We start from the raw sequence: 142,297 nt of genomic DNA on the forward strand, positions 1-142,297 counted from the left end.
TTATCTAGGTACAAGGCAACCTGGGCTGCTGCCGACGGCTGGGGCCATGCTCATTCTTTAGCTGCCTTTTCCTCAGGTAAAGTAGATGGCTGTTGTAAGCACAAAGCCTTTGACTCCTAGGAAACTCCCAAACTGCCTCGGCAGTGACAGAGCTGCCCTTGGCAGACACCAGGGCCTGGAGAGCAGGCAGGAAGGTTCTGGTTCACCTTGGGCCTACCAGACTGAACCCTGTGCTGTGTCCCTCTGGCTGCAGGGTTTCCACTTCCTGATTCCCAACGGCACGCGGCTTCCTGGTAAGGTGGTGGAAGAGGTTTGAGCTGCCGAGCAAAATGATGGCTGTTTCTGAAACGGTTGAGACTCTCCAAGTGGAGAAAGAGTTTGAAATGATGAAGCTGGAAGATTCCCGCTGGGAGCAGGAACACTGCTTTCAAAGGCGTGACCCCGGACCAGAGGCTTCCTGCCAGAGCTTTCGGCATTTCTGCTATCAAGAGGCGTCGGGCCCCCGGGAGGCCCTGGTCCAGCTCCGGGAGCTCTGTCGGCAGTGGCTGAGGCCTGAGACGTGCAGCAAAGAGCAGATCCTGGAGCTGCTGGTCTTGGAGCAGTTCCTGGCCGTCCTGCCCCCGCAGATCCAGAGCTGCGTCAGGGAGCAGCATCCAGAGAGTGCAGAGGAGGCAGTGGCCCTGGTGGAGGATTTGCAGCAATACGGAAGGCGGGGACTACAGGTGAGCCACAGCAGTGCCACGCTTTCATCTCCTTAGTAGGGATTTATTATTTCATAGTGATTTGAAAGAGCTGTGGAGAGAAAGAGAGGGAAAGAGATGGGAATCTTCAATCCACTGCTTCACGTCCCAGATGGCCACAGTGGCTGGGTCTGGGCCATTCCACAGCCAGGAGCTTCTCTCAGATTCCCCACATGGATTCAGGGGCAGAAGCACTCGGGCCATCTTCTGCTTGTCCCAGGCCATTAGCAGGGAGCTGGATTGAAAGTGGAGCAGCTGAGATAGGAATTGGCACCTGTATAGGATGCCAGCATCAGACGGAAGAGGCTTTACCCACAATGTCCACTCTGCTGCTTTTCTTCCACGTTCACTCTGACTTTTCAGAGAATGCATACCAGCGGCTGCTCCAAGGATCGTCTCTGCCACTAATTAACGAGGATGAGTGCGGTTTGAACACCACTTTGATCAAGCAAGAATATTTACAGGGCTCTTAGGGAAAAAAAATATGGGTAAGTGGAATTAAAAGTTAAGTTTGGGTTGTGTGTTTGGGCAGAGATTAAGTTACTCCTCGAACACCCACATCCTTTATCGGAGTGCAAGGTTTGAGTCCTGGACAGTCCAGCTCCCTGCTAACATATACCCTGGGAGGCAAGATCATGTCCCGAGAACCTGCTAGCGCATGGGAGACATGGATTGATTTCTGGGCTCCTGGCTTGTGCCTTGCTCTGCCCTGGCTATCGTGAGTACTTGGTAAATGAAACAGTCAATGGAAGATCTGTTTATCTGAACCTTTCAAATAAAATTGAGAAATAAGATTTTTAAAATGGGGCCCAAATGCAGTGGCCTAGCAGCTAAGGTTCTCACCTAGAACGCGCCGGAATCCCGTATGGGCACTGGTTCTAGTCCCGGGAGTCCCGCTTCCCATCTATCTCTCTGCTTGTGGCCTGGGAAAGCAATCGAGGACAGTCCAAAGCCTAGGGATCCTGCACCCGTGTGGGAGACCCAAAAGCAGCTCTGGGCTCCTGGCTTCAGAACTGTGTGGCTCCAGCACTTGGGGAGTGAATCATCAGATAGAAGATCTTCCTCTCTCTGTTTCCTCTCTGAATGTCTGACTTTGCAATAAAAATAAATATTTTTAAAATATATTTTTAAAATGATTTCTAAGTGTTTATTTAGAAGGCAAAGACAGACAGAACTAGCATCTGCTAGTTCACTCTCCAGATGTCAGATCTGGGCCAAGCTAATGCCAGGGGCCAGGAAAGGTGTCCTGGTCTTCCGTAGCAGTGGCGAGTTCCCAAACATTTGGGTACTTTCACTGCCTGCTTAAAAGCGTTAGCACGAAGCTGGATGAGAAGCAAAGCAGCCGGGACTTGTGCCCATGCTTCTCGTAGGGTATGCAGGTGCCACAACCTGCAGCTCCACACCATGCACCACAACAAGGGCCAGCAGACGGATTTTTAAAAAATGATCATAAAAAGCATCTGCCCCCTCAAAGGGTTTTTAAGGTTGATTGATTGATTTGAAAAACAGAGGGAAAGAGGGAGAGACTTTTTATTGCTGGTTCACTCCCTGAATGGCCTCAGTAATGGAGGTTGATCCACACTAAAACCAGGAGCCTGGAATTCCAATGAGGTCTCCACGGTGGCCAGAGCCCAGGTTCGTGGACCACTGCTTTCCCATGTGCGTAACCAGGGCGGTCAGTCAGGAACAGCCAGGACTCAAACTCCAGTAACGTGTGTTGCTGTCACAGGCAGCCTTATAACCTGCTGCACTGCAGTGCTGATCCCAGCCCTCAAGCATATTTTACAGGGTCTGGCATTGTGGCATTGCCGATAAAGCCACTGCCTGCAAAGCTGGTGGCCCATGTGGGCACCGGTTTGAGTCCTGGCAGCTCTATTTCCTCTCTGGTTCTCTACTAATGACCTGGGGGAAGCAGCACAGGGAGACCCAGATGAAGATCCTACCCAGTCCTCGGCCTTTTCCTGACCAAGCCCTGGCCATTGCGGCCATCCAGGGAGTGAACCAATAGGTGGACAATCTCTGTCTCTCCCCGCCTTTAGAACTAATTTTTTCCTTTTTTCTTTTTTTAGAGCTCTTCCAGAGAAATGTTTAAAACTTTTATTTGGCAGGAAAACAAACTTCTAATTCCATTTTCTCTGAATTTCAAGTATTTGAGAAGCAAAGAGCTCCCATCTGTTGGTTCGCCCCTCCAGGGCCCACAGTGACCGGGGCTGGTCCACGGCCGAGGCTGGGAGCTGGACTGTCAGTCCAGGGCTCCCATGTTGGTGGCCTGGGTCCCAGCTCCTGGAGTCCTCAGCACCACCTTCCCAGGCCTGCACTAGCAGGGAGCTAGGGGCAGGAGCGGAGCAGGGTGTTGTACCCAGATTCCAATGTGGGATGGAGATGTCTTAACCAGTGTGCTATCCACTAGGCTACCCACCCCTCCTTCCATGGGCTTTCTCAAGTAGCTTCCTGGGAGAGTTCCCTTGTTGAAGAGCTGGCAGCCAGGGCTCCCCTGGCCATTGATATTACTGAGCCCATGTGTATTCTGCCCAGAAATTGGCATGGCAGACAGAGAGCCCCTGAGAGGACAGTATGACTGGGTTGCCATGGGCTGGGTTCTGGGCCTTGCCTCTGGCAAGCCCTCCTGCTGCTGTTGCCCCAGGGATTTGCACGCACCAAGCCTGGCTCTCCCCTTGGCATCCTTGAGTTATGAGAGTTCATCTGAGTTCCTGCACAGTGTTGAGTTTTGACTTGCAGCCCTTGGCCGCGGGCATCACATGCTGTCAGAGGTGGGAGCGTCGGGAACAGCAGTGAGTTCTCTAAATACCCACAGGCCCCGAGCGCGTGTTGCAGGCAGTTCCCAGCGGGAAGCACCCAGGCAGAGCCGCAGCCTCAGGAGCAGGTGCACCCCAGCTCCAAGGAACCCGGATTCTTCTGTGAGAGTGGTAAGCAGCAGCAGGGTAGGGAGGGCAGTCGAGGGTCCAGCTCTTTCTACGTGGAAGCCAGGTAGGGCACCAAAGTGAGACTTCAAGCAGGCACTTCCATCGGGAGGAAGGACAGAAGGACTTCAGGGGCATAGTTTGTCAAAAGGGATGCAGTAGCCTGTGTCAGGCTCCCCCCATCATGTATGACAAGTACTGATGCCAATTACGGGCAAGGGCAGCTTTAGGCCTGGTTGGGAGGCAGGCACAGATGGGGGGAGCTCAAAGGGTGCAGTGATCCTTAATACAGGCAGGTGTCACCAGACCCATTTTGGTGACTCCAAACTACGAAACAGTCCTGGCAAGTCAGTGCCTCGTGGGATGTGGAACCTGGAAGTGTATCTAGAACTTTCTTCCTGGTTTGTTTTGGTTCTCGCCAAAGTGGAGCCTCCAAGTTGGGGAGGCCTTATCGGTGGCTGAGCCCTCCCAGTGCACACTGACGGCTCCTTGCTCTTCCTGCAGCCAACAGGGACCCTTGGCCTCTGGGCCTTTTTGCAGAGAACAGCAGCAGCTTGCAGGTGAGCCGCATTCCTTAATGACTCTTCCTACTCCTCAGGCCAACTCCTAAACCTCTCAGAAGCTCAGAGGCACAGCACGGCATCCCATATGGGTGGCAGCTCTTGTCCCAAATGCTCCACTTCTCATCCCAGCTTCCTGTTTATGGCCTGGGAAAGCAGTGGAGGATGACCCACATCCTTGGTCCCTGCACCCCCATGGGAGACTCAGAAGAAACTCTTGGTTCCTGGCTTTAGCCCGACCTAGCCTCAGCTTTTGTGGCCATTTGGGGAATGACCCAGCAGATGGAAGATCTCTAAATCTCTCTCTCTCTCTCTCTCTCTCTGTAACTATGCCTTTCAAACAAACTCTTTACTTATAAAAATAAATCCTGTAGAGCTTGACCCAGGGACCTTCATTCATTTCAGGTTTCAACAACCTGAGGGAGGGACCCAATCTTACATCAGGGAGTGAGAGGTCGCTTGCAGATTGGTTGTGTCCCTGACCCCGGCATTGTCCTAGCATTCTGATCTGCTCGGGTGCCTTCAGGACAGCTACTCGCTTTGATCTCTCACTGAATTGTGCAGTGTGACTGTGATGTTGTGGAACAGGAAAGCTTCCGAGCCAGCAGCCCCACGTGTGGATGCCGGCTGTCCCTGTGCAGACCGTGTGATGCTGAGCCGCCACGGGAGGCTTGGCCCTGCGCCGGAGTCATCAGACAGGTTGGCGCTTTATTCTCCCTCACTTCATTTCCTCCTTCCATCCTTTCATGTTGCATTTTAGAGCCCCGAAGGAGATTGCCCTTTAGTGTCTGCTATTTTGTCATTTTGGAGAAGCATTTTGTTCCCAGGCATCCTGTTTTCAGTACAATGTCGCGTTCCTCCAAAGCTGGTGACCTTTGCTGATCTGGCCATGCGTGCCTCCTGGGAAGCACAGAAGCCACCGGAACCCGGACTGAAGAACCCCCGAGAAGTAACCTGGCAGAAGGGTGCAGACTCCGCGGCATCCCCAGGTAGGACAGTCGGACAGGGATTCCTCCTTGGGGAGACCCCCATTGGTGGACCTTTTGTGGGTTGAATTTTTCAAACCAATTCCTTCCTTCAGTCTTGTTTAAAAGAAGCTTAGAAATGCAGTACCACAGTCAGCACCAGTGGGGGTGAGTTTCTTGAGCCCAGAAAGCTCACGAGACTGACGGCACATCCCAGGGAGATATTCATGTCAGTGCGCCCTGAGGTGTCTGTCACCACACGTGCAAACCCGGAGAGGCCGCTTGAGGTTCAGCTCCGGATTCCCTGTTTTTCCCTCATGGTCTTTGATGATTTTCTCCATGCTGTCCCACAAATCTCCTTTGGCTTTTTTTTTTTTTCAAATTATTATCTCCTCCCCTGACAAATCATCTGGGGACAATATTGTGGTACAGTGGATCAAAGCTGTCAGCATCCCAATTTGGGGTGCTGGTTCAAGTCTTGCCTGCTCTGCTTCCAGTCCAGCTTCCTGCTAACGCAACAGGGAAGGCAGCAGAAGATGGTCCAGGTACTGCGGCCTCTGCCAGCCATGTAGGAGACCTGGACAGAGTTTCTGCTTTTGGCTTTCGCTGGCACTGCCCTGGCTGGCTGTTACCAGTCTTTTGTAGAGTGACCAGTGGGTGTCTGTCTCTTTATCACTCTGCCTTTCACAGAAATCAATACATCTTTAAAAGAATAAGATGATTGGGATCTAATTTACCAAACTGTGAGGTCTTCTGTTTTATCTCCTTGCAAACAGGTGTTCCACCTCCCAGACCCAGCAGGAGCTGTCCCATGGAGCAATACAGAGAGCCCCAGAACCCAGAGCCTCCACCCACCCCAGGGGTGCAGGGCGGAGGCAGCCCCAGCCAGGTGCCAGGCTTAAGGACAGCTGAGTCCTCAGGCAAGCACAGCCGCCCAGCCCTGGAGGGCAAGAAGGTGGCAAGGGTGCCCTGGTGCCATGAGGAAACCAAGGTCTTTCTGGGAGTTCTCAGTGAACCTGCAGTCCGGGAGCAGCTCCTCTTCTGCCACCGGAACCGCCAGCTGTACCAGATGGTGGCAAAGCGGCTGTGGGAGCACGGCTTCCCGCGGACCCCCCAGCAGTGTCGCTACCGCTTCAAAAACCTGCAGGGAACCTACCGCAAGGCCAGGAGCAGCCCCACGCCAGACTCCTGGGCCTTCTATGATGACATGGACGCCCTGATGAGTCCACAGGCAGCCACTCCCATCACAGAGGTGGCCGGGAGTCTGCCCAGCACAGTGCTTGAGGGGCCACAGGAGGCTGGTTGGAAACAGGAGACAGGGCCGGCCGAGATGGCGGCACAAGGTGGCCCAGAGACGCGAAGGCAGGGTCCAGCCCATATAGCAGCAGCTCCAGAGAAAGAGCGGTCAGGAGCCATGATGGAGGACTCTGAGGGGGAAGACCTAGGGGTTGAAGAAGTGCCTGGAAGCCCTGGTATTCCAGCCCCACTCTGCAGCCCCACGGGTAAGGCCTTGGTGAGCACAAGCTGGGAGGCGGGTCCTAGCTTTACTGTTGCTGAGTGGGTTTAGGGAGCAACTCAGCCTGGCCAGTGTTCTCCGGCCCCGCTCTGGTGGGTTGCTCTAGTTTGGGCAGTGCTGGGGAAGAGTTTTCACACAGGAGTGCTTTGCTCACCTGCGTAGGTGAGGACGAGGAAGACATATTCTGTAAGAATGTTGGTGTGTCTGAAAGTGCACACAAAATGTGGGACCAGGTCCCCTCCTGGGGAAACCGCACCAGATGGCATCTCCGGAGAGTGCTGGAGTGCTGTAATGGGGCGCCCCAGGTCATCACAAAGCCAGGGGCACTGCCCAGGCCTAACCTCTATACCTCTCCCCAGGTACAGTGGCCTGGGGGTATGAAGAAACTAAGACTTTCCTGGTGATTCTCAGCGAGCCCGCCATCCACGTACAGCTCCGCACCTGCCACCGGAACCGCCAGGCATATAAACTGGTGGCCGAGCGGCTGCGGGAGCATGGTTTCTCACGGACCCTGGAGCAGTGTCGCTACCGCTTCAAAAACCTCCAGACAGCCTACCGCAAGGCCAGCAGTAGCTGGGTCTTCTACAAAGAAATGGACACCCTCATGAGTCCCCAGACCCTTGCCAAAACCCTCAGCATCTACAGAGAGGCAAGAAGCCTGCAGTGCATCAAGGGGCACCCCAGCAGGAACCAGGATGTATCCCCAGGAGCCATGGCAGAGGAAGCAGTGGCAGGGAGACCCAGGTGTGCTGGGCCCCAGGCACTGCAGGAGAGCCCCACTGGTAAGCTCTTCTCCCCAGTCCACCTGCCCAGAGGGGGGATCCCCTAGGTGGGCATCAGGGACACGTGTGTCCACTCTGCATCTGGAATGGCCAAAAGGAGGCAGATGGCAACTGTTACAGGCCCCTTGTTGGTTTCCTGTCCTGAAATACTGCTTAGGGACAAGCATTTGGCCTCAGAGTTAGGACAATGATTAAGAACCCTGAATCTTAGGAGTGCTGTGTTCAAGACCCAGCTCCGGCTCCTGCCTCCAGCTTCCTCCAGTGCAGATCCTGGGAGGCAACCGTGATGGCTCAAGTGGTTGGGCTCCTGTCTGCCAGGAATGGTAGACCTGGTTGGGGTTTTCAGATCTCAGCCTCAGCCTGCTCCAGTTGGGGTCATGACAGAGTTTGGGGAGTAAACCAGTACCTGGAAGCTCTTTCTCTCCCAAATACATTTTTAAACATTCTGTTTGAAAAGATTTATTGAGGGCCTGGCATTTATTTTTATTGGAAAGGCAGATATTCAGAAAGAAGGATAGACAGAAAAAGATCTTCCATCTGCTGGTTTATTACCCAAATGGCTGCAATGGCTTGAGCTGAGCTTATCCGAGGCCAGGAGCCAGGAGCTTCTTTGCGGTCTCCCACGTGGGTGCAGGGTCCCAAGGCTTTGGGCCGTCCTCGACTGCTTTTCCAGGCCACAAGCAGGGAGCTGGATTGGAAGTGGAGCAGCTGGGGCTCAAGCCTGTGCTCACCTGGGATGCTGGATCATTTTTTAAAAATGCTGCTTGACATGCTGTGCTCCCCCATGGTGAGGGTGACTCAGAGAAGCCATGCTGAGAGCCTTGGGTGCTCTACGGTGGGGAGTCACTGTCTGTGGTGGCAGTGTGGTCAGAAGAAAGGGGGGACAGCAGGGAGCAGCTTCGCCACCTGACCTTTTGTCTGTCCAAAGTGCCACATGGGTACAAGCCTGGCCACTCTGCCTTCCAAAAACTTGCCTGCTCTGGGCAAGCCACCCGAGCTGCCATCTCCTAGGCTGCAGAACGGGTACTGTGCCACTCTGCCCATATGGGCCCTCAGGGAGCATGGCAGCCAGTGAGCCCAGCAGCCAGTTGTTCTCAGGGGTGCTGTGCTTCTTTGTTAACTCAAACAGTGATTGTGCTGTCCCTTACACCTCAAAAGGGGAAACGGGGAGACTTGGAGTCTTGGGCTTAGTTCGTTCTGGACTCTAAACCTTGGTGGGATGGGTTTCCTGCCCACTTCCCCGCCTTTTCCAGATGTGAGAACCAAAAGTGCACTCAAGTCCCCTCGTGCACCATCTTGCTTTTCCTTGAACAGGACTTGCAGCTCCCCAGGCCAACCGGGGTTCCAGGCTGGACAGCAGCGAGGGGCTTCAGAACAACCAACCCCAAAATGTCCAGGGGCCATTGAAAGCATCTTGTGCAGGTGAGAAACAAGGGGCGGGAGGAGGGAGGCTGTGGGCCCACCAAGGGGGAGGTGGGCAGGGCCAGGTCTTAGCGTGCAGAACTGGCACTAAGCGCTCCCATACTGAGGACTCCCGTTTGTTGGCCTGTGGGGCCTTGAAACCCTGGGGTTGCAGAGAGCAGGAGCACATGCCCCCAGGAAAGGCCCTTGCCCCAAGCAGTGCCCTTGGTTACTCTGGAAAAAGAGCGAGTTATGAGTACCTGTGATTTTCCTCTTCAGTTTCCATCCAGATGTTAGCTACAGCTGTCACTTCACCAGCTGCATAGACAAATGGGACTTAGAAAACCCCAGAGTGGAGCCACAGTCCTGACATGTTGTGGGGGGTGGCTTGGCCTGCCTGAGCTCCCCCCAACAATGAGGCTCAGTCACTTGGCTGGCATTTCCAGGGTGCAGTGCCTGCCCTTCCTCCCCCAGCCAGATCCCAGACCGCCTGGAGGAGCAGGATGGCAGCATTAAGCGGGAAGGAGGAGAGAGGCATAGGGCAGAGCTTGGCGAGGGTGGGCAGGGAGGCAGGGAGGCCTGGGCCTTGGGCCTTGGCCAATGACCTCATCCAGAGGCTGGGAAGTGAGTGGTGTCTCCATGTTGCACTTGTGTGTTCTGGTTAGTGGAAAGCTGTCTTTGCCCTTCCCCCTCAGCAGCTGAGCCTCCCAGCCAGGCCTCCTATCCTTGTCCTGAACTGAGAGCAGCTGCCTCTCCTTGCTTCCCTGCAGGTCTCCAAGCCGGAGCTGAGAGAGAGAATTCCTGGCAGGCCGCTTCCGGTGAAGGAGAGCACGTGGTGTCCCCAGAAAGCTCTAGAGCGGGTGTGTCCCAGCTGCTTCCTGGACAGAACAAGCATGGAAGTGGGCCTGGGGCCGGAGAGCCAGGGGACACGTCCCCACAAGAAGGACGGGACATACTGTCTGCCGCAGGACAAGACCTGGAGACATTCACTGATCCTCAGGGTGCTAGTGCGGGAGAGGCCTCTGGCGTGGCTTCTGCAAGCCGGGGAGACAGCGGCTGGGCTTGCGGCCGCACTGCTGGAGAAGGGAAGCCTCTCGCATATGACTGCAGCAGGCAGTGCGTGCCTCCGACCGCGTGGCCCGGTGGCCCTCGCAGAGCCCACGCTGGGGACAGGGGCCACGAAGAGCCCGGGCCTGAGGAAGGCTGCGGTGGCCAGGACAGCGAGGACTCCAGCCGTCCTGGGGGAGAGTGTGGAGAGAGCCTCCCCAGCAGGGGCTTGTGCACGCGCGCTCACCGGAAGCCCTACCAGTGCCGCATGTGCTGGAGCGGCTTGGGCAAGATCTGCGCTCCCCCCAGGTACCAGAGGGCCTGCCAGGGCAGGGGGCGCTCGGACCCCAGCTCAGGGGGGCAGCGCAGGAGAGGCCGCCACCAGAGCTGCCGACCCCGCCTGGGAGAGAAGTGCAGGGAGTGCGGCCAGCCGCTCAGCCGTGCCTCTGCCTCCCAGGAGTGACCAACCCACGCCAGAGCACCAGAGGGTGCCCCTAAAGGAACTTGTGCCCTCTCTTCTCGCACAGAGTGCCTTCTGGGCTTAGAAAGCCTGTGTTCCCTTGAGAGGAGAGCACCTTTCTGACTGCCAGGAGGGAGAGGAGGGAAGATGAAGGCTTTGGGCTCTGGGGACCCTGGCACATCCCTGCTGCAGCTACAGGAGAGGCCAGGACTTTGGGGTCATTCCCGTGTAAGGTGTCACCTTCGACCCATGGGGCTGCTGCCAAGTCTCGTGGCTCCCGCCTGAGCGTGATGTGAGCAAGGGTCCACAGGGTACCACCTCTCCTGTCTGCAGCAGGCAGGGCCCCTCACATCACCAGTCCAGCAGAAAGGAGGGTTCCTGCTTGAGGCATTAAGGTTCAGGAAATAAGACACATCACCTTCTCCAAATAGTTGTGTGTTCCATCTTGAGACGTGGCCCTACGACTTTCCAGAATCCCAGGCATTCTAAAGCCAAGAACAATCGACATGTGTCACAGTTGTTGTGATTAAGTTTACAAAATGTGACCTTATGAGGAGTTTATCCAAATATTTAGAAGTTGTCACTCTGTTGGATGTAGACTCTATATGTAGTTTCAGTTCAAGATATGCTGGGAGCTTTTCTTTTCTTTTTTTTTTTTTTTTTTTTTAAAGATTTATTTTATTTTTATTACAAAGTCAGATATACTGAGAGGAGGAGAGATAGAGAGGAAGTGGAGCTGCCGGGATTAGAACCAGCGGCCATATGGGATCAAGGCGAGGACCTTAGCCACTAGGCCACACTGCCGATCCCTGGGAGCTTTTCTTTAGAAACTGTCTTTAAACCACCTCAGAAAACCTCAACATCTCTGCGGTACTCCAAAAAGTTCATGGGAAGCTGGAATTAAAGTCAGAGTTTATTTTGGTACAAGACATGTCTTAAAATTCAGGTGGCTGTTTTCGTAATATCCATTTTGAGGCTGGACATTTGGCCTAGCAGTTAAAGCGTCATCAAGATGCCCCTCCAGGGAGCCAGTGCAATGGTCCAGTTGGCTAATCTACCTCCAAGTGCCGGGATCCCATATGGGCACTCTTCATGTGCCAGCTGCTCCACTTCCCATCCAGCTCCCTGCTTGTGGCCTGGGAAAGCCCTGGAGAGATCCAAAGCCTTGAGACCTTGCACCATGTGGGAGATCTAGAAGCTCCTGGCTCCTGACTTCAGATAGACTCAGCTCTGGCTATTATGGCCCCTTGGGGAGTGAACCAGCATATCAGATCTGTTTCTTCTTTCTGTAAAATCGACATTTACAACAAGAATAAATATTTTTAAAATAAAATAAAGAACAGGACACAGTGCGATAACCTAGTGGCTGAAGTCCTCCTCACCTTTCATGCACTGGGATCCCATATGGGCAATGGCTCATGTCCCAGCAGCCCCGTTTCCCATCCAGCTCCCTGCTTGTGGTCTGGGAAAGCAAGACAGCCCAAAGGCTGGAGACCCTGCAACCCACATGGGAGACCCAGAAGAGGCTCCTGACTCCTGGCTCAGCTCAGCTGTTGCGGCTACTTGGGGAGTGAGCCAGCAGACAGAAGACTTTTTCTCTGTCTCTCCTCTCTGTATATCTGACTTTCCAATAAACATTTTTTTTTTTATAAAGAACAACCTGATTTAAAAAAAAAAAATGCCCATCCAGGTTGTGCATCAGTGCCTGGGTTCAGGTCCTGGCTCTGCTTCCAATCCCAGCTTCCTGCCAATGTGCCTGGGAGAGCCTAGATTGAGCACCTGGCTTCTGACCTATCAGGCTGGGCCCTCTTGTTTTTAATTCTGAAGCTGCCCTTGTATGGAATTTTGTTGTTCTTTAGAAGTTTGAAAAAAGTTTACCTATGAACCTTCATCCCCATATCTTTCACGTTACACCTGCACAATGTTTCTTTCTAGAGTACTGGATAATTCATATTTCCTACTTGGTATGGAATTTCCAACCAAGAGAACTGTGTACTCTGTCCTCGTACAACTCTTCTCTCTGGATCTGGGGTGTTTCCCCTCCCCCTGGCCTGACTGCAGAGGTCTGAACAGGTTGTAGGCTGCCCGAGCCTCAGGCTATTGCCTGCTCAGCCAGGAGCTGGCTCCTGCTACCCCTGCTGCACAGACTGCCTTACACAGAGCCCCAGCTCGCCCGGGCTGAGGGCAGTGACAGATCCCGGAGAGGAGAAGCAGCTCAAATAGACCTTCCCTTCTCTGTAGGTGGATGTTCAGTGGACCCTGAAGCCCAGTCCCAGGGATAGCCAGCAACTCCACCGGAGACCCTGGGCCCCAGGCAGCAGCTTCTCCCAGATTCTGCCCTGGCTGCCTTCCAGGTAGCCCTCATTGGCTGCCCTCCTCTGACTTTTCCTGGGGATTTCAGCCTCTCTAGCCCAAAACAGACAGACTGAGTTACTTTATCAACATCTTCTAGCAGAGCAGCCTTTCACTTCATGACTCCATTGTCCTATTTTTATTTATTTTTATTTAAAATGCAGAGTTATGTAGAGAAGGAGAGACAAACAGGAAGATCTTCCACCCACTGGTTCACTCCCCAAGTAGCCGCAACAGCCAGAGCTAAGCCGATCTAAAGCCAGGAGCCAGGAAGTCCACCCTGGTCTCCCACATGGGTGGTAGGGGTCCAAGTATTTGACTCTCTGTCTGCTATGTTCCTGGGCGCATTAGAAAGAAGCTGAATGCACAGCAAATAGCCAGGTCTTTTTTTTTTCTTTAAGATTTATTTATTTTTATTGCAAAGTCAGATATACAGAGAGAAGGAGAGACAGAGAGGAAGATCTTCCATCCGATGATTCACTCCCCAGGTGGCCACAACTGCCAGAGCTACGCCGATCTGAAACCAGGAACCAGGAACTTCCTCCAGGTCTCCCACGTGGGTACAGGATCCCAAGGCTTTGGGCCGTCCTCTTCTGCTTTCCGAGGCCACAAGCAGGGAGGAGGATGGGAAGTGGAGCTGCTGGGATTAGAACCGGTGCCCGTTCTATAGGGTCCCAGTGCGTTCGAGGCGAGGACTTTAGCCACTAGGCCACTGCGCCAGGCCCAATAGCCAGGTCTTGACCTAGGCCTTCCAACATGGAATGTGTGGATCCCAGACATTAGCTTAATCCATTGCAACAAGGCCCGCAAATACCCAATCTCCAATATCATGCTCTTGATGTAATACCACCAACACAGAATGGTAAAGAAATCCACGGAATCTGTTCCCATGGAGGTGGGATGGGAGGGCAGTGATAAGAAGGCTCCCCAGGGCTGGCAATGTGGCATAGTGCGATAAGCCATTGACCGTAATGCCAGCATCATACATGGGTGCCACTTCAAGGCACAGCTACTCCACTTTTGACCCACCTCCCTCCTAATGCAGCTGGGAAAGCAGCGGAGAATGGCCCAAAGTCTTGGGACCCAGCACCTGCACAGGAGACCCTGAAGAAGCTCCTGGTTTGGATCAGCTCAGCTCCAGTTGTTACAGACCTCTGGGGAGTGAACTAGTGGATGGAAGATCTTTCTGTTTCTCCTCCTCTCAGTAAATCTGCTTTTCCAATACAAGTAAATCTTAAGAGTGATAAGACCCTAGTCTGCCGAGGCTTGGGTCCTCCTGGGAGGAAGAGGGCAATGCTTAGCCTAGCCCTCAGAGCTCCAGCTCACATTCCTGTCTCCCCTCAGAGTCCAGGGATTTGATATTCGGCCCCAGCTCCTGACGCCGGCGCCCTGTAAAAGACACACCACCAGGAGGCAGCAGATGACAGTTCAAGAGGTTGGCTTCCTTCCACTTACAGGGGAGTTTATGAATTCCCAGCTTCTGCCTCTGGATTGGCCCAGTCACTGTTTAAAAAAAAAAGTTTATTTGAAAGACAGAGCAGCCGAGAGATGCAAAATTCTCTTATTCACTAGTTCACTCCCAAATGTCCTCCACAGCCAGGACTGGGCCAGGCCAAAGCCAGGAGCCCGACTCCCATCTTCCACACGGGAGGCAGGGGCCCAAGTAACTGGGTCATGTGCTGCTGCTTTCCCAAGCACATTATCAGGGAGCTGGGATGCGAGCATAGGCAATCCCACAGGGGATGCGGGTGCCGCAGGCAGCAGCTCAACCAGCCTGGCACAGCGCAGCCCCTGGGCAGCTCCTGCTCGTGTTGACCTTGGGGGAGTGAAGCAGCAGCAGCTGGGAGCTTCTCCTTGCTTCCCCCAGCAGCACCCGCAGAGAGGTGCTGCACCATGCCATGGCCAGCCACTGAAGATGCCTCAGAAGGAAGTCGGACTTGCCAACAGCTCCATCTTTTTATTTTCACCTGAAAAGCAGACAGTGAGACACAGAGAAAGAGATCTTCCAACCGCTGGTTCATTTCCTCGAGTGTCCACACTGCCAGGGCTGGGCAAGGCTGCAGTCAGATGTCAGGAACTCCGTCTGGGTCTCCCACATGGGTAGTGGGGGAGAGCAGAGTGGATCCCTGCCTCCCAGACTGTGCACACTCAGCAGGTGCTCTCAGCCAGGATGCAGCTTCATAGGCTGGGCCACAAAACCCACCCAGCCCCTGACCTCCCTAGCCTGGGAATTGTGAGAACCGTGTCTGCCATGTTCGTTCCTCAGTCTGCAGTGGCAAGCTGTCACTCAAGGAGGTCTGGTTTTGACACATGCACTCCATTGTCGGACTACAGGTCCTGCCACTCTCCCCATGCTTGGAGCTATGAGTCCAGCGGTTTAGTTGGGGGGAGCCTCAGAGAAATCCCATCTGAGGTGATTCAGACCTCTCTTATGTGTGTGCCCACCTGTGCGGGGTTCAATTCATTCTGTCACCCACATCAGCCTATGTCCATAGTAGTAATTGCAATTACTAGGTCAGATCCATCTCCAACCTTGTATCTTACATAAACCAATGGGTGCTGTAGCCCAGCCCTGCCGTCCACAGTTGGCCCTCATGTACACCAGTGGGAGCTCCCAATAATCCCCACTGGGCCTCCAGCCCTGGTTTCTGTGCCTGCCAGCATGTGCAGTGGACTGGGTCCAGTCTGGCCCGCCTCCTATTCAGCTCTCAAACACAGCCTGCCCTGACTCTGGCTTACGCCTGCACCAATGGATAGTCAGCCCAGCCTAGCTCTCTCTCTAACCCAGTCACATTACAACAGGTGTTCTACCCCTGCCCACCCTAGTCTGCCCCCAGTCCCAGCTCTCATGCTCACCAGCAGTAGAAACCCCACAGCTCTCCTATGGAGCTCACACATCTCGCCCACAAACCAGGTCTCCTGTGTGCTGGTGAGTGCCGTGGCCCCGTCTGGCATGGCCCATGTCACCTTGGCACTTGCCAGCGAGTCCCATAGCGTGGCCCAGCCCGGTCTACCCCCAGTCCCTAATGTGAACTGCTGGTGCTGCAGCCTAACCCCGCCCATCCTGGTTCTCAGATCTTCCAGTGGGTGTTACGAACTGGTCCAGCCTGGCCTGCTCCCAGACCTGAGCCACATGGATGCTGGAGAGTACTGTACCTGGTCTGCTCTTTGCGTTGGTTCTTGCACTCACCTGCAGGGACTGTGCCCTGACACAGTAGTTCCCCAAGCTCCTCTATCAGGTCTCCTCCCAGTGGCAGATCTCACGCACACCAGTAGGTCCTTTTCCAGGCTGACTTAGTCCACCTCTGATCATGGTAGCCCAACTATTTCTGCCACTTAAAAAAAATTCTTTCCTTCTACTATTTATTTAGATTTTATTTGGAAGGCAGAGTTACATAGGTTCACTGCCCAAATGGCCCCAAAGGCCCAGGCTGAGCATAACCAAAGCCAGGAGCCAGAAGTCTCTTCCAGGTATCCCATACAGGTGCAGGTCCCAAGGACTTGAGCCATCTTGCACTGCCCTTCCAGTTCACAAGCAGGGAGCTGGATCAAAAGTGAACCAGTGCTTAAGTAGGATGACGGCACTACAGGCGGACACTTGGCATGCTACACCACTGTGCCATCCCTTCCTCTCTCAGCTATCCTTTCAGTCACAACTGTATCCTTATCTTTCAGAAGCCCTAACTACTGTCTGGTTCTGCCTGTGCATATTTTGATGATCTGAGGCCATAATTGTGGATTGAATTACGTTCCTTACCCCTAGAAAGGTGCTATGAGCACAGTGCTGCAGTGAAGTGTGTGGAAGGAGAACCTTTACAGACAGAATCACGGTGCACAGGAGATCAAGGTGGGCTCCGACACAGCAGGACTGAAGTCTGCTGAAGGGGGAGGCTGGGACACAGATACGCAGAGAGAAGACTCTGTGGACCGTGGACTCCAGCTGCCATGCACCACGGGCCACCAGAAGGCAGAAGGGGCAAAGGCGACACTTGCCTAGTGTCTGCTTGGCCCGACTTCTGCTTCAGGACTCGGCACTGACACGGCACACCTCTGCTCTGCCACACCTCCTGGAAAACTAACAGGCCCGTACATACACCTGGCACGCCTGCCACTGCTTAAAATAGTAATAATGGACTATGCCCAAACCCTTGGACTGCACGCACCTAGATGCTGTGATGCAGTGAATGAAGCCACAGCCTCAGACACCCACATCCTGTACTGGAGCCCTGGTTTCAGTCCCAGTTGCCCCACTTCTGCTCCAGCTCCAGTCCAGAGCACCTGGGAGGCAGCAGTAATGGCCCAAGGGCCTTCCTAACTTCTCCTGCCCTCACCCTGGCTGCTGTAGGAAGTTAGGAGTGAACCATAACATCTTTACCTCTTCTCCCTGTCAAATAAATACCTCCTTAAAGATCCAGCACCTTTAGAATAGTGTATGGGTTATCTCAATCAAAGTGTTTTTTTTTTTTTTAAGATTTATTTTTATTGAGCAGCAGATATACAGAGGACAGAGAGGAAGATCTTCCATCCGATGACTCACTCCCCAAGTGGCCACAACGGCCAGAGCTGCACTGGTCTGAAGCCAGGAGCCTCTTCTGGGTCTCCCACACAGATGCAGGATCCCACGGTTTTTGGCTGTCCTCAACTGTTTCCCAGTTCACAAGCAGGAGGCTGGATGGGAAGCAGGTCTGCCAGGATTAGAACCGGTGCCCATATGGGATCCTGGTGCGGTCAAGGCGAGGACTTCAGCCACTAGGCCACCATGCCAGGCCCATCAGTGGAGGTATTTTTAAACAAATGGAAGTGCAACTGATCTTAAAAAGCAAAATTGTTGAAAATCCTCCAATAAAAGCTACACTGGGAAATGTTAGGACTTTCCTGTTTGCTCTGGGACAGTGCAAACTGTCAGTGTCCCTGGGGACAGCTGGGGCAGTCCCCCACCAGGAGGCCTGCAGGGCGGTATGAGGCACCAACAGAGGAGCCCAGTGGTGCTGGGTGCCAAGGCCGTGTCCCCATGGTGGCCACTGTTATTTAAGAAGCACTTGCCCCCAGACTGTGGAATGTAGTGTCAACCCCACAGATTAAGGCAAGCATAAACCTAAAGCCATAAATGACTGCTTACTTCTCAGGCGGCAGAGGGCAGAGTCAGGACCCACACCTCACTGGTAGTTGGGGCAGGAGACAGCTGACCCGCCTCTGCATGGTCTCTGGGAAGCCCAAATCCATCCCGGACCTGGGTCTGTGAGGCAGGCATCTTGCTCATGGGGCCCAGTCATTGTTCACACTCATGATTTAGAACAGCCAAAGATGAGAAAACTCATTGTCACCCAACAGGACACACACGTCAATGGTGGCTCAGCTAAACACCAGGCCGCAGTGAGGTGGGCAGGAGCCAGGCCGCCCCAGGCCCCTTGGCCCATGGAGCTGCGGTTCACAGTGTCCACTTTGCCCTCTGGCTATTCAACAGGCAGCAGCCTCATCACCCATCTGCACCACCAGTCCCAGAGCTGCTTTGAGGGCTGACGCATCTTTCCCATTTTCGGCCCTTGTGTTGTCTTCTTCACATGACACAGGGACATTTGTGAGCTCCTCCCCTGCTCATGACACATGAGGGAGGCAAGGACAGAGGCTGACTTGATGCCTGGGGAGCTGGCCTCCCGCACCCCCGCCAGGTGCTAACTTCCTGCGCCACCTGTGCCATGAGTTCACAGTGGCCTGACATGTCGGGGCTCCCAGCTCTGGCTGACTTTCCCAAGGTCACGGGCTGGTCAAGGCTGCAGCAGAAGCCAGCAGAGAAGCTGCATCAGCAGGAGTGTTGTGAGCCAGGTAAAAATTACAAATTGACTTTTGTTTTCAGGGAAACAAAGAACTGAGTCTTTTGATTAACGGAAACAGGACGTGACCCTATAACTGATGTCCAGCTTCAAAGGTTGTAATCAAAAACTCCCAGAATGTTTTAGTTGCAGTAATCAGGCCTGATAGAAATTTGGCTATAACCTGTCTACTGTTGCTTCTCTAACTTTGCTTGCTTGCTTGCTTGTCTGTGTGAACATCACAGACATGCATAGGACTTTCCTGTTTGCTCTGGGCCCCCAGGAGTGTCCCTGGGGACAGCTGGGGGCAGTCCCATACCAGGAGGCCTGTAAGGCAGTATGAGGCACCAACAGAGGGGCCTCATATGGTTTTTGTCCTTAAAACCCCTTGCAGCGGGACTGTCTCCTACAGGCTGCTTCTGACAGGGGGCTGTCAATGGCCGGCTAATAAAGACTTCTCAAACTTTGGAGTCCACCCAATCCCACACGTGCAGAGAGGCGTCACTGGCTGCTGACAACAGGGTCCTCTGCCTGCAGGGGTGCCAGGTGTGGCTGGTGACCAGGGGCCTGGGGTCTACGTCATCTCCATCCGGGAAGAGGTGGCCTCTGTGAGTGAAGCGAGGTTTCACACGATGCCCTGAGGCAGCCCAGGAACTGACGTCATAGATCTGGACTGTTCCGTCGAAGCCTAAGAGCACAGGGGAGTAGGGGGGCAGTGAGTCCCTGACCCGCTCCTTCACCTAGTGCGGGCACCGTGGCAGGCCACGGGCCAAGGACGCCAATGGCGAGGCATGTGGAGACCAAGCCCATTGTGCTAGGCCTAAGGCCGTGTGAGGCTGGGGTGCTGACGGTCCCTGGAGAATCCCAAGATTAGGAGACTTCACAAACCTCTCCAATGTCCCACCCCTCCCAGCCCTGGCCACCTGGGGGTCCCTCTTAGCACCTCCTGGACAGAGGAAGTGGAAGCCCAAGTGGGGAACGCCCTTGTGGCCTCCAATGACTGGCTGTACCCCCAGTCCTAATGCCCAGCCTGCCGTCTTCCAGCTTCTAAGCTGGCTTCTTCTCTCCTGCTTTCCATACCCCAACTGCCACCCCCTCTTCCGCTTCTCCTAGCTGTTCCTTTGAGGCCCTCCTCCCCTCACCAGCTGAGTGCCACTGGCTGTATCCCAGACCTGTATCCATCCCCCATGCCACTGCCACCCTGCAACAAGGTTCCTGTCTGGCCAGACCTGGGCATCACCAATCCCGCTGACTATTCACAACTCAAGTTGTGAGTTTGTACTCAGCAGCTGAGGTACAACCCAGGGACCACTAGCTCTCTCCTGGGGCAGTGCCCTGGCTCCCCCAGCATAGTGCCAGCTGACTGAACTTAGACCGGGTTCTGAGGGTGGGGTGGGCCTGCCCCAGAGGACCCTGGCCAGCTGATGTGGAGCTTCTCTGTGCACAATGTACCTTGTAGAGATAGGCAGAGAGAAAGGGAGAGACAGGGAAAGAGGGAGAAAGGAGGAGAGAAACCCCCCATTGCTACACATACACAGCAACACACCAACATACCCAGAACCGGGCACAGTGGTACCTGAAATGGCTAAGCAATTGTCGAGACCTGGAGCCCAGGTCACACGCAGCAGCTCCGGGTTGGGGCTGGGTGTGGGCACTGCACATTGGACCAAGCTCACAGGCTGGCTGAGGGCCCGGGTGTCGAGAAGGCGGAGGTGCCCATTGGAGCCAAGGCTGGCGATGTGGGGTCCAGGGCCCAGGCCCCTGCCCCCAACTTCTGCACACCAACTCTTTCCACCAAGGTCAGGGCTGGGACAGGGCCCCTCCAATGGTGCCCACTTCTGGCGGGTGTCAACAAGCCCCAGGCGGCCTGAGCTACAGCAGAAAGCAAAGGTGTCTGCATCCAGGACCTGCAGGCTACTCAGCTCCTCACTGTCCCCGATGCCTGCAAAAAAGGTGCCTGTGTCAGCTGTGGCTGCAAGGGCGTCCACTCCCACCAGTGCCAGGCTGGCACAGGGTGGTCACTCCCACTAATGCCAGGCAGGACCAGCCCCATATCTCCCGCCCACTGCCTCTTGCCACCACTGCTGACTCAGCCTGGTGGGCCGGTCCCTTGGGGCAGCTTCTTCCCTCCCCACAAGGAGAGGCCTGAGGCTCAGGCACTGCGCCTAGCTCCCACGCTCAGGGCTGGACCAGGTCTCAAGCATGTCAGGTGGGTGTGGGCGGTGGAGTGGGCAGTACCTGAGGCGTACGTGGTCTTCTGCGACTCCAGGTCCACAACCTTCAGGCCACGGAGCTTCACCCCGTGGAGGACCCCGGGGGCTGCAGAGGCAAACACGGCCACCCGAGGCCAGAGGCTCCCCTCTGTCTCATGCCCGGGAATAGTGCTGACCGCTTCGATGACATCTGCAGTGGAGAGGGAAGAGGCTGAAACCCAAAACCTTCCTGCAGGTGTAACCCCTTGGGCTACATTTGCATTTCTCAAACTGCGGAAGCTCTTCAGCTGCTTTGAGCTTTTCTGGGACGGGTTCCCCAAATGGGAAGAATGAATCATCACAGCCACCTCAGACCCCAAAAGCAGGGCTGCCTTTGTGGTTCTCTAGAGAATGAGCAGAGGAAAAGGCCACGCCAGCGGAAAGAAGGGGGCACAAATCACGAACTCGCCGTGCTTCTCCAAAAACACCTTGTATGACCTCAAGCGTGTGCTCCAGGCAAGCGAGGCTGGTTTAGGCTGCAACTGCCATGCTCTCAATGGGAACAAGACGTGGCTGGTGCTGCAGGTGAGCCACCCCCGGGTCACCCACATCCCACATTGGAGCCAGGTTGCATCCTGGATGCTCCACTTCCAATTCAGCATTCTGCTAACTCAGCAGGTGGAAACGGAAGCACTTGGGCTTCTGCCACCTACACGCGAGACTTCCTGCCTCCTGTACACATCTGGAGGATGGGAGATATCCTTGTCTCTATATCTCTCTGATGCTTTGCTTTGGCCTTTCAAATAAGATCAAACAAACGAAGAAGTCAGGGGCAAAGGGGCAAGGATGGGGATGTTGTGGCACAGAGGATTAAGTGGCCAAATTTGCCTCCAGGAACACTGTCCCGTCCTTGTAAGGAAGGAGCTCTTCTGGGGAGCCGAGCTTTTCAGGGGTATGGCTGCCCCCAGGAGTGTGCCCTAAACCAGGTGTCACTTCTCAAACATCTGACCTCTCCTGGGAGGAAGGAGAGACTAGAAAACAAACACTCTCTGAGGAAATTCTACCAAGCCCACCAGCCCAGCCATCCGACAGACAGATAAGCACTTCGGGGACCCTGCAGACAAAGGGGCTGGTTTTCAGAGAGCACATTGGCTGGCTACAGTAGAACGAGCCAGGCTGCTCAGCAGGGGCTTCGGCCCAGCCGTGTCACACCAACAGCAACGGGAGGGCGGCCCCAGCAGACCAACAGTTCTGGTCCATCCGGAAGCAGCAAGCTATTCACTTGCACCCTTCAGCCTCTGTTGGTGGGCTCAGCTGCCCAGGGAAAGGCCACAGCCTAAGTCGGGGCTCCGGCCCTTCCCAGGCTGCACACGCCTGCCCGAGGCAGCTCACAGGAGTGCAATGAGGCAGCCCTGCTTCCCGCCACCCTGCAGACTCTGATGAGGCCCGATTATCTGGAGGCAAAGAAGCTTCCAGATGGGAGGTCCCTGGTCAGCCTATGTTTACAAGACAAGTTTGCTCTCTTGTAATGAATATAAAATCCATGCAGTGGTTCTGTGAATCTGCCGGCGGGTCCTGTCGCAGGTGTGCCGACAAACAGGTTTCCCAACACTGAGGCCGGAGCCACTCCCGGGATCCCAGGAGATGCACCACGATCCTCTCAGGCTTCCGGACTTCTAGGAAGTGGCTGGCAAGTTCTCCCTTGACTTGGAACAGCTGGCAATAAGCTAGAGGAAAATGGGTCCAAGTGATGTAGCTTTCTGTACCCGTGGAGTATCACGCCAAGCCCCTTGGGACCACAAGCTCCCCTCAGGCTTGTAGTCACAAGCGCCCCATAACGTCTGGTCCCCAGGCACCATCATGACAAAAGCAGCTCCCTAGTGGTTTTAAGAATCCTCTCTGGGGCTGGAGCAGCGGCAAAGCAGGCGAAGCTACAAACAGGTCAGGGTCAAGTGTATATCCACCTGTAACAAGGTGGACTCTGAAGCTTCCCTCCCGCAAGATCAACTCCAGGCACACTGGAGACCCAAAACAACACAACTTCTGAAAAAGCACGTGCCCAGGAAGTACTGAGCGCTCTCACTCGACCAGACAGACAGCACAAAGTGTGCAAAACACCTTCATGGGACTTTCACCAGGTACATGAGTGGCTAATAAGCACGTGAAAGGACATTTGCTACTATTAGTCATTAATGACACGCAAATAAAAACCTAGGGCCACGCAACTTCACACCCTTTAGAACGCCTTCATAAAACAGACAAAGGGCCCAGCACGGTAACCTAGAGGCTTAAGTGCTCGCCTTGCATGCGCTGGGATCCTATATAGGGGCACTGGTTCGTGTCATGGCTGCTCCACTTCTCATCCAGCTCCTTGCTTGTGGGCTGGGAAAGCAGTGGAGGACGGCCCAAAGCCTTGGGACCCTACACCCATGTGAGAGACCTGGAAGAGGCTCCTGACTCCTGGCTTTGGGCTGGGAAAGCAGTGGAGGACGGCCCAAAGCCTTGGGACCCTACACCCATGTGAGAGACCTGGAAGAGGCTCCTGACTCCTGGCTTTGGATCAGCTCAGTTCTGGCTATTGCAGTAACTTGGGGAGTGAACCAGCAGATATAAGATTTTTCTCTCGGGCCCAGCGGCGTGGCCTAGCAGCTAAAGTCCTCACCTTGAACGCGCCAGGATCCCATATGGGCACCGGTTCTAATCCCGGCAGCTCCACTTCCCATCCACTCCCTGCTTGTGGCCTGGGAAAGCAGTCGAGGATGGCCCAAAGCTTTGGGATCCTGCACCCGCGTGGGAGACCTGGAGAAAGTTCCTGGTTCCTGGTTTCGGATCAGCACAGCACCGGCCGTTGTGGCTCACTTGGAGAGTGAATCATTGGACGGATGGAAGATCTTCCTCTCTGTCTCTCCTCCTCTCTGTATATCTGACTTTGTAATAAAAATAAACAAATCTTAAAAAAAAAAAAGATTTTTCTCTCTGTCACTCCTTTCTGTAGATCTGCTCTTCCAATAAAAACAAATCTACAAAAAAAAAAAAAAAAAAAAGGAAGAAGAAAGAAATGCTGGGGAAGAAAGAAACATGAATCCTGGGACTGGTGCTGTGGCACTGTGAGTTACGTCACTGCTTGCTACACAAGCATCTCGTACTGGAGCCCCAGTTCCTGTGCCGGCTGCTCCACTTCTATCCCAGCTCCTTGCTAAAGTGCCCGGGAGGCAGCAGGTGATGGCCCAAGTGCTTGGGCCTCTGTCGCTCATGTGGGTGACCTGCATGGAGTTCTAGCTCCTGGCTTTAGCCCAGCCCAGCCCCAGCTATTGCAGTCATTTGTGGGAAGTGAAGAAACAGATAGAAGAGCTCTTTCTTTTAAATAAATAGCCCTTAATATAAGAAAAATGAGCTGGTGGAAATCCCAATGAGGCCATTTTGGGAAAGTCTGAAAGAATTCCTTAAAAAAAAAAAAGTCGAATTTACTATCAACCCAGCAATTCCATTCCTACATGTCTCCCCAAGGGAAATGAAAACACACACAAACAGCACCATTACGCACTCCAGCTGAGACAGGGACCTGCCAACTGACGCGCGGGCAGTCCATGGCTCACCTCCACGGTGAGAGCTACCAGCCACGAGAGGAGCACACTGTGACACACGCCCTGACACGGAAGAACAGCATAAGCACTGTGCTAAGTGCAGGACAGCAGACACAAGACCCTGTAGTCTGATTTCATGAGTGTGAAACATCCAGAAAAGGCAGCTCTACAACACAGAAAACAGACACAGGGCTGCCTCGGGCAGGGGGCAGGATGGGAACGAACAGAAAATAGCTGTGCGATGGCTCAGCAGGCTGATCCTGCACCTGCAAGCTGGCATCCCAGGTAGGCGCTGTTTGTGTCCCAGCTGCTCCACTTCCCATCCAGCTCCCTGCTTGTGACCTGGGAAAGCAGTCGAGCACAGCCCAAAGCCTTGAGACCCTGCACCTGGAAGAAGACCCAGAAGTTCCTGGCTCCTGGCTTTGGCTCAGCTCAACTCTGGCCACTGCAGTCACTTGGAGAGTGAACCAGCAGATGGCAGATCTTTCTCTTTGTAAATCTGTCTTTCCAATACGAATAAACAAATCTTCAAATTTTTTTTAAATTAAAGAAAATAGCACAACGGATTCATTTAAAAATTATGTATTTATTGTTTTGAAAGGCAGAATGATGAATAAAGAGGAAGAGGGATCTTTTATTTGCTGGTTCACTGCCCAAATGGCCAAAACAGCCAGGTCTGGACCAGACTGAAGCCAGGAGCCTAGAACTTCATCTTGGTTTCTCTTATGCGTGGCAGGGGCCCAAGTTCTTGTGCCATCACCCACTGCCTTCCCAAGCCTTTTGGCAGTAATCTGAAACAGAAGTGGAGCAGCTGGGACTTGAACTGGTGCTCCGATATGAGATGTCGGTGCCCCAAGCAGCAGCTCAACCTACTGAGACACAACACCGTCCGAGCATAGTAGATCTTACTAGGGTGACAAAAATGTTCCAGAACTGACACCTGGTGATGGTCGGACAACTTGCTCAATTTATTAAAAGAATAACTGAAAGTACACTTGGAATGGGCAAGTTTTATGATATGAAACAGACCTCAATAAAACTACATGCATATAAAAAGACTGACCATTAACCCAGGGACACAACCAACCGGAAGCTACAGCAGCGTGCCAGGGAAGCAGGGAAAGCTGCGGGGCCCCAGGAAGTACTTCTGCAGCAGCGGGGGTGGGCAGGAAGCTCCCAAGGGAGGCAGGGATGCATTGGGCGGTGGGCAATGGTGTGCACCTCTGTGCACATGTAAGCAGGCCTCTGTGCACATGTAAGCAGTCCCCCCACTGCGGGGACTGTGCTGTTCCTCTCGCCCTACGTGCAGCAGCTCCTGAGAGGGAGACCAACTAGCCACGCCTCCTGTCCACTAGCTGTCTTCCTGCCTCGGATGCGCAGGTGTGCCTGCGTCGAGAGCACCTCCTCACGGCCTTCTCCTCGGCCAGAGGTGAGCTTTTCCGAGCAGTTCATCTGCCCCTGTCCAGAGCTGGTCAATGCAATTCCAGGAGGAACTCCAGGAAGCTCCATCGGGGGTGGTAAGCCATGCTGCGGTCTTGAACTCCCCTTGCTTACAACGAAAGCAAATACTGTACGCTCATTCCCCCAGGCCTCGAGTCTCTATTTCTTATCTGGAAGTATAAGGGCTGTGAGTCACATACCAAGTTAAGGTCACTCACCATTGTCCTCTGCGACTTGCCACACCTGCAGGTGACCACCTGGAAGGCCACTGGTCACCAGCAACCTGTTCAGGACAGACAGGAAATCTGTGTCCAGACAGTGGGGTGCTCACCCTGTATTCCCCATCAGCCATTCAGTATGGGATCCCTCCACTTCCAAATCACAGAAAACTGCAGGACCATGCAGTCGAACCACAATCAGGAGAGGAGAAGCGTGCTTACTCCACTGTGGGGACAGGGTCATGGCACAGGGGAGTCACAAAGCTATGTGCCTGCAAGTCATCAGGTTGCCTCGAGGACACAACTGCCCTGGCCCATGGGCCAGCAGCTTCCTGCCAGCTCTCAGAGAGCTGGTGCACCCCACTTTCCTGATTTCACACCTGTGCTGGGTAGCTAGCAGAGGAGACAGGGGCAAGTGTGGGCCACAGCTGTTGTCCTGCACACATGCACAGGGGGCAGGGTGTGGATCTGGTGGGATCCCCGGGCACAGGCAGCCCTCATGGGAAGGTCAGGGTCACCGAACTGGCCTTACCTGGTGTCTGGCACGTGCTTCAGATCAAACACAGGACCATCTGAAAACCCTCCATGGCTCACCTTGAAGTCTCTTTCTGGGTGCAAGCCCTGAAATTAGAAGCAGAGGCTGATCAGCACTCGTGCTCCCCAGGGCCTCTCCACCAGGCTCTAGATGCAGCCACACTCCTGCCCTGAGCTCGCTGGGCAGGCAGCCCAGGAGCTCCCCAAGGGCCTTGCTGGGTGACTGCAAACGTCCATCTCTGCAGCTCACACACCCTCTGCCCATCTGAAGCCCTCTAGACCCTTCCACTCCAGTACTCACGGTATACACCAATCCTTCCCGGTGAGTCCCCACGGGGTTTGCGGGTTCCCCAAGGGTGGAGGCATGTGCCCAAATCTGCCCCACCCTGCTACAGGACACCGGGGAATTCTTGCAGTGACTCCACTGTAACAACTGCAGCTCAGCACTCGATTCTCATGCCACACAGTTAGAGCTTTCTTGCCAATCCGAAGCCAGGATCCAGGAGCTTCTTCAGCATCTCCCATGCAGGTTCAGGGTCCCAAGGCTTTGGGCCCTCCTCGACTGCTTTCCCAGGCCTCTCCTCATGCTCCCATCCCCGCTCACCCAGCCCCTCCTCCTTCCTGCTCCTGGACCCTTCTCTGAGCCAACCTCTGGGCCCCCCGCAACCTCAATCATGACTGAGAACCCTGGCTGCCCACCTCTCCTCCGGCCCAACCTCCTCGTCATCTTTTGCCCTCACCATAGATGTGGAGCAGGTGTCACTGCCAACTGCTCACATGGAGTGACTTTTTCAACGCTAGTGGGGGAGGACTGGATGGCCCCGGTGGGGAGCTGCCCACTCTCCTCCCCTTGTGTTCTCTCCCCGCGTCTTCCCTTTCAGAGTCTCCTCTCTCCTGGGGACCACTTTGCCCTCTGAGGCCGCTGTCTCCTCTCTCTCTGGTTCCTGGAACACCCGACCTTCCTCTCAGGCCTGGGACTTCTTCATACCAGAAGCCGACCTCTCCCACAAGCAGCCTGGTGCGGACCATGGCACTCCGCTATGCACAGCCGCATCCCTCTATCACACTCCGAGAGCCGGCCTCGATTCCAAGGCAAAGCCTGCGGGAGCTAACCCAAGCCCTACAGGTGTTTGTTAAATAAATAGAAGCTTCGGAATGTCGAGTTACCTGGTTTTCTGTCACAGAAAGTCGGGGCGGTAACAGGAGGTGAAGAATCTCGTTCTTTTTCAGGCTTTCATAGCCAGCAACAAAGACTCCTGGAAAAAAAGCAACAGAAGTAGCTGCAGCAACCGGTTGGACTGCAGCAGACCTTGGCAGCGTCTGCAAAATCCAGGGGAGACGGGATGGAGGGCAGCCCCTTGCCCAGCCGCACGGGCGGGGCGCCGGACGGGCTCCCCACGAATCGCCCGGGTTCCCCCAGGCGAGTCCACCTCCTTCGGGGCCAGCAGGGCGCCGTTACCTCTGTTCCCGATCCACTCCAGGACTCGAGTGGCTCCCGAGAGGTCGAACGCGTGGAAATCCTGGTACCTGCACAATTCAAACGGCGCCACAATCAGCGGGCGCCCGGCACCGCGCAGGTGCCCCGGACGCTTGGAGCACAGCACCCCGCCACCCACGTGCGCCACCACGCGCGCCGCGCCCGCACCGACCCGGGCTAGCCAGGGTTCTCGGCGCTGTCCCGCCTGTCCGGCCAGCCCCAAGGCTCAGAGCCAGACCCCCAAGTCCCCAAGAAGCTTACAAGCGCAACGATTCCACCAACCAGTCCTCCGCGGACTCCATGGCAACGACCACTTCCGGCACCCCGCTTCCGCCGCCGAGCCTTCCGGGGCGGACGCTTCCCTCTCGCGAGAGGCGGGGCGGGGCCGAAGGTATCCCACGTGTTCGAGTCCGCTTTCCCCGTCAGGGTTTCTTGGGGCGCCAAGCTCGAAAGTGACAATAAGACCGGGGCTTCCCCGCGGTCAGCTCCCGGCGCTGCCCCAGGTCCCCCCAAGTGCTTAAGCCCGGAGCGCCCTGCTGAGGACTCATGACGAGGTAGGGAGGCGCCGCAGGGTGCACTTGCCGACCCGGCTGTCCAGGCTTCCCCTCCCAGAGAGGGGAGGAGGAGAACTCCAGGCACGCTGCAGACGCCGGCCGCTGGTGGAAAAGGTGAAGGAACGGGCGCCAGGCTGGTGGCGCTTCCCGGAGCCTAGCCCCTCTCCCGCCCACCCTCCCGCGCAGCTGGAAGGAGAGGCCCACACACACACGGTCCATGTGAAGAGTACGCTTTATTCACAGCTTCACCAGAGGGAAACAGAATGTCGTGTGCATCCCCGCCAGGGTCTGGCCACCCCAACCGGCATCGCGGTCATGGAGTAACGGGGCTGGAGGCCCGGAGTTGCGGTCCAGAGGGGCTCCATCCCAGTTTCCCTGGCTCGGCTCGGTCTCGGGCGGGCTGTCCTGTTCTCCCCCTTGCTGACATCAATTCTGCAGCCTGCGCACCAAGGGCCCGCTGTCCTGCAGGAAAACATAGGTGGGAGTTGAGCCTCTTCCTACTGAGGTGGGGGCAGGGCAGGCTCCTGGCTTCTTTCTCCCAGAAGGGGCTGGAAGGAGTCAGGGTTCTTGCCCTCTCACTGAGGCCTGCTCCTTCTGAGGTGCCCTTGGGACTCTCAGTCCGCCCACCTGAGCCCTTGGAGAGCTGGCAGGAGGCTTTGGGCTACAGGCAGGGGTGCTGGCTGGGGCTGGAGGCAGATGCTGGGATTGCTCAGGAAATGCTGTTGTTGTCCGGTTCCATAATGTGCATACTCCATGCCAGACACAGAGAGAGTGTGAAGGGGAGGTGGCAGTAAGCACTGCTAGCAGCTCCCACTCCTCCGAGGTGTTCTGGGCACATGACATAAATGATCTCCCTGGCTGGGAGAAGGCCCGTTACCCTCTGCATCTCTTAGATGAAGGGGACAGGGTGGAGACATTCCTAGGGGCACACAGCTACCAAGGAGCAGGGTGATGAGGAGCCCAAGGCTCTCATTCTGCCTTCCACGCATGGCCCCAAGTCCCAGGTAAGATGGTTCACGGTGAGATGGGAGCAGGAGCCAGGGCCACCACTCAGCTGGATTGCGTGGGGTCAGTGGTTTACAGCCCACAATAATGTAGGCACCTTCCCCTTCTCTCCACCCCACGGGGCATCTGGGGATGTCTGCAGGCCCCTTCAGGGGAGGGGGCGGTGATCAGAGATGCTGCATATAACCAAAGCCTTGCTGCTGGCTATGAGAGGCCCGTGCGGGAATGCCAAGGGCACGGTCAAGACAAAAGAAGGCCCAGGTGTTGGCTTGGCTGCTGGCTTCCCTCTACATCTCTAGGCCTCAGGGTTCCAGTTCTAGCTACAAGTCTGGGCAGGGCCCAGTAAAGGTGGATGTGGTCAGTGCAGCAGGGGGCACGTGGTAGGGAGGGCAAAGTTGTCAGGACCAGGAGATCCTGCCAGTGGTCGGGTGGAGGAGGGGCAGGGGCTTGTGCATGGCTGTCTGCTGGGGCGGGGGGTCAGCTTCCTTGTTGCAATGTTCCCCTCTCTGAGCCCCTGACTAGAGGGAGGACCTGGGCTCCACAGCCATCACCAAGCTGTATGTCCAACACTGAGTGATGGTTCCCCCCACTGGCTGAGCCCTGCTGGCCCCAGTGCTGGGCAGGGCGTGGCTCACCTGGGCCTGGACTGCGGGGCTGCTGACGCTCATGCCCAAAGCTTTCTGTAGCAGCAGGACCCCGAGCAGATCGTGACTCAGCTGCAGCCTCTGGCCCCGTGGGCTGGCAGGGGAAACAGTCCCCAGTGGAGCAGGGCCAGCCAGCTCCAGGCTCTTCTTGCCCATGAAGTGACCTAGAAAGGAGGTGTTGAGGCCCAGAGAGGCTAGGGAGTAAGGGTGGGACCTCAGTGGGAGGTTTCCCCCTCGCCCCCCTGCAGGAACACGTGACACCTGTCTCTCCATGGATAGACCTGCAGAGATGTCTGGGTGGCTGCAGGACCCCCTGCCTTGGCTCTTCTGAACAGGGTGTAGAAGGGGGCCCTGCTGCTTGCAAGCCTGGGGAGGGGAGCTCAGAAAGGGGTGCAGCGCTGCAGACAGGAGACCCACCACAGGCTGCACAGTCTGGCCTGAGGGCAGGCACAGCAGGCTGGCAGGCAACTGGGATCCAGCCCAGCCCTGCCTTTGGCTGCTCACCATCAAGTTCCCCCTCTAAATGGGACCAGTCCCCGTCCTCACTTGCTCTGCTCCAGTCTCCTTGGTGAGGGGTGAATTAGGGTTGGCTAAGGAATTGAGATCTGGGCAGGGTGAAGGGGATCCACCATCCGCCCCCAAAAACTCACCGGTGGCCCAGAGGTTGCCCCGTGGGTACACTCGGGTCTTGATGGCTCGGCCGCGGGACTCCGGGAGATCCCAGCCAAGGGGGGCCGCGCCGGCGGCAAGCAGGGCAAGGAGCAGGAGGCCACCCAGCAGCCGCGCGCCCCCCGGCTGCCGGGCCATGGCTGTGCGGCTGGCGGCGGACTCTAGCGCTCCCTGCTTCCAGAGCTTTAAACCCGCGCCTCCGGGGGCGGAGCTTGTGCCCCGCCAAACCCGAGCCCGCCCCGCCGCACTCCTGGCGGGGCCTGCCGCTGCTGGGGTCTGGGTCAGGAGCCTTGCCCATGGACGCGCACAGCCGCCGTGAGCTCACGCCTTCAGGATCCAGACCCGGGTCACAAGAGCCATGACCACCCCGGCGCATCCTCGTGGTTCCTGGAAGACACAGGCACTTTGGCAGTCCTGTTTAATACTGCCAAGCACTAGACCAGCTCCAGTTACTCTCCATCACTTATCCCCTTTCTGCCCTGCCCTCGTTTTGCCCAGCTGGTCACCTCGCCAGGTGCTGTGTCAGGAATCAGGAGGGTGCAGCGGAAAGAGCACTGGATCAGGGGTCCATAGAAAAGTAAGATGGTGAGGTCCTCATTGCCCTATTTAGTAATTTCACACCCCCAGCCCACCCTGGCTTCAGGAGCAGGGAAGGCACTTTGCAGTTTAGTTCTGCTTTTAACCTTGACTTTGCCCTGTGTGCGGGGGCACTGTGCTGGTGGGTGGGGGGAGTTGCAGACTACAAAAGGGGGATACAGAACGATCCCATCTGTGAGGGAGCCTGCCATCTCCGTGCAGGGACAGAGGCTGTGGCCTCTGGAACCACACAGGGTGGCGATGACAGCCTGCCTCTGTATGGCTCTGGAACGGCCCATTCTTACTGCTTTGACCTGTGTGCAGCTCAGCAAGGCTTGCCAGCCCAACAGCTCCTTCCTGGAGAGAGAAATTTCCACAAGGAGTGGGCTGTCTTGCCAAGTTCCAGGAGCATGACACACAGGTCAGGGGTGCTCCATTTCTGGATCTGGCTTTTTGCCCAGTCTTGAGCTTCTCACCCCCCACCCTGGCAGCGGCACCTTTGCTTTCCTGTCACAGCTTACCTTGATGTGCCGACGTGGCTCTTGTCTCCTTTCCCTAACCATCACCTGCTTTCCTCTGCATCCTGAGGCCTGTTCAGGAAAGCAGTGATGAGCAGGAACCCACATGAGCTGGTACTCAGCGAAAGCTGCCTCACCACAGGTTCCAAGCAGCCCCACTGCTAAGTGTGCTTTCTCAGGTTTAGGGAGAGGCAGGCTCAGACTGACCAGACTTCAGGTGGGTCAGGACCACGCAGGGCAGACACAGCCCCCGCTCCCCAATCATACCCACTGCGTTTTGACCTTCCCATGGCAACCCCAAGTCAGGGTTAGACCTGGCGAGGCAGACACCACCACTTCTGCAGGCAACCCTTGGACCTTCAGCTCAGCTCTGTTCACTTTTTTTGTGCTAAGGTTGAACCTCCCTAATGCGGCCCATTCACAGCCCCAAAGCCCCTGAGGACCTGCACGGCAACAAAGGGGGGGCGGTGAGGAATATGGAGCAGCAGCAGGGCAGAGCCCATGGCCTGTTCCCTCCATCCACTCTGGTGACAAAAGCCCAGAGGCCTCCTTCCTGCAGGGACGGGCTGGCAGGGCATCACACAGGCATGCCCATGGCCATGGGCTAGCTCAGCAGAACGCACTCCTGATCAACAATCCTGGATGCCACAGGAAATGTGGAGAAGGCCCATCCCAAGGTGAGTAAGGGATAAAAGACAGTGGGTAAACCCGATTATGTCCAACACCCAGAAGACATTTCAACTGCACCATGACTTTAAACCAAACATTGAAATAAAGGACCTACGTATTCCTGTTTTTCTTATATTTTTATGACACTGGAACTGATTACAAACAGCACGTTCTCGTGCCCCGGGCTTTCCAGCAGCATTCCACATGGCTGTGCTGTATGTGCCCCTCTCAGCATGGCTAGACACGGCGAGGACCGGGGCTGAGCCTGTTTTCTGGCCTAGTTTGCTCAGGTACAAAAAAGCTGACAGGGAAAGGGGGTGGGGAAATGGAAATGAACGAGGCAGGAAAGGGAAGGACAGACGGAGGGCAGCTCCTGGCGGCCCAAGCAAGCCTCCAGCTGCGTCTCCATCATTGGGGCCCAGCACACAAACAGCCTTGGAGAGCACACTCTTGCTCCTCGTTCTCAGAGTGAGGCAGTCAGGAAATCTTGCAGAAATGAAAACCACCAAGGTTACGTCTCCCAAATGCCATTTGCAAGAGAACCCACCTGCACCTAATGACGAGAGGAGGGTGGGTGAGAGGGTAAGAGGCTGCTGTTGAGCTTTCTAACCAGTGCCAGGTGCACCCAGGGAAGTCCCAAATACCTGGATGGGCACAGGCCACAGGCCCAACATGTGGCACAAGTGGAGTAACAGTCACATACCTCAGGGGGCATTTCTGTAACTGAAGTAATGACTTTTTTTTTTTTTAAAGATTTATTTTATTTTTATTACAAAGTCAGATACACTGAGAGGAGGAGAGACAGAGAGGAAGTGGAGCTGCCAGGATTAGAACCAGCAGCCATATGGGATCAAGGCGAGGACCTTAGCCACTAGGCCACGCTGCCGAGCACTGAAGTAATGACTTTTGAGACTGGTGGTGCAGAGCTGTGGGTTAAGCTGCCACCTCTATGCCAGCATCCCATAAGTGCAAGTTCACATCCCAGCCGCTCCACTTCTGATCCAGCTCCTTGCTAACATGTTTGGGAGAGCAGCGGCAGATGTTCCAAGTGCTTGAGCCCCTGATCCCAGGTTCCTGGCTTTGGCCCGGCCTAGCACTGGCTGTTGTAGCTATCTGGAGAGTGAAGAAGCAGATGGGAGATCTGTTTCTCCCTCTCTCTGTGACTATCTTCCAAATAAATAAAAAATACTTGGAAATCTGCCAGAGATTCTCACTAGTTCTAGGAGATGTACTAACCTGAGCAAGGAAAGCCTAACTCCTCTGAAGAATTCCCAGGAACTGACACCCCCGGGGCTTGCCCCAGGTAAGTCTCTGAACTTTGCTGTGACAAGGACTGGGTCACAGGGAACCTAGCATATTGCGTGCAAGATTCAGGGTGAGCGTGGTGATGCAGGAATGGCAGCGGACTTCAAATACAGTGCTGCCGTGTGTGGGCCATGGACTCAGCAAATTCCTTCAACTCTCCTGGCTTCTCTTGTAGAGTGCAGGTTATTCTAAGGCTTAATAAATTAGAGAAAAGTCAAAGTTTGTCAGAAGCAGCAAAGTCTTCAAGCACCTCTTCTAACTAGAACCTGGGAAGAGCAAATCCAGCCTTCAATCTGAAGCCCAATTTGGGGGGCCACATGGAGTGGCAGTGGGCACTTCCCTAGTAGCAGGTAGGCTCTGGCAAAATGTCTATGACATTCTCGATTGTTTGATAAACTGAAATGCCAGCACATCCACCTCAATTCTTGACTGATTCTGAGAAAAGAATCTGATACCACAGTCTATTTTGCAGCTCAGTGTGAGAGGTCAGGCTAAGAGATCTGCTCAAGATGTGACGCTAGTTGATTGACTTACTTACCAGACATGAGTCTTAAGTATAAATGCTTCTAAGCACACACTGAACTCATTGTGGGATCCAACTTGGCAAGCTGAACAGATGAGCCAATCAAAGCAACAGACATAGAGACACAACTCAGAGTAGGCAGCATTCCAGAAACTCCAAAAGTAAGTAAAAACAAGGATGGGATACATGAGTATGTTTTGAAAGTCAAGGGGTCGATGTGATGGCTCAAAGCCTTAGGACCCTGCACCCGCATGGGAGACCCAGAAGAGCCTCCAGATTGACTCAGCCCCAGCTACTGGGGCCATGTGGGGAATGAACTAGCAAGTGGGAGATCTCGGTCTCCTCTGTGAATTTGCCTTTCCAACAAAAATAAACAAAAAAAAGCCAAAGTCAAATGCAGTATAACAACAAAACAGTATATGGGAAGAGAGTAATGGTAATATAACTTACAGGAAAGCAAGACAGGATGTTTCTGGCTACTAAAGATTGGAGATTGGTTACAGACCTGGGGGAGGAGTCTATCAGAACAGGGAGCAGGTATGAGATTTCTGTTTCCTGAGAGGCCATGCGTTTTAAAAGAACACTGCTCGCAGGAATGATGACTTTTTGCAGAAGTTGCCAGGGAACTGAGGAACACTCCCTGGAATGGTTCTATGAAAATCACTAGCTCATGATGCTGACCACCCTGGGCACCACTGCACAGCATCACAGAGATGCAATGGTTCCAGAAACGTTCTGGTCCCCTCTATTGCCCACAGCACAGCAATGACTACTTCCTTCCCACCTCAGCTGCTGCAGAGCCCATGGCTGGGACTACTCATCTTGGGTGCAGATGCCATCAGCTGTGGGGTTTCTGGGGGGGTCCCCATCTCGCTTTACCTCATCCTTTTCCCTCTACCACACTTACTTAAACTCTGAACTATTCCATTATTTCACGTTTGCTCACACAGCACAGCACCAAATACACCTTTATAGAACAAGGGGAGTTATAAGTCTAAAGCGTGCAAAGCGCTTATGAAAGGGACTTGGGGATATACGAGGATGCATCAGAGGCTGGTCTTGTCTTGCTGGCTGGTGGGAGAGGGACACATGGAATGACTGCGGCAGTGCTGGCAAGGAGGAGCCAGAGCCAGGCACAGCCCCGAGCAGAGCACTGCCTGCACTGGGTGCCCAGTCCACAACAACAAGGCCTCTCACTGGGGCCTCCATGTGTCCCGACTTGCACTGGCAGTGCTGGGAGGAAAGCTGCCCAGAGAAGCATCACACTCCTGGCAGGGCAGAAGAAACCTTACTGTACTTGTCTTTGCAGCCACAGCAACACATGTACAGGGTAGATGCGCGAGGAATGCCTGCTGAGTGATGAGCATGCTTTCAGCAGGTGGAGTGACCGTCACATCTGAGCAGTAACACCACTGCCTGGCACCACCTGGGGTCTCGGGAGAGCTGTGGCTGGGAAAACCCGAGCACCCAGACCATACTTAGATAAAGTTTTTAGCATTGTTTGCTAAGCCCTGCATGTTCTAGCTTCCACCACTTCTTGGTTACACAGCCATTGTTTCTACATCTAGACCCACCACAGCTGTGTGTGAGGTCTCACATTTGTTGTTTCAATTATTAAAACTTACCTGGTATTACTGACTATTCTAGCAAGGGAGAGGAGTGAAGAAGACACACATGGCCAGGAAACAGCCAGAACGAGCCACTGTGGCTTGAATGAGCACCAGCTAGATTTGGCTGGATCATCTCTGACCAGGTCCCAGGGGAAAGTGCCCACAGATGCTAAAATGCTCCCCCATACCACCACCATGTTCCGTGGGGGTAGCTGACCAGACCCAATACTTAGGCAACTATATACTTAGGCAAATACCAAGAAAAGTACACAGGAAAGCCAATGCCAAAAAGCCTGCCACTCCCTAAGGAAAGTGACACATGTTAGTACTTTCCCAACAAGACAGGACAGAGTCCAGGAACACAGACACAAAGAAGACAACACGATTAACATTCAAAAGCCTGGAACCTGCAACGAGCACCTGCTACCTTGTAGCTCAAATGAAACCAAGGAAGAGACAGTTTTCCGATTCAAATTTGGTACGCCTAAGAGAATGCACTTACTACACAACAGGAAAGCACAAATCACCCTAATGATTCACTGCTCTGCCCCAGGATAACAGCTCAACAACAACGGGAACCTAAGCTGGTGTGATCACGAACATTCATCCACGGTGCTTCATGCCTCCAGGGAAACAGTAGTAGGAGCTTCTGCCCTGGAGGAGCTTACAGTATGGAAGGAAGGGCGGATGCAAAACTGAGGGTCTGAACAAGAAACCTGGGCACAGAGGGGTAACAGCTGCCACTGCCATGCAGGACCCTATGTCATAATGCTGGTCAGATTTGCTGCTGCTGATAAAGTGCCCTGCTAGTGTGCCTGGAAAGGCAGTGGAAGATCGCCCAAGTCCTTAGGTCCCTCTGCCACCCACGTGGGAGACTCAAATGGAGTTCCAGGCTCTTGGCTTCGGTCTGACCCAGCCCTGACTGTTGCAGTCACTTAGGGAGTGAATCAGCAGATGAAAGTCCTTTTACGATCTCTGTCAGTCTGCCTTTCAAAAATAAAAAATAAATAAACTTTGAAAAAGAGATCCTTCGAAAAGTAAAATGTACTATTAAAACTAGTTAACAGTTGGCAGTTAAGCTAACAGGCACAGAACTGGCACGCTACAGGAACATACTTCTGGATTTAGGAGATGGTAAGGAGTGGAGAAACAAGAGTAAATGTCAGACTGAACAAAAGAGACCTAGTGGTTCAAACGACAGGTGGGGCACCTGTGTCCCATAATGAACTGTTCCAGTATCGGCTGTGCTCCCAATTCAGTTTCCTGTTAATGTGTACTGTGGGAGGTAGCAGGTGATGGCTTGAGGAGCTGGGTCCCTGCCAGGTACAGGGAAGCCCTGTATTGAGTTCCTGGCTCCCAGCTGTGGCAGGGCCCAGCCCCTGGCCATTCCGGGGAACCTGATCTCTCTAATAAATACGTTTTAAAAAGTAAAACAATTAGCCATGCTAGGAAAACAAAAACTGCATGTGAAATATTCCTTCATAGAAAATGTGAAATTTGGAGAGGAAGATAACAAGAAACACTGATCTTGAACACGAACAATCATGGGTAAGTATCCAGTGGGAACAGAGACAGGAGCAGAGCTAAGGGTGTAAGCTTAGAAAGGACATAAGAAACTAGCTAGAGTTATGGGAGATGAGTAACAGCCAAGAGACAATCCCATTACCAAATTCTCACACTCACCATAGCTGGGCCTGCTAATGTCGTACTTGCTTACCCATATCTTTTTTTTTTTTTTTTTTAATTTATCTGAAAGGCAGAATGACAGAAAAAGTTGATTTTTGTTTGTTTAGTTTTTGAAGATTTATTTGAGGTCCCAGCATGATGGCCTAATGTCTAAATTCTTGCCCTTGCACTTGCTGGGAACCCATATGGGCAACGATTCATGTCCTGGCTGCTTTACTTCCCATCCAGCTCCCTGCTTGTGGCCTGGGAAAGCAGTGGAGGACGGCCCAAAGTCTTGGGACCCTGCACCAACGTGGGAGACTTGGAAAAAGCTCCTGATTCCTGACTTCAGATTGGCTCAGCTCCAGGCATTGGGGCCACTTGGGGAGTGAGTGAATCAGCGGACGGAAGATCTGTCTCTCTTCCTCTCTGTAAAACTGACTTTCCAATAAAAAATAAATAAAATCTTTAAAAAGAAAAAAAAAAAGCTTATTTGAAAGGAAAGAGTTACAGAGGGAACTATATAGAGAAAGAGAGCTTCAATCCATTGATCCTGTTCCCAAAATGACCGCAATAACCAGGATGAAGTCAGGACTTTCTTCCAGGTCTCCCACATGGGTACATGAACCCAAGCACTCGAGACATCTTCTGCTATTTTCCAGGCACATTAGCAGGGAGCTGGATTGGAAGTGGAACAGCTAGTACTCAAATTGGCACCCATGTGGGATTCCATCATCACAGGCACTGGCTTAACTTACAACTCTAACAGTTTTTATTCACTGGTTCATTCCCCAAATGGTTACATCATTTGAGGCTGAGCCACATAGATGTTGGAAGCCAGAACTTTATCCAGAGCTTCCATATGAGTGGCAAGGGTCCAAGTACTTTGGTCATCTTTTGCTGCTTTCTTTGGCACATTAGCAGGCAGTTAATGTGAACCGGCAGATGGAAGAGCTCTTTATTTCTCCTCTCTGTAATGCTGCCTTTCAAATTAAAATAAACCTTTTTATAAAAAATCATTACATTCAATGAAATCAGCCAGTTTTAACTCTCATGTTTATTAAAAAAAATTAGACCATAGGCAAAATGGGAACAGAGCAGACATTAGGCCTAGCAGGAGTACCTTGGCTCAACTCCCAGCTCCAGCTCTTGATTCCGGCTACAGGCTAATGTGCATCCTGGGAGCAGAGGTTATGGCTCAAGTATCAGGTCCCCTGACACCCACATGAGACCTGGATTGAGTTCCTGGCTCCTGAATTCAGCCAGCCCAGCCCTGGTCATTGAAGGCATTTGGGGAGCACACCAGCAGATGGGAGCTTTCTCTTCACTCCTTTGTGTCTGTGTCCCTCGCAAATAAACCAACCAAACAACTGGGGACATAATACCTTCTCCACAGCAACTTTCTTTTTGCCTAATGGAATGATTCAACTATTTTAACTTATTTTTTCAGAGAAAGGCTTGCAAATAGTGTCTACCAAAGGAAGTAAAAGAATACTTTTACAATCCTGGGTATGAAAATGTGCAAGTGAAGAAAGTATGAATGTTTTCCTGAAATGTAAGGAGGAGATATCTGGACAGACAAAACACAAGCAGAGGGACGTTTATGCTGGGGTGAGGTAGGACTGCAGACAACCCTGGGGTCCCACCCCCAGCCAGCAAGGCACGCTGCTTCTCTCCCACAGCAGTCCAGGAAAGGCTGGCACACACACAGCCTACACACTGGTCTGGCTGGGCCATCACTCAACCTAATCTCTACAGGTGAGAAGGAAAAAACTGAGGTAGGTTCAGATTTTCTCCCCAGCACCTAAAATTTTTTTTAACTTATTTTATTTAAAAGGCAGAGTCACAGAGAGAGACACAAAAAGATCCTCCATCCAACCTCCTGAATGGCCACAATGACCAGGGTTGAGCAAAGCTGAAGCCAAGAGCCAGAAGTTTCATACAGGTCTTTGATGTGAGTTAAAAGGGCCCAAGCACTTGGACCATCCTCTGCCACTTTTCCAGCCACACCAGCAGGAAGCTGGACCAAAAGTTGAGCAGCCATGATTCAAACCTGCGTCCACATGGGATGCTGGCATGACAGGTGGAGATTGCCCAAGTAGAATGTCAACAGACTTTCCGTCATTCTGCATGGGGGTTGTTTCAGAACTCCCTTTGGCTCATGAGAAAGTTTAAGTACACATAAACCTCACAGACAGGTTCAAAAGCATTTGCTTGCAGGAATTTGCCAAGTTTCCTATTCCAGTAAGATCATTAAGAGCCCATATCCAGGGGGGAGGGCGGGGGAGGGGTGGGGTGATTCCCAGTTCCAACGAAACTGTATCACATAATAACATAATACAATATACTCAATAATAAAAAAAAAAGAGCCCATATCCAAGCTGTGAAGGCTAAAGCTTCATTAATAGATGGAGGGTGGCACTCCAGGGGTGGGAGGGCCACTGAGGACCATCGGGCCCTGTTCTCACTCCAGAAACACTATAGCATGGTTGAACAAACACCAGGGACTGTTCACAGAGCCCAGCAGTGAGAGCTTGCTTGCTCTGAGACCCTCCCAAAGCCTTCAGAGGACAGACAGAACCAGGTGTATGTATGTTGTATTTCCCCTACACACTACTCTTTTCTTGACTGCCCGCATACGGGCCGCGCTTTGCAGGCCCTTCTCTCCACTCTGCCCTCTGTAAGGCTGCTTTGAGGCAACAGCTTCAGGCGAGTGGAGAGGCCAGGAGTGAAGGCCTGTACTCCAGCACCCCGCCCCCTGCTATCACGCAGGAAGAGCGGGAAGGGCTGAGTGAGGGTGTCTCAGAAGTGCAGAAAGAGTGGTGAGTTTTTACAGTCGAGTGAGGCTTTCTGAACCTCTTAGCAACACTATCTGGGCTCATACACATCTGAGTCACGCCCTAGTGAAGACCTGCTTTTATGACTAAGAGATTTCCTAAGAACGTCAACAGCTACTTTGATTTTACAAAAACAAAATCCAAACAAACCAAGAAGCACAAACAAGCACTTGCTCCTATCCGAGCACCGGCCTTATATAACCAAAAGACACTTCACACCAAAGCCTGACATCCCGACGGCTCCCAGGAACCAGTTGAGGAAGGTGATGTTTACAGGCTCTGCCGATAAACACACTGGAGGGATAAGGGGTTCAATGTGCAAAGTCTTTTATTTAAAATTCTGAAAAGTTAAGACTGACGGCCTCCTCAGCAGACGCCGCTCCCCTGCTGTGGAGGAAGGACGGCTGCGTGCGTGCGCACAGCTGCACTTTTGTTTACATAGCTCTGTAGGCACTTCAGAAGTGAAGCTTGGCTTCAAATACAAACACTGGGGGCTTTGGCTCAACCTTTTAATATAAAAAATTCACTGATGTACAAAAATGCGAAAGTGTGACAATGACAACATAGGAAATTCTGTGACTGAAAGTCCCCTCGAGTGCACCCTGGGATGCACACACACCCGCCCATACGTGCTCTGGCGTGGAAACATGAACTAATGCAAACCAGTGCTACAGGAAGTGCCAACACGTGTGTTCTCCACTCCACCAATCACAGACCAGAAGCTACTCCAAACGCTCGGTAACAGAAAGTACGGCATTGTTCCAGGGGCAGTGAGGCAGGCTTCTTACTCCCGATGGACCAGCACGAACAATCCCAGCAAAAAGAGAACTGCATACTAGAAAACAAACACAGCTGCACGTCAGAGCCACGTATACAAGCTCATGTCTCCAGAGCTAGGAAACTGGCCTTTCTGACCAAGCACATTCTTGAATTATCCCACATTATTTTCATTTTTTAAACCATTTAATCTTAAAATATCAACCTATTTAATGTGATCCAATTCAGCAAAGGATCACATTTTTAATGCAACTTATAGGACACATTCTTACCTTAAATTTAGGATAGTCATTCATGAGGATTGTCACAATTCCAATATAAGGAACAAACCTAAAACAAACCAAAAACTGATTAACACCGGACTTTTCAAGTGAAGCATCATGTACTACCATTTGCTGACTCATCTTTCATCCCCAAGGCCAGGTGCGGCACCTGCTCTACAGGGGAGTTAGGAGAACCACCATTTTATAGATGAGGAAACAGATGATCACGCCTAGGTCACCAGGCTTCTGTAGGGTTGGGCCAGGACCCAACGCGAAGTCTTCTACCTGCAGTTGGCCACTGATGGCTGTGTGCTGACCCAGCCCTCACGGAGCTTGTCATCAATTCTAGGGAGCTGCCAATCTAGCTGGGGACGCAAGGCAAATACGGGCACATCACAAGGAACTTCAGGTTCATTGGCCAAAACATGAGTGTAAGAGGTCTTTGGACACTCAGGGCCTCACCATTCACTCACTTTTAAGCCTGTGACTTGGATTTGGCTCTCATGGTCCTCAAACTTTCCTAGTTCCTTCTTAATCATCACATGCCGTAAGCCAGCCTCAGCCACAACCTCCTATCCCACGGCACTCCACTTGGACAAGCACACACTCGCCCTTGAAGTCCCTCCTCCTCCCTCTCCAGCTGTGTCACCTTTGGACCTTTGGACTTCATTCCTTTGTGCCCCTAAAGTTTGTTCCCTTAAGCAAAACAAGATTTTGAGCTTTTACAGCAAAATTAACTCCTAAATAGTCTTATATACCTAACATTTCCCTTGAGGTCTTTGTCGTAACTTTAATCAAATAACTAGTTACTCAACTAGCTGCATGGAATTTGTCAGCCAGTTCAGACACAGGCAAAAACAATGTCAATCCACCCCGTCTGAGTCCCTGAGGGGCCACACAGTGCCCAGCACAAGGCAGGCATCCAAGAACTACCACCTGGCAGTGAGGACTGTAAACCTTGTTCTGGTTGTTGTTCCTCACTGGGGCAATCTCCTCTTCTCCAAGGTTTCAAATTGCACCCCACTCCCGTGCCAAAGATACCTCAGCATCCTGAGAATACCTGAGAATTCAGGGTAGAAAGAGAAGCTGGGCAGGCAATAGGGCCACGGGAGACGATGGACAATTTTCTTCCTCTGTCTTCTGTTCCTGCACTCATGAGTGACCCCACCCCACTCCCAGGCTCAACGGGCAGTAGAGAAGGGAGGGTGGGCTGCAGAGGAGGCTGACCTCAGCATATAGGTCAGCAACCAAGGCACTTTTACTCAGGACACCTTTGCAGTATGCCAAGGACAGCACAAGCAGAAAACCCCTTCCTTCGACCATCTCCACCTTCAAAACCTTAGGCAAAGTTTAGCAGACATTGTGTCTTGGGCACATTTGCCTTTCTTCTGAGAAGCCCCTCACATCATGTCTTCTGCCCCTCTCCCTCCGGCAGCATGGCACAACCTGCTTCTCCCTGACCCTCAATTCCCATTTCAGACAAGGCAGGGCCAAAAGGTACCTTGGCCCACTGAGGTTCAAGAGACAGCACCCTTCTGGAGTGAGCTTCATGGCTGAGGTGGCCCAGGGCCAGGTGCGCCCTGCTTGCAGCCTCTGATTCAGTGAAACCATGAGGCTCAAAGATTTGAGACATGAGCTCCTATAGCACGGCACTGCTGTGCGCCCAAGGGTGGAGGAAAGTCTTCCGCAGTTTGGTGGCATTTTTTTTTCTTTAAAGATTTATTTATTTTTTATTTATTGGAAAAGCAGATATACAGAGAGGAGGAGAGACAGAGAGGAAGATCTTCCGTCCACTGATTCACTCCCCAAGTGCCTGCAACATCAGAGCCAAGCTGATTCAAAGTCAGAAGCCAGAAGCTGCTTCTTCCTCTCCCACTCAGGTGCAGGGTCCCAAGGTTTTGGGCCGACCTCGACTGCTTTCGCAGGGAGCTGGATGGAAAGCGGGGTCACTGGGATTATAACCAATACCCATAAGAGATCCTGGGCGTGCAAGATGAGGACTTGAACCACTAGGCTACCACACTGGGCCCGATTTTTTTCTTTTTAATGTAGTGGCTGTTGTTTCATTCACTTCATTTTTCACATCTTAATAAAGGCAATCCAATCACTTTAGTGGAAGTGAGTAATTTAAAGGCATAAAGGCAAATGCCTCCATAGAATGCAGAACATAAACCTGGAACTCCCGGGGTGCTGCAGCCATTCCCACATATGGAGACTGCCTGTCACCTCCAGGGAGCCACATCCATTCCCCAAATCCACGACCTCGGCTCCCAACAACCACACGTGCTGCTCATGAGCAGTACAGGGAAACATCTTGTTTTTGTTTTTGTTTTTAAGGCTGTCTTTCCCATTCCCACAAGAAAGGCAATGAAGGTAACTTATCTTCCAGTAAAATGTGTGCAAAACGTGGGCTGCCAGTGTATGACAAGCAGTCCAAAGTCAAACAAAAGATACAATTATCTGCATACCCCTGCTTCCCTCTCTGGACAGACAGCAAAGAGCTGATAATCAAGTGCATGGTGCCATTATATCAGCGTCATCTGAAATTCAAATCAGCTACACTTTCTTCTTATTCTGCTCAGATAAACACATGTGCTAAAGCAGAGTTGTTAATACAATGACGGAAGTTTAAAATAAGTAAAACAAATGCCATCCACAAAGCCGACTCCAACCCCTGCTGATGACGAGTTAATATTTGGAAGGTGGAATATGGAAAAACACTTTCCCTGCGGGTTCCTGGGATCAAAGGAAGTAACCTCTACAGAGATAACCCTCTACTGATGACTGATTCCCAAAAGGCCATGCAAACACTCACAAAAAGATGCCATGAAAATTTAGCAGTGTAGTGAGCTAAGCCTCCACCTGCACTAAGCATTCCATGAGCTCAGGTTCAAATCCTAGTGGCTTCACTTTCAATCCAGCTTCTGCTTATGTGCCAGGAAAAGCAGTAGAAGCTGTCCCAACTGCCTTGGGGCCTGCCGCCATGAGGGAGGCCCACAGAGAGCTCCAAGAGCCTGCCTTCAGCCTGGCTCAGCCTGGCCAGTGTGGGCCATCTGGAGAGCTGTTAAGAAAAATCTGCCTCTCCCTATCACTCTTTCAAATCAAAATAAAATAAATCTTCAAAAAGAAAAAAACAGGTGACTCCGCACCATTTTTTGACACCAAAAGGAATTTGAGTTGAGAAGTTTGGCCCTCAGTAACCAACTTAGTGAGAAAACACTCAAAAACCAAGATAGGACTGTAGTCTTTGTAGCACGACATGTTTGCAGTTCCACACAAAAGTACATTTGGAGGAGGAAACACAGGCCAGTTCACATGAGGGCCAGGACGGGAGCACGCTGGGCTGGGCTAGGCTGTAGCCCCCACTAGTGTGAGATGGAATTCAAACCAGTCTGGGCCCAGCCAGGCTAAAAGCACCCATTGGCAAATGCAGAGGTGAGGCGGCCATGCCAGACCAGGACTCAGCACTCAACCAGCACATGTGCGACCCAGGGGAAGAGGGGCTGAACCCAGCAGGGGGGCTGCGTGGGGCTCCCCTGCTGGACCACCACTCCCACTCATGAGTGTGAGAGTCAGAATGGGGGCAGACCAGGCCAGGAAGGACTACAAAAACTCACACGTTGGCCTCATGTGAGCTGAATCAGGGGAAAGTCAGGCTGGGTTGACTGTTCCTACTGGTGCATGCAGAAGTCAGAATGGGTGAGGGTTGGTTGGGCTTTGCCACAGCATCAGCTAGCAGATGCTGGCGTGGGGGGCAGATTCTGTCAAGTTAAACTGCAGAACCACCTGGAGAGTGCAAGATCCGGGAGTGGGAGTGGGCCCAGTAGGGAAACTGTGGACACCTCCCTCTTTTTTTTTTTTTTTTTGTTGCAAACAGATAAGTTTATTTGTGAAGGGACCAGATGAGCAGGGAAGGAAGAGGAAGGGGAAAGCACCTCCGAAGAGCCGGGAGGTGGGGTGCCTCTCGAAAGAGGAGGGAGAGAGAGACACCCGACACCTCCCTCTTGGGTTGCTACTCCCACTGCTGAGCATGAGAACCTGGACTGGGGCAAGCATAGCTAGACAGAGAGTGGCACCTGCCAGCACATGTGTGGGCTGGATAATGGGGCTGGTTGGGTTGAACGAGGTTCAGTGTCCATTGACACGTATGAGAGCTGAATGAGCTGTGGGACAGACTGAACCAGTCTGCTGTACATACTGGCAAGCACAGGAACCAGGGCAGGGGGCGGGCCTGATGGGGCTTATTGCCGGTCGCTCTGACTAGGCTGCAGCTCCCACTGGTGTATGTGAGGGCCGGATGTGTGGTGGACAGAATTGGGCTAGGCTACAACACCCATTGGTTGTGTAGAAGACAGGGCTGGAGACAGAAATGAATCAGCAATTGCAACCACCAGAAATGCATAAGCTGATTGGAGCAACAAACTGTGCTGAACCCTGTACTGGCAAGCACACACAAGAATCAGGTCTGGGATCACCTCAGACGAGGTTTCTTTGGGGTACCCCCAACTGAACTGCTGGACTCAGAATCCCAACCATGAAGAGAAGTGCAGGTTCCATGGTCTGACCACGGCGTGCATGTGTCAGATTTGGGCCTCCTCAGTGGCTTAGACAGAGCAGTGGACAGCATATCCAGGTGCACATGGAGGATGTGGCAGTGCATTGGAGTCTGCAGAGGACACCTGGTACCATAACAGAAGATGGAGGACAGAACAAGAAGATTACTACCCCAGCCAAGGGCTGGCAGTGAAAAGCTGGGCAAACAGAGACCCTAAGGTGGAAAATGTCAGCCAGTAGCTTCTGGAGAGATTTCATTGTACTTGGAGTGGTGAGATCGGCAGTAAATCAGAACTGACGAACTATCAAAACCTCCTGAGCAGGACCTTTGGAGTATGCTCCACATCACGGACCCTGGTGTGGTGTCATGTGACCATCCTCCATCTCAGAGTACAGAGGTGACTGGGAGGTTGAGTGTGGCTTCTCCCCTTATCTCCCACTCCCGCAGCTACAGGAAGGAAAAAAAGAGAATGTGAAAATAATACTCTCACCTACCTTCCTATAGCCCTTGACCCTTATCACCCTAATTAACTATATAAAAATTATCAAAAGCAAAAATAAAAAGTTGTAAATATTTTCACTGCCAGAACTTTTATTAGAATTTCATCCTGTTGCTCTCTGCACTTCTGTAATAGGTCCTCTTATGTTTTTAAATTTTCCAGATCTAGAAAGAATAAACCCCTGTTAAGAACTTCATCAGTCAAGATTAATTTCATAGTTTGTATTACATGGAAACTTTAGGCTAGGTGAAAGAAGCCAGAAAAGAGGGCTGCACCTTGTGTGGAAACCTGCTTGTGTGAAACATCCTGAATAGGCACACTTACACACTGAAGGTGGGGGAGGAAGGAGGGATGAGGAATGACGGCTTGTACACTCAGAGTCTGTTTTGACAGTGATCATGGCTGCACAACCCTGTGAACAGGCAAAACTTTACTGACCTGTTCCCTTAAAAGTGTGAATTTCATATCCCAGTATACATGAATTGTATCTCAATAAAATTTTTAAAATTCACATTTAGGGCTTTAGGATTGGTGCATAAAAACCCTTTAGTCTGTGGTTCAAAAATAAAACAAAACATTCTGAAACTGTTCAAGGACATTTGTAGCACAGTCACAGATTCATCCACAGAAAAGCTCTCCTCTCAAGACTGAATACAGTTTGACTCGTTATCAGCTCAGCGTTTTACAAACAATTTCCACCACACAAGGTGATATATTCCATTATGTGTCAAGGTAATGGCAACACAATCAACAGAAAGTGAATTTGGACAGTGATTCTGGGCTCCAGCTGTTAAAGCTACTTACTTCAGAGAATTTCAAGCTATCTTTTTTTTTTTTTTAAAGCCTTAAGAAGGTCTGTATTTTCAATGTTAGGATTACAGAGAAAAAAAAACAATTATTTACTACTTGTTAGGAAGGCAGAACAACAGAGAATGATGCTGAGAAAGAGAGAGATGAAGGTTCTCCACCCACTGGCTCACTTCCCAAACGACTGCAACAGCCGGGGCTGGGCCGAAGCCAACAGCCAGGAGCGCCATCCAGGTCTGCCGCGTGGGTGGCGGGAACCCAAGTACCTGAACCATCATCTGCTGCCTTATCAGGCACATTAGCAGGAAGCAGGATTGGTAATCAAACTGCCACTAGAGACAGGCCTGCATTATAAATGGTGACTTAGCTTCCTGCACCATAATGTAGGTTCCAATATTGGGATTTTAGAAACAGCATTATCTACAATTTGAAATTTTCCAAAAGTTCCTCTGGAAGATGAACTACTGGAATGAAAGCCTGGATTATGTTGTACAATGATGAAAATTTTTTTTCCTTAAAGATTTATTTATTTTTATTGACAAGGCAGATTTACAGAGAGAAGGCGAGCCAGAAAGAGGTATCTTCTGTCTGCTGGTTCGCTCCCCAAATGGCCACAACAGCTGGAGCTAAACTCCTGCAAGAAAGGAGCCAGGAGCTTCCTCCAGGTCTTCCACATGGGTGCAGGGTCCCATCCTGCACCCATCCTCCGCTGCTTTCCCAGGCCATAAGCAGGGAGCTGGATTCGAAGTGGAGCAGCTGGAACATAAAGCAGCACTCATTTGAAATACTAGCACTTGCAGGTGTAGAATTAGCCAACTGAGTGATTGTGCAAGCTCCGATGCTGCATCTTTTACCCAAGAAAGGGCCAGAGAATGGAAATAGCTGAACAAACGCTTAAGGAAGAAGACCCAGGTCAAAAGACATTGCTATACTGATAGAGTCTAAATAAAACAGTACGTAGGCCAGTGCTGTGGCATACAGAGTTAAGCTGCTGCCTGTAGTGACAACATTCCATATGGGCCCAGGTTTGAGTACTGGGTGCTCAACATCCAATCTAGCTCCCTGCTAATATGCCTGAAAAGCAGTGAAGGATGGCCCAAACGCTTGGCTCCAGCACCCACAAGGGAGAATTAGATGAAGCTCCTGGCTTCAGACTGACCCAGCTCCAGCTGTTACGGCCATTCAGGGAGTGAATCAGTAGATGGAAGATCTCTCTCTCATCCCCTTCCCCCCTCTCTCTGTGTAACTTTGCCTTTCAAATGAATAAGTAAATCTTTATGTTTTAAAGTTTGGTAAAAATTTGTCAAAAGCTTTAATCAGTTTCATTCTGTAATCCCACTTCTGAGGGCTTACTGTGAAGAATGAACGCACAGAGGCACTAGCATGTTCATTAGGGCCAGGCATTCGGCACAGCAGTTAAGTCAGCGGTCAGGATGTCTGCATCCCATATCAGAGCACCTGTTGAGCCCTGGCTGCTTGGCTTCCAATCGAGCTTCCTGCCAATGTGCCCCTGGGGAACAGTGGATGATGGCCCATTCAAATGAGTCTCTGCTGCCCACATGGAAGACGCACAGGCTGCCTTTCACCTGGCCCAAGGCAGCCATTTGAGAACTGCAACAGTAAAAAGAAGATTTCTGTCTACCTTTAAATAAAACAACAATAAAAAAAGTTAACAAAAAATTTTTAAACCTAGAAACAAGTATCTAACAGGAAACTAATTGACAGTATGGCCTAGCCTAGAGTGAATGACACACAGCTTTAAAAAAGATGACATAATTTATTGGTTGGTAAATATGCTAGTAATTTTTAGGTGAAAAGGAGGCTATAAAATAATGTGAGCACTCTCCCCCCATATACAAATGTATTCATGTATATATAAGTATACGTATGCATCGTGGAGGCTAATACTGCGACACAGTGAGTTAAAGGCAGCATCGCAGGCCAGAGGACTGGGCCCAGTGCTAGACGCTCTGCTTCTGATCCAGTTTCCTGTTTTGTGCCTGGGAAAGCACCAGAAAACAGCCCAAGTACTTGAACCCCTGTCTTTCACATAGCAGACCTGGATTGAGTTCCAGGTTTTGGCTATGATCTGGACCAGTCCTGCTTTTGCAGCTATTTAGGGAGTGAACCAGTGGATGCAAGATCTGTTTCTCTCTCTATCACCATGCATTCCAGATAATCCTATCTGTTGTCAAAAATCTACATGTTTACATCTATACATAAAGCCTAAAAAAAACCCCATAAATCAAAAAGTGGACAAAGACTTAGAACAGAGGGGAAAAAAGGAGCTATCACATAGCCTTTTGTTTCTACATGAACTTGAACATTCACAATTACAGAAAACAAAGACGCAGATAGTTTGATGAAGCTGAACAAATACTGGGGAACATCCTGGGAGCCTAGAGAGCTGGGACCATTATTTCACAAAAGCACTGGTCACCTAATTTGTATGCAAAGGGTATTTTTAGGACCACTGCAGGAAATAAGGTTCCCCTAAAGAGAGGGCACACATGAAACAACTCTGCAGCCCAAATAGGGGTGCTCCTAATCAGATACTCCTGGGCCCAAAAGAACATCTCTGGCTGTTCTAGCTAAACTGCTTCCCTCCCAAAGGGCCAGGTAGTCTCAGCAGGGAGGCCTGAGTTCAGCTGAGGTCAGAAGCATAGCACTCTGAGAGTGGCCAGAGAACCTGGGGCATCTCAAAGCCAGAGCCAGAACTTTTCCTCTTCAGAAATGCTGTGGGCCTGACTGGAGTGGGATGGTCAAGAGGCAGGTTCCAGAGCCAGCCAACCACTGCTGCCACAGTGAGCCTAGATAAGGGAGTGAATCTGGTCTTGTTTCCTCATCTGTAGAATGGCAAGGTTAGAATGGTTTGGAGGTTAAAACAGGCAATGGCTGTAAAACAGAGTGAGTGTCTGCTACAGACTAAGCCCTAACACAGGTAAGTTATTGTTAATACTATTAATAACATCAAGGTAGTAACAATTCCATACTTTCTTATACCAGGAACTTACAAGTCCTGTCCTCCACTGATTTGTTCTCCTGACAAAATCTGAAATAAACAGGCTTAACAGAATTTTAAAAATCTCATTTGATCTCAACAATTCCAAGGCTAGAAAGAAAACAGTAGGGAATAAATTAATATAAAATAATTAAGTTACCTGACCACTTTAAATTGCTGATGCGGTACATTCTTAGGAAATGTGTTTCACAGAGCAGGATTAACAGTGGTCTACAATCTCAGTGTTCAGTACAGCATCAACAGCACTGTTTAAGTGAGCTGAACGAATCAGCAGGTATCTTAAATGGTCACGTGCACCCACCATCTTAGCATTAACACTCCATGCTTTACGGCATCAGTTCCTCCCTTTTGGACGAAGAACAGTTTTCAAGGGACACTGAGGGGACATGATGGAAACCCAAGACCACCCACTATGCATTTCACTGTGTGTCATCTGGCAGCATGACTGTGACAGTCACATTTAGAAGACAAGAGAAGTTCAGGGGCTCCCTTCCACACTTACCCTCGGGCTCTCCCCACGACATCTTTTTTTTCTAACCAGTGCTGTCCTTGTTTGTATAGGCCTCGGTCATCAACTGCATTATTATCTCCTTTGGTCAAAAACTTAATATGCCCATTTTGTCTGAAAAGAGTAAGAGAAATTCAAATCATCAAACATTTTCATGGCATTTGAAAATATAAGATTTGTTCTTGTTAACCAAGAGGCTACTTTTATCAACACTACCAGCATCAAAATATTTATTTATTTATTTGTTTGTTTTAAAGATACATTTATTTTTATTGGCAAGGCAGATTTATGGAGGGAAGGAGAGAAAAAGCTCTTTTAACCATTGGTTCATTCTCCAAGTGGCTACAATGGCCGGACTTGAGCCAATCTGAAGCCTGGAGCCAGGAGTCTCCTCCAGGCCTCCCACTCAGAAGCAGGGTCAGGGCTTTGAGCTATCTTCTGCTGCTTTCCCAGGCCACACAAGCTGGGCAGCAAGATGGGAAAAGAAGCAGCAGTGATACGGACCAGTGCCCATGTGAGACACTGGCACTTGGAGGTGGAGGATTAGTCAATCAAGCCATAGCACCAGGAGCCCCAAAACAATTATTTTCAAAAAGGTTTATCTAAGGCTGATGCAGAGGTGTACCAGGTTGGCATCTGACTATAGCATCAATTCATGTCCCATGTCCCATGTCCACTTCCCATCTAGCTCCCTGCTAATACAGCGATGATGGCTCTGGTCCTTGGGCCCCCGCATTCATGTGGCGACTAGACGGTTTCTGCCTCGCAGCTTCAGATCAGCTCAGTTCTGTCTGTTACAGCCACTTGGGGAGTGAACCAGAGAACCCTAACCCTTTCTCTCTGTCTCTCTGTAAATCTTTCAAATTAAAACATTTAAAAAAATATTTTAAAATATTTATTTCATGCATTTGGAAGGCAGTTATGCAGAGACTATGAGTGGGATGGGAGAAGAAGAGTCATCTTCCATCCTTTGACTCACTCCCTAAATGGCTGCAATAGAACTGGGGAGTTTGAAAGCAAGAGCCAGGAGCTTCCTCAAGGCTCACACGAATACAGGGACCCAAGCACTTGGGCCATCTTGCAGTGCTTTCCTAGGCCCATCAGCAGAGAGCACCATTGGAAGTAGAGCAGACAATTCTTTTTTTTTTTTTTAATTATTTATTATTTAACTTCATTAATTACATTGTATTATGTGACACAGTTACATAGATACTTGGGTTCTCCCCCCCCCATACCCTCCCACCATGGTGGATTCCTCCACCTTGTTGCATAACCACAGCTCAAGTTCAGTTGAGATTCCCCCATTGCAAGCGTATACCAAACATAGAGTCCAGCATCTTATTGTCCAGTCAAGTTCAACAGCTTCTTAGGTATATCCTCTCTGGCCTGAAGACAGAGCCAGCAGAGCATCATCCCAGTCAATTGAAAGCTCCAACATACCATCAGCAAAAATTGACATCATTATGGAATTAATTGACATAGTAATGAGTAACCAATATGTTAAAAGTAAATGCGAGTTCCCAGCCACCTTCTGTGACCACCTCATTGACATTTCAATTTTAGTTTATACCAGACAATTCTTGAACTGGCACCCATATGGAATGTTGCTGCTGCAAGCAGCGACTTAACCTGTTATACCACAACACCAGTCCCTCAAAATAATTATTTAGCTGTTAAAAGTTTTGTGTGTTGTTTATCATAGACTAAAAACAACTAAGGGCCCAGAGCAATGGCTCAATTGACTAATCTTCCAAGGGCCAGCATCCTATATGGGCACTGGTTCATGCATAGCTATTCTACTTCCCATCCAGCTCCCGCCTTGAGGCCTAGAAAGGCAGCAGAGGACAGCCCAAAGCCTTGGGACCCTGCACCCATGTGAGAGATCTGGAAGATGCTGGTTCCTGGCTTCAAACTGACTCAGTTCCCACTGCTGCAGCTACTTGGCCAGTGGTCAGTGTCTCTCCTCTCTGTAAATCTGTCTTTCCAATAAAAAAGATAACTATATCTTGGACAATCATCTCCCTCAACAAGAGTGCCAGGTTGTCAGGTGGTGCTCAACTTCCTCTGCTCCAGCTTCCCAGATGGGTACAGGGTCCCAACGTTTTGGTTCATCCTCCACTGCTTTCCCAGGCAACAAACAGGAAGCTGGAAGGGAAGCAGAGTAGCCAGGACACAAACTGGTACCCATATGGAATGCCAGTATTGGGAGGGAGGATTAGCCAGCCTATCCAAAGTGCTGGTCTCTAGGCTTCATTACACTCTTCCATGCATGTTACAAGTTCTCTATCCCTCTAGGCTGCTGCTTCCACTGGTGAGCATGAGAGCTGGAACTGAGGGTGGGCCAGTCCAGATAGTGCTATAACACCTGCCAGCCAGCATGTGAGCTGTGTCTAGGGGCAGGCTAGATTGCTAGACTGCCACACTCACTGTTGCACAAGAGAGCCGAATTGGGTGTAAGCTGGCTGAGTTAGGCTGCCACATCTGCTGGCCAGTGCCAGGACTGGATGTAAGTCTTATCAGGCTGGACCACAGCAGCCCCTAGCAAGCACAAAATTCAGAGCTGGGCGCAGGCCTTGTAGGGGAATTGTGGACACTCCCTTGCTAGGCTGCAGCTCTTGCTGGTGAGCACAACAGCCAGGACTGAGGCTGGCCAGGCTGGCCAAGTTCTTTGTAGCCATCTGGGGAGTGAAACAGCAGATGGAAGATCTTTCTCTGTATCTCTGCTGTCAAATAAATAAACCTTTTTAAAAGGTATTAAGTTTATCATAAAATCATTTAGTTTTCAACATTTTAAAAGTTAACTGAATGGGGGGTCAGCTTTGTAGCATAATGAGTTAAGCCATTGCCTGCATTGCCAGCATCCCATCTGGGTGCTGGTTCCACTTTCAATACTCCCTGTTCACGGCCTGGGAAGGCAGCAGAGGATGGGCCAACTGCTGTGGACTCTGTACCCATATGGGAGATCCAGAAGCACCTGACTTCAAACTGGTCTAGCGCCAGAATCTGTGGCCATCTGGGGAGAGACCAGTAGAAGGATAATCTCTCTCCTCCTCCCTGTACATCTGCCTTTCAAATTAAATAAATAAATCTTTAAAAAGAGAAAGAGATTATTTTAAGTGATTGTGGGTTATCATTGTACCAGAAAGAAAAAAAAAATAGCTTCAGACTTCTACTAATATCCACTTAGAGTCTGAGTCAGATCCTGGCTCATCAGACACTATATCTGCAAATAAAACTAAATTCAGAGGTGTTGCAAACACCAAAGACAGTTAAGTGCAAACAGTTGCATTACAAATGAGATTCCAGTCAGAACACATGCAAATATATACACAGAAAAGTAACCTGCAGCTGACAAGTCCGGAAGTGAAAGACTGTCTCAACACTCTTAGAGAATGAAAAAGGTCAGATGTCGGGAGGGGCTGCTGCAACGGTCAGCCAGGGGCAGCAGAGTCCACTGCTCTGGAAAAAAATCACCTTAATCCAGAGAAACAGCCATGTAAACCCAGACAGAGGAGGAGAAAATCTAGAAGTGGTATATTTCCAAATAACGGGATGTGACACACGATCTGGACTACTTCCAAAGACTTGATTTCAGCAAGCCAGCCAGCCAGCCAAACACACACACCCCCCACAAACACATACCCCCTTTCCCGGTATTACCAGGAGAGAAAACACCAGCTTTGCTGAAAAAATACACATCTCCAACAACTTGGTAAAACAAATACTCTATGGTGGTACCCAAATTTTTTAAATTTTATTTTAATATTTATTACAAAGGTGAGAGGGTTATAGACCCATATGGGTCTCTGATTCCAAGCAGGATGGAAGAATCCACAGGAGATGAAGGTGGGTGAGATAAGTGTTTCAGTTAAGGTTGGGGGGAGTGTGCTATTCACGAGACAGTCATTTGAGGGCCCCAAGGGGGGAAGAATGTTCCAAAGCTGTTACTTGAGTGGTCTTGTTCTGAGAGATTTGCCAGCTTTGTTATAGCAGAGGTACAAAATTAAATTCTCAGACCTTTTGGCTGTTCCTGTCTACCTCAGTGTGCTCACAGTGCACCTGTTATAAAGCCAGATCCTTCTTTCCATTTTTTGTTCATCTGGGTATACTGTCCATTCTTGCACAAGTCAGCCACTGAGGTGGCCCAGTCCTACAACATGGGTCAAACTGCATGTCTGTGTAATTTTTCCCTGAAGTCAGAGATAAAAGCACAGTGGTCTAGTTAAGAAGTCCCCCTAAGAAACTTCACCCAGGAAGTCTTCACGCCTGGTTCTTATGTGTGCCAGCTGGTGCAGGGTCAGGTTCAGTCAGTGGATGTAGCTGCTCAATCCTACTCCCAGCCTTGGCTTTCACACAAACCTGCAGGTCCTCGCAGCCTAGCTCAGGCCAACCATCTCCCAGACCCAGCTCTCACACACACACCAGTGGGTGCAGTAGCCTAACTGGGGTGATCCTAACTAAAAACCTCTTCCTGGCCTGCCCCCAACACTCCCAGCACATGCTAGTGGGTGCTGCAGCCCAATCCAACTAGCTCCCAGCCCTAGTTCTTGGGTGCACCAGCAGGTGCTATGGTCTAGCCTGGCCCAGCCTACACCGAGACATTTTTGTGCACACCAATGGGTGCTGCAGCCTAGTCAAGGCAACCCTTATGAACACATACTGGGGCCACCCCTAGCCTCGGTTCTCACACACTGGCAGGTGCTGCAGCCTAGTTAACCCAACTTCTCAACCCCAGCTCCTGCATGCACTGGCCTAGCAGGGATGAGCCCAAAGATCCCCTACCAGATCCACTCCTCAACTTCAGCTCTCATACATTCTAGTGGGTGCCTACACAATCCAGCCTGATAATGGCCTGCCCCTAGCCCTGGGACTCATATGCACTGGCAGGTGCTGCAGCCTATCGGGGTGTTTAGGAACCAACTTTTATTATATTCATTAAGATCTATTACAACACTTTACAGCTTGTATGTTCAAAATACTCTCAAGGAACAATATAGGACTTCTCCCTGGCTAGCAAGGGACCACCAAATATTTAAAGAACTCAAAAGTGTTTACAATATAATTCATCCATCGCAACAGTGTGACATTAGGAAGGAGGAATAACTATTTTACAGATGAGAACAAAGAAGATCTGCAAAGATAAATGGGTATAGAACTCAGTATCTGCATATCTGCCTGCCTGGGGAAAAGCTAAGCTATGGCCTGAGTCGGACCAGGAGTGGAATTTCTCCTTTCAAATACATGATCACATGCCAGTGATCATTATAATCACACTGCAGTAATCCCCTAAAGGCTTATTAAATCCATGCAGCTTTGTTCTTTGGCCTATATTTAAAATTTTAATGAATCTGTAATCAATATAGTGCATGCTAATGAATCTGCCTGGAACAAGAACAGCTTTAAAGTCAGGTGGATCGAACTCACAGACGAAAACAGAGACCTGGGCCCGGCGGCGTGGCCTAGCGGCTAAAGTCCTCACCTTGAACGCCCCGGGATCCCATATGGGCGCCGGTCCTAATCCCGGCAGCTCCACTTCCCATCCAGCTCCCTGCTTGTGGCCTGGGAAAGCAGTTGAGGACAGCCCAATGCACTGGGACCCTGCACCCGTGTGGGAGACCCGGAAGAGGTTACTGGTTCCCGGCTTCGGATCGGCGTGCACCGGCCGTTGAGCTCACTTGGGGAGTGAATCATCGGACAGAAGATCTTCCTCTCTGTCTCTCCTCCTCTCTGTATATCTGACTTTGTAATAAACTGAATAAATCTTTTAAAAAAAAAAAGAAAAGAAAACAGAGACCTAACCAAAGTAGGACCTGGGCTCAACCTGATTATTGCTGGTAAAGTCAGAGCAATGTTAGTTCTGCTTTGTTCAGGACACCAATACTAGAATGACAACACACATATCTACTACGGGAATCTGGAAACCTTACACTATCACTTCTCCACACTCAATGACGGAATGTTATTTAACATTTTCATTTATCTAAACACAAAGAGTCAGAGTCAGAGCTAGAGAGGTATCTCTCATCTCCTGGTTCACACCCAGATGCCTGGATAGCCAAAGCTGAACCACGCCAAGGCCAACTCTTGCAACTCAAGCTGGATCCCCCATGTGGGTGAGAGGGACCCGACACTTGAGCCATCACCTGCTACTTTCCAGCATGCACATTAGCAGGAACTTTGAATCAGGAGCAGAGCTGGAATTCAAATCAGGAAATAAGATATGGAATGACGACATACTAAGGAGTATCTCAACCTCTGTGCCAAACATCCGAGATTGTCTTTTAAAATTATCTTTTCAGATGTATATTAAAGCCTGGTTATTTTAGGGATTTGCTTTCTTTTGCTTTAAAACACAATCACAGGCCTGACAGCGTGGCCTAGTGGCTAAAGTCCTCGCCTTGAACGCCCCCGGGATCCCATATGGGCGCCCGTTCTGGTCCCGGCAGCTCCACTTCCCATCCAGCTCCCTGCTTGTGGCCTGGGAAAGCAGTTGAGGATGGCCCAAAACTTTGGGACCCTGCACCCGTGTGGGAGACCCGGAAGAGGTTCCTGGTTCCCGGCTTTGGATCGGCGCGCACCAGCAGTTGCGGCTCACTTGGGGAGTGAATCATCGGACAGAAGATCTTCCTCTCTGTCTCTCCTCCTCTCTGCATATCTGACTTTGTAATAAACTAAATAAATCTTTAAAAAAAAAAAAATAAATAAATAAATTCTCACCTTGTATCCGCAAGGATTCCATGTGGGCACCAGTTCATGTCCCGGCTGCTCCACTTCCTTTCTAGCTCCCTGCCTGTGACCTGGGAAAGCAGTTGAGGACGGCCCAAAGCCTCGGGACCCTGCACCCACGTGGGAGACCCAGAGGATGCTCCTGGCTCTTGGCTTCAGATCAACTCAGCTCCAGCCATTGCGCGAGTAATCCAGCAGATAGAAGATTTTTCTCCCTGTCCCTCCATCTCTTTGTAAATCTGCCTTTCCAATAAAAATTATATAAATCTTTTTTTTTAAAAAAAGAGTAATCATCTTCATTTCACCAATGAAGAAAGAACTCTTCAACTAGAATGTTTAAGGAATTTTCAGAAAAAAAAAAATAGTTCACAGTTCCCATTTCTTTAAGTGGGAGATGACAAACTTCAGGCCAGTAAGAAATAGATTATGCTGACTAAGTGAGGGCTTCCTCATATTTAAAACCTAAACCCACTCCACTCTCCCCAGGCTGGCCCTACTCTCAAGCAGGTGCACTGGCACGCACAGTCTCACTTCCTCTCTGTTATTCCCAAAGGGTATTTCCCTTTTGTTTTCACATCTTGCTTTTCCTCCTGAGTTTTCCTTAACTACCAATAATACACAATTTGGAGGGAAGGGTACAATATCAAGCTCGATAGGGATCATACTCAGAACGAAAGAAATCTTTTCATTGATCATTATGTTACTGACAGGAAACTGAGAAGGAAAATATTTCAATCACTGTTATAATTATAGCTGCCCCCAGGAGATTCTAAAAGTTGTATATACATCCTTTTCCATTCTAAAATAAAAACTCCATATTTAAAAGAACAATTCAGATTTCAGAAAAAAAAGTTTTTCTGGAATTTCAAAATGGTCATAGGTAATGTTCTCCTTTTAAATGTCTGTTAAACTGCCTTCAAGGCTTTTTGAAAGTTAGGGCTACTTAAATCCACCACGTCAGAAGAATCTAGTTAGGATCCACCTTGGATTATAGTTTTCTAGAGCTATATTCAGGGTAATTAACTGGTTGGAAAGGACCAGGGAACCAAGAAAAAAAAAAATTCTGCACAAAAAAAAAAATCATGAAAATAAACTACTTCATAAATAAATATTTACAGCAGGTGCAGAGTCTCAAGGCTTTGGGCCATCCTCAACTGCTTTCCCAGGCCACAAGCAGGGAGCTGGATGAGAAGTAGAGCAGCCAGGATTAGAACCGGCGCCCATATGGGATCCTGGCACATGCAAGGTGAGGATTTAGTCACTATATTCACTAAATATGTAAAGTTGCCCGGGTATTCACTAAACATGTACATAAACTGAAGGAAGAGCCAATGGCTTCCTCACAATCACCAATTTTAAGCCATCAAACTGAATACTGCAAACACAAAAGCAAAAATACACAGATATGAAGATATATATTTGTACATACTTTTCATGAATCTTCAAGACTCGATGAACTATAGGAATCTCTCTTCCTTCTATCCTGAAAACAACAATTTCTCCCACTCGTATGGGATCTTCAACCCGATTTGTTAGAAAGAGAAGGTCTCCTCTATGAAACGCAGGTTCCATGCTGCCACTGCAGGGGGACAAACAGAACAGCACAAAGAACAGGTGAGATGACACTTACTTTAAAAATTAACACACTCAATAAAATAATGAAAATCAGCACTGTTGGCACGTACTTGGCACCTCAACAACTACACTGACATAATGCACGCTATTCTTAGAGTACAGCCTTCGTCGGGCTAACAAGTTACACTAGATGTTTTCTTTTCTTTTTTTTAAAATTTTTATTAGAAACTCAGATATACAGAGAGGAGGAGAGAGGAAGATCTTCTGTCCGATGACTCACTCCCTAAGTTACCGTAATGGCCAGTGCTGTGCCGATCCAAAGGCAGGTGCCAGGAGCCAGGAGCTCTTCTGGGTCTCCCACACGGGTGCAGAATCCCGAGGCTTTGGGCTGTCCTTGACTGCTTTCCCACGCCACAGGCAGAGAGCTGGATGGGAAGTGGGGCCGCCGGATTAGAACGAACACCTGTATGGAATCCTGGCACATGCAAGGCAAGGACTTTAGCCACTAGGCTACCATGCCTGGCCCTTGAAGAGTCTTTAATTCACTTTTACTAAGTCCATTCCAAACATGTCCATTCAACGTTGCTTCCATCCTGAAAAGGGTAGTGTTACTAATTCATTAACCTTTTAAAATTTCAAGTGACAAACAGAATTTAAAAGAATGAACTTTAAAAAAAAAACACTGCCCTTATTCTCACTTCATCTGAACACACACCAAACATATTCAAATATTCAAATGAGAACTGGATCCTCCTTTGCCATTTGTAAAGATACAGACCAAGATGACCTTATGAATTCAGTCCATTAGGAAGGAAAAGCAGCTCACAAGTCAAAGAACAGGCAGCCAGAGATAATGCTTGTGGCATCAACTTGCTTACTGATTTTTAAAAGAGAAATAAGAAAGAAAACTAAGAACCTGAGCAGATTTCTAACAAACTCAGAAATCTGAAAAAGATTCTGTCTTAATGGTTATAAGTGGGACAAAGCTCTTAACAGTACCTTACCTTCCACTTACTCTACAGGTTAAAGAAATCTTAAGTTTTAAGAGGGTTTCAACATATTTACAATAAACCAGGAATCTTTTTTTTCTATGAGGAAGTAGCCCATCAGTGTATTTCCAGAAATTTTAGTTTCATTTCCAAAAGACAGTTTTACTAAGGAGAAAACACGCAGGAAATGAAATTCAGCAAAGGAATAAAAACAAAGTGCAAATATTTTTTTCTGAAGACTCCTGTCCCTCTAAGGGGATGTGTGCCCAAACTTTGCTGCACACAGGGAAATAAACTGTTTAAAAAGTCAGAGTAACGGAGTGAGTAAGAGGGGAAATGAAGAGAAAGTGATTCCACCTACTGGTTCACTGCTCAAAAGCCCTCAGCAACAGAGAGCTGCAGCCAGAAGCCTGGAGCTCCACCAGGTTCTCCGGCATGATGGCACAGCCCAAGAACTTGGCACACTGCCTGCTGCCTCTCAGGCACATTAGCATGAAGCTGGATCAGAAGTGCTGGGTGGCTGGAACCAGACATGGGGATACAGGATGTGAGCATTCCAAGCAGCAGCTTAACACACTGAGCCACAAACCTGTCACTGACCTGGGACTTTTCTTCATTTTTTAAACATTGCTTTAAACATTTTTTCTTTCTTAACATTTATTTTTTGTTGGAAAGGAAGATATACAAAGAGAAGGAGACACAGAAAGAATGATCTTCCATCCACTGGTTCACTCAAGTGGCCACAACAGCTGGAGCTAAGCCAATCCGAAGCCAGGAGTCAGGAGCTTCTTCTGGGTCTCCCACATGGATGCAGGGTCCCAAGATTTAGGCTCGTCTTCTACTGCTTTCACAGGTCACAGACAGGGAACTGGATGGGAAGCTGAGCAACCGGGATCAGAACTGGCACCCATATGAGATCCTGGCACATGCAAGTTAAGGATTTAGCCATTAGGCTACTGTGCCAGGCCCTGGAGAACTACTTAAAACAACGTCTCAATCCAGATCAAAAATCACTAACATCAGAATATTAGTGATGAGGCAGCAGGTATCACATACATTTTTAAAGATTTCTGACAATTTCACTGTGTAACAAAATTTAGAATTTTCAGTTCATGCTTATTAACACTTTCTGTTTCTCCAAGTAGTGAACTCACTTTTTCAGAAGGTGTTTAGTCAGAAGAGGGATTATGTGATGAAAATACTGTATGACATTCAATACAAACTTTTCAGATTTTACATTGATTTTCAAAAGATTTATTGATTTACATGAAAGGCAGAGTGACACAGGGAAAGACCTCCCCTCCCCTGGCTGCAAGAACTTGGGCTTGGTCAGGCCAAAGCCAGGAGCCTGGAACTCCTCCTGAGTCACCACTGGGAGCCACAGGGGTTTCAGCATTTGCACAGTCACCTGCTGCTTCCCCAGGCTGCTGAGCAAGGAGCTGGATGAGAAGCAGAGCAGGGGGGACCTCAAACAGCACTCCATATGCAATGCATAATCCCAAGCAGCAGCCTAACTTGCTGTGTCATGATGCAGCCCTGTACTCTGGATTCATTGTTCAAATTACTAACACTCTCCATTCAAATAAAGCATTACTTGAAAAGTGCATAAATTAAACATCAAAGCTGAGTCACTTTGATGAATGACTCATACTTATTGAGGACTGACTTGTGCCAAGTGCAGAGATGTGCATCACCCAAATGATAAAGGTGAGATGTGAACAGTGTTCAGTGAATCTGCCTCAGAGCCACCTTAGGAAATCCAGCGACCCTCATTCCTGCTATAGGGCCCGGTGCGGTGGCCTAAAGGCTAAAGTCCTCACCTTAAACATGCCAGGATCCCATATGGGGGCCGGTTCTAATCCCAACAGCCCCACTTCCCATCCAGCTCCCTACTTGTGGCCTGGGAAAGCAGTCGAGGACGGCCCAAAGTCTTGGGACCCTGACCCACGTGGGAGACCTGGAGGAAGTTCCTGGCTCTTGGCTACAGATCGGCGCAGCACTGGCCATTGCAGTCACTTGGGGAGTGAATCATAGGACGAGGGATCTTCCTCTCTGTCTCTCCTCCTCTCTGTATATCTGACTTTGTAATAAAAATAAATCTTTAAAAAAAAATTAGAAAAAAAAGATGTGGCTTGACTTGGTGGTCTAGTGGCTAAAGTCTTCATCTTGAACGCACCGGGATCCCATATGGGCACCGGTTCTAATCCCAGTAGCCCCACTTCCCATCCAGCTCTCTGCTTGTGGCCTAGGAAAGCAGTCAAGGGCAGCCCAAAGCCTTAGGACGCTGCACCCGTGTGGGAGATCCGGAAGAGTTCTTGGCTCCTGGCTTTGGATCAGCGCAGCTCTGGCCGTTGCAGTCACTTGGGGAGTGAATCATAGGACGAGGGATCTTCCTCTCTGTCTCTCCTCCTCTCTGTATATCTGACTTTGTAATAAAAAAATAAACCTTAAAAAAAAAAAAAAAAGAAAGTTTGCTTTAGAAGGGATGGAGCATCCAGAAAACACTCAAGTCCTGAGAGGAAAGTGAAAGTAAAAAGGAAGGTCAGCTATCCAGGTTATAATAATTGAATATTTGGTTATTATTACAAGTATTATTTAAAACCCTTTCTAAATATAGATAGAAATGAAGGATACCCAAAGAAAAAAATACATCATTACCTCAAAAATGTTTATAAATGGACCCAGTGCGATAGCCTAGTGGTTAAATACTCATCTTGCATGCGCCAAGATCCTATGTGGTCGCCAGTTTGTGTCTCAGCTGCTCTACTTTCCTTCCAGCTCCCTCTTTGTGGCCTGGGAAAGCAGTCTAGCACGGCCCAAAGCCTTGGGACCCTGCACCCGTGTGGGAGACGTGGAATAAGCTCCTGGCTCCTGGCCTCAGATTGGCTTAGCTCTGGCCATTGTGGCCACTTAGGAGTGAACCAGTGGATGGAAGATCTTTCTCTCTCTATCTCCTCCTCTCTGAATCTGACCTTTCAAAATTAAAAAAAAAAAAAAAGTTAAAAAATGTGCACAAGGGCCAGTGCAGTTGTGTAGCGGTTAAAGTGGCTTCCTATAGGATCAGCATCCCTGATGGACTGTGGTTCAAGTCCCGGCTACTCCACTTCTGATCCAGTACCCTGATGTACCTGGGAAAGAACACAGCTTGGTACAAGTCCTGACCCTTTGCTTCAGCCCAGCCCAGCTCCAGCCACTGTGGCCACCCGGGGAGTGAGCCAGCAAAGGAAGCTCTCTCCATCTCTTCCTCTCTGTGTAACTCTGCCTTTCAAGTAAATAAATACATAAATGAAAAAGATTCTAAAATATTAATGACTGCATCTCAGAAGTACAGGTGATTTCATTCCACCTTGTTGGCTGTGTATGTTGTTTTTCATTTCATAATGAAAACATGCTAACATTTTTATTTTTTAAAGATTTATTTATTTATTTTGATGATTTTTATATAGTTAATTAGGGTGATAAGGGTCAAGGGCTATAGGAAGGTAGGTGAGAGTATTATTGTCACATTCTCTTTTTTTCCTTCCTGTAGCTGCGGGAGTGGGAGATAAGGGGAGAAGCCACACTCAACCTCCCAGTCACCTCTGTACTCTGAGATGGAGGACAGTCACATGACACCACACCAGGGTCCGTGATGTGGAGCATACTCCAAAGGTCCTGCTCAGGAGGTTTTGATAGTTCGTCAGTTCTGATTTACTGCCGATCTCACCACTCCAAGTACAATGAAATCTCTCCAGAAGCTACTAGCTGACATTTTCCACCTTAGGGTCTCTGTTTGCCCAGCTTTTCACTGCCAGCCCTTGGCTGGGGTAGTAATCTTCTTGTTCTGTCCTCCATCTTCTGTTATGGTACCAGGTGTCCTCTGCAGACTCCAATGCACTGCCACATCCTCCATGTGCACCTGGATATGCTGTCCACTGCTCTGTCTAAGCCACTGAGGAGGCCCAAATCTGACACATGCACGCCGTGGTCAGACCATGGAACCTGCACTTCTCTTCATGGTTGGGATTCTGAGTCCAGCAGTTCAGTTGGGGGTACCCCAAAGAAACCTCGTCTGAGGTGATCCCAGACCTGATTCTTGTGTGTGCTTGCCAATACAGGGTTCAGCACAGTTTGTTGCTCCAATCAGCTTATGCATTTCTGGTGGTTGCAATTGCTGATTCATTTCTGTCTCCAGCCCTGTCTTCTACACAACCAATGGGTGTTGTAGCCTAGCCCAATTCTGTCCACCACACATCCGGCCCTCACATACACCAGTGGGAGCTGTAGCCTAGTCAGAGCGACCGGCAATAAGCCCCATCAGGCCCGCCCCCTGCCCTGGTTCCTGTGCTTGCCAGTATGTACAGCAGACTGGTTCAGTCTGTCCCACAGCTCATTCAGCTCTCATACGTGTCAATGGACACTGAACCTTGTTCAACCCAACCAGCCCCATTATCCAGCCCACACATGTGCTGGCAGGTGCCACTCTCTGTCTAGCTATGCTTGCCCCAGTCCTGGTTCTCATGTTCAGCAGTTGGAGTAGCAACCCAAGAGGGAGGTGTCCACAGTTTCCCTACTGGGCTCTTCCATCAGAACCTCTCCCAATGCCAAATCTCTCACTTATCAGTGGACCCATGGGCCAGTCCTACTTAGTCCATCTCCTCCCCTAGAAGGAATAGTGGCCTTTCCTGACCAACCTACACCCATTCTTGTTTTTACTGTGGAGTGTTACACAAGTCTGGTCCACACCCAGACACCGCTCACATATGGCTCAGCAGGGGCAGAAATATAGCCCAGCCCGTCCTATACCTATTGTGGTTCTCATGAGCACCAGTGGGTGCTGGAGTCGAGCCCAGTCTGGTGCACCTCAGATCCAGTGCACACTTGTGCCATGCAGCAATGTCCCGACCTGATAGCAGCTCCCACTCTAGTCCTCACACACACCAGTGGAAACCACAACCAAGCCAGGGAGTCCTTTAGCTCCTCAACCAGGCCTGTTCCCAGCCACAGATCTTGCACATGCCAGTGGTTGCTCAGACTCCAGCTTGGTATAGTCCTTTCCCAGTCTTGGTCTTTGCTTTTGGATGCTGCAGCCTGGCCTAACCTGGCCTGCCCCTAGTCCCACCACTCACTGGAGGGTGCTGGAACCTGACACTGCTCAGCCTGCTCAAATCCCTGGCTCATGCAAACTGGTAGATGTAACAGCCTGGCCCGGCATGATCTGCGCTCCAGTCTGGTCTCTGCACTTGCCAGTGAACTAAGGTTTGCTTGGCCCTGCCTGGTCTGCCCCCATCTAAAACCAACCCACACATCTGCCAGCAGTTGGAGCTACCTTGCCCAGCTTGCTCAACCCCCAGGCCTGTACCATGTGCTCACCAGTGGGAGCTATGGCCCCATAAGGGAGCTTCCCAAGTTCCCCTACACAGCTCAATCCCAGACCCAGATTCCACACATGCCAGTGGGTGCTAGACCCTTGCGTAGCCTGCCCCTCCATCTTGGCGTTGTATGAACTGGTACATGTTGCAGCTCAGGCTGCTCCACTCCCTGTTTTAGCATGCGCATGCGGGTGTTGCAGCCTGGACCTGCACAAACTATTCTTGGTCTTTGTACCCATGTTGGCAGGTTCCATGGTCACACCTAGCTCAGCTCATCACCATCCCAAATCTTGAGCTAACCAGCAAGACTTGTATTTCCACAGTGTTTGGCCCAAATATCCCCCCTAATCTACCCCCGGACCCAGTTCTCTCACATGCTGGTTAGTGTTATGGCCTTGCCTAATGTGACCCGTCCCCTGTTCCAACATTCAGTCAGGTACTGGGATCTAGTCCTGCTAGACAGGCCCCCGCCCTAGCTTTTGCATGAACTGGCGTGTGGTGGTGAGCAATGTTCCATGGTAACAAGCCCAACTCCAGATTCCAATGTGGGCTGGTGCATGGGTCTGGCCCATACAGATCTTCCAGGCTCTCCCCTGCAAACCACCAGGTCTCAGTACCCTTCGCTTACATGCAAGTACAGTGGCCGTGTAGCTGGGTTTACCTCAGGATTCATCCCTCACCTATACATACAGTGACCTTATCCCATGGATGTACCTAGGCAGTAATTCCATACCCCCAAGACCCAAGAGCTCACTGCTGGGTGGTCAACAGGCCCGCAAAGCCCAGGATTCTCCCACCGCATGGCAGCAGTAGACAAGGAGCTAGGATTCCCAGCAGGATGTCTGGCACGGCACAGTTTCTCACAGCCACAGTCACATGGCTGGGAGATCCAGACACCCACACCTCTGAGCAGACTTACCTAGATTCTCAACTTTTTTTATTTAATAAAAGCATTTCTTTAAAGGTCACTACAACACCCAGGCAGGAAATGGTGAGGGCTTAAAACAGAATAGCAGGAGAACAAATATAAATGGACTAAACCAAAGGATGGGAAAATACCAAATGTGGCGGCCAATTGGATGTGACAGAAGGGGAAATCAAAACGACTCCTCGAACTTAAAACTGGCACCTGAACAGATGGTGAGGGTGTTAGAGAAATCCCACAAGGGGTTTTCAGAGCAGGAGCTGGGTTTCATGGTTATTATGCTGAATTTCAAGTACCTAGCCAACATTAGAGGGATAAGTCCTATATAGGATGGACAACAAGATTTTAGACTTCAATAAAGGAAACTAATGAGAAATAAGAATTTATGAATTCATTTACAGATGGCACTTAAATAGATATGAAAGCACATAGTAAAGTGAGAAGAACATTAAATAAATCAACCAGAGTAAACCTTTTTTAAAGATTTTAAAAAGAGCCCGGCTGTAGATAACTGTTTAGCTTGCTCTATACCTGGGCAAGTGTTACACTGCTAGGAGAAAAGCAGCCAATAGCTGATGGACATTCTGGGCCTGCCAAATTTCTGTTAACTAGACTAGTATAGCAGCATAGCTGCTTATTTTTTTTTTTAATAAAAGTGGGAAGACAGGGAAACTCTGGGCCAGGACATGCCATCTCTGCCAAGGGAGGAGGCTGCAGATAGCCCTGGGAAGGAGTCGGGGGACATACCAGACAGGGTGTGAGCCAAGCTGAGGTAGACTGTAGCACTCACTGGTGAGAGCTAGAATGGGTACAGGCCAGTCAGGTTAGGCCACAGTACCCACCAGTGAGTGCCAGGACTGGTGGCCAGCCACGTCGGGACAGCAGCACCCAACAGCACACATGGGACACAGGACTAGGAGCTGATCTGATAGGGGAACTTAGGAGAGCTGCCCTGCTAGGCACAGCTCTTGCTGGTGAGTGCAAGAGCCAGAGCTGGGAGCAGGCTAAAACAGGTATGGCTATAACACCCATTGGCATGTGTGTGAGCTGGGTCTTGGGAGCAAGCCAGGCAGGGTCAGTCCACAGCACACATTGGCATGAATGAGAGCCAAGACAGGCTGTAGGCCAAACTGGGTTGGACGACAACACTGACTAGTTCACATTAGGGCTGGGGGAGGCCAGAATAAACTAGACTGCTGCATCCAACAGCTATAGCTGGGTCTGGGGAAAGGTTGGGCTAAGTCAGTTGTAGCATCTCCTGGCAAATGTCAAGACTTGGGGCGAGATATCTCAGACTGGGCCGCAGCAGCTGCTGGCACACACAAGATTCACGGCTGGGATTGGGCCTGGTAGGGGAACTGCGGGAAGTAGTAGGCTGTTGCTTCCACGGATGAGTGTGAGAGCTGGGTATGAAAGCAGGCCAGGCTGGGCTAGGCTCCTGTACCCATTGATGGGTACAAGAACCCAAATCAGTATAGGTCAGCTAAGCTAAGCTGCAGCACCAGCTGGTAACTGCCAGCACTAGGTATAAGTCATATCACTCTGGACTGTAGTATCCCCTGGTAGGCACAAATTCCATGGCTGGGAACATGGCTGGCAGAACTGTGGGCACTTTCCTGCTAGGCTGTACCTATCACTGGTGAGCACAAGAACGAGGGCTGGGGACAGGCCAGGCTGGACAAGGCAACAACACTTCTCAGCATATGGTGAGGGCCAGGTCTGAGAATGGGTTGGACTAAGTTAAGCTGCAGCACCCATGTGTGAGAGAGATGGATGGGATGTGGGCTGGGCCAGACCAAGCTAGGCTGCAAGAGATATAGGCAAGCAAAAAAACCTGAACTGGGGGCAACCCTGGTGGGGGTTATTGGCAGATACCCTAACCATGCTGCTGCACTTGCTGGCAGGCATGAGGACCAGGCCTGTGGCATGTGAGATATAGGGCTGAAGCAGAACCAATGTTGCATCCACCAGTATCGATGGCGTAGGTGACAGATCACACCTCACCCTGCACTGACTGGTACACACAAGAGTCAGGTCTGAGGTCACCCCAGATGAGGTCTCTTTATGGACTCCCAGACTGGACTGCTGGTCTCACATCTGGCCACAAGAAAAATCACATCCCTGCCTGCCTAGATGAGCTGGCCATCATTTCCCCATGTACATTTGGACATACTGTCTACTGGCACAGGTATCAGCAACTGAGAAGGCCTAGACCCGATACAGACACTCCAAGGTTGGACCAAACATCCTGTGATACTCCGGCAAGCAGAACAGACTAGACAATTCTGGCCAAGCTTTGCAGCATGTTCCTGGGTCTGTGGATAACTAAAGATGGAGTCTGTCAACCAACAGATTTTGGAGATTTTCTCAACACTGGAACAATGAAACTGTCAATACCTCAGGGCTATCAAAATCACTCAAGTAACACCCATGAAACACTCTTCCCCAAATAGGGGTCTCAAAGGCACACCAAAGGACCATTCCCCCACTGCCAGTTGCTGATGTGGACTGAGGTGACCCTCTCCCCATCCTTCCACCCTATACACAGGCAAAAATGGTCAGGCATCTTTCTCAACAATGAACAAAATTAAAAATAAAATGTAATCCCAGCTGTGGGCAATGGCCTAGGTTGCACTGTACCTAGGCAAGTGCTACACTGCTGGGAGAAAAGCAGATAATAGCTGGAGGGAATTCTGGGCCTGGTTAATGCCTAATCTGTGTTAACTATACCAGTGTGCCAGCAAAGTCACTTAACCTATTCTATTTATTTTTCTTCTAAAGACATGCGGGTAGGGGAATGGGAGGGTTGTGAGCCCTGGGGTTGGGTCACATGGCATGGGTCACATGGCCCACCTGCAGGTGGATGTCAGTTGTTCCATAAGCCCCAGAGGTGGGTGAATGGGGTGAAGGGGCCTGGGTCCTTAAGCCTGCCTGCATGCTGGGTGCTGGGTACATGAGCTCTAGGAATGGGAGGTCCAGCGGGGCCCAGTTCATGCTGTCTGGGGCACCAATGGCACCAGGTGAAGCCCACTGGCCACCTGGCACCACCAGTGCAGGCTCAGTGTGCAGGGTTCCAGGGGATCTAGGGGTAGGCGCAATGAGAATATGCAAGGACATGAGGGCTCACATCCAGGATTGGTGGTCTGTAGAGAGTGTGTGTAACATATAGAGTCCATGTGTCAGAACTGGGCCTCCTCAGTGGAAAAGATGTTAACAGTGGATGGTAGGCCCACATGCACATGGAAGATGTGGCAGCCCACTGGGGCCTGCAGAAGACATCTGGTATCACAGCAGAGGAAGGAGGCAGAACAAATTAGTCCATTTCCCCCAGCCAGGCGTTAACAGCAAATATCTGGGCAAATGGAGACTCTAAAGTCAGCTTTATCAGCCAATGGACATTGGAAGGGTTTCTTCACCCTTGGATCAGCGAATGAGATTGACAGCATTTCAGAACTATCGAAATCACTTCAGCAGAACCCTTGGAACATGCTCTACATCAGGGACCCTGGATTGATATCAGATGGCTATTCCCCATCCCCAGGGTACTGGGGCAGCTAGGAGGCTGGGTTTGACTTCTGCCCCAATCTCCCCCATCTCCCAGATACAAGAGGAAGAAAATTTGGAAACAATGGTACCCATTTTCCTCTAACCCTAGATCCTTTCCACCTTGATCAACTATGTAAATATCGTCCAAAATAAAATTTAAATAAATAAAATTCAGTAACATTCATAATTTTCCAAGTAAAATTAAATTTAAAAAAGAAATGAAAAGGAAAAACAGAATTATTTATTTGAAAGGCAGAGTTACCAGGAGGGAGGAGGGGGCTATATACACACACACACACACACAATCTGTCATCTGCTGGCTCATTCCCCAAATGGGCACAATGGCACAAGGTTGGGCCAAACTGAACCCAGCAGCCAGTAACTCTAACTGGTTGTATGTGGGCCAACTTCTACTGACTTATCCAGAAACATTAGTAGGGAGCTGGTTTGGAAGCAGAGCAGCCAGGACCAGAACTGATTTTTGGGACCCTGTACCCATGTGGGAGACCTCGAAGAAGTTCCGGAATCCTGGTTTCAGTTCAGCTCAGCTCTAGCTGTTGTGGCCACTTGGGGAATGAACCAGAGGACAGAAGATCTATCTCTCTTTCTCTCTGTAACTCTGCCTTGCCAATAAAAATAAATAAATCTTAAAAATTTTATGTATGTATGTACTGGAAAGGCTGAGTTACAGAGAGATCATCCGTCTGCTGGGTCACTCCCCAGATGACTGCAATGGCCAGGGCTGGCCCTGACTAAAGCTGGGAGACAGAAGTTGCTTCTAGGTTTCCAACATGGATTGCAGGGGTCCAGGCACTTGAGCCAGGGCATTAACAGAGAAATGGACTGGAAGAGAAGCAGCCAGGACATGAATCAGTGTTCATATGAGACGCTGGCACTGCAGGTGGAGACTCTAACTGCTACTTCACAACAATGACTCCAAGGGAAAGCTTTTTAATAATAATAATTACTATTATTTTATTTTGATGGTCTTGACATTGTTGATTAGGGCACAAAGGATCAAGGGCTACAGGAAAGTGGGTAACACCATTGTTTCCACATTTTTTTCTGTATTTGGAGGAAGGGGGAGATAAAGGGAGAAGCCCCACCCAGCCTCCCACCCATCCCAGGTCCCCGACATGGGGCATGCTCCGAGGGCACTGCTTAAGTGGTTTTGATAGTTCAACAGTTCTGAATTGCTGCCAATCTCACCACTGCATGCACAATGAAATCTCTCCAGAATCCACTGGCTGACAGTCTCCGTCTGCCAGATTTTCACTGCCAACACTTGACTGGGGTAATTGATCCATTTGTTTTGTCCTCTGTCCAAGGGAAAACTTTTTAAACATGAAATAAATTGCTAATAAATTCCTTACTATTAATTTGATTAGAGTATGACTTAAATATAGCCATGACGATAAATTTCATCACATTTTAATGCTTTATTCACTTCAATTCTATTTAAAAAAAATACACATTTGAATGTTGCCTAAGTGTCACTTCAATAAATGAATGAGAGTCCTAAAAGTGGGTCAGTTGGGCGCAGGCAAGGTGGCGTAGTGGCTAAAGTCCTTGCCTTGAACATGCCGCACGATCCCATATGGGCGCCAGTTCTAATCCCAGCGGCCTCGCTTCCTATCCAGCTCCCTGCTTGTGGCCTGGGAAGGCAGTCGAGGACGGCCCAAAGCCTTGGAACCCTGCACCCACGTGGGAGATCCAGAAGAAACTCCTGGTCCTGGCTTTGGAATGGCGCAGCACCAGCCGTTGCAGTCACTTTGGGAGTGAATCATCAGATGGAAGATCTTCCTCTCTTTCCTCCTCTCTCTCTCTATATATATATATGTGTGTGTGTGTGTGTGTGTGTGTATATATATATATATATATATATATCTGACTTTGCAAATTAAATAATTATCTAAAAAAAAATGTGGGTCAGTTGGCATGTATCCTTTGAGTCCTATGTGGTTCCAGGTAAAAGCTATACTCCTTGGAGTTACACAAAGCCCTGTCACCCATGCAAAACCTGCCCTTCTGGCCCTGACTAGATTCTTCTGTAACACCGCCTGATTTCTCTTCTTTCTTCCAAATAGGGGACCAGAAGATCTCAGCACTCAGGGCAAACACCCCTTCCAAGTATTCCCAGCCACTCTCAGCACCACCTGCTGTCAGTAGGTTCTCTGGTCTAATCCTGAGGCTAGAGGCTAGCTGTGCCTAAACACCTCTACTGTAGAAACTAAATCTGAAATAACCCCAGAAGAATCCCCAAAAGCAGCCTCAGGGGACTCCCCCTACCTTCTTCCCTCCAAGAGTAGCAATCATCAGTTCTCCTATTGTTGGTGCTTGAACACGTCCTAACCTGAGACTCTCTTCTGAGCGCAAGCCTGGAAACACCAAAACTCAAAAAGCAGCAGCAGTCCTCTGCTGACATCTAGCTACAGCTTTCCTTTTGTGGATGAGCAAACTACGGTTTAGTAAATAAGAGACTTGCTCAAGGCTGTCACTAGACAGTAAGAGATAGAGATCCAACACTATATTTCCGGGGTAGAATCAGAGTAATGCTTAATTACAACATGAAATATTTTCCCAGGAGCAAAATCAAAACATTTCCTTAGGTTCTAAAATTGTAGCTGCATTTATTAACAAAAACAGAATTAAAAGGTTGGTGCTGTGATGTGCAGTGGTAGCACTGCAAAGTTGGCATCCCACATCAGAGTAACAGTTTCAGTCCTAGCTACTCTGCTTTCAATCCAGATCCCTGCTAATGAGGCTAGCAATGCGACAGCAGATAGCCAAATACCTGGGGTCCCTGGCCCTACGTGGGACACAAAGACAAAGGAAGAGCCTGGCTCCAGCTTCAGCCTGGCCCACACCTGGCCACCGCAGCCATTTTGGGGGATGAACCAGCAGGTGGAAACTCTCTCTTTCTTTCTCTCTTGCTTTGTTCTGCCTTTAAAATAAACAAATCTTTAAACAGACAAACAAGAATAGACAGAATCAAGGTACAAGGATAAGTAAGAATACAGATGAGATATAAGTAGGAACTGGAGATCCAATGCCTCTAACCACTCACTGCAAGGAGCTCAAAGTACATGAGAATATGACAGAAAAGAATCAAATTCATCTTGTTCAGAGAAACCTTAGTGTTATCTCCAACGTAAGCAAATGAAGAGGGAGGGAGGAAACTTTGGAAGGAGACGACTACATTCACATCACTAACTGTCACAACTCCTCAGGTCACTGACACCAAACACATCACACTATTACTGGGCTATAAACAACGTTAATCATTAATATTTGAACTTGATTATCTCCACAAATGATCTGAGATAGTTACAAAATTAAACCTAAATTAAGACAGAATAATTTCATTAAAACACCAAGTGCTAATTATCCACAAAGGAGTTTCTGCATGAGGTTTAAAAACAAGAGTATGAATGCAGGGCCACTGCAGTAATCTACTAGCTAAAGTTCACACCTTGCATGCACCAGGATCCCATATGGACACCAGTTTACACCCCAGAGGCTCCACTTTCCATCCAGCTCCCTGCCTGTGGCCTGGGAAAGCAGTAGAGGACGTCCCAAAGCCTTGGGACCTTGCACCTGCATGGGAGGCCTGGAAAAGCTATTGGCAGGCCCGGCGGCGTAGCCTAGCAGCTGAGGTCCTCGCGTTGAACGCACCCGGATCCCATGTGGGCGCCGGTTCTGGTCCCGGCAGCTCCACTTCCCATCCAGCTCCCTGCTTGTGGCCTGGGAAGGCAGTTGAGGACGGCCCGATGCATTGGGACACTGTACCCGTGTGAGAGACCCGGAAGAGGTTCCTGGCTCCTGGCTTCGGATCGGCGCGCACCGGCCGTTGTGGTCACTTGGGGAGTGAATCATCGGACGGAAGATCTTCTTCTCTGTCTCTCCTCCTCTCTGTATGTCTGACTTTGTAATAAAGTAAATAAATCTTTAAATAAATAAATAAATAAATAAAAAGAAAAAAAAAGAAAAGCTATTGGCTTCGGACTGGCTCAGCTCCAGCCATTGAAGCCACTTGGGGAGTGAACCATCAGATGGAGGCTCTTCCTCTCTCTGTCTCTACTTCTCTTTGTACATCTGCCTTTCCAATTAAAGACAAATAAATCCAAAAAAAAAAAAAAAAACCACCTTTAAGAAAAAAGAGTGTGAATGCAAATATAGGAAAGGAAGTAGAGTAAAACAAAAACAGTACTGTTTGTACTGTCACTTTAAAAGATGGTATTAATACTTCAAAATTCCTGAAGCCAAGGTTAGAAGTGATATTTAAAAGTCAGCAGAAAACAGATTTAGTGAACTCTGTACTGACATTGAGAACATGAAGTTTCCATTAAAAATCTAATGAATAAACAACAAAACACAGGTCTTACCCACTGAAACACTTTCTTTAGGGATGTGGGAAAAACACAGATTGCATACCAACCATTTCATGAACACGTCACCAGGCTCTCTGGGGTTCTGAAAGGGTATTTGTTTCAAGGTGAAAATGTTTCACCATTAAGAAATAGTACTGTGGCCCTGCACCGTGGCCTAGAGGCTAAAGTCCTCGCCTTGAACGCCTGGGATCCCATATGGGCGCCGGTTCTAATCCCGGCACCCCTGCTTCCCATCCAGCTCCCTGCTTGTGGCCTGGGAAAGCAGTTGAGGACGTCCCAAAGCTTTGGGATCCTGCACCCGTGTGGGAGACCCAGAAGAGGTTCCTGTTTCCCGGCTTCGGATTGGCATAGCACCGGCCGTTGCGGTCACTTGGGGAGTGAATCATCAGACAGAAGATCTTCCTCTCTGTCTCTCCTCCTCTCTGTATATCTGACGTTGCAATAAAAATGAACAAATCTTTGAAAAAAAAAAAAAAAGAAATAGTACTGGGCCCAGTGCTGTAGCCTAGAAGTTACACCCCAGGGAACCCATATGGGCGCCAGTTCTATCCCGACAGCCCCACTTCCCATCCAGCTCCCTGCTTGTGGCTTGGGAAAGCAGTCGAGGACGGCCCAAAGTCTTGGAACCCTGCACCCACATGAGAGACCTGGAAGAGGCTTCCGGCTCCTGGATTTGGATCGGCTCAGTTCTGGCCACTGTGGCCTCTTGGGGAGTGAATCATTGGACGGAAGATCTTCCTCTCTGCCTCTCCTCCTCTCTGTATAGCTGACTTTCCAATTAAAAAAAAAAGAAGAAGAAGAATAAAGAAAGACAAAAGAAATAGTACCCAATTCTCTTTCAGGCTCTTTTGGGAAGGTAGCTCCTAAGGCCTGATATACCAGTTTTCAATATCTCAATTTTCCTCACATGTAATGACCTTGAGATTCCTGGCATTGAACACAAGAGCTGGTTCCTACCTGAGCACCACCACAATCGGACTCTCACTTCCCGTGATCACCATCAGCCCCTTCCAGATCATCAGGGCCGAGGAGACGATCATTCCAAAATTGAGGACTTGGTAATAGAGCTGTAAGAACAAGAGAGAAGTGGTCAGACTCACCACCGTTTCCACTGAGGAAAGCAGCGGAGAGGACAAGCAGTTGCAGGTTTCAGGTAGGTCCCCCAGGGCCGCTCAGGTTCTGGAACATTCTTAACTACAGCTACTCCATCAGCATCCGGCAGAGCCCCTCTCCCACCCAAAGAAGCTTGCTCCATTCTGCCTGTTAAAACACCAGTTACATGTACATTACACAGTATGACCACAATCTTCCACACAGTTCACTTCATCTCATTTAACCTCACCCTATTCAAGCCACCTGCCAGCGGACACTAACAAACCTCTGCTTCTGAACTCCTCCGGGATCGACCCTCCTATCACATCGGTCTCTCCACAACCATAGGAGAGTCAAGAACATGTAACTCCCCTCATCTTACAGTTGAGGAAACGTGAAAAGACTTCACCAAAGTTAAGGTCAGCCATCAGTCTCCAGTCCTTCACACACTAAACTGCCAAGACTTGAATAAACAGACACAACAAATACTACCAACACATTTCAAGCAAGCGAACAATGTGAGCTCACTGAGCTGGGCCTTAGCTTTCTGGAAAATGGGTAAAACAGAGGTTGGACACTGAGACAAACAGTTCAAATGAGGAGATGGTACTGAAAAGGACCAGGGGAAATCTGAAAACCACTGTCAGGTCAAATTACAGGTAATTTTAAAGTTAGGACTGAAAATATGAGTCTGGAAAAATTCAAAACATAAAATGCAAAACCAAAGTTTCAAAAATATGAATAGTTAAGTGCATCTTTTTTAACAAAATCATTTTAATTGAAAGTCAGAAAGAGAGAAAGAGAAAAGGAAAGCCACTCATTTGTGGTATCACTCCTGAAATGCCAGCAGCAAGCTGGGTAGGGACAAAGCCAGCAGCCCTGCAGAAGCAAGTCGCGGACTCCCACCCGGGAGCATCCCCTGCTGCCTGACAGGCCCAACATCACCAGCAAGCTGGCTCAGACACAGGGAACCAACATTCAAACCAGCACTGCATTACAGTGTGTGCGGGTTCCTAGCAGCAACATAACTACTGAACCAAGTATCCACATCTACTTTTTAAATAATTTTGAAGATGATTTATAGTTGGGCGTGGCAGCCTAGTGGCGAAGGTCCTCGCATTGTACTCGCCGGGATCCCATATGGGCGCCGGTTCTAATCCCAACAGCCCCACTCCCCATCGAGCTCCCTGCTTGTGGGCTTGGAAAGCAGTCGAGGACGGCCCAAAGCCTTGGGACCCTGCACCCACACGGGAGATCTGGAAAAGGTTCCTGGCTCTTGGCTTCAGATCGGCACAGCTCCAGCCACTGCAGCCACTTTGGGAGTAAATCATCGGACAGAAGATCTTCCTCTAAGTCTCTCCTCCTCTCTGTATATCTGACTTTCTAATAAAAATAAATAAACCGGGCCCGGCGGCGTGGCCTAGCTGCTAAAGTCCTCGCCTTGAAAGTGCCGGGATCCCATATGGGCGCCGGTTCTTATCCCAGCAGCTCCACTTCCCATCCAGCTCCCTGCTTGTGGCCTGGGAAAGCAGTCGAGGACGGCCCAAAGCTTTGGGACCCTGCATGGGAGACCTGGAAGAGGTTCCTGGTTCCCGGCTTCGGATCGGCATGTACTGGCCCGTTGCGGCTCGCTTGGGGAGTGAAACATCAGATGGAAGATCTTCCTTTCTGTCTCTCCTCCTCTCCGTATATCCGGCTTTGCAATAATAATAAATCTTTAAAAATAAATAAATAAATAAATAAATAAACCTTTAAAAAAAAAAAGTACCTGGGCTCCTGACACTCACACAAGAGATCTGAGTGGAGTTTCAGGCTCCTGGCTTTGGACCAGCCCATACCTAGCTGCAGTGGACTTTTGGGGAGTGAACTAGCAGAAGAAAGATGTATCTTTTTCCTTTGTCTCACTCTCTCTATATCACTCTGCTTCCCAAATAAAGAAATAAACCTTCTTAAACGCAGCTATGAGTTGGCAATGTAAGCGCTGGGCAAATGGAGACTCTATGATGGACTACGTCAATCAGTGGATTCTCCAGAGACCGCCTTGTGCTTGGAGTGGTGAGAATGGCAGCAATTCAGATCCTTTGAAATGTCAAAAACACTCTGCCAGCTCTACCTTCAGATCAGAGATGGTCTCCCCAAGGAACTGATGAACTTATCTGGACAATATGATGCTGGACTTTATTCCTGGTAGATGCTTCCAATGAAAGAATCTCAGCTGAATTTGAACTGTGGTAACACAACAGGGTGGAGGAGTCCACCATGGGAGGGGGGCTGGGGGTTTAGGGAGGGGTGGGGGGAATCCCACTGCCTATTAAATTGTATCACATAATGCAATGTAACAAATTTTTAAAATAGTATAAAAAAAAAGTCATCTACAGGGCCCGGTGGCATGGCCTAGCGGCTAAAGTCCTTGCCTTGAATGTGCGGGGATCCCATGTGGGCACCGGTTCTAATCCCGGCAGCTCCACTTCCCATCCAGCTCCCCGCTTGTGGCCTGGAAAAGCAGTCGAGGATGGCCCAAGACTTTGGGACCCCGCACCCGCGTGGGAGACCCAGAAGAGGTTCCTAGTTCCAGGCTTCGGATCACCACAGCACCGGCCGTTGCGGCTCACTTGGGGAGTGAATCATCGGACGGAAGATCTTCCTCTCTGTCTCTGTCTCTCCTCTCTGTATATCTGACTTTGTAACAAAAATAAATAAATAAATATTTTTTTTAAAAAGTCACCTACAATACTGGTGAGGTCAACGGACAATAGGCCTCCATGCAGAACCTAAGGGAGGGGATGCTGGATCCCATAAATATTAATCAGTTCCATAATTTCTCACTCAAAACCCTTGGTGAGGGAGCCAGGTATGTTTCAGAACTGACCAGATTTTGAACATGTAATACCTGCATTTACCATCTGCACATCTTGCAAAGTCTCTAGCAAAATTTTCCAATCCGACACACTGAGATCTATCCAGTAAAACATAAAAATTCACACTGAAATAACTAAAAGTAGCTACCCATCATGCAGTTCACGTGTGTCTTTGTTCATGGAAGATACCCCATTTTCAGAAGAGCTAACACGCAGAACTGTTAGACCAATGTCCTGGTGTGACAGCAAAGGCGATCATTCATCCTTGGAAGAAAAATAAGCAACTTAAAATTCAGGATTCCTTAGGTCTCTGCAAGGTCACGCCTTCTCCTCAGACACATCACACCACACTTACTACAGCAAGACGGTGTGAAAGCTACCTCACCAGCAAGATCCTCTTCCTGGTTTCCATGAGGGAAAGAGGGCAAAAGTCCCTCAGAGTGCGTATTGGTACATGCCTGTCTGCACAGTACTGCCAACTCAGGGTGCCAGCCAAAACCTAGACAGAAGCATGCTATTTGCTAAAGGAAATATCTGGCACGGGTAAAGTTCCAGAGCGATCACCCTTCTCCCCTTCTCTTGTTCCCACCACCAGGCTTCACTCCAGAGCCAGCACAGTGCTCTGTGGCCCCAGCACCCTGTCCCACTGCACTGAATGCCCAGGAACCTGAGCTACCACGGAAAGTGTGCTCCCCTCCTGGTACCGGCAGAAAGCAGCACTGACTGATTCTTCTCACACCACTTGGTCACATCAGGCTAATTATTAAAAGGACATTGTGACACGAGGAAAATAATGACCACTAAATTGAATACCTTATCACTCTTTTCTAATAAGTAACCAGAACAGTATGTCTGTTGCTCAATGTTCAAGGTGAAACTAAACACTGATTTGTTTGTTTCATTTTTTTTTTTCATTTCAGGAAATAATGTGTCGAACTCTCCCCAAAAATTCCTCAACTACAATAAGCCATAGGAACAGGACGACTGATAGTTCACTTAACTATACTGTTTTGTATAATTATATATAACAAATTAAGAAAATTAAGAAAAAAGCTATAATAGAAAATTCACCAAAGTAGTAGCCCAAAGTAGTAGCCTAGTGGCTAAAGTCCTCGCCCTGAAGGCGCAGTTCTAACCCCAGCTGCTCCACTTCCCATCCAGCTCCCTGCTGTGGCCTGGGAAAGCAGTCAAGGACTGCCAAAGCCTTGGGACCCTGCACCCGCATGGGAGACCTGGAAGGGGCTCCAGGCTCCTGGCTTTGGATCAGCACAGCTCTGGCTGTTGCAGCTACTTAGGGAGTGAATCAGTGGGCGAAAGATTTTCCTCTTTGTCTCTCCTCCTCTGTGTATCTTTCCCATAAAAATAAATAAATCTTTAAAAAGTTATGTAAAGTTTAAGGAATATAAAGAAATACTAAAAATGTTTAAAGAGTTATCTAAAGTTCAGTACGGAACATCTTCAGAGTAATCAGGCTCCCATCAGTTTTAACCAAAGATGGCAGCAACCATGGAAAGCTGCAAAACAGCAGCTGGTTAAAATCTTACAATCCCAGGTGGGAGAACCGGATGAAGCGCCTGGCCTCTGACTTTGGCCTGGTCCTGCCCCAGAAAGTGAGGAGTTAACCAGTGGATGGAAGATCTCTCTTAGTGTCTCCACCCACCCACCGGGAACCAGTGTTATGGTCCAGCCGGTTAAGACACCAGCAGCCCAGGCCCGGCGGCGTAGCCTAGCGGCTAAAGTCCTCGCCTTGAACGCACCGGGTTCCCATATGGGCGCTGGTTCTAATCCCAGCACCCCTGCTTCCCATCCAGCTCCCTGCTTGTGGCCTGGGAAAGCAGTTGAGGACGGCCCAATGCATTGGGACCCTGCACCCGCGTGGGAGACCCGGGCGAGGTTCCCGGTTCCCGGCTTCGGATTGGCGCGCACCGGCCCATTGCGGCTCACTTGGGGAGTGAATCATCGGATGGAAGATCTTCCTCTCTGTCTCTCCTCCTCTCTGTATGTCTGACTTTGTAATAAAATAAATAAATGTTTAAAAAAAAAAAGACACCAGCAGCCCATCTCAATTCAAGTCCCAGCTCCTTCACTTCGGATTCATTTTCCTGCTAATAACACCTGCAAACACTCAGATGGATTTGCTGACTTCCAGCTCCAGTAGCTGTTACCACTCAGGAGTGAAATCACCAGTTGACGATCTCTTTCTTTGTGTGTCTCCTCTCTTTCTGTAAACCTGCCCTTCAGATAAATAAATACATCTTTTTTGTAAAGATGTATTTATTTTTTATTACAAAGTCAGATATACAAAGAGGAGGAGAGACAGAGAGGAAGATCTTCTGTCCAATGGTTCACTCCCCAAGTGACTGCAATGGCCGGTGCTGTGCCAATCGGAAGCCAGGAGCTCTTCCCTGGGTCTCCCACATGGGTGCAGGGTCCCAAAGCCCTGGACCGCCCTTGACTGCTTTCCCAGGCCACAAGCAGGGAGCTGGATGGGAAGCAGGGATGCTGGGATTAGAACCGGCACCCACATGGGATCCCGGCACATGCAAGACGAGGACCTTAACCACTACACTACTGCGCCAGGCCCTAAATAAATACATCTTTAAAAAAAGAGGGGCAGGGCTGGCATCGTGGCATGGCAGCCTAAGCTTTCACCTATGGCACCAGCATGCCATATCAGACCAGTTCAAGTCCCAGATGCTCCACTTTTGATCTAGCTCCCTGCTTATAAGTCCTTGGGCCCACTGCACCCACATGGGAGACTCAGAAGAAGCTTCTGGCTCCCAGTTTCAGATTAGCCCAGTTCTAGCCATTGCAGCCATTTGGGGAGTAAACCAACGGACAGAGGATCCTTCTCTCAGTCTCCTCTCTGCATAAATTTGAACCTGCCTTTCCAAAAAATAAATCTTAAAAACAAAAAAGGGTTTTCTGAGGAAGACGCTGTCATGCCCCTCGCACAGCTTGTGCCAGGACACTCCTGCTCCTGACTCACCCCTGTTCACTCTCGCAGGAGCAAGTCGGTAAGGAAGCCACATTGCAGCCATGGCTTTTATGGATACTGGCAAGACTCCCGTGGGGCCCGAGGTGGCCATCCACCGTACCAGGATCACGCTGACCAGCCACAAGGTCAAGTCCCTGGAGAAGGTGTGTGCTGACTTGAACAGAGGAGTGTGAAAGTGAAAGGACCCATTCTAACGCCTACCAAAACCCTGTAAATCACTGTAAGAAAAACACCAGGTGGGAAGGGTCTAAGACCTGGGATCGCTTCCAGATCATATTCCACAAGTGGCTCATTGACCTGCACAGTCCTTCTGAGATTATTAAGCACCGAACCAGGAAGTTGAAGTCACCACTGCAGTGCCTAAGCCAATCATTTTAATAAATTAATTATTGCTTGTTTAAAAAAAAAAAAAAAAGGCCCAGCACAATAGGATAGTGGCTAAAGTCCTCGCCTTGCAAACACTGAAATCCCATATTAGTGTGTTTCACGTCATAGCCGCTCCACTTGCCATTCAGCTAGCTCCCTGCTTGTGGCCTGGGAAAGCAACTGAGGATGGCCCAAAGCCTTGAGACTCTGCACCTGTGTGGGAGACCTGGAAGAAGCTACTGGCTCCTGGCTCCTGGCTCCTAGCTTCGGATCAGCTCAGCTTCAGCTCTGGCCACTGCAGCAGCTATGGGAGTAAACCAACTCTGTCTCTCCTTCTTTCTGTAAATCTGACTTTCCAATAAAACAAACAAAAAACTGTTCTGATGCTGACGCAGAACAGATTCATTTTCAACAAATCATAATGATGGGGCCTGGCGACCATGGCCTAGCGGCTAAAGACCTCGCCTTGAATGTGCCGGGATCCCATATGGGTGCCAGTTCTGATCCCGGCAGCTCCACTTCCCATCCAGCTCCCTGCTTGTGGCCTGGGAAAGCAGTCGAGGACGGCCCAAAGCCTTGAGACTCTGCACCTGGAGACCTGGAAGAAGTTCCTGGATTCTGGCTCCAGATCAGCATAGCACTGGCCATTGCAGTCACTTGGGGAGTGAATCATCGGACAGAAGATCTTCCTCTCCGTCTCTCCTCCTCTCTGTATATTTGACTTTCCAATAAAAATAAAATAAATCTTAAAAAAAAATCATAATGTTTCTATATTGGATACATTTATGGTTTCCTGCACATTCATTCACACTAAATCTATACCAAGGTGCTAGCATTGCGGTGCAGTGGATTAAGCTGCCAGCTGCTACGCTGACATCCTGTATCAGAGTGCCAGTTTGAGTCTGACTGCACTGCCTCCAAAGCAGCTTTCTGCTAATGCACTCAGCCTAAATTCTTGCAACCCACATGGAGACCCAAACGGAGTACCCACTTTCAGCCTGGCCTAGCCATGGCTGCCGTGGCTATCTGCGGAGTGACCAATAGATGGACAATCTGTCTCTTATAAATAAATAAGCTTTAAAATAAATCAGCTTTTTTAAAAGTAGGGGGGTATTTTAAGGAAATATGCAATAGTGTTAATATTTTTGTTATAAACACAGCACATTTCTGTTTTATCTATTTGTAAATTTAAGAGAATTAGCTCTATTTAGTAGATCAGCCTTATAATTCCAGTTTATAATGTATAATCAACTGCTTTAGGTTTATGATTTGATCAGAAAATTTACTATTCAAATGGTTGAAACACTATAAAAGAATTGAAGTCCCAGATTTATAAAACTTACATAATACATTCCATGTTTGCCAAATAATTCTTTAAAAGATTTTTAATTTACAATGTTTTTAGGATGTTCATACATTGAGTCAAGTATTAAAAGGTCCTTAAAAATGATTCTTAAAACTTGCTATACTTTACAAAATTTGTAAATTGATTCTAAGAAAAATATAGTTTTAAGATTTTAATTTTGGGGGGCCAGTGCTTTGAAACAGTGGGTTACACTGCCATCTGCAAAGAGCAGCATCCCACATAGGCACCTGACCATGTGCTGGAAGCTCCACTTCTGACCCAGCCCCACACTAATATCCTGGGAAAGTTCACAGGATGGTTCAAGTGCTTGGGCCTGGCCACCCATGTGGGAGAGCCAGAAGAATGTGGCACCCATATGAGATGCTGGCACTGTAGGTGGCAGCTTAGCCCACTGTGCCACATCACCTACCCTCCCTGCCATCCACATTGCGAACTTATTTTTTCTCTTTCATCTAAACAGCACCAACTATACTTCTTGTGCTAGGATCTGTCTTAATTTCGCACTCAGTAATGTCACACTGGTAGCAAGGAATTGGCCATTTGAGAATTACGTGACAGAAACAAGCCCATCCTACAGACCAGGGCTTCAGATGAAGAAAAGCCTCGAGAACGGGTGATCGTTACTACAGTAAAGCAGCCATGCTCCAGGCAGAGGGCAGAGGACCAACGCTACAGAGGAGGGGATAGGAAGCAGAGGTCACCCAGGACTCCAGGACAGTCCCCAGAAAGAGTACAAGATGTCAAAAAGCAATTGACTAGAAGAAATACGGTTACACACCTACCAGCATGGCAAAATCTAGAACAATGACAACATCAAATGCAAGTATGCTAATCTTCCACCTACAAAGCCAGCATCCCATATGGAAGCTGGTTTGAGTCCTGGCTGCTCCACAGGCGATCCTACACTCACAGGGGAGACCCAGAAGAAGCTTCTGGTTCCTGGCTTTGGACTAGCCCTGTTCAGCTGTTGTGACCATCTGGGGAGTGAAACAGCAGATGCAAGATATCTCTCTTTCTCTCCCTCTCTCAACTCTGATTTTCTTTTTGTGTTTTTTTAACATATATTTTTATTGCATTTCCTTTTTTTAAAACTAATTACATTGCATTATGTGATACATTTTTTTATGCACTGGGATTCCCCCCGCCCCTCCCAAAACCCTCCCCCCACGGTGGATTGCTCCACCTTGTTGCATTTCCATAGTTCAAATTCATTTGACATTCTTTCATTGGAGGTATTTACCAAGCATAAAGTCCAGCATCTTATTGTCCTGTCAACTCTGATTTTAAAGTAAAAATAAATCTTAAAAAGAAAAGAAAGAAGGAAAGCGAGAAAAAGAAAGGAAGAAAGGAAGAAATTCACAGCTATTGCAAATACAAGCTGGAACAGATGTTGTGGAAGACAATTTGGTGGTTTATAACACTAAACATCTCCCCATCCAGGCCAACCATTCCCTTCCTTGGTATTTATCCAGACACACTGAAAGCCTATACCCATACAAAATATCTACAGATATTAATAGCAGCTCTACTCAAAACTTGGAAACAACCATGATGTCCTCCAGTAAGTGGTACATCCAAAAGACAAAGTCATGACACAGGAGAACCTTGAACGCTGATAACCAAGTAAAAGCAGGAACATGAAAAGGCTGTGCACTGCCTGCTTCCTGCTCCCCCGAATGACACTCTGGAAAAAGTAAAATCATGGGTCAGTAGTGGCCATGGGCTGGGACTACAGTAATACAGAAGTGGAAGCAAAGAGGATCTTTCAGGCAGTGGAACTATTCTGTCCAAACACACAGAAAACAGAAGAGCAACAGTGCAGGTTCACCAATTACAACAAATGCACCATTCTGGCTGGGGATACTGACAATGGGAGAGAGTATGGCTGTGGGGAGGAGGGCTGGAGTTTTATGTGAAATTTCCCTATCTCCTCAATTTTGTTGTGAACCTAGAACTGTTCAGAAAAAAGTCTCTCACGCTCTTTTTTTTTCTTTTAATCTCTTAAAAATTAGACAAAAGGCCAGTGTAGTAGAATAGCAGTTAAAGCCACTGCTAGGTAGGCTGGCATCCCATATGTGTTCCAGTTCAACTCCCAGCTGCTCCACTTCCACTCCAGCTCCTTGCTAACAGCCTGGAAAAGAAGCTGAGGATGGCCCCAGCTACCCAGACAGGAGACAAGTGAAGAAGCTCCTGGCTCCTGATTGGCTCAGCCCTAGCTGCTGAGGCCATCTGGGGAGCAAACTAGCAGATGAAGACCCTATCTCCAGCTCTGACTTCCAAACAAATAAATCTTTCATTTATTTTTTAATAAAGACAAAATCCATTAAAATGTGAAATACTCCTATAATTCCATTTGTATTGAAATGAAAACCTCTCTCTACCAACAAAATCAGCTGCCCAGGTCAGGAGCCAGGAGCTCACTGCAGTCTCTCATGTGGGTGGCAGGACCCTCACCAGCTTCCTCCCAGGGCACACATTAGCAGGAAGCTGGAAAGGACAGCAGAGCTGAGCCACAAACCCAGAGACTCCGACACAGAACATGGGTGACCCAATCCACAGCTTAACCTGCCACACATCTGAAACGAATGGCGATTAGGGAGTGGAACAATGGTACAAATAAACGGAGTTCATTTAAAGAAGTATTGCTCAAAGTCTTTCCTGTGTTGGAAACCCCTCCTGATGCTGTGCAAGAAGTTTCCATCTTAGGGCCCGGCACCGTGGCCTAGCGGCTAAAGTCCTCGCCTTGAAAGCCCCGGGATCCCATATGGGCGCCGGTTCTAATCCCGGCAGCTCCACTTCCCATCCAGCTCCCTGCTTGTGGCCTGGGAAAGCAGTTGAGGACGGCCCAATGCATTGGGACACTGCACCCGCGTGGGAGACCCGGAAGAGGTTCCAGGTTCCCAGCTTCGGATCGGCGCGCATCGGCCCGTTGCGGCTCACTTGGGGAGTGAATCATCGGACGGAAGATCTTCCTCTCTATCTCTCCTCTGTATATATCTGGCTGTAATAAAATGAATAAATCTTTAAAAAAAAAAGTTTCCATCTTCAATACCGTTAATAAATCTTACTTTGCCTTTTTTTAAAAGATTTACTTATTTGTATTGCAAAGTCAGATATACAGAGAGGAGGAGAGACAGAGAGGAAGATCCTCCGTCCGATGATTCACTCTCCAAGTGAGCGCAACGGCTAGTGCTGTGCTGATCCAGAGCCAGGAGCCAGGAACTTCCTCCAGGTCTCCCACACAGGTGCAGAGTCCCAAGATTTGGGCCGTCCTCGACTGCTTTCCCAGGCCACAAGCAGGGAGCTGGATGGGAAGTGGAGCTGCCGGGATTAGAACCGGCGCCCACATGGGATCCCGGCGCATTCAAGGCGAGGTCTTTAGCCTCTAGGCCTCGCTGCCGGGCCCAATAAATCTTACTTCGCACACTGAAAAAAATAAAGAAGCATTCCTCTACAAACCTAATAAGGAAAAAAGAAGTGGTGTGGGGGGGAAACACTGCAGTATGGCAAGTGGAACTGATACGTGTAATGCCAGCATCCCATATAGGGTTGCTGCTAGACTGATGATCCAGCTTCCTGCTAACACACCTGAGAAAAACAGCAGAAGTCAGCTCAAGTGTTTGGGCCTCTGCACCCACATGAGAGACACAGAAGCAGCTGCAAAGACCTAGAAGAAGCTCCTGGTTCGGGTCTGGCCCACCCCATTGCAGATATTTGGGAGTGAATAAGCAGATAAAAAATACACCCCACCCCAAATTGCTTTTCTTTTTTTTTTTTAAGATTTATTTTATTTTTATTACAAAGTCAGATATACTGAGAGGAGGAGAGACAGAGAGGAAGTGGAGCTGCTGGGATTAGAACCAGCAGCCATATGGGATCAAGGCGAGGACCTTAGCCACTAGGTCACGCTGCCGAGCCCCCAAATTGCTTTTCAAATAAAGCTTAAAAAGGGGGGGGCCTGGTGGCGTGGCCTAGCAATTAAGGTCCTCAACTTGAACGCACCAGGATCCCACATGGGTGCCAGTTCTAATCCCAGTGGCCCTGCTTCCCATCCAGCTCCCTGCCTGTGGCCTGGGAAAGCAACTGAGGATGGCCCAAAGCTTTGGAACTCTGCACCTGCATGGGAGATATGGAAGAAGCTCGTGGCTCCTGGCTTCAGATTAGCTCAGCTCCAGCCAATGTGGCCGCTTGCGGAGTGAACCATCGGATGGAAGCTCTTCCTCTCTGTCTCTCCTCCTCTCTGTAAATCCACCTTTCCAATAAAAATAAATAAATCTTAAAAAAAAAGTAGATGTTGTGACACAGCAGCTTAAGCCACCACTTGGAGGACACCTGCACACCTGCATCCCATAAGAAGTGCTGGGTGGAGATAACGGCTATTTCAAATCCAGCTTCCTGCAAAAAGATGTCAGAAGGCAGCTAAAGACAGCCCATACTGTTAGGTCTCTTTCACATACACTGAGACCCACATGGAAGTCCTTACTCCTGGTTTGGCCTGCTCAAGTCCCAGCTGTTGCCACCACTTGGCAAAATCTCTCTGTATCTCGAGCTGAATGGCATGTGGACAGGCTGAACCAGTCTGCTGTACATACTGGAAAACATGGGAACCAGGGCAGGGGCTGGGCCTGACGGAGGTTATTGTGGCTCGCTCTGACTAGGCTGCAGCTCCCACTGGTATATGTGAGGGTCAGGTGTGTGGTGGGCTAGATCAGGCTGGGCTACAACACTCATTGGTTGTGTAGAAGACAGGGCTGGAGACAGAAATGATCCAGCAGTTGCAACCACCAGAAATGCATAAGCTGACTGGGGCAACAAACTGTGCTGGACCCTGTACTGGTAAGCACACACAAGAATCAGGTCTGGGATCACCTCAGATGAGGTTTCTTTGGGGATCCCTCCAACTGAACTGCTGATCTCAGAACCACAACTATGAACAGAAGTGCAGGCTCCATGGTCTGACCACAGAGTGCATGTGTCAGAGCTGGGCCTCCTCACAGGCTCAGTCGGAGCAGTGGAGAGCATATCCAGGTGCACACGGAGGATATGGCAGTCCATCAGACCCTACAGAGGACACCTGGTACCACAACAGAGGATGGAGGACAGAACAATTCGATCAACTACCCCAGCCAAGTGTTGGCAGTGAAAATCTGGGCAAACAGAAACTCTAAGGTGGACTATGTCAGCCAGTGGATTCTGGAGAAATTTCACTGTGCTTGGAGTGGCGAGACTGGCAGCAATTCAGAACTGTTGAACTATCAAAACCACTTGAGCAGTGCCCTGGAAGCATGCCGCACATCAGGAACCCTGGAATGGTTAGGAGGCTGGGTGGGGCTTCTCCCTTCTTCCCCCCACTCCTGCTTAACCCAGATACGGAAAGAAAAGGATAATAATGTGGAAACAATAGTTTTACCCACTTTCCTGTAGCCCCTGATCCTCTGTACCCTAATCAACTATGTGAAGATTATCAAAATTTTTTTCTCACGGATTTTTTTTATTTAGTTTCATCTCTTCGAAACACTTTCTCATTAAATTCTTCACTGACTCACAGATCATACAGTAGCATCATTTTCTTTTTTTTTCCCTATTATATTCCTTTTGTATTTTTTTTAATTTTGTTGTATTATTGTTGACAATCTTTACATAGTTAATTATGGTTAAAAAAAAAAAGGTTCAGGGGGTATAGGGAAGTGGGTAATACTATTATGTCCATATTGTTTCCATCATGTATCTGAGGTAAAGGGGGATATTGAGGGAGAAGCCCCACCCGGTTTCCCGCCCACCCCAAGTCCCGGATGTGGGGCATGCTCTGAGACATTTGCTCAAGTGGTTTTAACAGTTCTCCAGTTATGAATCACTGCCAGTTTCGCTCGATGAGGTCGTCCACTGATTGATATGGTCCATCATAAAGTCTCCGTTTGCCCCATATTTCGCTGCCAACATATAGCTGAGATGAATGATTGACCTGTTCTGTCTTCTGTCTTTTCTTGGTTAGAGTTCTGAGTCTGGCAGTTCAATTGGGGAGATCTCCAAAGAAACCTTGAGGTATTCCCAGACCAGATTCTTGTATTTTCTAGCAAGCACAGGGCCCGACACAGTCCATCACCCCTATCAGCTGGTGGTTGCAATTGCTGGGTTGGTTCTGGTTTCAGTCCCAAGTTGCACTGGAACCAATTGGGTGTTGCAGTCCAGTCTGGTTCTGTCCAGCACATACTCGGCCCTTACATCAACCAGTGGGAGCTGCAGCCTAGTTGGGGCAACCCACAATAACCCCCATCAGGCCACCCCAGCCCCCGTCCTAGTTTTCATGCCCTCCCGCGGGACTAGTGACCCAGGAAGGGGGAACCCACTTTTTCCCTCTCAGGTCTCTCTCAGTCCCGGTTTATGCACTCTTTAGGTGGTTCTGTGATTTGACTTGACAGAATTAGTCCCCAGTGCCAGCTTCTGCCAGCTGATGCTGCGGCCAAGCCCAAACATCCCTCACCCGCTCTAATTTATGCTTGCACCCACAGGAATAATCAGCCCAACCTGGCTTTTCCCTGATCTAGTCCACATGCAGCGCACAGGTGTTGCAGCCTTGCTAAGTCTGGTCTGTCCTCATCCCAGCCTACGCTCTCCAGTGGGAGTAGCTGTCTGGCGAGGGGACCAGCCCCTTAATCCCCCTGCCAGCTCTATCCCTCCCTTCCTGGATCTCACGTGTGCTGGTTGGGTGCTGCAGTCAAATCCAGTACAGGCAACCTCACCATGGCATTCCATAATGTGTACTGGTTTTGTCACAACCAAACCCGGCTCAACCCACACTCTGTTCTGGTGATCGGATTTGCCAGTGGATGACATGAACTGATTCAGCCTGGTCTGCCCCTGACCCATGCTGAATGTGTGCCAGTGGGAAACTTTCCATGGCCTATTCTGGGCTGTTTCCTATCATGCTTCTTGCGCTTACCTGCAGGGACTGTGTCCTGCCAGAGGAGTTGCCCAGGCTCCTCCATCAGAACCCCTCCCAATGCCAGATTTTGCACATACCAGGGGATCCTTGAGCCAAGCCTACTCAGTTCACCTCCTGTCCTAGCAGGAACAGTGGCTTTTCCCGGCTGGCTTTCACCCCATTCTGGTTCTTGTTGTTGGATGTTTCAGCCCGGCCATGGCTCGTCCATACCCACATAGAGCTCACACATGGCTCAGTAGGGGGTTGAGACCCAGCCTAGTCAGTCCCACACCTACCCTGGTTCTCCATGACACCAGATGGTGTTGGGGTCTGAACTGGCCTGGTGCATCCAATCCCAGCCCACACTAGTGCCTCGGGTGACTGCAACTGTTTCCTAGATAGAACGAAGCCCCCTTTCCAGCACACGCGCCCCTTGGTGGGAATCTCAACCCTGTTAGGGTGTCCAACTAGAGGAACTTGTATTTCCACAGGGTTGGGCCCACACAACCCCATAGAGTCTACCCCCAGACCAAGTTCTCTCGCGTGCTGGATACAGTCTTGACCCTGCCAAATGTGACCACTCCACCACTCCACCAAACAGTTGGGTAATGGTACCCATCACTGCCAAAGAGGCCCCCATCCATAGTATTGGTGTGGGCTGGTGTGTGACGATCAGTGATGTTCTAGGCAAACAGGCCATTTCTGTATTCCGAATTGGGTTGGTGTATCTGACTAACCGTAATTGTCTCCTGGGTACCTCTCTCCAAACCACCAGGTCTCAGTCCCCACACATGCCTAAAACTTCCATGACCCTGTCACTGGGAATCACCCAAGATTCACTACTCACCTACACTAAAACTGGACTGTCATGGGTGTCCCCCAGGCAGCAAACATATCCTAAAAAACTCCAGAGCAGGCCACCAGGCGGCCAGCAGGCAAAGCCTGGCACCACATGGTGCACTGGCCGCCCTGGGGGAGGCCGAGGACTCGTTCACTGCCTTGCGGCAGTGTCTTTGGCGTGAGCCCCCAGCATTGGGTCCGACCTGGCAGGGGCACCCCCCACAGCCACCACACTGTGAGGAGCGGCACTTGCCCCCAAACCCAAGGCCCGAACCCCTCCCAAACTCACCTAGCCGCAAGATATTAGCAGCTGGGCGGAGCTAGGAATTGTAACCCAGTTCCCAAGTTCCCTCATGGCGCACTTACCCTGAGGAAAGAGCTCTCTTGGGTCCTGGGTGAGGCCAAGGACTCGTTCACTGCCTTGCGGCAGTGTCTTTGGCGTGAGCCCCCAGCATTGGGTCCGACCCGGCAGGGGCACCCCCCACAGCCGCCACACTGTGAGAAGCAGCACTTGCCCCCAAACCCAAGGCCTGAAACCAAAATAAAATATTTTTAAAAACTCTACACCGTGCCTCATCTCTCCCGACCTAATTACCTCCTGTCCCCATAGCTCTGCCTTTCAAACAAATAAATTTTCAAAATTAAATGAAAACTTAGCAAAATAATTAGATAAAATTTACAATTAGTCAAACACAAAAAAGTTATGCAACTGACTGCATTTTTTACAGGAACAAAACCAAAACTCTAGATTCTCACTTGATTAGATTCTCAGTCAAATCGCTGTCAGTATCTACAGCCACTAATGTCTGTACGTCTGGAAGCCAACGAACTGCAAACCACAATCACACTCTGCTTGGGAAACAGCAGGGCAGGCTAGCCTCTACATTTTACCTTCACATGTCTGTGCCCTCCACCTGCAATTCTGTTAAAGTATTTCTCACACATTTCACCTTTAGAATGAAGTGGACAGAAAGTGGCTTCATGTAATGCTGAAGCCTCACATTCTATCACACAGTAGGTGTGCAAGTGCTCAACTGTGATCTTCCTTCCACTTCACCTTGAACTATCTAAATGACAAGCAGCGCAGAGATGACTGCTGAGGTCTCTCCAGGCACTCCTTGAAGCTGCTGGGAAGGTCTCCCACTGTTCCTGCTACTTCTGGAACCTGTCTTCTCCTGCTTTACCTCAGTATTAAGGATCCGGATTCAGAGCTCAGCTCACTCCAGAGCCTGCTATTCAGCTGCTGTCTTCGGCAGACCCCTCAATCTCTTTAGCAATGCGCCAATGGCAATGCAGCCAATACTTACCACGTGCCAAGCACAGTTCTAAAAACTTCCTATGAATTAACTCAATCTTTACAACAACTATATACTGCTCATTGAGAATGCAGTTACTGCCACTAAAAATATGGTTAAAACAGGGTCTGGGGCTGTGGTGGAGGAACAAGTTAAACCACTGCCTACACTGTCGGCATCCTAGAAGGGTGTCACTTTAAAGTCTTTGCTGCTCCACATCCAGTCTCTACTGTCGTACCTGAAACAGCAGCAGGTGTCACACATATGTGAGCCACCCCACACAGGAAACTGAACGGAGTTCCAGGCTTCCAGCCCAGCCCTGGTCATGGTGACCAATTGGGAGTGTATCAGCAGATGGAAGATCTCTCCCTCTCTGCCTTTCAAATAAATAAATAAATAAATCTTCTAAAAATGGTTAAAACAGCAAATATTATATATTTCCACCACAATAAAAAAATAATAAAGACAGGCATCAAGAGGTTCTGTTATTGATCCACAGGCAAGCTGCTGGTAAGGAGCAGTTACTTCAAGGTTCCCAAGTCCACGCTCTTCTAGACAGAATCGCCTCTCAGCAGCACTTTTCTTCACATGTGTAATGGAAATAAGATTACTCACTTCTTCTTGTACATCAAACTCTTCACAGAAAACTAGAATTAAAAGTTTATTTTGGAGGGGCTAGCACGGTGGCTCAATTGATTAAACCTTAGCCTGCAAGTGCTGGCATCCCATATGGCATCTGGTCAAGTCCCAGCAGCTCCACTTCCCATCCAGCTCCCTGCTTGTGGCCTGGGAAAGCAGGCGAGGAAGGCCCAAAGCCTCGGGACCCTGCACCGGCTTCGCACCAGCTCAGCTCTGGCTACCGTAGGCACTTGGGGAGTGAACCAGCAGATGGAAGACCTTTCTGTCTCTCCTCTCGGTAAATCTGTCCTTCCAAAAAAAATTAAACGAAACAAACAAAAGATTTACAGAGAGATTCTGTGCACTGTGAAAGGGTGGCCATTTAAATCTGACTGAGGAAATCAGTAAACCTACCTGGGGTTGACAGAGAGGCGACTGAGAGAAGGAAACACCCCCTTAATGCCTACACAGTAACCCTAGACCAAGCAAACTACAAGTCCAAGAGAGAAAAGGGAAGGAAAAAAAAAAAAAAATATATATATATATATATACATGTATATAAACAATTATGACATCGGGACAATTGTTAAACAGCCAGCATGGGAGAAAGGTCTCATGCCAGCTATCTAGGGTCTGTGGACATGGCTGGTGCACAACATGGAAAAGCAACATCCTTTTCCCACGACGATGACGGAGGAGTGTCCACGGCACCCCCCACCCCCACGCATAACCTGTCAGCTCAAGCTACTGCAAGGTGGGGCAGGACAAAGACCTGGACAACTGACTTTCCAAAGATTTCCCACGTCGCCCACGAGAGAACGGGGACGACGGGGGAAGGATTCAGGTCCAAGCACCGCAATTCTCACTAACTTCCCAATTCCCCCCGCCAAAAAATAAGAATGGTCCAAGTTCAAAAGTCAGGGCGTGCGCGGCAGGACCCCAAAAGTCCGCGACCAAAACGGCTTTCCGCAGGGGGACCCCAGCCGCTCAGGCCTCGGCCGTCATCGGGGGTCGCTGGCCGGCAGGAAACCTGCAGACACCGCCGCCCCCAGGCAGGCCCCGCACGGGTACCCCGCGGCCCTCAGACTACCGACCCCGAGGAGGGAATCCGGACCCGGCGGCCGACCCGGGCCCATGGGCCCCTCTCTCTCTCCAGGGAGACCCCGGAGGCCATCGGGGTTCCCGCGGCGGCGGCGTCGACGGGGCCCAAACACAGGGCGGCCAGCCTCACCTGCCTCTTGTTCATTCGCCGCACATCGTCTAGAAAGTCTAGCGACAGCATGGTGGACACCGCAGGCGGGGAACAAGGGCGGCAGGGACAGCGCCGGGCGAGCAGGGCGCGGAACGGCTGGCGCACGGGGCCGGCCTCACACTGGACAGGGCCTCCCGCGGCGCTAGCACTTCCGCTTCCGGGGCGGGCGCCGCCGCGGCCCCGCCTCTGAGCGGCCAGCGCGGACCGCCAGAGGGGACCTCCGAGCCTCCTGGCCGGCCTGGCCTCGCCGGAGAGCGACCCCTCGGGCTCCCCTGTGGGGGAGCCGACCCGTGGCCCCTCGCGCGCGGTTAGCCTGGCCCGTCGGCCCACCGGAAGGCGGGCAGTCGCCGGCCTGGCCAGTGAGGGAGCCGCCCTGTCGGGGCTGGGCGGGCCCGAGAGGCTGGCGTGGGCCTGGACGTGGCGTGGCGTGGCGTGGCGTGGCGTGGGACGTGTCGCCCGTTGGTTTGTGCTCTGGACCGGCACGCTGGCTATGAGGTGCACCAGGACCCTTACTCGGGCTAGTGGGAGTCCTTGCAGCTCTGACTTGGGGTACCTTAGTGTGCCTCTCTTCTCGCTGCAGAGCTGGGGGTGCTGGCTGTGAGGTGCACCCGGACCCCTTCTCGAGCTAGTGGGAGTCTTTGGAGCTCCGACTTGGGGTACCTTTGTGTGCCCCTCTTCTCGCACCCTCCTGGTCCCTTGACACAGCGAGGTTGCTTGCCTTGGCACCGGCAAGCTTGTCAATGCCCAGCTGAGGCGACCAGGACTAAAGCTGAATCTCTGTGCCTGTGAGGGGGAAACCGAGCCAAGGAGACGCCTGAAGCTCTTCGTAATCATTTCGTGATCTATATGTTGGACACTGAGCCGTAATAAAGTTTGAGAGAAGTGGGAAGCGCTCATGCACTGCTGGTAAGAATGGAAAATGTAGCAGCTGCTTTGGAAACTAGTCTGACACTTTCTCAAAAAGTTAAATGCAGGTGCTGTAGTAAGCAGCAGTTCTGCTCCAGGCACAGATCCAAAAGAACTGAAAACCTTTGTCCCATGTTCTTAGAGCCATGCCAGCTGAAAATACTGTTAGGAGATACAAACCACCACAACAAAAAGGGAGGGGGGGGCTTGCTATGCAATGGAATATAATTTGGCGATAAAATGAAATACTGCCACAGAAAGTAAACCTGAGAAAACAGATTAGGCCTGCTGGTGTGGCACTGTAGAGTAAGCTGCCACCGGCAACTCGGGCATCCCATGTGAGTACTGCTGCCAGATCCTGGTGACTTCAGCTATGCTCCAACTCTGCTAATGCTCCTGGGGAAGCAGCATAAGACATACCAAGTGCTTGCCACTCCTGTCACGCGGGAGACCCAAATGAAGCTCCTGGTTCCTGGCTTCAGCCTGGCCAAGCCTGCTGTGTCCATTTAGGAAGTAAAGCAGCAGGTGGAAGATTCTCTCCTTCTCTCTCTCCCTCTCTCTCTGTCTCCATCACATCCTTACTCCCTACATTTCTTTCTAGCTCTGCCTTTCAAAGATATATAGCAGGTTCAGTGAAAGGAGTCACAAAAGAACAATTATTGCATGATTCCATATTGGCAGATCCGTAGAGAGAAAACAAGTGTTTGCCCAGAAAGGAGAAGTGACTGCTAACAGAGAAGTCCGGCAGAGCCTCAGATGTGGGAAAAGCCAATGTGGTTGGTCCGCTTTCTCGGGAGCTTAAATAGGACCTCGGAGAGAAGACCGGAAATGTGTATAAAGCCCATTTGACACGTGGATCAAGTTGGCAGGCCAAAGAGGGTGCACCAGAGTGAACACACAGAAAGATGCAGATGTGTTTGAATACTGTCGTTTATGACCCTGCCCACACCTTATGAGCCTGATGGGAGATTCACTTTCAGGGAAACTTGAGTAAGCCTAAAATGTCACTTGTAGGAGCTGCACAAGTCCCACGCACACCCAAATCCAGCTCCTGTGCTCCACCTGATATGCACATTCTGAGGTTTCTTTGTTTCTCTGTGTTATTCCATTTTTTTAAGATTTATTTTATTTTTATTGGAAAGTCAGATATACAGGGAGGAGGACAGACAGGAAGATCTTCCGTCCGTTCATTTACTCTCAAAGCGGCTGCAATGGCCAGAGCTGTGCCAATCCAAAGCCAAGAGCCTGGAGCTCCCTCCAGGTCTCCCAAACAAGTACAGGGTCTCAAGGCTTTCCCAGACCACAAGCAGGGAGCTGGATGAGAAGCGGATTTGCTGGGACACAAACATGCCCACATGGGATCCCAGCATGTGCAAGGCGAGGACTTTAGCCACTAGGCAACCATGCAACCCTATTATTCCACTGTTTAAAAAATTATTTTTAAATTTTTGTTTCAAAAGCAGATTTACAGAGAGAAACAGGGAAAGATCTTTATTCCATCTGCTGGTTCACTCCCCAAATGACTATAACAGTCAGACCTCAGCTGATCTAAAGCCAGGAGTTAGGAGGGTCCCAAAGTTTTGAACCATCTCCCACTGCTATCCAAGACCACAGGTGGGGAGCTGGATCAGAAGTGGAGTAGCCAGGACACAAACCAGTGCCAGTATGGGATGCCAGCACTTGAAGGTGAAGAATTAGACTGTTACACCACCACTCTGGCCCCCCCCAAAAAGTCCTTTTTTTAATTTTTTATTTTTATTTGAAAGGAAGAGTTACAGGGAGAAGAGATAGAGATCTTCCATCATCTGATTCATTCCCCAAATAGCCACAAAGGCTAGAGCTGAGCCGAACTGAAGCCAGGAGTCGAGAGCTTCCTCTGGGTGTTCCAGATGGGTGCAGGAGCCAAGGACTTGAGTCGTTCTCAGCTGCTTTCCCAGGCCATAGACAGGATGCTGGATTTGAAGTGGAGCAGCCAATGCCCCTGTGGGATGTTGGTGCCATAGGTAGAAACTTAGTTTACAACATCACAGCACAGGCCCCAAATTAACATAAAAAAGTTTGTAGGTACATTATCTAAAGGATTGTAAGAACTACTGAATATGGGTCCCTGCATGATAGCCTAGCGGCTAACGTCCTCGCCTTGCATACGCCAGGATCCCATTTGGGCATCGGTTCTAATCATGGAAGCCCTGCTTCCCATCCAGCTCCCTGCTTGTGGACTGAAAAGCAGTCGAGGATGGCCCAAGGCCTTGGGATCCCTGCACACAGTGGGAGACCTGGAAGAGGCTCCTGGCTCCTGGATTCGGATTGGCACAGCTCCGGCCGTTGTGGTTGCTTGGGGAGTGAATCATCAAACGGAAGATCTTCCTCTGTCTCTCCTCTCTGTATAGCTGACTTTGCAATAAAAATAAAATAAATCTTAAGAAAAAATTGCTGGAAGTGGGTTGTCCACAATATGAATATGCTTAACAGTACAGAACTGAACACTTACAAATGCTTAAGAGAGCAAATATTAAGCAATAGATGCTTGGGCATAAAAAAATAAAAAGACATTCATAGTGTAGAATGTGACTCTCCTCTCCCCACACTCATCACTGCTGTTGTCCTTTCTATGGCTTCTTTCTATACATTGTTTTTATCAATGGCGCCATGCTGCGCATCTCCCTTCAGCTTTTGCAGTCCCTGCCTCACTTCTGTGAATCCTTCAACCACCTGACTATGCAGCTTCTGCCCATGACCAGCACCCTGCTAACATGTGGCTCCTGGAGCCATGATCTAACAACCTATTGGCAAACTAGTGAAGCACAAATTTCACAACTTTTCACAAAGAAGCACTCATTTATTTTTAGTGAAAGGCAGAGCAACAGAGAGAGAAATAAAAGAGAGAGAGAAAATCTTCCATCCATTGGCTCACTTCCCAAATAGCCACAATGGCCTGGGCTGGTCCAAATCAAAGTCAGGAGCCTAGAACTCCATCCAGGTCTCCCATGTGTGTTGAGGAGTGATAAACGAATGACATAGGTCGTGCAAAACTAAATTTTTGCTGTTGCGGCAGAGCAGCCATCATCTCACAGGATCATGCACCAAAAAAAAAAAAGGGAGGGTTTATATACTTTTGCAAAAGCACAGTGCAAGATGAGGGAAAGCAGGTGTGCAAAGTACAGATTAGCTAGGTTTACACAAGGTCAGAATAACCCATAACAGTTCCAAGCACAGGGTAGATAAGTAGCTCAACTGCGGGGAGTAAGAATCAGGCAACATTCCAAGGCACAACAAAACATCAAATACAGGTGCAGCATGGCAGCCTAGTGATTAAACCCTCGCCGTGCATCTGCTGGGATCCCATATGGGCACCAGTTCGTATCCTGGCTGCTCCACTTCTCTTCCAGCTCCCTGCTTGTAGACTGGGAAAGCAGTAGAGGATGGCTCAAAGCCTTGGGACCCTGCACCCCATGTGGGAGACCTGAAAGAAGCTCCTGGCACCTGGCTTCAGATTGGCTCAGCTCTGGCCATTGAGGCTACTGAGAAGTGAACCAGCAGATGTAAGAGCTTTCTCTCTGTTTCTCCTTCTCTCTATAAATCTGACTTTCCAATAAATAAATAAATAAATAAATAAATAAATAAAAATCTTTTAAAAATTATTGAAACATCAAACACTGAGGTCAGACCTTCCACAGCTCCAGGCCTGTGCATGGCTCTTGCACATACATAGGAGCTCCTCTACTTTATATCTCTCTTGGGATGTCTGCCAAGCATCTGTGTCACAAATGGGTGACAGGTGCCCAGCTACTTAGATCATCCTTCATTGTCTTCCCAGGCACATCAGTAGGAAGTTGGGTCAGAGACGGGGCATCAGGGACAGCACTGTGGCCAAGGACGTAAAGCTGCTCCTGTCATGCGAGCATTCATTTATGGATGACGGTTCAGGTCCTGGCTGTTCCACTTCCAATCCAACTCCCTGTTAATGGCCTGGGAAAAATATCAGAAGACAGCCCAAATGATTGGGTCCCTGCCACTTATGTTGGAAGACCCTGGCTACTGCTGGTTTCAGCAGTGATCCAACACTGGCTGTTGTGGCCATGTCGAGAGTGAACCAGCAGATGGGAGATATAACTCTCTCTCTTTCTCTGACATTAAAAATAAATAAGTAAATTTTATGGGATACCAGAAACACAAACCCCAAGCAGAGTTTGCCTACTACATCACAACATTGGCCCCTAGTTCACAAATTTTAAATGTCAAATACTTATAGTTTTCTCAAAATCATATTACATTCTCAATAATCATTTTTCCCTTGCTGTTTGGTTGTCAGTGTCTATGAGTGTAGTCTATCAGCTAACAGTATGTTAAGAGGACACAGCAGTCTACACTATGATATTTCTTCACATGTGTTTATGGGCTACATGTAAAACTTTGTTACATTTTGTTCTTTGGTTTCAAAACTAGCTGGTTAAAGGTTAATTAAATCAGGATGTTGAGTTCTGTACTTGTAAACTTGGAAAAAACGTGTAAGTGAAACATTGACCAAGAATCAGTGCAGGTAAACAGACCAGGCAGCACTGTGCGTGAGTGTAGCATTCACTGACGGGCAGCTATGCGAAGAAAGTAGTGACAGGAAGGAGGGTGAACCTCCAAGAAGCAAATTTTATGCAACTGGTGATCCATTGGCTTCCGGTTCCCCATATGCTACCTTATGACTCTTGGTCAAAGAATGACATGAAGTGTCAGTATAATTAAAAAAGAAAAAAACTTCATTAGATACCGGCACAGTCACATATCAGGCTATCGCTCCACTTGCAGCATCAGCATTTCATATGGGCACTGACTGATTTGAGTCCCAGCTGCTCCAACTCTGATCCAGTTCCCTGTTAATGACTTGGAGAAGTAGTCGGGGACTGATGGCTCAAGGCCTCAGACCTCTGCAGCTGTGGCAAAGATGTGGAAAAAGTTCCTGGCTCACCACTTTGGACAGACCCAGGCTCACCTCTGGCCATGTGGCCGTTTGGAGAGTATATCAGCAGATAAAATATCTCTGTCTCTCCTTCTCTCTCTCTAACTCTTTCAAGTAAGGTAGATAAATCCTTTTTTTAAAAGATTAATTTATTTTTATTGGAAAGGCAGATATACAGAGAAGAGGAGAGACAGAAAGGAAGATCTTCCTTCTGATGGTTCACTCCTTCCGATGATTCACTCCCCAAGTGAGCACAATGGCTTGAGCAGACAGTCTGAAGCCAGGAGGCAGGAGCTCTTCCGGGTCTCCCACACGGGTGCAGGGTCCCAAGACTTTGGGCAGTTCTCGACTGCCTTCCCAGACGACAAGAAGGGAGCTGGATGGGAAGCAGGGCCGCCGGGATTAGAACTGGGCAACCACATGGGATCCTGGGGCACGCAAGGTGAGGACCTTAACCACTGCACCACCGTGCCGGGCCCGATAAATTCTTTTTTAAAACAATAAAAAATTACCTAAGAGCAGAGATAGAGACAGAGAGAGAGAGAGGTCATCTATCCGTTGGCTCTTTTCCCAAATAGTCACAACAGCCAGTGCTGGGCCAGGCTGAAGGCGAGAACCTGAACTCCAACTGGGTCTCCCCTGTGTGTGGCAGGAGCCCAAATACTTGGATCACCTTTTGATTCCTTCCAAAGTGCAATAGCAGGGAGTTGGATCATAAGAGGAGCAGCAAGCCCGGTGCAGCTAAAGTCCTCGCCTTGCACACGCCAGGATCCATATGGACGTCAGTTCTAATCCCGGCGGCCCCACTTCCCATCCAGCTCCTGCTTGTGGCCTAGGAAAGAAGTCGAGGATGGCCCAAATCTTTGGAACCCTGCACCCGTGCGACAGACCCAGAAGAAACTCCTGGCTCCTGGCTTCGGATTGGCTCATTTCCGGCCATTGCGGTCAATTGCGGAGTGAATCATCAGTCAGAAGATCTTCCTCTCTGTCTTTCCTCCTCTCTATATCTCTGACTTTGCAGTAAAAGTAAATAAAAAATCTAAAAAAAAAAAAAAGAAAAGTAAGTGGAGCAGCTGGGACTCAAACCGACACTCAAGATACCAGTTGTTGCAGATAGCTGCTTGACTCACTGTGGCACAATGCTGGCTCCTAGGGATTGGTAGTAGGGCGGGTGTTATGGTACAGTGAGTTAAGCTGCAGCCTGGGGTGATCACACCTCATATCAAAGTGTCAGGTGGGGACTGGCACCTCTATATCTGATCAAACATTTCTGCTGTTGTGCTGGGGAAGCAGGGAAAGCCAACCCCAGGGATCAGGCCTCTGGCACCTGCAAGGAGGACCTGGATGGAGAACCAAGCTCCTCGCCTCAGCCTGGCCCAACTCTAGCTAATGGAGGCATTTTTGGAGTGAACCGGCAGATAAAGCTCTCTGTTCCTCTCTTTGCCTTCAAAGTAGATGAAACTAAATAAATAAACATTTTTAAAAAACCAATAATCTCAGTGCCCAGTCTTAGAGTCAAAACAAACTTTCTAGAACAGGGAGGAAGCAGAAAATAAGGCGTAATAATATAAGACTGACAAAATTTCTCTCGAAAGAAAAGAGCAGCGGCTAAAGCCAAAAGGGCATTCTTGTACATTGCAATTCTCCTAAGAAAAATAGTAACAGGTCACTTTCTCTCTATATATATTTTTTAAATCTATTCATTTTTATTTGGGAAAGACAGAGATACAGTTAGAGGACAGACAGAGACAGAGAGATCTTTCATCTGATGATTCACTCCCCAGTTTCCCACAATGGCTAGAATTGAGCCAGGAGCTTCTTCTGGGTCTCCCACATGGGTGCCAGGAGTTTCTTTTGGGTCTCCCACATGGGTGCAAGAGCTTGTGACATCTTTCCCTGTTTTCTCAAGTCATTAGCAGGGAGCTGGATGGGAAATGGAGCTGTCGGAACTCGAACCAGTGCCTGTAGAGAATGCTGGCGCCACAGGCGGAGGCTTAGCTTGCTATTTCAGAGCACTGGTCCTAGGTTACTTTTTACCCAGAGATGTTTAAAGGTAGTGGTAGTGCTAATAGTCAATATGCTCAGTAAGAAACGTAAATAAGCTTTTGGCAAAATTCTTGTACCCAAAGATCTTGCTGGAACAGAAAATATATTGTTGGATCTTGCAAAAGCATCATTGGAATATCCAGGGAGCAAGCACATGGTCTAGAATCAGAGTTGCTGGAGAAAAGTCACTCAACTTAAAACAATGAAGAAGGATAGGTGTCTGGGGGAATGAACCTGGGTATTAGAACTCTTTGTCTCTGCTCTCTAGACATGGGTCTCTCTAGCTTCCATGGGCCAAAAATGCAGTGCCAGCCTAGCTAGATGTTTGTTGCTCAGAGTCTGTCATGAACTTGTAGTCATGTTACACATAAATTTCATTTTTTTTTATCTTTCATGATTTTTTAACATAAATATATATTTATTTTAAAAAGAAAAAGAGCTACAGGGCCCGGTGCAATAGCCTATGAACGTCTGCCGCCTGGGGTTCTGGCCTTGCTGGCTGTGGATCTGGTCCATGCAGTCTCCCCCCTCACGGTTTCCTTTCTCACACCCCTGGCCCCAGTCTGGTTGCTCGCTCGTCTGGCTGCTGTTGTGTTTCCCTGGTGACCTCCAGCACTTGCACCTGTCCTGCTAGGAGCAACACCTGCCCCTGAGGGCATCTTCCTTAGCAGAGTTTTGTTCTCACAACCACTTCCATCAACTTCACTGCCTCTTCTCTGGTTTCTCTGCCTGAGACATCCTCCCCTTGTCTAGCACAAACCCTGCCCTGCCCAGAGCTTCTCCCATCTACTCCTTAGAACCTGCTTCCCATAGCCCTTCCCTCTCCTGACATTTTTTTTTAGATGTGTGTATTTGAAAGTTAGCATTATAGACAGAGAGGGAGAGACAGACAGATCTTCCTTTCGCTGGTACATTCCCCAAGTAGTAGCCATGTCAACAGTGGCTGGGACTGAGCCAGAAACGTCTCCCAGGTCTCCCATGAGGGTGTCGGGGACTTTGGCTGCTTTATCTGGAGCCATAACCAGGAGGCTGGAGCAGCGGGGCCTGGAGCGGTAGCCTAGTGGCTAAAGTCCTTGCCTTGCAAGCGTCAGGATTCCATATGGGCACTGGTTCTAACCCCAGCAGCCCTGCTTCCAATCCAGCTCCCTGCTTATGGCTTGGGAAAGCAGTCGAGGATGGCTCAAAGATTTGGGACTCTGCACCCATGTGGAAGACCCAGAAGAAAAACATGGCTTCAGATCGGCTCAGCTCCAGCCATTGAGGTCACTTGGGGAGTGAATCATCGGATGGAAGATCTTCCTCTCTGTCTCTCCTCCTCTCTGTATATCTGCCTTTCCAATAAAAATAAATAGATTTTTTTTAAGTGGAGTAGCTAGGACTTGAACTTGTGTTCATAAAGGGATACCAATGTTACAGGCAATGACTTTACTCGATTCCTTGCCCCTGACTTTTCCCCTCTTTCCAAGCACATGACTGGGTTGAGTGCTTTGCTAGAGTTTACTTTGCATATGGTCAAATGCATAGGTCAGTATGCAGCTCCCTGTGTCTCAGTAAATGTATGGAGCCACGTAGCCACCATCTAGACCTTGGTTCAAAAGCCAGCACCATTCCCACTGTGTGCAGTGATGTGATGCAGATGTTAGGCATCCCTTGGGCTACATTTGCTACCCCTCCTGGCCTGCCTCTGACTTCTCCAGATGTTTATTTTCAGTTCCCATCACAAACTACATAATGCACTACTCAGTGGCAATCCCCTTGCCCCTTCCCCTAGGCTCTCACCACTCTGGCTCTTTCCCCTTCTCTATTCAGCCATCCTCCACCCAGTCAGACGAGAGCATCCAATCCTCCACCCAATCACAAACCAGAGAAATCACCCTTGGTTTTATTCTCTCCCAAATCCCATTAGTCAGCCATGTCTTTCTTTTCTAAAATTTTGTTTATTTAGTTAAAGATTTATTTTTAAGGCAGAGTTTCAGAGAGAAAAAGAGACAGAAATCTTCCATTTGCTGGTTCACTCCTAAAATGGCTTAAATAACTGGAACTGAGCCAGTGCAAACCCAGGAGCCAGGAGTTTCTTTCTGGTCTCCCTCAGGGGTACAGGGACCCAAGGACTTGGACCATTCTCTACTGCTTTCCCAGGCTACAAGCAGGAATTGAATCAGAAGTGGAGCAGCTGGGACACAAAGTGGTCCCCATATGAAATCACAATCAGAGAATCAGTTTGCTAAGCCACAGCAACAACTTCAAAAGTTTATTTATTTAAAAAAAATTAACATAGGACCCTAGCAGCTAAAGTCCTCGCGTTGAACGCACCGGAATCCCATATGGGCGCCAGTTCTAATCCCAGCAGCTCCACTTCCCGTCCAGCTCCCTGCTTGTGGCCTAGGAAAGTAGTGGAGGACGGCCCAATGCCTTGGGACCCTGCACCCGTGTGGAGACCTGGAGCAAGTTCCTGGTTCCTGGCTTTGGATTGGCACAACACCCGCTGTTGTCATCACTTGGGGAGTGAATCATCGGACAGAAGATCTTCCTCTCTGTCACTCCTCCGTATATCTGATTTTGTAATAAAAATAAATATTTAAAAAATTAGCATAAAGAGATTAGATATGATGTAGTTACATCTTTCTGAGTGCCCGCTTTCTCCATTCCCACTATCACTGCTTTGAGAGCCACCTAGCACTCAGCCTGGCTACAGCAGTGGACTCCTAGCCCACACCCTGGCCTGTAGTCTGGCTCCTTATCTTATCTCACCCCTGCCCGTCCTCCACACCACAGCCAGAGGCATGTATACAAACCAGACACTTGATCTTATCCCTGCAACTTTGAGGACAAGGCCAAACTTCTTGGCCTGTACTTCCTGACCTGGCCATGGCCCGTTCTGGCCTCGCTGCCCTCACCCTTTAATGTGTGTGCCTATGTGAAGGCTACCCATGCTCCCTCTTGCATCAGCTGCTCTCCACCCCCCGCCCAACGCTGACTACTCCTCTTACATCCCCCGCTCCTACATTGCATTCCTCCTCCAGGAAGCCCTTCCCGTATGCCTGCTATCAGCACACTCTATCTCATTGTGGATCGGATGCTCTCACCAGGCTGCGCTTTTGGGGTAGTAAGAGCCTTGTGATGTAATCTGTGAGCTCAGCACTTTATCTCTAACAAACACTCAAAAAAATTGTTGAATGAGTGAACGAAAGCACTAAAAACCGGGGGGCTCAGCCTTGCCACAGACATGTGAGATAGGCCCACCTCTGAGGACTTCTTCACATACAGCAGCAGGGATAGTACCCACAGTTCAGCAGGGAGATAGGATTTGGTGGTATTCAGGCTGGCGCCTGGACATGGCAGCCTGGGCCTCTACCTAGGGCTTTCAAATCCCATATGGGTGCTGGTTCAAATCCCAGCTACTCCACTTCTGAACCTGTTGGTATGCCTGGGAGGGCAACAGAGAATGGCTCAGGTCCTTGGGCTCCTGCATCCACATAGGGGACCCGGAGGAAGCTCCTGACTCCTTGCTCCCTGCTTCAGATTGGCCCAACTCTGGCTGTTGCAGCCATTTGGAGAGTGAACCAGCAGATGGAAGATTTCTCTGCCTCCCCTTCTCCCTCACTCTACCCTTCAAATTAAAAAAATAAATATTTTGAAAATAAACAAAGCAGAAAATAGAATGCTACTCCTAGAAGAGCTTTCTTGCTTTTATTTCACACTCACACACCCTACCCACTTACTCTTCACTCTCCAAATGCCCGCAAGGGGCAGGGCTGGACAGAACTCAATCTAGATCTCCCATGTGGATGTCAGGAACCCAGTGACTTGAGCTGCTGCCTCCCAGAGTGTGCCCTGGCAGGAAGGCGGAGTCAGGAGTGAAAGATGGTACTGAACCCAGGTATTCCGATTGGGGGCATGGGCATCTGTGTCAGTGTGTCACTGCTAGGCTGACCACCCACCTCTCAAAAGAGCTTTGAGTATCTTTTCTGGGAAGAACCAACTTGAGATGTAACTACTCTCTGGGACTTGCCATTACAACTTCAGATAGGAGAGGGGTGATTTTAGGTGGGCCCTGGGGTCATCTCCAAGACCCGTCCGGGAGGCAGCACACACCAGGAGGAGACAGCCAGCACCCCACGAGGCTGCAGTCTTGAGGGAATTGACTGAGCGTGAAGTCTCTGGGACACACAGCATGCAGTAGCAAGGCACAGACCAGGAGAGTCAGATAAGCTAGGAGGAGCTGAGAGGCATAGAGGGCTTCCAGGAGGGCTGGTGGACAAGGAGTGTCTCAGATGTTTGGGACAGGTGGCCCCCGGACTGGGGTAAAGATGCAACGCCTAAGGGATTAAACTGCGCAACTGTGGGATTCTGAGATGCTATTTTCTCCACTGATTGGGGCGCTAGTCTTCCTAACATGTAAGTCATTCTCAACAGTGTGCCTGTTATTTTCCTGAAGGTTAAGCCAGACCCACTTGGCTTCGAATCACACATCAACTGCTTATATGCCGTGAGATCATACACTGTCCATTAGCGAACTCTTAGTAGTCAATTTTCTGGTTATGTGAAGTGCCAATAGGAAAAAATCTGAATTAGCACTGTGGTGGATTAGCCTCCCGCCTACAAAGATAGCATTCACTATGGGCACTGGTTCGAGTCCTGGCTGCTCCACTTCCAATCAGTTCCTTGCTAATGTTCCTGACTAAGAAAACATTAGACCATGGCCTGAGAACTCTTGCTCCTCCACCAATGTGGGATACCTGGCTCCTGACTGGCCTGGCTCAGCCCTGTGCTTTTTATCCATCTGGAAACTGATTCAATAAAAGGGAATTCTGTGTGTGTGTGTGTGTGTGTGTGTGTGTGTGTGTGTGTGTGTCTCCCTCTCTAACTCTGCTTTTCAAATAAATATATGTGTAAACATTTATCTTTGTTTTTTTAAGATTTATTTTATTTTTATTGGAAAGGCAGACATACAGAAAGGAGAAGAGACTGAGAGAAAGATCTTCTGTCTGCTGATTCACTCCCCAGCTACCGCAAGGGCCAAAGCTTAACCGATCCAGGAGCCTCTTCTAGGTCCCCCCGTCCCGGGTGCAGGATCCCAAGGTTTTGGGCCATCCTGGACTGCTTACCCAGGTCAAAAGCAGGGAGCTGGATGGGAAAGAGGGCTGCTGGGATTGGAACCGGTGCCCATATGGGATCCCAGTGTATGCGAGGAGAGATCTTTACCCACTAGGCTACTGCGCCAGGCCCTGATTTTTGTGTGTTTGTTGTTTGTTTGTTTGTTTGTTTTTAAAGAGAGTCACTCATCTTGTCCAAGAGAGTGAAATTTTGTGGTGTTATCACCTGCTAGGATCCCCGACCTCTTAATGCTTTGGAATTGAGTTTGACATTTGGAAGGGTATGGGCACCTGTCCCCACTGGACCTGCCCTGCATGGAGGGCGCCCTCCAGGTCTAACCACAGGCACACCAGAAAGGACTCTGAAGTTGTCAAGAAATAAGCTGCAATGAGTCTGTAAAGGCTCATTGTCTAGCATGGCCAATTTGGGCTGGGTGTAAGTGTTGAAATATTGTACTGTAGTCTATAAAATTACAAGTACTAAATGCTAATCCCAAATTTAAAAACTATTTCATTTCTTTCCTCAGTGACTTACATTTTCGTTGGAGAGATCTTTTCATCTCTTTGGCCATATCTATGCCCAAGCATTTGCTTTCTCTTTGCTGTAGCTATTGGACGTGGGATTGCTGTCTTGTTTTCTTCTCTGGATGATTCACTCTTGGCATACAACAGTGCGACTGGCTTTTGTACACTGACTTCACAGCCTGTGTCTTTGTTGGATTTATTAGTTCTACCAGCTTTTTGGTGGCGTCTTTGGGGGTTTTGTGTGTATGGATGATGTCATTCACAAACAATGACAGTCTGGTTTCCTGCTTTCCAACTTGGATGCTCTCTGTGTTTCTTTCTCTTGCCTGGTTGTTCTGGCTAAGACTTCTAGCACTCTGTTGAATAAAGTGTGAATCATCTCTACCAAAAAAAAAATGATAATACAATAAAAAAATATTTAGTTATTTAAAAGGCAGAATGACAAAGAAACATGGGGGACAAAAAAGAAACATCTTCCATTCACTGATTCGCTCTCCAAATGTGTGGGTGAGCCAGAGGCCAGGAGCCTGGAAATCCATCCAGGTCTTCCACGTGGATTGCAGGGGCCCAAGCACATGGGCCATCTGCTGCTGCTTTCCTAGGTGCATCAGCAGAGAGCTGGCTCAGACACAGGGCAGCTGGGACTCAAACTGGTGCTGTGACCTGATAGGCTAGTGTCACAAGCAGCTTAGTCTGCTGCACCATATCGCTGGATCTTTCATTTGAAGGAAGCAGTGGGTAAAAGGTCCCTCTGTCATGGTGCCAGGGCAGGAAGTGGTGCAGGTTTGTCACAGCAAAATCAGAGCCTAGACCATGCAGGAAACTTGCCTCTACCTTGACACTGTTTCCCACAAGGCTCTCTCTGGGTAGGATGGAAGGACCCAGCCCCACTGCATGCCTGAAGTCAGGCTTGAGAGGCTGTGGAGAGGAAACCTGTCCCCCTGACTGTGGACAAAAGAGAACATAACTTTTGGAAGATGCAGCAGCTCTGTAGCACATGGGGTGTCAGGAAGCACTATCTGTTCCCGACATCACAGGCGCCTCCCGTGCAGCAACGGAATTCCTGGAGTCACCCATGAAAAGTCCCCAACAGCTGCAGGGGTAGCTGGGAGAAGGAAGCCCCTCCCCTACATACTGCTGTCCGGATTGGTATGTGTGGATATAGCAGGGTGGTGGGCTAGGCCAGGGATACACCAGTTCCCTGTTGGGGCACACTGCCTTGCCTAAAAGCAGAAAGGCGCCTGGGTGTGGAATTCACAGGTTCCTAGTGAAGGAAAAAACCTTGGCTTGTCCGCTCTGTTTGGAGCTTATCCCCGCTGCTCACTGGTTCACTGATTAGAGGGCTGGCTCCTGACACCTCTGGCAGCTTCAGGGATCCTCTACATTAGGGGCTAGCACAGTGGTGCGATAGGTTAAGCCTCTGAGTGCAAGGCCAGCAGGGGCACTGGTTCAAGTCCTGGCTGTTCCAATTCTGATCCAGCTCCCCGATAATCCTCCTGGAAAAGCACTGGACAGTGGCCCAAGCTCTTGGGCCCCTATGCCCATGTGGGAGATCTAAAAGAAATTCCTGGATCCTGGCTTTGAACCTGCTCAGCTCTGGCTATTGCAACCATTTGGGAAGTGAACCAGCGATGGAAGGATGGTTGATATCTTTCTCTCTCTCTCACTTTCTCTAACTCTGTTTTTTCAAATAAAAATGAATACATTTTTGAGAAAATTTTTTAAAATGTCTTATCAGGCTAATCCTCTGCATGTGGCACAGGCATTCCTTATGAGTACCGATTTGAGTCCTGGTTGCTCCACTTCCCATCCAGCTCCCTGCTTGTGGCCTGGGGAAGCAGTGGACAACAGCCCAAAGCCTTGGGACCCTGTACCCACATGGGAGACCTGAAAGAGCTCATGGCTCCTGGCTGCAGATTGGCATAGTTCCATCCGTTGCGGTCACTTGGGAAGTGAATCATTGGATGGAAGATCTTCCTCTCTGTCTCTCCTCCTCTTTCTATATCTGACTTTGTAATAAAAATAAATAAAAATCTTAAAAAGAACTGTGAATATTAATTAGAAGCAGGGATGATAATACTTCTGCTATATTGAGTGGAATAAAATATATGAGAATCTTCAAAAAATTCATTAAGAGAGGGTGGATGCTGTCACAGAAGGTCCCTGCTTGCAATTCCAGGAATTCCATCAGAGTCTCCCACATGGGTGGAAGATGGCCCAAGTACTTCCACTGCCTTCCCATGCATATTAGCGAGAAATTGGATTGGAGGTGGAGCAGCTAGAACTCTAACTCACTCCAATATGGGATGCTAGTGACACAAATTATGGCCTAATCTGTTATACCACAACAATGGCCCCTATTTGCACTATTTTGTACGTAAGCCTGTGCTATGGTGAGCAGGATTTACCTAAGAGGAAGGTGGGCTAGGTAGACAGAGGTTAACTAGCTAGCTGGATTGTTGGCTACACACTCTTTTTAAAAATTTTTTGTTTTAAATTTTGAATTTTATGGTACAATTCTGTATAGTCTGGGATTCCCCTCCCCCCCAATTCCCACCCTCCCGACTGATTTTCCCCATATTGTCACAACAGTACATTCCTTCATAAGGAGTTATAATTCCATCAGTCTGTTATTTAAGTGTGTCCCACATTGCTGGTACAGACCGTGTCAGACAGTCCATCATCCCATTGTCTAGATATGTCCAACAGTTTCACTGGGAGTCCATCCCCGACTTGGAAGTATGGATGCATGTTACATTGTGTCCCCACATCTGCGCCAGAGCTGAGCCGATCTAAAGCCAGGAGCCAGGAGTTTCTTCCGGTTCTCTCATGCTGTTGCAGGGTCCCAAGGCTTTGAGCCATCCTGAACTGTTTTCCCAGGCCACAAGCAGGGAACTGGATGGGAAACAGGGCTGCTGGGATTAGAACCACCACCCATATGGGATTCTGGTGCATTCAAGGAGAGGATTTTAGCTGTTAGGCCACTGCGCCGGGCCTAGGATTGACTAACTTCACTTACCATAATGGTGTCTAGCTGGAAACATCTAGTTGCAAGTGGTACAATTTCATTCTTTTTAATGACTGAATAATATTCCATGGAGTAAATGTACCACAGTTTTCTTTAACCACTCCTCTTTGGATGGGCATCTGGATTGTTTCCATGTCTTTGCTATTGTAGTTTGTGCTGCTGTAAATATAGGATTACAGATCCCCTTCTTATATGCAATTTTCATTTCCTTTGGGTATATTCCTAGGAGCAGGACAGCTGGGACAATTGGCAGGTGTATTTGCAATTCGCTAAGCACTCTCCATACTGAATTCCATAATGATTATAATAACCTGCACTCCCACCAACAGTGAAGGAGGGTACCTTTCTCCCCAGATCCATGCCAGCAGGTGTCGTTAGTAGAGTTCTGAATTTAGGCCAATCTCACTGGAGTTAGGTGGTACCTCAATGTGGTTTTCATTTGTATCTCCCTGATGGTTAGTGAGCCTGAGCATCTTTTCATATGTCTATTAGCCATTTGAATCTGTTCTTTTGAAAAATGTCTGTTCATTTCCATTGTTCAATTTCACATGGGGTTTTTTTTAAAATTGTTCCTAGGTTTCTGAAGTTCTTTGTAAAGTTTGGATATTAGTCCCCCATCACTTGTGTACTATGCAAAACTTTTCTCTCATTTTGTTGGTTGCTTCTTCACTTTGTTAATCACTTCTTTTGCTGTACAGAAGCTTTTTTAGTTTGATGTACTCCTGTTTGTTTATTTTGTCTTGGACTACCTGTGCTTTTGGCGTCTTTTCTAAGAAGACATTCTTCATTCCTATTTCTTGGAGAGTATTTCCTATGTTTTTCTTTAGTAGTTTGATGGCTTCTGGGTGTAGACTTAGGTCCTAGAACCATTTGTATAAGTGGCAGGTGCCAGTCTTGCTTCTTAATTCTGCAAGCTGCTATCCAGTAGTCCCAACAGCATTTGTTGAAGAGACCAGGCTTTTTCCCTGCAGTGTTTTTAGTTTTGTTAAAGATTAGTTGACTATTCATGTGTGGGCTTCTTTCTATTCTCTTCCATTGATCTTCTTCTGTTTCTGTACCAGTACCAAACTATTTTGATGACCACAGCTCTATAGTATGTCTTGAGGTATGGAATTTTGATTCCTCCAGCTTGATTTTTATTCTTTAGGATGGTTTTGGCTATTCATGGTCTCTTGTGTTTCCAGATGAACTTTTATACCTTCTTTTCAATTTCTCAGAATATTGTTGGGATTTTGATTGGGGTTGCATTGAATCTGTATATTTCTTTGGATAATATGGACTTTTTTTTGGTAATATGGACATTTTGATGATGTTGATTCTGCCAATCCAGGAACATGGTAAGTTTCTCCATTTTTCAATATCTTCTTCAATTTCCTTTTAGAATGTTTTATAGTTTTCATCATAGAGGTCTTCCACATATTTAGTTAGCTTAATTCCTCCATATTTAAGATTTTTTTCCGCTATTTTAAAGGGCACTGTACTTATAATTTCTTTCTTAACCATGGAATTATTTGTGTACACTAGTGCCATCGATTTGTGTTTATTAATTTTGTATCCTGCCACCCTGCCAAAGTCTCTTACGAGTTGCAACAATCTCTTGACTGAGTTGTTTGGTTCTCCCATGTAGAAAATCATGTCATTGGGCCTGGCACGGTGGCCTAGTGGCTTATGTCCTCGCCTTGAAGCACCAGGATACCATATGGGCATCGGTTCTAATCCTGACAGCTCCACTTCCCATCCAGCTCTCTGTTTGTGGCCTGGGAAAGCAGTGGAGGACAGCCCAAAGCCTTGGGACCCTGCACCCACGTGGGAGACCCAGAGGAAGTTCCTGGCTCCTGGTTTTGAATGGGCGCAGCACCGGCCATTGCGATTACTTGGGGAGTGAATCATCGGACCAAAGAGCTTCCCCTCTGTCTCTCCTCCTCTCTGTATATCTGACTTTGCAATAAAAATAAATAAATATTTAAAAAAATTATCCTATAAAAAAGGGGGGAGGGGCGATTAAAAAAAAGAAAATCATGTCATCTGCAAATAGAGATAATTTCAGTTCCTCATTTCCAGTTTGGATTTCTTTAATTCCTTCTTCTTGCCTGATAGCTCTGGCAAGGACTTCCAATACTATATTGAGGAGTAGCGGTGACAGTGGAGATCCTTGTCTACTTCCAGATTTTAGTGGAAAGGCTTCCCATCTTTCCCCATTTAGTATAATGCTGACATTGGGTTGTTTGTATGTTGCTTTAATTATATTGTAGAATGTTCCTTCTATGCCTGTCTTGCTTAGGGTTTTCAGCCTGAAGTGGTGCTGGATTTTATCAAATGCCTTTTCTGCATCTATTGAGATGACCATATGGTTTTCATTTTTCAACTTGTTGATGTGATATATCATATTTATTGATTTGTGAATGTTGAACCATCCCTGCATGCCTGGGATGAATCTCACCTGGTCTGGGTGAATGATCTGCCTGATGTGTTGTTGGATCCTGTTGGCTAGTATTTATTGAGGATCTTTGCATCTATGTTCATCAAGTAGTTCTCTTTTTCTGTTGTTTCTCTATCTGGCTTTGGTATTAAGGTGATATTGGAAAAGAGTTTGGAAGGATTGCCTTTCTATTGTTTGGAAAAGCTTATGGAGGATTGGGCTAAGTTTCTCTTGAAACACTGGAGGAATTCAGCAGTGAAGCCATGTGGTCCAGGAATTTTCTTGGTTAGGAGGACTTTAATTACCAATTCAATATCAGTCTATGTTATAGGTCTATTTAGATTGTTAATTGCTTCTTGATTCAATTTTGGTGGATTGTATGTGTTCAAAAATCTATCCATCTCTTCTATGTTTTCTGATTTGTTCACATATAGTTGCTTGTAATAGCTCCTAATAAGTCTCTGTATGTCTGAGGTATCTGTTGTCATATTTCCTTTCTTATCTCTGATGTTATTGATGCATATCTTCTCCTTTTTTGATTAGTTGGGCTAGTGGGGAGCCTATTTTGTTGATTTTCTCAAAGAACCATCTCTTTGATTCATTGATCTTCTCTTTTTTTTAATTAAAGATTTATTTATTTTTATTGGAAAGGCGATATACAGAGAGGAAAGACAGAGAGGAAGAGCTTTCGTCCAATGATTCACTTCCCAAGTGACTGCAACAGCCAGTGCTGCGCCGATCCGAAGCCAGGAGCCTGGAGCTCTTCCAGGTCTCCCAGGTGGGTGCAGGGTCCCAAGGTCTTGGGCTGTCCTCCATTGGTTTCCCAGGCCACAAGCAAGGAGCTGGATGGGAAGTAAAGCTGTCAGGATTAGAACCGGCGCCCATATGGGATCCTGGTATGTTCAAGGCAAGGATTTAGCCACTAGGCCACCGTGCCAGGCCCAGGCCCTGATTCGTTGATCTTATGTACAGTTCTCTTGGTCTCTATTTGGTTTAGTTCCTCCCTTATTTTGATGATTTTTTTTTTTCTACTAATCTTGGGATGGCTTTGTTGTTGTTTTTCTAGCTCCTTCAACTGTAAGGCTAGCTCATTTACTTGGTGTTTTTCCAGTTTCTTAACGTAAGCATTGATTGAGATGAACTTTCTCTTTACACTGCCTTGACTGTGTCCCGTAAGTTTTGATATTTTGTATTGATGCCTTCATTTGTCTCAAGCAATTTTTAAATTTCCCCTTTGATTTCCTCTCTAACCCATTGCTCATTTAGTAACATATTATTCAGTCTCCATGTGTTTGCAACTCTTCCTGGGTGTTTTGACTTCTTGGTCTCTAACTTCACTCCATGATGTCTGAGATGCATGGGTAATTTTGATTTTTTGAAATTTGCTGAGACTTGTTTTGTGGCCTATAACAGTCAATTCTGGAGAAGGCTCCATGCACTGATGAAAAAAGAGTGTATTCTCTGTCTGTTGGATGAAAGATTTGGTATCAAACTAAGTCATTTGCTCTAGAGTTTCTGTGAGTTCTCTTGTTTCTTTGCTGAGTTCCAGTCTCATTCATCTGTCCATTGATGTTAAAAGAACATTAAAAGGATATTTGGGCCCAGCGTGATAGCACGATAGTACAGTGGTTAAAGTCCTGGCCTTGCAAGCCCGGGTTCCCATATGGACTCTGGTTCTAATCCTGGCGGCCCTGCTTCTCATCCAGCTCTCTGCTTATGGCCTGGGAAAGCAGTCAAGGACAGCCCAAAGTTTTGGGACCCTGCACCTGCATGGAAGACCCGGAAGAGGCTCCTGGCTTCAGATTCACTCAGCTCCAGCCATTGTGGCCGCTTGGGGAGTGAACCATCGGACGGAAGCTCTTCCTCTCTGTCCCTCCTCTCTGTATATCTCACTTTCCAATAAAAATAAATAAATCTTTTTTAAAAAGAACACTAAAAGGATATTAAACTTTCTCACTATCATTTGTATTTGAGTCTGTTTCTCCCTTAAATCCATTAATATTTGTTTCATGTAGCTAGATGCCTTGACATTTGACACATATCATTCATTATGGTGATCTCTTCATCCGGAATGGATCCTTTGATCATTATATGGCATCCTTCATCTCTTTTAATGTTTTTTACATCAAAGTCTATCTCATCTGATATAAAAATGGCTACCCCTGCATATTTTTCCTTACCATTAGCTTGGAGTATCTTTCTCCATACTTTTACCTTCAGTTTCCTCTGATCTTTGTTGAGGAAATATGTTTCCTGTACGCAGCAGATAGATGGATTTTGGTTTTTGATTAAGTCCTCTAATCTATGTTGTTTGTTTGATTAGTTTAACCCATTTACACTCAATGTTAATATTGATAGATGACTGTTTGGGCCTATCATTTGAACAATGGGTTGTTCTTTGATTGAGTCTTCTGTTAGCCTTTTAGTGGGATGTTCTCCACATTTGCTTTTGGTTTTGGCAGTTGCTATTTCTTTTCTCTTTCACAAATATATCTTTGAATATTATTTGTAGGGCAGATTTAGAAGAGGTGAATTATTGAAATTTTTATTTATTATGGAAGTATTTTATTTCATTTTCAAAGACAAATGAGAGCTTTGCAGGATACGTTATTCTGGGCTGAAAATTTTTCCTTTTTAGAGTCTGGAATATGTCACTCCATGCTCTCCAGGCCTGTAGTGTTTCCTCTGAAAGGTCAGCTGTGAGTTTGATTGGGTTCCTCTATACGTCACTGGATTTTTTTCACATGCACATTTAAGGATTTTTCCCTTATATTCAACTGAAGAGAACCTGATTGTCATGTGTCATGGTGAAGTTTGCTTTTGATTAGCTCTGTTGGGAGTTCTGTGCCCCTCTGTATATTGTTTTCCAGTTCTTCTCACGATTAGGGAAGTTTTCGTTTATTATTTCATTAAATAAACCTTGTTTTAAAAAAGATTTATTTATTTTTATTGCAAAGTCTTATATACAGAGAGGAGGAGAGACAAAGAAAAAGAGCTACCATCTGCTGATTCACTCCTCAAGCAGCCGCAATGGCTGGTGCTGAGCCAATCCAACGCCAGGAGCCCAGAGCCTCATCTGGGTCTCCCGTGTGAGTACAGGAACCCAAGACCTTGGGCTGGCCTCAATTGATTTCCCAGGCCACAAGCAGGGAGCTGGAAGGGACGCAGGGCCACCAGGATTAGAACTGGTACCCATATGGGATCCTGGTGTGCGCAAGGCAAGGGCTTTAACCACTAGGCTGCTGTGCTGGACCCTCATTAAATACACTTTTAATCCCAGTTTCTCTTTCTGTTCCTTCTAGAACTACCATAATTCTTATGTTGGCCCTTTTAATCATATCTTTTAATTATTAAATACTTTTTTTGCTTGACCTAGCTCTGCTTCCAGCTTTTTGTTTGTTTTACCCTGGTAACAGGAAATATCTTCCAATTCTGAGATTCTTTCTTGTGCTTCATTCATTCTGTTTTTGAGACTCTCCACTGTACTTTTAATTTGCTCCACTGTATGCTTTACGTCTGACATATCAGCTTTAATTTGATTCATTTTCTGTGTAACATGTTCCTTAAATTCTTTGAGCTCCTGTATTATGTGCTTCTCATTGTTGGTCAGAAGCTTTATAATGAGTTTTCTGAATTCTGTGTCCTCCATTTTCTCAATGTCTTCCTCTGTTAACTCTGAGGGTGGTAGAGACTTTTGCTCCTTTACATGGAGTCTTTCCTAACATTCACTGGCAAGCTTGATTGTGTAGCTACACACTCTTTAAACAAAAAAACAAATATTTATTTATTTGAAAAGCAGTGTGACAGAGAAAGAGGCTAGGGAGAGATTTTCTACCTGCTGGTTCTTTCCCAATTGTTTGCAACAGTAAGGGCTGGCCCAGGCCTAAGCTGGGAGTCAGGAATTTCATTCTGGTCTCTTATGCAGGCAGCAGGGGCTCAGACTTTTAGACCATCATGTGCTGACTCCCTGGGAATTAGCAGGAACCTGAGACTCGAAGCCAGCATCGCAAGTAGTGGCTTCACTCAAAGCACCACAGCACTGGGCATTAGTTATGCCTTTTTTTGGATCTGTATTTTTTTAGTTCTTTGTTTTGTTTAATAGATGCCCCATACCCTGGTATTTTCTCTGCCCCCTGTGGTGTGACATCTGGGGCAAGGATGTTGATTGGTCACAGGGCTACTCCTTGCATCTTGGGCCAAGGGTGCTGTTTGTTCACCCCAAATCTTAGCTTTCATGCCTTTGGCTCTCACTCATGACCTTACCATAACACTGCAGTTTCCTTTCTCCTGTGGTTTGGCTGGGTTTTCTCAGCATGTGGGAGTGTGGCTCAAAACATGAGGTCTGAAAAAAAAAAACATGAGGTCTGTTCTTTTTTTTTTTTTTAACTTTTTCCATTTTTTAAATTATATTTTTTACAAACTTTACATAGTTAATTAGGGTAAAAGGGTTCAAGGGCTACAGAGGAAAGTGGGTAAGACTATCATTTCCATATTGTTTCCTTCATGTATCTGAGGTAAATGTTCTTTAGGCAGAAGTTTGAAAGTTAGCCACCAGAAAACATCCATGGGTGAGAAACACATCCTGGGAGCCTTCTAACTGCAAGATGCAGTTTGTCAATGTTAGCAAACTCTTCCCCACTTCTGTTCTCTAGAAGTAAGAGAAGCCGGGCTCTCCCGTGACGCAAGTGTTTCGGTGGTGGGCTGAGCAAATCAATCAGCCACACCATTGTCCTGCAGTTCCAGCTGCAGCTTCCTTCAGTGGCCGTGTCCAACGTGTGTGCTGACTGCACAAAGGTCAGTTCAGTTCTTTGGCCTGAAGCGGTTTCTCTCCAAAGTGAGTTTTTTTTTTTCCCTCAGTCATGTCAAAATATATGCTAAGTGGAAAAGAGAAAAATTCCAAACAGCAAAGAAACACAAATTCTGGCTCTTTCTTCTCTTCCTTCTCCAGCACCAATATTATCCTCCTGCTGCCCTTCAGTGCCAACAGTTCTTCCCTTTAGTAAAAGAGCAAGTATGGAATCGATGTCCTGGTATAGTAAGCTAAGCTTCTGCTTTCGGTGCTGGCCTCCCATATAGGAGCTGATTCAAGTACTGGATGCTCCACTTCTAATCCAGCTTCCTGCTTATAGACTGGAAAGGTAGCAGAGGACAACCTAAGCTGTTGGGCCTCTGCACCCACGTGGGAGACCTGGAGGAGGAGGCTCCTGATTCTTCGCTTCAGATCAGCTCAGTTCCGGCCATTGCAGTCATTTGAGAAGTGAACCTGTGAATAGAAGGTCTCTTTCTTCTTCTCTCTCTTTCTGTAACTGTGCCTTAACAAAAATAAATAAATAAAAATAATAAAAGTGAAGTAAAGGGGCAGATGTGCAGCTGGCACCTTTTGTGGTGCCAGTACCCTATTTGAATGCAGACTACTCTACTTTCCATCCAGCTCTGTTTATGGCCTGGGAAAGCCGCAGAGGAGGGCTCAAATCCTGGGGCCCCTCACCCGTGTGGGAGTGGGGTAGACAACAGGCCTGCAAGGCAGAGAGCAGACTTGCATGTAGACCACACAAGGAACGGCTTACGTGAAGAAGGCTATGGAGGAGTCGGCTCTGGGTCATGAAGAAACAAGGCCAGTTAGGCCTGTAGGCTGAGATAAACATTAACAAAGCAGATAGGAAACAGGGGAAACTGACAGCTCAAGCTAACAGCTCCAAGTTTGCTTCTGTATCTTACCGCTTGGCTTGCTCGCTCCCTTTCACACAACACACAACCCCCGGCTCTGTGCCCTGGAAGAGCGCCAGACAAAACACCATTAGGCCCAGGCTCTTGGGAGGAATCCAGGCTGATGCCCTCCGGAGACAGGAAGGTTGGTCCTTTTCCACAAGTGGCTGATGGCTGCCTGCTGGTCTCATTTCCTAACAGGAGACCCAGAAGGAGTTCCAGGCTCTTGGCTTCAGACTCACTTGCCGCCCTGCAGCTATTTGCAGAGTGAACCAGTGGATGGAAGGTCTCTCTGTAAATCTGCCTCTTAAAAAAAAGAATTAAAAATAAATAAATATATATATCTTTATAAATAAATAAATAAATAAGGGACAGGCAAGCCTTTGTTCTTTGGAATCATATGACCTGGGTGCGAAACCCTGGCTGTGTCAGTTACTAGACACGTGATACAGATAAGTGATTTGGTTTCTCAAAGTCCTAGTTCCCTCATGAGTAAACCAAGGATGGCACAGTCTTATGGAAAACCTTGGCCCAGCCAAGCTGGCTCCTGCCCTTCTAGGCTGGCCTGGCACCCTCATGAACCAGTCCAGACGCCCTCTCATCCTTCCTCCCTTTGCCTGAAAACCAAACAGCAGCTTTCCTGATTTCTAGAAAGAAAAACCTAGCCCCACTTAACCCTGTTACTGGCTCTGGTTAACGCCTTGGGTTTTCCGTGTGTGTCCTTGGGTCGCGTGAGGTTTGCTGCCTTATTGCTCACTCCTTTCTTCCGTGCTGTGTGTTTGCTGTTGTGGTACCCAAGGACCTCTCAAGATGCTGCTTCAGGCAGGCCCAGCAATCGCTACTGTCCCCATTTAGGCCCATGACACCCCTGTTTGTTCTCCTCCTGCAACTCCGGTGGCAGGAAGCTCACTGGCCCCCCCGCCCCCACCCCACAGTCCCTGGCTCTCTCATTGTCCCTCTTGGAAACAATGCTTCCCATCTTGCCCTCCCCTCTGGTGACATTCCTTCCCGAGTCCACCTGAAGCCAGGAGCTAAGAGATTCTTCTGGATCTCCCACACAGGTGCAGGGTCCCAAGGCTTTGGGCCGTCCTCCTGCTTTCCCAGGCCACAAGCGTGGAGCTGGATGGGAAGTGGAGCAGCCAGGATTAGAACCAGCACCCACATGAGATCCTGGTGTGTTCAAGGTAAGGATTTAGCCACTGAGCTATTGTGCCGGGACTTTTTTCTTCTCCTTCTTCTTCTTCATTTATTTATATTTATTGGAAACACAAATCAGATTTACTGAGAAGGAGAGACAGAGAGAAAGATCTTCCATCCTCTGGTTTACTTCCCATGTGGCTGCAATGGCCAGAATTGAGCAGCTGGGACATGAACCAGTGCCTATGTAATATCTTAGTGTTCTAGGGGAGGGGAAGGGAAAATTCCAGAACCTATGGAACTAAATCATAAAAATTTAAAACATGAATAAAATAAAAATTAAACACACACACACACACAAAGATCCCAGTGCTTGCAGGGTGAGGATTTAGGCAATTGAGCCATTGTGCTGGGCCCTAATTTTTTCATAATGTGTATTTCCACCAACATTTTGAAGACTACACTTACCTCTCTGCATGAAAATAATTTTCATTTTTTGTTTTGTTTGTTAGTTTGTTTTTTCCAAACACCTGCAACAACCTGTGGATTGGGATTGACACTGGGGGCTGGGGACTCAACTCAGGTCTCTTGCGTGGGTGTCAGGAACCCAACTGCAATTACTGTTACCTCCCAAGATTTGCACCAACAGTACGCCAGGAGTCAAGGCTGGGATCTGGGCTCCTGGCCCAGATACTCTGGCGCACCACTCAGACGCCATTCCTGCTAGGTCACTCTCCCACCCTGAGCTGCTCTCTCATTGCTATTTCCATGCACGTGTGGAAGCACCCTGATGTCTTTCACCTCTCCCACTCTGCTGCATCCTCCTTGTGAGCCTTTAAGAACCCCCGGCCCCCACTTTCCCCATTGGTTCCTGTTCTCCCTGTCCCCATCTTTTGGCCAATGTGTGTTGCTTCCTCCTCCTGTCCACCCTGGTTTCTGTGTTAAGGCTCCGCCAGGGCTGCACAGCATGCCTTGAGTTCTTAGGGATGTAGGATTCATCTCATCCTCTTGGGGCTTCATTGTCTCTAGGAAAGTCCTAGAAAGCAGGGACAGACTCAGACCTGGCATGTGGTTGCAGACGTAGACTCAGAGTCTGTGTCCTTGACCTGCCTCGCCGTGGCATGCAGGCAGCTCAGGGTCATGCACATACACAGTGAGAGCACAGTAAGCATGTTTCCATGAACACACATTGCCTATTGCTGTTCTCTCTCAATCTCCCTCCGCCCCAGCCTTGTGCCTAGGCTTGGGTTTATGCCTGTTGCTCTGGAAGAAGTCACAACTCTCATCAGTTCCTCTTTGGGGTCTGTGTCAAAAATTGTCAACAAATTCGCGATTCATCTGTGCTTTTGTCTCCACTTTCACTTTTTCCCTTCACTCTCCCCCTTGTCCTGTACAATGCCACCAGATGACTAGATTATCCATGTCTTCTTTTAGCTCTGCCCCTACTACAATCACAGGAATCAATAACTTCAGGGCTGGTGTTGTGCTACAGCGTATTCAGCCTTCACCTGTGATACCCACATCTTGTATCAGAATGTTCTGCTTCTGTTCCAGCACTGTGCTTATGGCTTGGGAAAGCAGTGGAGGAAGCCCTATACGCATCTGGGAGACGTGGGTGCAGTTGGGGTGGGCTCCTGGCTTTGCTCTCACCTAGTTTTAGCCACTGCAGCTATTTGGGGAGTGAGTCAGTGGTTGTCATCTCCCCTCCCCAGCCCTACTCCGCTCTCTGTTGCTTTTTCTGCCCTTCAGTTAAGTCAGTAAATAAATCCTTTCCTGAAAGATTTATTTATCTTTATTGGAAAGGCAGATTTACAAAGAAGAGACAGAGAAAATTTTTCCATCTGCTGGTTCATTCCCCAAGTGGCCACAACAGCCAGAGCTGCTCCAATCCAAAACCGGGAGCCAGGAGCCTCTTCCAGTCTCCTACGCAGGTACAGGGTCCCAAGGCTTTGGGCCGTCCTCAACTGCTTTCTCAGGCCACAAGCAGAGAGCTGGATGGGAAGCAGGGCTGCTAGGGCGTGAATCATCACCCATATGGGATCCTGGTGCGTGGAAGGCGAGGACACTAGCCACTAGACTACCACACCAGGACCTGGTTTTTTTTGTTTTTTTTTTTTAAGATTTTTTTTTTGTGGGGGGCGCTGGTGCGATGGCTTAGCAGCTAAAGTCCTCACCTTCCACGCACCAGGATCCCATACAGGTAACAGTTCATGTCCCAGCAGTCCCGATTCCCATCCAGCTCCCTGCTTGTGAACTGGGAAAGCAGTTGAGGATGGCCCAAAGCCTTGGATTCCTGCACCTGTGTGGGAGACCCAGAAGATATCCTGGCTTTTGGCTTTGGATTGATGCAGCTCCAGCCGTTGTGGTCACTTGGGGAGTGAATCATCAGAGAGAGGATCTTCCTTTCTGTCTTTCCTTCTCTCTGTGTATCTGTCTTTTCAATAAAAACAAATAAATCTTTTTAAAAATGTATTTTTTGGGCCCAGTGTGGTAGCTTAGCGGCAAAAGTCCACAGCTTGCACATCCTGGGGTGTCGGTTCTAATCCCAGCAGCCCTGCTTCTCATCCAGCTCCCTGCTTGTGGCCTGGGAAGGCAGTCGAGGACGGCCCAAAGCCTTGAGATCCTGCACTCACATGGGAGACCTGGAAGATGTTCCTGGCTCCTGGCTTCGGATCAGCACCGCTCCAGCCATTGTGGCTGCTTGGGGAGTGAATCACTGGATGGAAGATATTCCTCTCCATCTCTCCTTCTCTCTGTATATCTGATTTTCCAAAATAAAAAGACAAACAAAAAGGATTAATGTTTTGGAAAGGCAAAGTTATAGAGTGAGAGAGAGAGAGAGAGAGTGTTTCCATCTTCTGATTGCCTCTCTACATGGCTGCAATGGCCAGGGCTGCATGAAACTGAAGCTGGGAACCTGGAACTCCATGGATACATCTGGGCCATCGTCTACTGCTTTCCCAGATGTGTTAGCCTGGAAGTGGATTGGAAGTGGAACAGCTTTTGGACATGAACCAGCACATGGGTGGGGTGCAGGAACAGCCTACCCGCTCTGCCACAACGCCAGCCCTTTGTTTTGAAGGCCCGATGATATAACTGATAGAGGAAGAAGCTGGAGGAAACTCTCATTCCTGGGAAGGCTAGGGCAGCCTGACCAGACAGGTGAGTGATGGGTCACCAGCTTAGAAGAATAAGCAGGGGGCTGCCAACTGTGGGAGGAGGCAGTGGGTGTGTAGAGAGAATAGCCTGGGGAAAATGCCAGAATGCCAGCAGCCGTGTGGCATGGCCAATCATCTACAGGCTATCAGTTCTGGTGAAGAGCAGAAAGGGAAAAGAGACGTTGGATGGAACCCGAGGAGGAGGAAAGAGCTGTGATGAGCAGATGCAAGGTTAATTCCACATTACTGAGCCAAGGTGAGGGAGGATGCTGGCTGGGGGCTGCCCCAGACAGGATCCAAAAGGGCCCTATGGAATCAGGAGCTGTGGTTCTTGCAGGCAGGTGTGTCTTAAAGAAGGCAGGATGGACAGGGTTTGTTTCCCCTACCCCCACCCAGCTCTTCTGTCTTCTCCTGTATAGCACTACCCTCATTGGCCATACTCACTTATCTGTTGTCTGTCCACTCCAACCAGGTTGAAATCACCCTCAGAGCAACTAAGTTTTGTTCCCTCCTGAATTCCCAAGGTCCAACATTTCCTGTTACATCATATGTTATGAGGACATGATTGTTGACTGTGCAAAGTTAGCTGGGAAGGAGGTATATAAGACAATAGCCAATAGGTCAAGGATTTTTTTGTATTTTATTTAACATTTTTTCTTTTATTTATTTGAAAGCAACATCCCCCAACACACACACACCTTCTATGTTTTGGCTTACTCCCTAAAAGCCCAAAGCAGCAGGCTCTTGATCTCCCATGTGGGTGACAGGGGCTGAAATTCTTTGGTTATTTTTTTTTTAAGATTTATTTATTTTTATTGGAGAGTCAGCTATACAGAGAGGAGGCAAGACAGAGGAAGATCTTCCACCTGCTAATTGACTCCCCAAGTGACCGCAATGGCCGGTGCTGCGCCGATCCAAAGCCAGGAGCCAGGAGCTTCTTCCAGGTCTCCCACACAGGTGCAGAGTCCCAAGGCTTTGGGCTGTCCTCCACTGCTTTCCCAGGCCACAAGCAGGGAGATGGATGGGAGGTGGAGCTGCTGGGATTAGAACTGGCATCCATATGGGATTCCGGCGCGTTCAAGGCGAGGACTTTAGCTGCTAGGCCACCATGCAGGGCCCAAATTCTTGAGTTATCACCTGTGGCCTCCCTTCTAGGAGGAGGGCGCACACTTCTAGGAAACTGTAACTGGAAGTGGAACTGGGACTTTGACCCAGGTACTCCAGTATGGGATGTGTTCTTCTGAAGACACAGGCATCTTCACCACTGCTTTAAATGTGCATGCCTGGGAAGAAACTGTAATGCCCGACGCAGACTTAACTCAAACCCATCTCCTGTTCATCCCAGACACCTGTTACGTATTTAATCAAACAATGGCCTCAGACTTGACTCAACACGAGTTAATCTTTCTTGCCCCTCTATCTGTCTTACTTGCTCTTTTGCCACCATTGCATTTTATCTTTAGAAAAAAAAAACTTTGGGGGCCCGGCAGCGTGGCCTAGCAGCTGAAGTCCTCGCCTTGAATGCACCGGGATCTCATATGGGCACCAGTTCTAATCCCAGCAGCTCCACTTCCCATCCAGCTCCCTGCTTGTGGCCTGGGAAGGCAGTGTAGGACGGCCCAAAGCCTTGGGACTCTGCATCCGTGTGTGGGAGACCCGGAAGAGGTTCCTGGTTCCTGGCTTCGGATTGGTGCAGCTCTGGTCGTTGTGGTCACTTGGGGAGTGAATCATCGGATGGAAGATCTTCCTCCCTGTCACTCCTCCTCTCTGTATATCTGACCTTGTAATAAAAATAAATAAATCTTTATAAAAATAAATAAATAAATAAAAATTTTCCAGGTTTTCCTACGGTTTTGGCCCCCATGCATACACACATTGTCACATTGCTAGGTGACCGCACACTTTGTTAGCTCCCGTGGATCCGCCCCCAGAGGCTGACCTTGTAGGACAGCAGCTGCTGGGCTCCTCTGCCCATAGACTTCCAGTGGGAGGCGGGACAGATTCCAGATGCAGAGAGAACGACTTAGCCCTTTTTCCTCGCGTGGTTGAACTGCTAACCATCATGTCTCTGCCCCTCGCCTGAAGAGTAGGGCTGATAATGGCTTTCTGGGCAGAAGCCATCTCTTACACTTCCTTCTTCATCCTGGATTCTTTTCAACTCTGCCCTCGTCTCTACCCAGTCTGGTTTCTTGGCTAATTCTCCTCAGTTCCGCATTTCCAGAGGTCCCGGTCTGTTCCTTGCTGATTGTGCCTCTTACGAAATACATGAAATGCATGTTATCTTTTTAGCAAAACTGAAACCTGGTTCACAAAACGCATCCCTTAAAACAGTAATCAATGGTTTTTAGTACAGGAAGCAAACTGTATCTTTTTTTTTTTTTTTTTCATTTAACAGATAATCAAGTGTTGTCCCAGCTACCACAGGGACTGTGTACTCAATGTTAAGTTACAGAGTGTTGCACGCCTTGAGTTACTTAACCATTATGCCTCTGAATTTCCATGGCCACAGACAAAACTAAACACTGTTGCACATGTGGCCTTTCTCTTTTGGGGAGGATTATTTCTCATGGAAAAGTTTCCAGGGGTGGTACTGATGAGTCAAAGGGGAGTTCCTTGCCTACTGAGGCTCTTTAGGGTACTGTCAAATTGCCTTTTAAGAGGATTATGCCAATTAAAGTGCTCTGGCTTCCTCTGAATGCACCAATTGCCTCACCTCATTAGCCCTGGAAAATCACATACGGTGTGGGGCACTTGGAAAGTGGAATTAAAAAAAAAAGTTTATTTTGTCTGTAAGTCTCTTAAATAAGAACAATGAGCAAATATCTTTGTTGTGTGTAAATGAATAAATTTCACTTGATCTAAGCCAAAAGGCCGAGAAACAATAATAAATAAATAGAAGCCTAGGGGCTGATGCTGGGACTCAGCTGGTTAAGTTGGTGTTTGCAATGCCAGCATCTCATAGGGGCACTGGTTTGAGTCTGGGTTGCTTCTACTTCTGATCCAACTCCCTGCTAATGTCCCTGGGAAAGTAGCAGAGGATGAGAGGATGGCCCAGGTGCTTAAGCTCCCACATCCAAATGGGAAACCTGGAAGAATCTCTTGGCTCCCAGATTTGGCTTGGCCCAGCCATTTGGGGACTAAAACAATAGATGGACGATTTCTCTATAACTCTGCCTTTTCACTTTTTTTTAAAAAGATTTATTTATTTTTATTGCAAAGTCAGATATAGAGAAGGGGGAGAGACAGAGGGGAAGATCTTCCGTCTGATGATTCACTCCCCAAGTGACGGCAACGGCTGGTGATGTGCCAATCCGAAACTAGGAACCATGAACTTCCTCTGGGTCTCCCATATGGATGCTTGGTCCCAAGGCTTTGGGCCGTCCTCAACTGCTTTCCCAGGCCACAAGCAGGGAGCTGGATGGGAAGTGGACCTGCTGGGATTAGACTGGCACCCATATAGGATCCCGGCGCATTCAAGGCGAGGACTTTAACCACTACACTATCGTGCCGGGCCCTGCCTTTTCACTTTAAAAAATATTTTTAATTGAAATCTATGCTTACAAGGGATCTTTAAAACTTAATTTAAAATAAATACTATGAAAAAATTGTGCACCATTTCCCTTTGGTATTAAAAAAAAAATCTTTCATTTTTCCATGAAGCTTTTGAAATGATCCTATTTGCGTACTTTGTCCATGGAGTAGATGGTCTTAGCATTTGAACTACTTTGGAAGCCAGATGAATCCTAAGCTATTGACAGCCAGTTTTTGTTTGAATTATAAATTCATTTTTTTTTTTTTAGTGTTGTTTTTAAGCTAACCAGGACAGAAAAGACAGTGATTGTGAAGAGAGGCTCTCCAACATGCCTCCTTCTTTCGCCGGGCTGTGTCCTAAAGGCCAGTGAACATTTCCTTTGTTTTCCTTAAGACTTAGTTAACCTACTTGGGCCTAGTCCAATGCCTCAATGGCTAAGTCCTCACCTTGCAAGTTCCAGGATCCTATATGGGTGCCAGTGTGTGTCCCAGCACCCCCCACTTGCCATCCAGCTCTCTGCTTGTAGCCTGGGAAAGCAGTAGAGGACAACCCAAAGCCTTGGGATCCTGCACTCGCGTGGAAGACCTGGAATTTCCTGGCTCCTGGCTTCAGATTGGCTCAGCTCTGTCTGTGCGCCATTTGGGGAGTCAACAGGCAGATGGAAGATCTTTCCATCTTTCATTCTGTCTCTCCTTCTCTCCGTAAATCTGACCTGCCTTTCCAATAAAAACAAATAAATCTTTAGTTTACTTTCTTTAAAGATAGGATTTTAAAGAGAGAAAGAGGTCTTTTATCTATTGGTTTACTCTCCAAATGGTTACAACAGCCAGGGCTGGACCAGCGCCAAGCCAGAAGCTCCTTTCAGTTCCCCACAAGGATGCAGAAGCTCTAGGCCTAGGGCCATATTCTACTGCTTTGCCAGGTGCATTAGCAGGGAGCTAGATTGAAAGTGGAGGAGCTAGACTTGAACCATAATAGGATGCTGGCACGCAGGCAGTGGCTCAATCCGCTTCGCCACAATGCCAGTCTAGCAAATATTTGCAAAAAGGACAGATGGTGGAGGAAGAATGTGAAGATATATGTACCTAGAGTTCGTCATACTAGTCCATGGGCAGTAACCGGAATCCACACTTTCAACTCTATCCACATTAAAGATGCTGCCACTGCCCTGGCCTGCAGATTGCTTTGATCTCTTGAGCACTTCCTGCCTATGCAGCTGGCGTCCTAACGTAATCCTAAACTGGTTTATGGCAACAACATAGAGAGAGCAATGAATGTAATAATGACAACACAAGCTGATGAATCATAAGCCTGAGAAGAAAGCCGTCTCTAGGGCCTGTCAAGTGAATGCCTTAGAAATATTAAAGACCAGTTGTAAATTACTGTTAAGCCAGATATGAGTGAAACAACTACAAAAGTCTTTTATTTATTTAATTTTTTAAGGAGCAGCATCTACTTAATCTCTGAGCAAGAGGCTGTGAGTCCTTAGTCACTGATTTGAAAGACAGAGACAACATTTCTTCCACCCACTCATTCCTTCCCAAATGCTGGTGACAACTGGAGCTGGGCCTTATTGAAGCCAGGAGCCCTGGACTTACTCCTGCTCTCATATGTGGGTGACAGAGATGGAACACGTGTGCTATCACCTATTGCTTTTCAGGGTACACATTCATAGGAAGCGGATATTGGAGACAGAAACGGGACTTGAACTCAGGTACTCTGATCTGGGATATGGACACTTGCGGCATTGTTATTTTTTAAATTTTATTTATTTTTATTGGAAAAGCAGATTTACAGAGAGGAGAGACAGAAAGATTCTCTGTCCACTGGTTCACTACCCAAGTGGCTGCAATGACCAGAGCTGAGCTGACCTGAAGGCAGGAATCAGGAGCTTCTTCCAGGTCTCCCACGTGGGTGCAGGGTCCCAAGGCTTTGGGCCATCTTAGACTGCTTTCCCAGGCCACAAGCAGGGACTTGGATAAGAAGTGGGGCTGCCGGGATTAGAACTTGGGTCTACAGGTGAGGATTTGTGCCAGGTCCCCTAGGTAGCATCTTAACTGTTGCATCAAATACCTCTCTCTGTCATCCTCATTGAAGCAAATTGGGAAGTATTTTGAAAAAGGTATCATGAAAGTATCTACGGAAGACAGCTCAAGAAAACAAATCACAGGGCCAATGGGTTAAACTGCATCCCGGAGAGCTAACATTCCACATGGGGGTATGTTTGTGTCCTGATTGGCCCACTTCTCATCCAGCTTCCTGCTAATGTCTCTGGGGGAAGAACCTAAGAAACTCAGATGAAGCCTCTGGTTTTGGGTGCTGTGGTAGTTCTGGAGATGCTAGCACCCATATGGGTGCTGGTTCATTCCTGGCTGTGCCACTTGTCATCTAGCCCTCTGCCAACAACCCGGGAAAAGCATCTGACGATGGTCCAAGTACATGGTTCCCTGCGCTGTGTGGGAGATCCAGAAGAAACTCCTGGCTGTGGTCTGGTCCATCCCTGGATGTGGCAGCCATCTGGAGTTTGAACCAACAGATGGAATATTTCCCTTTGTGTGTCTCTCCCTCTTTCTGTAACTCTGATTTTCAAATCAAGAAATGTTTTTTTAAAAGGCAAAAAGAATTATCATCAGAAGTTTGGTCTCACATCTGAAGATTCGCACATGGATGTTTCTTGGTTTATATAAATTCTTTATTTTGGGGGGCCTGGCAGTGTGGCCTAGTGGCTAAAGTTCTTGCCTTGAACGCGCTGGGATCCCATATGGGCGCCGGTTCTAATCCTGGCAGCTCCACTTCCCATCCAGCTCCCTGCTTGTGGCCTGGGAAAGAAGTCAAGGACAGCCCAAAGCCTTGGGACCCTGCACCCGTGTGGGAGACCTGGAGGAGGTTCCTGGTTCCCGGCTTCAGATCGGCGGAGTTCTGGCCGTTGTGGTCACTTGGGGAGTGAATCATTGGATTGAAGATCTTCCTGTCTCTCCTCCTCTCTGTATATCTGGCTTTGTAATAAAAAAAAAATAAATAAATATTTGAAAAAAAGAAAGCACATTTTAAAAAATAATTTAAAAATTTTTCATAATATAGTTCCTTAGGTTCAGGAATTTCCCCTTCCATTCTTTCCTTCTCTCTTCACCCTACCCTTGTTGTTAAGATAAAGATTTATTTTCACTTATTTGAAAGGCAGGGTTTCAGAGAAAGAGGGAGAGAGAGAGAAATCCATCCATTCCTTCACTCCCCAAATGGCTGAAACAGCCATGGCCTGTTTAGATCAAAGCCCCAGGAGTCATGAGCTTCTTCTGGGTCTCCCACGTGGATGTAGGAGCCTAGACCCAAGCCCAAGCAGGTACCGTCTTCTGCTGCCTGCCCAGGTGTATAGCAGGGAGCTGGACTGGAAGTGGAGCAGACAGGACTCAAACTGGTGCCCATATGGGATGCATGTGCCACAGACAGTGGCTTTAGTTGCTGGCCTCACATCTGCCTTTCTAAAAATAATTTTTTGCTTTAATCTACTTATCCAAATAACTGACAATTTAGTGGGTAAGATCCAATTTGTATGGCCAGCAGAGTTGAGGAACATTCTTATTCTAATCCTTTTTGTTTCCGGAGAGCATCAGGTGGTACGGAATTCACCTTGGTTCTCCCAGGAGGAATGACTTACCTAGAGGTTAAATTTGGACTTGCCTTTTTATGAAACAGTGAAATACTCTCTAATGAGATGTGTTGAAAAAATTGTTAGGTCTCCACAAGCCACAGGTTGAAGTTTGAAGAGAAATCATTTTAATTCAGGAAAAAATAGTAAAAGGTTGCTGGCCACTGAGAGGCATCCATTCATCCAGCTTGCTTGGCAGTTTTACCTTTTCAAAAATGATTCCAAACCTGTAAGGAGCGGATACCATTTACTGCCTCTCTAACAGAGCTGGACAAGACAATGTCCACGTATTGTCACCACTACACTAACAGTCCCAATCAGGATATGTATTACTTTTCCTCTTATTGTAGTTCCTGACCAGGTTCGCGCAAAGGAAAAACTGTCTCTGCTTTATAGGCACTAGAATGCCTTGTTTGAAGGTCACTCATTGCCTCAAGCTGAACTTAAAAAAATTTATAGCCCTTGAGAAATAGATAATAGGAAATATCTACTGAGCAAGGAAGGGGGGGGGAATCCAATCATGGCATCTGCCAGCTCCCTTCTCCTCCTCTCAGGCATCCTGGGAAAGTGCTGTGTGTCCTGTTGATTTCTGGGACATATAAAGATGTGCAAGCTTCCAGGATAAGTCGGCTGCTACTGTGATGCCATGGTGGGACATAGACACAGTGCAAGAACCCAAAAGTAGAAAAAGAAAAATTTGAAGTTCAAAATGTCAGCATGTGTTGTGTAAAATAAGGGTGAATGGGTCACAAGTTCATCTTAGTGCACAGGTGTAACTGCTGGGCCAAGACACGGAATCCATTTCCCACGGAAGAACAGAAACAACTGTGCAAAGCACTGGGTGAAGGTGAGCTCTGTTGCACAGCGAATACAAGCTATACACATTAATACCCAGAGAAGCTACACCCAACTCCCTATCAGTGGCTGGAATGGAAAGCCTGTTGCCACTCCTCGTGGATCCAAACCAATGGTGTCCAAAGATTAGCACAAAGAGTGGAGAGCTACAACCCCCAATATAGCTTTACCTACCTTGCCTCAGGAGCCCGAGTGCCTAGCCCCACGCCTCTCCTGCGTGGATGCTGAGTTCCCTCCAACAGACTGCCAGATGTTCTCTGAGCATCCCCTCCACTTCCTCCTCTAGGTCCCAGATTGAACTCTAGCTGCTGGGACAGTGCTCTTGCTAGCCATGAAAACTTCAAACAGCCATTTCCAAGTTCCTCCCTCAAATCCTGGTACCTTTTCTCTTACACAAACAAGAAAACTGCCCTTCTAGGGTCAGCTGCACTTGCAGCTATTATGCCTTGTAAGCAGTGGAAGATGGTTCACCTGTGGGATGGTTCACCTGTGGGGTTCAGATCCAGACTGAGATCCTTGCTTTTACCTGGCCCGGTCCTGACTACAACAGTCATTTGGGGGAATGACAGAAGAATTTACCCCTCTGCTAAATAAAATTAACCTTTAAGGGCCCAATACAATAGCCTTGTGACTAAATCCTTGCCTTGCATGCGCTGGGATCCTATAGGGGCACCAGTTCACGAGCCAGCTGCTCCACTTCCCAACTAGTTCCTTGCTTGTGGCCTGGGGAAGCAGTCGAGGACGGCCCAAAGCGTTGGACTCTGCACCCATGTGGGAGACCCCAAAGAAGCTCCTAGCTTCAGCTCTAGTCATTGTGGCCATTTAGGGAGTGAACCAGTGGATGGAAGATCTTTCTCTCCCTACATCTACCTTTCCAATAAAAATAAACAAATCTTTGTAAAAAATCCTTTTAAAAAGTCTTTCTTTAAAACATTAAATAAACATGGCTGGCACATTGGTGTAGCAAGGTCAGCCTCTCTGCCTGCAATGCCAGCATCCCACATGGGTACCGGTTTGCGTTCCAGCTGCTGCACTTCAGATCTAGCTCCCTGCTAATGTGTCTGGGAAAGCAGCAGATGGCCCAAATCCCTAGGCCCTAGTACCCATGAGGGAGACCTGAAGGAAGCTCGACTCTCAGCTCCCAACCTGATCCTTCACCACATTGGTCTCAATAATCATTCTGAACAGCAACAAAATGCATATCTCTGTGCGTACATTTCCATATTACTGCTTGGTGTTACAGTACAATGTGTTTGTACAACTGCAGTATTCCCCACATCATCCAATCTTTTCTTTCGACTTGACTTTTAATGGCTACATACAATTTAACAATTATGTAATACTGGGCATTTGGCTTGTTCATCAGTACTCATGGGTGTTTTGCAGGGAGTACAAACGGAATGGTATTCATGGTGTAACGGCGCATTGCTTGAGACAGCACACAGTCGTCTTTCTGGAAGGCAGCTGCTGAGGCCACAGTGAGGCGAAAAGCCAAATTTTTCATGGATCTCTGGAAACACTGACAGGTATCGGCATTTTCCATCTTAACAACTGTAGGGAGTCCAATCACTTCTAGCCAAGTTCTGTGTACAGTCCACACAGCTGGCCTACAGACTCGTGGGCTGACCCAGCTCAGGATTTTTATTTTTGAAGCAACTTTAAACCTGCAAGGAAGAGGTGGTTTCTTCTCTGACTCCTCTCTCTCCCTATCTCCTCCATTGCAGGTAGTTATCTCATTAAAGATCTCTTATCGCTCATTTCCCCCATTGCTCCTTTAATAGCAGTTTCTTCAAGTTGCAAGAAATAAAAATTTAAAAAAGAAAAGAAAAATCACGTCTCTCTTTTGCTTGAGTTTCCGGCCCATCTGTCTCTCCTGGTCACTTCCAAACCTTTGGAAAGACCCATCAGACTCTTCTACGTTCCCAGCTCCATCATCCCCAGCGTGAGTGCGGCCCCAGCCCAGAGCCCGACGCACCGCAGGCCCTCCTGCAAATGGCACCTCTTTCCGGCTTCTTCTTCGGGACTTCCCGCGGTTGGCAGCGGGCACGCACCGTCGTCGCCAAGCAAGGCCGCGCCCCCCGTGCCCCAGCCTCCTCGGGTTCTTGGAAAGCGCTGCGGGTCCCCCCAACCCCCCAGGCCGGCCTCCTCCCAGGGTGCTCACCCGCAGTCACTGGAGAGAGAGCCCACCCCTGCTAGGCCTCAGTCTACCACGCGTGCCTAGGTTCCCCCCGTCCCTGGAGGCTGCGGGCACAGCTCCCGCACCTCCCCACCAGCAACACACGCCCGGGCCGCTCCGCTCCCCTCCACGCCTGCTTCCACCTCACAGCCTTCCCCAGGCCCCAGTGCAGCTGGTCCTGGGTGAGGGAGGCTGCCGTCCAGGCTGCGGAAGCGCTCGCCCTCCGCGCCCCTCAGGCGGACCGCCTCAGCCCTACCCAAGGCCTCGGCTCAGGCCGTAGGGAGCGGCTGTCCGGCCCGCCGCGCTGGGTGCCTGGCGCCAGCGGCCGGGGTCCAGGATCCAGCGCCGCGCGGCGCCGTCCCCGCCCAGCTCCGCCCGCTCGCCGCCGGCGTCGGGCCCGCGACGCGCAGCCCACCCCGGGCGGCCGGCGGGAGGAGGCGCGAGGCCCGGCCCCAGGCCCCAGCAGGGCAGGCCCCGGGCCGCACCGCTCCGTGTCGGTCGGTGCCCAGGTCCAGAGTCGCCTTCCGCCTGTCACCTCCTCCCTCCTCCATCCCTCTAACCCCGCCGGCCCGCCGCCCCGGCCGGGTCCCGCCGCCAGGCCGGCTCCCGCCCCCGCTCCGCCCCCGGAGCCGCAGCCCCGCCCGCCACCGCCGTCGCCATGTTGTGGCTCCCGCAGCCGGCGCCGGGGACGCGCGCGGCCGAGCCCGGGGCCTGCAGCCGCCGTCGCCGTCGCCAGGTAAGCGCCCCCCGCGGTCGGGTCGGGCGGGGCTGCGGCCCGGACCCGTCGTCCCCGGGCAGCCCTCGCCGGGCCCGGATCGAGCTTGAGCCCATGGCCGAGCCCACGCCCGTGCCGCGGCCCGGCCCTTGCAGCCTGGCGGACCTGCCCGCCGCCCCGGGCGGCAGCCACTTCGCCCGACCGCCGCCTGGCGGGCCGCGGCCGCCACCCCACTCTCCGTGCCGGGCCGCCGGGCCGCGGGTCCCTTCCGCCGCCGCTGCCGCCACCCGGCCCGCGGGGCACCCCACTGGCCTCCGGCTCGGGACGGACGTGCGGGCGAGCGGCCCCCCGCCCCGGCGCGGATATAACGGTGCCGCCGCGCCCCGCTGGGACGCCCTGTCAGCGCGCCCGCCCCTGGCGCCCCGCGAGGTTGCGCCGTCACGGGGCGGACGCCGCCAGGCACGACCCCTCTCCTGCGCCCCCCAGGAAGCTTCCTTGTCCCGGAGCACCCAGCATTCCTGCTCCGGAGTTGGGGCGCTCGGGAGGGGGTAGTGGTAGTGGTGGTGGTGTTGGCGGGGCCTGTTGCTCGGGCTGGAAAGCGCGTGTCTGCGGGGGGCCCTTCCTGCCAGCCCCGGGCGGGGGGCGCGTGGGGCGGCCCGAGGGCCGGCCGGGGAGTGCCCTCCGGACAGATGGCCTCCTGGCCTGGGACCAGCGCCGCGAGGGGGAGGGGTCCGCGTGACCTGAGGTGTGCCTGGCTGCTCCCTGCTTGTTAGAGTTGTTAGGGTTTTCACCCGTGTTTTTTTTTTTTTCAGTAGGCCAGAGGTGGCGTGGGGGTTAAGTCCACAAGCCCACCCACGGCAGCCTGCTTGGCGTCCTGGAGTAGCCTGGAAAGGACTGGCAGTGGGAGGACGGGACTTGGGGGGCTGGGATGGGGCTGGTGGGAGTAACACGTAAAAGGCCTGGGCTTTGCGCGCTTGCTTTCTGCCCCTGGTTAGGGGGAGGGCCCGGTGAGGGTGTTTGCTTGGGGTGTCCTGAGTGGATGACAGGCACCTCGGGCCCGGTGGGAGGGTGTTCGCTCAGCCCCACTGGTGCAGCGCAGGGTGTGTATGAGAGAAGCGGAAGAGTCCTGGTGCACCCATTTTGACCACTTTCCAATTTTCCCACTAGTTGTGGCTTTGAGTCACTGGGTAAAAAAAAAAATTTTTTTTAAAGCTGAAGCCCGTATTCCCTGCGAGGCTAAGGTGTAAGGTGTTGGCAGCACAGTCAGGCAAAAGGACACTTTGTGCTTCTACTGGTGGCCTGGTGGGAAAAGTCCACCACTAATGAGGAATAACAGTTCATCCTGCAACAAATATTTGTTCACAAATGTGTGTAGCAGGTGTTGTTCTAAGTGCAGTGAACACAGCCAGGAAAACTAACTCCCCTCCTGCTGCTTTCCTTTCAGTGGGCGGGTTGAGGGAGGCATGGGAGGCAATCAACAAAATATGTAATAATAGCAATAAAAAAAAAATAGAGCCAGTAGCAGAGTGCTCAGGAGAAATGGAAAACAGGAAAAGGGAACCCCGAAGTGTCAGGTGGGGGTTGGGTTTACTAAGGTGTCTTTGGTAATAAAACTTAGAAGGAAGTGGTGAACTATTCATTTCAAACGGTGGTGTTGTAGACCAGGAAGGAGATGGACAGAGGAATGAGAGGTTGGTTGGAGCTGGGGGCTCTCTGGGGGGAGGTTTCCCCGAGGAAGTGCCATTCAGGCCTTGACCCGGAGGAGGGCTGAGCTTGGCCTGTTGGGGGAAGTGAAAGGAGGCCTTTGGAGCTGGAGTAGAGAGGTGGCCTGGGTTGGTCTCTGGGCGGGTGCTGCTTAGTTTGGGTGGCATCTGTAGCATAATGAGGAGCCTTTAAGAGGGCTAAGGGAGTGACACGATATTTGCATTTTAAAAGTGCTGGGAGTGGACTTTGAGTTCAGCTGGGAAGGCTGAGGTTCCTGTGCTTGGGTAGCCGGATGGATTTGGAGGAAGGCTGCAGCAGCTTGGGGGAGAGCCTTTACCTCCCAGAGTCCTCTCCAGCTGCTTTTTAGGAAGGGACAGGTGTTTACGAAATGCCAGGTGGCGACTGTAGTCCCTTTGGCCTGCATTGTAGTTAACTTAATCCTCACATGCCAAGAGAAACTCTGAGCTTATCGGACCCATTTTACAAGGAAACAAGCCCAGAGGGGAAGGATGACTTATCCAAAGTCACATTTGTCACATGGTATGGATTCAAACCCAGCTCAACCTGATTCTACTTCAGCCACCAAGACATCTAACCTCCAGTCTCCTCAGCTTAAATGCAGATAAAAGGGACCTATTGCATAGCGTTGTATAGCTCAAATGAAGCTATGTAAGCAGTTCAAATAGTTCAAAAGTTAGTCGCTATTATTATTTTTAAGAAAATGTGTTGCTTCTCAGCCATGTTGTGGTCATTTTGGAGGCAATTAAATACGGCTTAATTCTTGTATTTCATGTGATTTATTTTTGTCCTCTTTTTCCTCCCCTGTTGATTGAATGGCCCGCTCCATAAGGTCTGTCACTGGCTACAAAGTGAGTTCCTTGCCTCCAGGTGCTCAGTGCTGGGCATACACCCCAGAGTGGAGGTGTTTCAGAGGGGGAGCTACAGTGTGTGCTTGCTGTCTCGTTCTGTTATGGCTAAAGAGCTGCTATGAACATTAGGAACTAAGGTGTAGGGAAGGCTTCCAGGAGGAGGTGACATTTTTATTTTTCAGAGAAAGGGTTAGCTTTAACGTCATTTCCTTCAACAATTCTTTTTTAATAAGACTTACGTATTTATATTGGAAAGGCAGAAGCACAGAGAATGACAGACACAGATCCTCCATCTGCTGGTTCATTCCCTAAATGGCTGCAACTGCCAGAGCTGAGCCGACCCGAAACCAGGAGCCAGGAACTTCTTCTAGGTCTCCCAGGCTGGCATGGGGTCCTGAGGATTTCAGCTATCCTCTACTGCTTTTCTGTGTCATTAGCAGGGAGCTGGATGGGGAGTGGAGCAGCCCGGACACAAACCAGTGCTCATATGGGATGCCCACACTAGGAGGGTGGACAGTTAGCCGGTTGAGCCATCACACCAGGCCTCGGAGGAGGTCACTGTTGAACAGAACTTTGAGCTTGAGCAAAGAGAAGGAGTTTTGCAGATCAGTTCGAGCAAAAGCCATCCTGGTAGAGAGCCATAGTGTGAACTAACAGAATGGGAAAGGTCTCATTGACTGGGGTGAGACTGGGAAGGACGGGTAAGCCATGAGAGAGTGTAGCTCACTGCAGCTCATCCCGCAGAGACTGGGGTGGGGTGGGGTGGGTGACAACATTTCCTCAACTTCATGGACCACAAATTGAGCTTTGCGGATTACTCGGAGCTGATGAGCTGTCAGGGCACTACTCAGGAATCAGCCAACCACGAGACTTGAAGCCATGCATGACAGATGCTTCTGTCCCTGTCCTCTGCCCTTGCAGCCTAGGGTTGGGACTCACCAACCCTGGCCTCAACTCCTGTTTGTTTTTCTCAGGCTGCCTGAAAACCAACCTTTCTATTAACATTATCTTTCCTGAAACACTGCTCCGTGTAGTCAGCAATAGTTATTAATTGATAGAACCAGTGCTTTTGTATCATCTGGGTGGCATCCTGTGTTTAGTATCCTTATTTATTTATTTTTGTTGGAAAATCAGATGTTCAGAGAGGAGAGACAGACTCCCCAAGCAGCCACAACAGCCGGAGCTGAGCCGATCCCAAGCCAAAAGCCAGGAGCTTCTTTCAGGTTTCCCATGCGGGTGCAGGATCCCTAGGCTTTGGGTCGTCCTCGACTGCTTTTGCAGGCCACAAGCAGGGAGCTGGATGGGAAGCGGGGTAGCTGGGACACCAACTGATGCCCATATGGGATCCTGGTGTGTGCAAGGCAAGGACTTTAGCCACTAGGCTACTGTGCTGGGCACAGGAAGGATATATTTTTTGAGAAATAGAATATCAGTAAAGGGGTGTGCCTGGAACTGGGTTGCTGGAGCTGATGGTGTGCAGGTTCTAGGAGGTGTGGCTAAATCTGTGCTAAGCAATGCTTGTAGGCAAACACATTCCAAGATGTTCTGGGAGCTTGGAGGGAATTTGCATACTTCCTGAAGGAGAGGTTGGTTTTCAGTCTTTGTGTTCCCTACAAATTGAAGACAGAGCAAATAATAGTGGTCTGGATTATCTTACAGTGTGTTAAGTCACCATTCATGCTGCCAGCCTCACATATCAGAGTGGCAGTTTGAGTCCAGGCTACTCCTCTTCCCTACTGATGCACCTGGGAAAGCATCAGAAGATGGCCCAAGTGCTTGGGCCTCTACCACCATGTGGAAGACCAGGACGGAGTTCCTGGCTCCAGCTTTGGCCTGGCCCACGTATAGCTGTTGTGGCCATTTGGGCAGTGAACCAGGAGATGAAAGATTTCTCTTTGTCACTTCCCATATCTTTCTCCATCCCTCTACCTTTTAAATAAGTAAATAAGTTTTTAAAGAATGTAATAATTATCTCTGCCTTAGACTCAGCAAGTCATGCGACTGTGCTTTCTTTTTTTAATATAATAAATTTTTAAATGGTAAGGTTTATTATTTATTTGAAAGGCAGAGTTGCGAACACATACATGCATCTTCCATCTGCTGGTTCACTCCCCAAGTAGTAGCAATGGCCAGGGATAGGCCAGGCTGAAACTGGGAGGCAGAAACTCCTTCTGGGTGTCCCATGTGGGAGGTAGGGGCCCAAGCACTTGGGACGTCCTCTGTTGCTTCCTGGACAATAGAGCTGGATCAGAAGTAACTAGAATGAAGTGGCACTCTTTTAAGGGATTCCTATGCTGACCTTACAGGAACGCTTAACCCACCCTGCTGAATGCCTGCCTGCAGGGTGAACTTTCTTATTGGATTGGGGTCCTCATGAGATTGAAGGTTCAGCCTGTCTTTCTTTCTTTCTCTTTTTAAATTTAAGATTTACTGATTTGGGAGGTGCAGTGATAGAGAGAAGGGGAACAGGAAGAGAAAGAGCTCTTCCATCTGCTGATTCACTCCCTAAATGCTCACAACACCCAGGGCCAGGCCAGGCTGAAACCAGGAGCCATGAACTCTGTCCAGATCTCCTAAGCGGATGGTAGGAACCCAGGTTTTGGGGCCATTTTCCTCTACTTTCTCAGGCACAGTGGGGAGAAACTGACCCGGGAAATAGAGTACCTGAGACTCGATCTGGACCTCTGCTGTGGATTTGAGTGACCCAAGCAGTGGCCTTATGTGCAGGGCTGCAACACCTGTCCCCTGCGCTTTTCACTTCTGTAACGTTGGAAGAGTTGGAGACCCTCTCAAGGCTTGGGTCTGTACTTTTCTATACTGAGAAATAAATGCAAGTAGAATAGCCTAGTTGTAGATTGTTTTTCTTTAAAAACTCTTTGGTTTTTATTTTATTTATTTTAAAAATTTATTTATTTTTACTGAAAAGTCAGATATACAGAGAGGAGGAAACAGAGAGGAAGATCTTCCATTCGCTGATTTAATCCACAAGTGGCCACAATGGCCGGAGCTGCACCGATTCAAAGACAGGAACCAGGAACCTCCTGCAGGTCTCCCATGTGGGTGCAGCGTCCCACAGCTTTGGATGGTGCTCGACTGCTTTCCCAGGAGACAAGCAGGGAACTGGATGGGAAGTGTGGCTGCTGGGACACGAACTGGCACCCTTAATGGAATCCTGGGGCATGCAAGGTGAGGACTTAAGCCACCAGACTACTGCACCAGGCCCTATTTAATTTTTAAAATTTAAACTTATTTATTTATTTATTTGAAAGGCAGAGTTAACATAGAGAAGAGTCGGAGAAAGAGCTCCCGTCTTCTGGTTCAGTCCCCAAGTGGTTGCAACAGCCAGGACTGGGCCAGGCTGAGGCCAGGAGATAGCAGCTTCATCTGGGTATCCAAACATTTGGGTCACGTTCCAGTGCTCTTCGCAGGCCGTTAACAGGGCGCTGGATCAGAAATGGAGTAGCTAGTGTAGCCGGAATAGCTCAGTTGGGAGAGCGTTAGACTGAAGAAGTGGAGTAGCTGAATATGAACCAGCACCCAGAAGGGATACTGGCTTTGTAGGCAGTGGCTTTGCCCAGTCTGCCACAATACTAGCCCCAAAACTCGAGTGTTTATAAAGTTGTGGCGTAGTGGGTTAAGACATCACATGGGAAGCCCAGCTGCCATTTCAGAGTGCCAATTAGGGGTTTCAGCTACTCTGCTTTCCAGTTAAGCTTCCTACTGCTGTGCCTCAGGAGGCAGCCCAGATGCTTGGGTTCCTGCCAGGCTCTTGGCTAGGCTCTTGGCCTGCCCTCAGCTAATATAGGTGTTACAGTTCATGAACCAGCAGGTGCAGGGTCTTCATCTGTAACTGTCTTTCAAAAAAATATATCTGTAAAAAAAAATTAGAATTCTAGGAGTAATTTTGCAAGAAATATATATAAATGCCAAAAACTCAGGATCTATGGATAGACATCCCCAGAAACGTAAAGCCTATAACCTAGAACTACTGTTACCGTTTTAATAGATCGTTGTTTGTATCAGAGCTTTGTCTCCATCTCCGTTTTGATGTAGAAGTTTGCTTTTACTTTTCTTAAAAATTAGGAGCCTTTTAGGTAGGAATGAGTAGTGGACACCTATGTCTGAGAGTGGAAGCAATGTGTGTGTTCACACCTATCTTGCCTTCACTTGCTCAAGGGGCGTAGGATGTAATATCCGTTAGCTGAACATTTTGAGAATATTTTTAGAGGGGTGAAGCACTATTTCAGCCAATCATATGCAGAGTGGTTGTGTGCATAGAAATGATACAGCTGACTCCAAAGTCCAAGGTCAGAGGTTAACGAACACCATTCACTTTTTTCTTCTTCTTCTTTTTTTTAATATTTATTTATTTTTACTTGAACTGCAGAGTTACATAGTCAGAGCTCTTCCACCTGCTGGTTCACTCCCCAAATGGTTGCAGCAGCCAGAGCTGGGCTGATCTGAAGCCAGGAGCCAGGAGCTTCTGTCTGGTCTCCCATGTGGGTGCAGGGTTCCAGGGCTTTGGGCTCTTCTCCGCTGCTTTCCCAGGCCACAATCAGGGAGCTGGAATGAAAGTTAAACAACCGGGTCTCCAACTGGTGCCCATATGGGGTATCTCTTCAGGCAGAGGGTCAGTATATTATACCGCCATGCAGGCTTCTGCCTATGGCATTTGCTGTGGTCAATCTTTCCCCAGGGCTGACCCCACTGACAGGCTGACTTCTCACTGTGTTCCCGCAGGTTCAGAAGATGATGCGCTGAGAGGTTGGCATTGCCCATTCCGCTCACTTGCACATTCTGGTGATGTGCAGGGTGTGCTGTTGGGTGTGTGATTGAAGGTGGGGAAGGGCTGCTGTGGGGTGGAGTGCAGGAAAGGGGTGTCTCCCATGCACGCTACCTCCTGGTCTCCCAACAGTGTGAGTGTGTGTGTGTGTGTGTTTGTGTTGGGTGGGGGTGGGTAGGAGTCTGGGGGACTTTCTGTTTAAAGAGTTCCAGATTATTGGGTGCCCTGGAAGACCCTGAAATTTAGATTTTTTTTTTTTAATATTTACAAATGTTTTAAATAAAACTTTTAGAGTAACCCAGAGGTGCTATTGTCGGTCTGGCGCACAAGTACAGTTTGCACACGGTTTATCCAGAGAACTTGAGAGCTGCCTGCAGCCAGGTCTTACCTCGGAGGGGCTTGCTGTAGGGTCCTTGCCATTGAGTAGTGTAAAGGAGCTGATTTTGCTTTCTGTTTGCTTCTTACTGCTTGAATTTTATACAGGCTTACACCTTCACAATAACAAGCAGCCTCGTAAATCGATTTTCATTTTGGAGACAAGCACTGAATGTCCTAAAGCAAAAACGCAGATGGCCTTTCCAGTTAGACCTGTGAGTTTTCTTCCTTCTTTAGGTGCTCCTAAAGAAAGGCTTCTTCTCTCATGTGGCCCTGGGCCGCCTGCTGTGGACTGTGCATTGACGTGGGCTGTTAGAGGCCTTGAGGTGTTAGGCCCCGGAAGGGCTTATAAGGAGAGAATTTGCATGTGTTGGCTTCTCGTGCATTGCTGAGTGTTCCCTGCTTGTGGGATGCAGCAGGTCTTGGGGGGTGAGGTGTTCTTTCCTTATTTCCATCTAGATATTGGAACATGTTACCCACACTGCCCTTGGCAAGCTGCAGCTGAGTGCAAGCCCGTGGGACGGGCTCTGGCTCCACGTTTATTCCTTCATTTGC

The 142,297-nt window shown here is 49.1% G+C and overlaps 3 protein-coding genes across 4 annotated transcripts; all 3 read right to left on the reverse strand.

Annotated features, from left to right (window-relative positions):
* Nucleotides 1-18,587: 18,587 nt before the first annotated feature.
* Nucleotides 18,588-28,326, reverse strand: WDR73 (WD repeat domain 73). Its single transcript, XM_004594678.2, has 8 exons — nucleotides 28,261-28,326; nucleotides 27,982-28,049; nucleotides 27,690-27,778; nucleotides 26,521-26,609; nucleotides 25,989-26,053; nucleotides 20,793-20,957; nucleotides 20,131-20,496; nucleotides 18,588-19,242 (listed from the first exon to the last, which is right to left on the reverse strand). Exons 1-8 carry the CDS (start codon nucleotides 28,299-28,301, stop codon nucleotides 19,013-19,015), a joined length of 1,113 nt encoding a protein of 370 aa, XP_004594735.1. The 5' UTR covers nucleotides 28,302-28,326; the 3' UTR covers nucleotides 18,588-19,012.
* A 594-nt stretch (nucleotides 28,327-28,920) lies between these two features.
* NMB (neuromedin B) lies at nucleotides 28,921-31,080 on the reverse strand. Of its 2 annotated transcripts, XM_058665310.1 has the most exons (3): nucleotides 30,853-31,080; nucleotides 30,194-30,366; nucleotides 28,921-29,015 (listed from the first exon to the last, which is right to left on the reverse strand). In XM_058665310.1, the coding sequence occupies exons 1-3, from the start codon at nucleotides 31,007-31,009 to the stop codon at nucleotides 28,980-28,982; spliced, it is 366 nt and encodes a 121-aa protein (XP_058521293.1). In that variant the 5' UTR covers nucleotides 31,010-31,080; the 3' UTR covers nucleotides 28,921-28,979. The 2 variants fall into 2 exon arrangements, with proteins under 2 accessions (XP_058521293.1, XP_012785103.2); XM_012929649.2 differs by lacking the exon at nucleotides 28,921-29,015 and having other exon boundaries at nucleotides 29,141-30,366.
* Nucleotides 31,081-40,884: 9,804 nt separating this feature from the next.
* On the reverse strand, nucleotides 40,885-94,280 carry SEC11A (SEC11 homolog A, signal peptidase complex subunit). Its single transcript, XM_004594604.3, has 6 exons — nucleotides 94,095-94,280; nucleotides 75,466-75,575; nucleotides 59,161-59,310; nucleotides 51,000-51,119; nucleotides 41,624-41,681; nucleotides 40,885-41,409 (listed from the first exon to the last, which is right to left on the reverse strand). The coding sequence occupies exons 1-6, from the start codon at nucleotides 94,143-94,145 to the stop codon at nucleotides 41,359-41,361; spliced, it is 540 nt and encodes a 179-aa protein (XP_004594661.1). The 5' UTR covers nucleotides 94,146-94,280; the 3' UTR covers nucleotides 40,885-41,358.
* Nucleotides 94,281-142,297: the final 48,017 nt, after the last annotated feature.

The sequence above is a fragment of the Ochotona princeps genome, chromosome 6 (assembly GCF_030435755.1).
Source record: "Ochotona princeps isolate mOchPri1 chromosome 6, mOchPri1.hap1, whole genome shotgun sequence".
Classification (NCBI taxonomy): Eukaryota; Metazoa; Chordata; class Mammalia; order Lagomorpha; family Ochotonidae; genus Ochotona; species Ochotona princeps.

Excerpts from the sequence above, each read along its gene's own strand:
- SEC11A (XM_004594604.3), bottom strand. The coding sequence starts at position 94,145 with ATGCTGTCGCTAGACTTTCTAGACGATGTGCGGCGAATGAACAAGAGG. Across the intron at positions 41,682-50,999 it reads GTCGTGGGGAGAGCCCGAGG|GTTTGTTCCTTATATTGGAA; the intron begins GTAAGTGTGGAA and ends GGTTTGTTTTAG. Across the intron at positions 41,410-41,623 it reads ATGACTATCCTAAATTTAAG|TATGCAGTTCTCTTTTTGCT; the intron begins GTAAGAATGTGT and ends TTTGTTTTCTAG.
- NMB (XM_012929649.2), bottom strand. The coding sequence starts at position 31,009 with ATGGCCCGGCAGCCGGGGGGCGCGCGGCTGCTGGGTGGCCTCCTGCTC. Across the intron at positions 30,367-30,852 it reads GGGCAACCTCTGGGCCACCG|GTCACTTCATGGGCAAGAAG; the intron begins GTGAGTTTTTGG and ends CCTCCTTTCTAG.
- WDR73 (XM_004594678.2), bottom strand. The coding sequence starts at position 28,301 with ATGGAGTCCGCGGAGGACTGGTTGGTGGAATCGTTGCGCTT. Across the intron at positions 28,050-28,260 it reads TTGGTGGAATCGTTGCGCTT|GTACCAGGATTTCCACGCGT; the intron begins GTAAGCTTCTTG and ends TGAATTGTGCAG. Across the intron at positions 26,054-26,520 it reads AAGCACGTGCCAGACACCAG|GTTGCTGGTGACCAGTGGCC; the intron begins GTAAGGCCAGTT and ends TGTCCTGAACAG.